The 142,782-nt window shown below is 43.2% G+C and overlaps 9 protein-coding genes across 16 annotated transcripts in view; 3 read left to right on the top strand and 6 right to left on the bottom strand.

Moving 5' to 3' along the window:
• The window catches only part of LOC111961839 (E3 ubiquitin-protein ligase ARK2C), a 16,128-nt gene extending 14,672 nt beyond the window's left edge, over positions 1 to 1,456 (bottom strand). Inside the window, exon 1 of the mRNA XM_023984413.2 lies at positions 1,285 to 1,456. Coding sequence (XP_023840181.1) covers positions 1,285 to 1,345 — 61 coding nt within the window. The 5' untranslated portion in view covers positions 1,346 to 1,456. The remainder of the gene's footprint in view (positions 1 to 1,284) is intronic.
• Positions 1,457 to 3,702: 2,246 nt separating this feature from the next.
• Positions 3,703 to 29,525, bottom strand: ark2n (arkadia (rnf111) N-terminal like PKA signaling regulator 2n). Of its 8 annotated transcripts, none has more exons than XM_023984404.2 (6): positions 20,752 to 21,141; positions 19,579 to 19,634; positions 17,931 to 18,806; positions 7,372 to 7,563; positions 6,687 to 6,798; positions 3,703 to 6,328 (listed from the first exon to the last, which is right to left on the bottom strand). In XM_023984404.2, the coding sequence occupies exons 3-6, from the start codon at positions 18,739 to 18,741 to the stop codon at positions 6,130 to 6,132; spliced, it is 1,314 nt and encodes a 437-aa protein (XP_023840172.1). In that variant the 5' UTR covers positions 18,742 to 18,806; positions 19,579 to 19,634; positions 20,752 to 21,141; the 3' UTR covers positions 3,703 to 6,129. The 8 variants fall into 8 exon arrangements, with proteins under 8 accessions (XP_023840172.1, XP_023840175.1, XP_023840173.1 ...); XM_023984407.2 differs by lacking the exon at positions 19,579 to 19,634 and adding an exon at positions 19,635 to 19,651 and having other exon boundaries at positions 20,752 to 20,776; XM_023984405.2 differs by lacking the exons at positions 19,579 to 19,634; positions 20,752 to 21,141 and adding an exon at positions 29,342 to 29,525.
• Positions 29,526 to 31,336: 1,811 nt separating this feature from the next.
• haus1 (HAUS augmin-like complex, subunit 1) lies at positions 31,337 to 33,439 on the bottom strand. Its single transcript, XM_023984401.2, has 9 exons — positions 33,301 to 33,439; positions 32,988 to 33,162; positions 32,638 to 32,773; positions 32,397 to 32,531; positions 32,169 to 32,292; positions 31,853 to 31,918; positions 31,696 to 31,767; positions 31,547 to 31,594; positions 31,337 to 31,451 (listed from the first exon to the last, which is right to left on the bottom strand). The coding sequence occupies exons 1-9, from the start codon at positions 33,319 to 33,321 to the stop codon at positions 31,374 to 31,376; spliced, it is 855 nt and encodes a 284-aa protein (XP_023840169.1). The 5' UTR covers positions 33,322 to 33,439; the 3' UTR covers positions 31,337 to 31,373.
• A 257-nt stretch (positions 33,440 to 33,696) lies between these two features.
• LOC111961834 (ATP synthase subunit alpha, mitochondrial) lies at positions 33,697 to 39,715 on the top strand. The gene is made up of 11 exons (XM_023984400.2): positions 33,697 to 33,847; positions 35,046 to 35,124; positions 35,373 to 35,542; positions 35,856 to 36,029; positions 36,734 to 36,900; positions 37,470 to 37,770; positions 37,969 to 38,193; positions 38,413 to 38,520; positions 38,848 to 38,992; positions 39,218 to 39,368; positions 39,498 to 39,715. Exons 1-11 carry the CDS (start codon positions 33,788 to 33,790, stop codon positions 39,574 to 39,576), a joined length of 1,659 nt encoding a protein of 552 aa, XP_023840168.1. The 5' UTR covers positions 33,697 to 33,787; the 3' UTR covers positions 39,577 to 39,715.
• A 676-nt stretch (positions 39,716 to 40,391) lies between these two features.
• LOC111961832 (transitional endoplasmic reticulum ATPase) lies at positions 40,392 to 60,841 on the top strand. The gene is made up of 18 exons (XM_023984398.2): positions 40,392 to 40,554; positions 45,459 to 45,570; positions 45,775 to 45,947; positions 46,068 to 46,210; positions 46,746 to 46,876; positions 47,113 to 47,244; positions 47,429 to 47,531; positions 47,796 to 47,929; positions 55,182 to 55,317; positions 55,554 to 55,666; positions 55,820 to 55,984; positions 56,218 to 56,340; positions 57,872 to 58,084; positions 58,312 to 58,490; positions 58,725 to 58,854; positions 59,133 to 59,288; positions 59,654 to 59,808; positions 60,312 to 60,841. The coding sequence occupies exons 1-18, from the start codon at positions 40,538 to 40,540 to the stop codon at positions 60,415 to 60,417; spliced, it is 2,421 nt and encodes an 806-aa protein (XP_023840166.1). The 5' UTR covers positions 40,392 to 40,537; the 3' UTR covers positions 60,418 to 60,841.
• A 341-nt stretch (positions 60,842 to 61,182) lies between these two features.
• On the bottom strand, positions 61,183 to 63,011 carry hwa (huluwa). The gene is made up of 3 exons (XM_023984399.2): positions 62,368 to 63,011; positions 62,078 to 62,276; positions 61,183 to 61,436 (listed from the first exon to the last, which is right to left on the bottom strand). The coding sequence occupies exons 1-3, from the start codon at positions 62,971 to 62,973 to the stop codon at positions 61,270 to 61,272; spliced, it is 972 nt and encodes a 323-aa protein (XP_023840167.1). The 5' UTR covers positions 62,974 to 63,011; the 3' UTR covers positions 61,183 to 61,269.
• Positions 63,012 to 67,373: 4,362 nt separating this feature from the next.
• LOC111961831 (dnaJ homolog subfamily B member 5-like) lies at positions 67,374 to 71,356 on the bottom strand. The gene is made up of 4 exons (XM_023984397.1): positions 71,153 to 71,356; positions 69,940 to 70,195; positions 69,143 to 69,711; positions 67,374 to 68,282 (listed from the first exon to the last, which is right to left on the bottom strand). Exons 1-4 carry the CDS (start codon positions 71,249 to 71,251, stop codon positions 68,049 to 68,051), a joined length of 1,158 nt encoding a protein of 385 aa, XP_023840165.1. The 5' UTR covers positions 71,252 to 71,356; the 3' UTR covers positions 67,374 to 68,048.
• Positions 71,357 to 78,887: 7,531 nt separating this feature from the next.
• LOC111961830 (urea transporter 2) lies at positions 78,888 to 95,110 on the bottom strand. The gene is made up of 10 exons (XM_023984396.2): positions 94,882 to 95,110; positions 93,747 to 93,899; positions 93,248 to 93,437; positions 92,640 to 92,768; positions 83,386 to 83,515; positions 81,771 to 81,836; positions 81,208 to 81,355; positions 80,526 to 80,660; positions 80,371 to 80,420; positions 78,888 to 79,909 (listed from the first exon to the last, which is right to left on the bottom strand). The coding sequence occupies exons 2-10, from the start codon at positions 93,871 to 93,873 to the stop codon at positions 79,661 to 79,663; spliced, it is 1,224 nt and encodes a 407-aa protein (XP_023840164.1). The 5' UTR covers positions 93,874 to 93,899; positions 94,882 to 95,110; the 3' UTR covers positions 78,888 to 79,660.
• An 18,913-nt stretch (positions 95,111 to 114,023) lies between these two features.
• Positions 114,024 to 141,284, top strand: LOC111961829 (KN motif and ankyrin repeat domain-containing protein 1-like). The gene is made up of 13 exons (XM_023984395.2): positions 114,024 to 114,309; positions 130,088 to 130,212; positions 131,507 to 132,348; positions 132,639 to 134,544; positions 134,704 to 134,865; positions 135,301 to 135,409; positions 137,208 to 137,378; positions 137,551 to 137,638; positions 139,233 to 139,452; positions 139,781 to 139,923; positions 140,098 to 140,298; positions 140,392 to 140,490; positions 140,623 to 141,284. The coding sequence occupies exons 2-13, from the start codon at positions 130,176 to 130,178 to the stop codon at positions 140,683 to 140,685; spliced, it is 4,041 nt and encodes a 1,346-aa protein (XP_023840163.1). The 5' UTR covers positions 114,024 to 114,309; positions 130,088 to 130,175; the 3' UTR covers positions 140,686 to 141,284.
• Positions 141,285 to 142,782: the final 1,498 nt, after the last annotated feature.

Genomic DNA, 142,782 nt, shown 5'->3' with positions numbered 1-142,782 from the left:
CTAGATGCAGAGAACAGGCAGAGGCTACGGCAGACAGCAGCAGATGATCGTTAGCTACACAATGAAGGGGGACAAAGGTCTGAGAAATGCGGAATGTAGCGCCAGCCTCGATACTATGGAACAGGAAAAAAGAACACAAATAAAAGCACAATGAAATCATTGGTGCTACTGCATGTATTTTAAAATGCACGTTCATATTAGTATCATTATATAATCAGCACAGATAGCCTTTTGCTGCATATTGAGGATGTTATTTTGGTCAATTTGGGTAGTATGGTGTTTGCAAACGAGCAAAACAAAAGGCGGTTAGTTGTGCTCATGTTTTTCCTTGAACATATTGCTAGATAGTCTCAAAATAGAGATGGGGTTTGGTTTCGGGTTTGAGACAAGAAAAAAACAATTTTCCAAACCTACGGGATAGAAAAGAAAACGCGTCGTAGGCTGCATCACATTTTAACCCACCTGACCAGCTCCTATTGCCACGTTCAATTAGTAATTTTAGGGCGTTAATCGCATAATTAAAAATGTATATAAATTATGGATTTAGAAAGCCGATATAAAAAAGTACAGCCTCAGCCAATAACACATCTAGCTACACAACAGATTCGCTGAAGGCAACAACTAGCTAACCCCACACACCATGTTGTCAAGACTCGAGGCTCGCCTACACCAAAATGGATAAACAATTGATGTCAATGATGTCATGTTCGCTAACCAGCTGTCTGGTCAGATTAAAAACACACAGTTGTTACGGTATTAGTAGAGGGTGCAAAATATAATTAACCGTTAGAGTGGGACAAATTGGGAGAAACGACGCCACTAGCTAGTTAGCTAACGTTACATCCAAAATGACGGTATTCTACTGACTACTCGCGCGTCTATAACCAAAATATTAGCCTGTCCAGATAAACTAGCTAGCTGTCTTGTTTAGCTAGTTACCATTTTGTTTAGTTGGCTTGAGAGGATAACGTTTGACAATAATAAGTGTAAGCTAGAACGGATGGCAAAACATTAACGTTACTAATTCGTTATAGCTGTATTAGGTACATAGCTAACTATTTTGCATATGTCGTTTGGCATGGTTCGATTACAACCTTCACTGCAAACCCGGATTTTATTCGCTCGAGCGCAGCTGACTGGCTGTCTGGTTAGCTCAGCAGCTAGCTTTTTGGCCAGCTAGCATTATTAGCTTGGCCATTGCAGATGACAGCTAGTTAGCTTTAATATTTACATATATAGGAACGAGAAGAGACAAAAATGGATAGAATAAAGAAATAACTTTACCTCTATTTCTTACAGAGCCAAATACGGGAAGAACCAAATATCCAACATGTACTAACACCATCCTGGCTCCCTTTGTTGTATCACTAGCCTGTGAGACAGATGGTCCATGGAAATGGTCCCTTCCAATCCCTGCACATTCAAACGGGACAGCCTTCTCAGCTGCATCTCAGACAAAGACAGAATGAACCAATCAATGAACACCTCTGTTCGGAAGCCTCTTCATGTGGCACCCGGGACAGCCAATCAGATTAGAGACCAGTCTTTCGCAAATAAACGGAACGTCTTATCGACGCCCGCTCTAGTCTATCAAGCTCAGATCCAGTGTTGAATATCATTGCATTTATTTCATACCAATACACCTTACTGTGAAAAATGTACAGTTTTTGCCATGTTCCTATACCCCAGGACTTGTTTGTTGTAGGTATATTGTAAGCAAGGCTATGATAGAAGGATAAATTGTCATGCCATGGCATCCTGGCTAGACTCAAGTCTGCACCACCAGAATTAAGACAGGAGCTGAGCAGAGGTGTATACTACAATGCAGGATCAATGAGTTAGCGAGGTAACTTGGATTAAGCAACCAGAAATAACAATTGATTTTATGGCACATAAAAAAAAGCTACATTTAGATATGTATTTTTGTTTTTTAATCAATCAGACCATGCCCATTTCCATCCTATATCAAAATATTTAGGCAAGTTAGCTGGCTAACTCCATGATCCTGCTTTGTAGTATACCCCTCAGGTCTGACATGGGAACAGATGGAGAGGGGAGGTGGAGGGGTCATTAAACTCAGCCCCATATGTCACTCTCTACTCAGTGGCAACCCTTAGGCCGCCTAGCCTACCACAATCCCCATATAATCACCTCTGGTCTTACACAAAGGACCCTAAGCTCTGCTACTGCACCCCCAGCTGTCCATTTTCTCTCTAGGCCTTTATGGAGGTCATGCTCCAGCCGTTGGATCTCATTTACACATAAAATTCATATCATATTGAGTGAACAACACTTTCACATCACCGCTATCAAACTGACCCTTCATTTAGTGTGACACCAGTAGACACACAGGTCATATGGATCAATTCAGCAAAAAAAGGGCTAACCCTTCCTATGCATTGTTCCCCAATGAGAGGTTTGGTTGATTGTGTATTCTTGGTACAAAATATGAATATTCAGACACACAAATAGCACTACACTGATCTACAAATCCCCATCACATAGCTATCATCTATATATAAAAGGGTAGACCTGCACACAGAATTTTCAGAGTTAAGCCATGACATATTTGTAGAATACTGTGTGTAGGCTACAATGTTATGCAAAGTGACATCTCAGTAGTCCTCCAGCAGGCAGCAGCTACCGGAAGTGAACTCAACACTATTTCCATACCTATGTTATATACTGTATGGCTTTAAATTGATTGCGGTACACACACACACACGTCCCTTTCAAAAGTCTAACAAAGTGAAAACTTACATGTTCCTGAATGGCATTGCAAAGGTGTGATATAACCTTATAGACTTGTGGACAGTAAACAACATTGAATAACCTAGTATTTTACTTACTTATTGGTCCTTACCAATGGTACTTCCATGAACATTCCTTTGTGATTTCTGCTGGCAGAGGGCCCTCTGGTGGTCAGGTGTGTACTCTACAATCACAGATGTGATTTTAACTGCACAAACTAAAGGCTACTCAAATATGCAAACACCCCCTTCAGAGCTGCATAAAATACCAGCACAGAACAATTTAATTTATTTTGTAGGCTAGTAAAATATTAGCAATTCTTCTTCTGCTCACCAATGACAAGAGGACTAGCTGTGGAAATTAGCATACAGCTGTGGTGGTGCCCTCAGGATGAGCAGAAGGGCTCCAGGGTTGAGGTTACGATAGGCATATTGCACAGCTCCGGTCTCTCCACATGTCCCCCTAGCAGCCAGTGCCTCTTTGCCTTACCTTTGACCCTGTCCCTTTGTGGGTGAGGGGTCGTATTGTACATGAAGAGAGGGATTTGTCTAGACAGCCTGGCCGAAGGCCAGAAAGGAACAATGAGTGATCAGCGGAACCTCAACCCCCATAGCTTCTCGTGGTTACAGACACGCACACACATGATCATGCATACCCTTCTACACACGTGTTGTACATTGATAGATTAACACCTTTTCCATATGCACAAAATTGGTATTGACATGCTCACAAGCCCATGCCAATGTCCTCACAGGCACCTGTCATGTACGGCACAAATGAGTGTCAAAGAGAGATGGGTCAGCATACAAGCATTTTAGGATGAATATCGGTAGTCACTAATAAGACATTTATCAATTTTCCCCCAACAAACAAATTATCTAGTCAAACTGGGTTAAGTGAATGTGATAAGGGAGCAAACCAATTGGGTAAAAAAATCAATCAACAAAGTACTTAAATAATACTCCATTTATTTAGTTTTAAAATTGTTTCCTTTTAGTCCTACAGACATATCATTTCAAGGAAGTCAGGGACTTGCAGACGCGACAAAATATTAACACTAATTTCTTGTTAATTTAAAATACTGACAGTAAAATAAACAAAAATAAACAGAATAAAATAGTTAAATTACTGAGAACGGGTTGAAACAATGTTTTACTTGACAAAAAAAGAAATGGTATGTGCAACCCTACTTGAGCATCGCTGCCCTAGTTTCATACAGAAAGCAATCCACTAAGCCTAAAGGCATGAGCAATGTCTTACTTTACTGACATTTAACAGAAATCATAATGAAGAGCTAGCTACACGACAAGAATGGGCTTAGAAGTGCTGCATGCAAGAGGTCTGGAATAAAAGCGTATTTTTCAGTGCTATCTGCATACAGTGGAGAAAACTGGCCAGTTAAGAGTCAAAGTGATACTGAAATGTTGATATAATTATGACGTCATCATCTAATTTATACAGCGTTTTGCTCTGCGAGGAGAGTGATGTCGTTCAAGTTGAACTCAACTCATCAAGAATAAATTCAGAGCTCAAAATAATTTTATAGGTGCAAAGGAAAATAAGTTGTCAAAAGCTTAAATATCACAAGTCTCTAAGGTTAAGTCTTTCGTTGACAAACGTTCCATTAGACTTTGGTTCAGTTCCTGGTGTCGAGTAGGACTTTTCCACTTTCTGTGACCAGCAGGAGTGAATTAAATGCTTCAATATAACCCTCTCATGAGGGAGAGACCAGGGAGGTTCATGCAGTTCAATTGGATCTGATGTGTCATATTGGACCATTGGTAAAAACTAACCAGGCCTGCAGTACTGCATGAGTACAATAAACATAAGAACCACAGGGAGAGTCCTGAGGAATCAGGGTTAAAACCATTCATACATTAAATAGGTCTCTCTATAAAGCCCCCAAATGGACACAAACTCACCTGTACTTTGCTTCTTAATATCTATGTAGCAAATTCACATCTATTATTAAAATATCTTTTTTTGTAGAGACAGCAAAAATCTGCCATGCTTTAAGATAAAAGAATATACATGATTCTGAAAGAAAATAGTGCACATTCCAAGGCATTCAGGCCATCTTTGCTTTGCAATGTTCAATGGAAGATACATTTCCTCAGTTGTAAAAAGGGGGTCCCGAGAGGTTAGGAGGAGAGATATCTCATTCACACTGATATACACACAATCCATATAAATGCAACCAGTCAGCCCTGCATGGTCATACATTCACTGACTACCAGAACGACAACTGGGACACTATCAGACTGTTCTCCATAGCAACAGCTTGGCTCAACAGACAGTTGACCTGTCTTACAGTAATAGTACCGTACATAGCCTGCGCTGCCAGAGGACTGCAGCAACTGCCTGAGTACTGTGTGTCTGACCACTTGCTACCCAGAGAGGAGAAAGAAGAGAACTGAACAGACCAGTTTTGTGGTTTGTTTCCTTGAATAAGACAAAAAAAAGAGTTGATCTAGCTAGCTTAGAACTTGATTCAGTTTCTATCTTAAACACATATGCTCCAATCATTGACAGCAAAATTATCAATAGTACAAATTATATATATAATATATATATATAATTTGTTTTACTAATCACCTTCTTTAAGCACAATAGGGTAAACAACATAATCAATGTAGTTTGACCAGTGAGGGTAGAGCCAGTGTTAAAATCTTAACATATACCTAAGTGACATCTCTACTGGAGTACGGAGCAGGTCAGGTCAAGCCACCAAAGCTCCGTCACATGCCGGCATATCATGCTGCAGACAGTGTACCAGCTGCCGTTAAGTATCGACTGTAAGCCCAATCCAGTCAGCTGGAGAATAGGACACCAGTCTGTAGTGCAGCAGATTTGAGCTACTGATACTGCCCTACCCTCATGCAGCAGCTTCAAGTCCTATGTTACAGCTAGCGGACAGACAGAACACAGTGCCTACCTATGTACGGACAACAGTCCTCAGGATCAATGAGGTCCAGGACAGGGAGAATATTGCTATGTGTTTTACTGTAACACCTCTGTATGGTTCAACCTGCACTAGTGTCTTGCCCTCTTGATTATGTATTTTAAATCCATGATCAGGGAATCATCTTTGTTAAAATGGCTTTGATAGAAGGTTCTACAGTAGGTTAATAACATCAGAGGAAGTCCATGAGGCTGCATCTCTAATTACACCATACTCCCTATATAGCTCACTCCATTTGACCAGAGCCCTATGAGGTATAGAGAATAGTGCGCTATATAGGGAATAGGGTGTCATTTGAGACGCAGCCCATGAGTCACAGGTGGTGGCTGTACCACTCCGGAAGGGCCTTTGCCGTGGTGGGGAGAGGCTGGAGGAGGAGGAGAGGGGAGTAAGGAAGTCTTCAGTGCACGAGTTGCTCAGAGTAGGTATTTATGTCTGGTGTCCTCGTCCAAAGTGAGGTCCACTACCTCCGGAGGGGACACCCAGTTGGGCTGGGGGGACACGGTAGTCCAGAGCTGGGAGGATTGCCTCGTGCTGTTGTTGAGCTGCTCCAGTGAGTTGGGCTTCCAGGCAGAGGACAGGCTCTGAATTACCCCGCCCCGAGGATGGGCACATCTGTTAAGAGAAAGGGCACAATAACACAACAAGGACATTAGAGCAATGTTAGAGAAACATTAGGGTAACAACATTATACTGACGACTTAGTAACGAAAACTGTTTGTTCATTGCAGTGCACCAGTTCCATGACAGTCCCAAGCAGCCATTGCCTTTATGAGCTGTTGACGGTGTTGGTGTTACACAGTAAAACTATATTGACCGTTTTGTTGCGGCAATAAAACATGACTGCATGACCATAACTCTTAAAGTAACATGTTGTAGACCAACACCATATAAGGATTACAGTTTTGTAGTGGTTGTAGTGCAGGCAAATCTGCCCTCGACGTGTGTTGCAAGTTATGCTTTCTGAACTCACCTTGTGTTTTCTTGCACTCCTACTATTTCTACCTCACTGTCTGAGGAGGGGATGTTGATGTGGCCCTTGTGTCGAGGGGGTTCCCTGTGGGCCAGCTCTGCCTCCATGTGACCTGCAACACAACAACACATAAGACATTTTAGAACGTACAGGGACATGTAGAATAGCAGTACACCTCACAGACACAGACATTAACAAAAACAAAAGTCATTGAAAAATGATGCAATCCACCCCTCTGGAAGTTTGATGGACACAAATATCTGGTTTACTCTTCATTGCAGCAGATATCTATGTAAATTTACATCTATGTCAATTGACCAACTGAATTTCTATGAAATACGTGTACAGCAAGACAAAAAATAAAAGGCAAACAGAAAAAACGCATTTGCAGCACCTGAAAGGAAAACACCTGTACTGTAGACAGCCTGTATCATTTCTGCTTCGAACTCCTAAGATCCCCCTTTTCAACCGTGGAGCACAGTACAAAACGTATGTTTTATTCAACTGCTCTTCCACCATGTTTTCATCTCTGAGATGTTGGTTCCTAGTACCTAGGCTACTGGTTGCACCAACATTATCCCTGTTAAACAATCTCCTTGTGCCTGTCACTGTTTGCGGATTATACAGTAAGTCTTCCCAGAGAGAGTAAACATTTTCAGTGTGCTACACCGGGTTTGTAACTGACCTGCTGAGAGAGAGCACAGATGCTGTACTCTTACTGCCCCAGAGTTTGCTGCCATATCCTGGTCCCTGTGTGTTTTTAGCCTTTCATGTGTTATCACGGTGGTCCGGCGCACTCGCTCCGCAGTCACACTTAAGTTCTCCTGGTTAGAATCAGTGTCTGAAATATCATAGTGGCACACTACGGGAGTCCCGTCTGTAGAAACAGAAAACACTTCATTATTCAAACCACTTCGTCTCTCAGGTTAGCGAACTTCAGTGCTCACAGTAGAAAGTAGCTACCTCCATTAGCACAATAATTGCATTGCTAGTATAGCAGCTCATGATAGGATTTCAGCCTTGGTATCTGAGTGGATCAGAGACATACATACCCTCACCCTACAACTTCCAATATCTTATTTGATATTCCCGACTGCTAAATGCCACCTGCCATGCATGATGAATGAAAAAAAAACATTTCAGCTGTAAATATATTTGTTGTCAGACAATTAACAAGTTAGGTTGAATAGTAATAATTTAACTAATTGCCTCGTAATAAAGCATTAGTATATAGCAAATATGCCTACATAACTGCTTTGTTTTGCTCAACTGTAAATGTTTGAATACAATATCTAGGCTTGGATCCAAACTTGGATGCCTTATTCAAAATGTCAAGATGACTGACATCAAACTGAAGATGTTCAGAATTCATAGAATGTGTATCTGTGCCCACAGTTACATGTGTAATTGGCACATCTGATGTGCAACTATAGCCTATTCTGTGTGTTTTATGCATGACCTACTGATATATAGTCTGCAATTAACTCATAAACAGATTACATAATTTATTTTAGGTATCCTTTAATGCTTTTCAAATAACAGCCATTCACAAAAAAAATAACTACCAACGGATGCAATCATTACAAACAACTAAAAATCTGAAATGTTCTTTATACAGTTCAAAACTTAACTCAAAACGTAATTATCATGTGTATGCAATAAAGCAAGTAAACAATTTAGCAGCAGTTTGACCAGTTATCAAAAACAAAAAAGCTGCTCCCAAAAAATAAGATAAAATGTAACAAAGGGTTAACTTAGTTATGTTGTAGAAAAACCCTGGTAGAGTATTGGGGGACATGCGTCGGTCAAGTGTCTGCTCTGTTCTACCCTGTAAGAGAAGTCAGTTACACATAGCCTAAGCCACATGCCTGAGGGTCATCTAGACCAGGTTTTCCCAACCGCGGTCCTGGGAACCTTGCTGTGTAGTGCTAGGGCAAAAACCTGCACCCAGAGGGAGCCCCAGGACCAGGTTTGGGAAACTGATCTAGACAGCATACTTTGAGCGCGCAGACAGTGCAGTATGGGAGTCAAGTCAAGAGCAAAATGGGCACCAGTGTTACAGTGGATGCCAGGCACTCAAGTCTAATACAGCCACAAAGTCATAATGACTAAACACAGATTTCTAAAATTGATCTTCTTAAAAATCTGATTTTAAACCTAACCTTAACCCCAACTTTAACCACACTGCTAACCTTTTCCAGGCTGGTCAGGATTAGGAACAACTCCCGATCCTCATAACTAGTGAAGATAAAAGGAGCTCCAAATGTATTGGGACAGCGACATGTTTTTGCTTCTGTACTCCAGCACTTTGGATTTGAAATTATGCCTATGCAGGTTAAGGTACAGACTGTCAGCTTTAGTTTGAGGGCATTTATCTGTATCGGGTGAACCGTTTACAAAATCACATCACCTTTTTGTACATAGTCCCCCAACTTTAGGGGATCAAATGTATTGGGAAAATTCACTTGTATTAAAGTAGTCAAAGGTTTAGTATTTGGTCACATATTCCTAGCACACAACTACATTAAGCTTGTGACAATCCAAACTTGGATGCATTTGCTGATTGTTTGAGTTTCAAATTATTTTGTGCCCAATAGAAAATGGTAAATAATGTATTGTGTTATTTTGTAGTCACTTTTATTATAAATAAGAATAGTTTCTAAACATGTCTACATTAAATGACAAAAAGTGCTGTAATTTCTAAACAGTTCAGCCAATATGTATAAAAACACACAAATTAAAGCCGACAGTCTGCAGCTTAACCTCAGTCATTGTATCACTGTAAATCCAAAGTGCTGGAGTACAGAGTCCCCCCCCCAAAAGAAAACGTGTCACTGTCCCAATAGTTTGAGCTCACTGTAAACCAAGATTCTCTCTTTGGTAAACAAGCTTGTGTGTTGTATAGCTTTATTTAACTCTGCATCATTGGAAAAGAGCTTGCAAGTAAACATTTCACTATAAAGGGCTACTACACCTGTTGTACTCGGCGCATGTGACAAATACAATTTGATTTTAATACCGGTCCCCAATGGAAAATGACCATGAAGGTATTTGATGCACTTGTATATATAAAAAAAATAAAATAAAAATAAATAAAATCGGGCTCTTTTATGTGAGCTGCTGACATGATACAATACTGTGGTAAACAAATGGAAGACCATTTACAGTACTGGGATCCAAACAGGACAAGGCGGCAAACTAAATATGTCAGATGAACTGTGCGTCATGAATTTGAAGGCAGGAGACGAGAGCTGGACCAAGTCCTGTTAACATAAAACCAAAAGGAAGTTGTCACTCACTACAATTCATGAGCATACGAGCAAAGGTTTACCTTGCACACACAGGCTAATCAAAAATTATTCTTTGACATTTGCACATATACATGAAGGGAAGTTCACATGCAAACAGTAAAACTTTATGCAGATTAAACAGTGTGAAATTGAGAACTGTGTAGCTATATTGTATATGCAGTACATTTTCATGTGCAAATTACAATGCTCCAAAAGACCACGGCCCTATTGAATATGCTTCCAGCTATGTTCCTTTAGCTATGTCCTGGATGTGTAGGTAGTGTTTGAAGAAGTCATTCTTGTTTTTATAACTACCTGGAGAAGGTTATTCAGACTCAAGCAATCACAGGATCTGAACTAGAAAAGTCTGCATTGTCACCTGTATGTTATGTAGGCCTATGTAGAAACCAGTAATCATTAACATGCGCTATACTTTTCTGGAGCCCAAACTATATATTGATAGTGTGAAACCTGGTTTCAGTTTGATAAAAGTCATCAATACAACTACTATTTAAAAAATTATAATAAAAAAGGCCGAATTTGCTTTAAGCACAGGCCAGATTGGCAGAAAAACTATTTTAAGGGTATGGACAGACATGAGGCTCTTGATGTGTTACTCCTATTCAGCACAAAAGAACCCACACCCACGATATCCACACGAAAAAAAAAGTCTCTCCACTTCCATCATAGTAGTTGGCCTAATCTTTCACAGTCTCAGTGCTACCACAACAGAAGTTCAGGTCAAATAAAAAAAATTATACTTCTCTACCTACATATAAAAGTTTAACAATGTTCTGATTTGGACATCCAATTTCAAGGAATTGTATGGGGCTGAATATATTGCGTTAAGAATGTAATTCTCTCTAGAATGTTTACTGTTAGTAAAGCTATGCCACTAAAGTAAAAGGCTGTGAAAACATTGACAAGTATTTAAATCAATTACTAACCCAGTGCCCAGCGGATGTGGCTTTAAGTAAAATGGCACAATGACAACGTTCTTATTCCCAGCATTCCGTATGACAAGGCACATGCCATGAAGCAGCCCCCTGCACAAGTGACTGTCTGGGGTTCTGTAACGCACGTTATTGTATGAACTGACACAGTATGTTAGCTGGTAAACATGTATACTCTTGGAATAGGCATACTGAAAGCGATACAATGAGAGCCCTGACTTGACAGTCGGTCGATAAAATATGCAATGTCCGTGTCAATGATGCAATTTTTTTCTATAAGTTGCAGTTAAAGTAAATTGGCTCCAGGAACCATTTAGATTTTTTAAAAACGCATTCAAAAGACTTAGATCTCACAGTGATTCAGCACCCACAGCTGCCATGAGCCACAAAGCTCATGGAGGACTTGAGTGTCACAGTCAAGGCCATGCTTACCATGTTAATTATGTAACACACATATTAGGGACTTCCAGTAGAATTGGAGGGTTGGTGATTAAAACCCCCCCCCCCCCAAGAAAGTGGAAATTAGATAAGCACATTTGCCGTCATCACCGTATGTGTGATGGTAGTGGAACTTTATCCATTTGGAAAAATGGAACCACTAAAACCACTCCACAAGTCCAACAAGGGAATCTAAACGTTCAAGAGGCCGGGGTCTGGAACGTCCAGATTTCCATTTTGGGTAGCAGGCACTACATCAGGCAGGATGTTGTTGTTGAGGGGGTCAGGGGCCAAGCTGCTCATGGTGACGTTGGCGTTCTCCCGGGCCAACATGTACGCCGCCATTGTCTCCTGCGACTCCGAGGAGGGCAGGAAAGAGCTGGACGGGCGCGGCGCCCTGTGGCGGTGCCGATGGTGCCGCCCGGGGGCGTCGCTCGAGTGGATGGACGAGTCGACGCTGTCATCCGAGTCGAGGCGCGTCAGCTTCTCCATCCAGACGCGGAAGCGCTCTTCTGTCTGCCGCTGCATCACAGCGAAGCGAGTCATGGCCTCCTCCAGCACGCTGCCAATGCTGTTCCTGTCCCACGAGCCACCGCCGTCCAGCAGGCCCTGCATCTGAGCGCTCACTCCGGATCCCTCCGCAGCTTTAAAGACATTGAGGCCAAGCCATAAGAAACACAGTAGCACTTCATGTTCGCTGGTGGACTGTTTGTTTTATTTATAATTATTTTAAAAAAATAGAAAAATGACAAGTTTCGTTGACGTGCAGATCGACTTTCATGCTGATGGACTACGTTCATGCAGTTGTAGCAGTCAGGTCTGTGTACGGAATGCAGTAATGGTTGATAAAATGGAGTCCTATAGATCCACCATAGACAGAAATTGGTGTTAAGAGATTTAGTTGCTGTAACTCATTGTAGCAAGTGTTTACTGAAGATTAACCGTGCATAGTTTGTGATAAGATAGACAACCAGGAAAACTTTAACTATGTACGCACCTACAGCGTAAGAAATAACCCAGACACAGCACCAAGGTTTTGACATCAAATGTACTTAAACAAGCTAGACATAACTTATTTGAACTAGCAACAATTTCAAAATGCGATTCACATAAAATATGTCTACCTACGCACATCTAGAAGAGTTATGCAGTTGTGGTAATCAAGGAAAGCGAAGGGGGAAAATGTCAGTTACAGCTGACTATTGCCATGTTCTCTACAAATTATCTTACATACTACAATAGCCCTGCTTGAGTGCAGGCAGAGCAATGCACCACCATCTCCATGTTATGGCAGTGATTTAACCCAGTCTAAATTAGAACAACGCTACTTCAAACTAATATCAATGTTGTCACCCCAATGCCAAGATGCAACGCCAAAACCCACTTTATCAAACCAGATAGCAACATCATTGACATACCAAGTCTTAGAAAGAGGAAATAACTCAATAAAGTCATGAGTTTAAAGCAATATAGATCTTCATTTGATCTGCAGTACAAGTCTTACTGTATTTGATCCATTGTACTCATTGAAGTTGAGCAACACATCCTTAATGTAAATCAAATCTTTCCCTCCAATTATCAGGAAATCAAGTCACAGGGAAGTCAAACACAAGGGCCACCAATAAAACAATGTACAAATAACACAAAAACACAAGATAACTAATCTTAAGTGTGTCAAATATATCCTATGATAGATTTTTTTGCTAACTTCGACAAGATGCTGTGGTTAATTTATGCATTTTGAAATGACGACATCCTAAAATGGACACCGCATTCCCAAACACAGCAGTGAATCAGATGCCTATTACAACCTATTACACTTGAAGCATCTGTTTAACAGTAATCCAGAGCCTTGACAAACAACTACATCAAGACCTACTGCGCTGAAAACAGGCACAGCTTCAGTCTAAGACACTGGACTGGAGCCTAGGGGAATCTCAAAGGGCCACATTCAAATAATTCAACAGAAGTTCAACCGAACCAGCACGATAAGGTGCTACGTGGCAAAGGTATGGTGAATTAATGGAAGGCTCTGGGGATGGAGACATCTCATTCCATTAATCCTCAATCTCTAGTTTGACCAAGGACAGGAAGAAGTCAATCACATTACAATGGACAGTGGCGCCTTCGATGTGAATGACACATTTACTACTATGTTTATGTCACAGCTTTGAGATACTCCTACTGTATGTTTATCACAAGGTTACTACCACAGTGATTTCATATACTGTTGTAAAAAACAGCTCGCTATGGCAGCACAGACTGGAAAAGTAGAAGTAAAACAATGACCCAATTATAACTCAGTAAATGGTATCTACATTCCACACAACATGCAAACAATGACAGAGTTTAAAAATAACATTTCCTACGGGTGGATTACGTGGTGAAGACATGATAGGTTGTAACCTTCAAAATGCATGGTGAATGGAGACAAATGAACAGTTATTAAAACAATTAACATTCAGTGATGCCTGTGCTAGAAGCCATTGAAGATTAGCAAACATTCATAAACAGAAGCGTCAGTGTGTTTGCATTGGCCGGGGATGCTATGGTTACTCGACATCTCTGGTAAACGTATGTGAAATGATTCATGTGAGATGTCTGTGGCAACTGTTTACGAGAAATTGTCAAAATTACCTGTGATGTCTGTAGTAAATTGTGATTATTACCTTATAGTGCACTAAATGTGGGTTACTTGGAATCCCTGTAGTACATGGGTCTTTCTATAGACTAGGGTACCAGGATTTCCTATGCTGGAAAACTTGTTACAGCTGTTAAGCCATTTTTTTCTTCATGTCATTGCATTAAGGGGGGAAAATACAGTAGCCATTTTACATAAAATTCACGAGTTGATTTAAAAACTGTTTATCCCTTTCTCATGATTAGCAACTTGACGGATTTGTCCAAAAATCATGTGACAAAACATTACTTTTCTGTCCTTGCATTTATGGCAGTGTAAGTTGTCCTTATATCATATATTTTCATTAATTAGTTCAATTAGACATTGAACCCTGTAGTTGTTCTGTATAGAGATTTCAGAACTGCAATGTAACTACTTAAATGTTGTGTCTCCTTGTGTAATGGGGTGAAAACAGTTTATGGGCACACAAATTTCCCAAAAATGTATGTGATTGCAAACTCGAATGCTTTTAAAAGAAAGAGTCACCTTACCTTGATACTGAAAATCTAAAGCGAGAGTCATTAACGTGGTTCTTCAATAATTATGCATAATACATGTTGGATGCGCATTTGGTGTCCAGCTGTTTAACTATGCTGTGATATTTTCACACATCTGATCCAGGAAGGAATTTTCTGAATGACAGTCAAATGATGAACAGCTGTTGTGATAGCGCATGTGAGGAAACAGCCCAAGTGCTGGAAAAAGAGGTGTCCGCAAAAGAAATACCCAAAATATTTAGGGTCTCTCATTCCTTACGCTGATGAAGACCGTTGTGTGCCTGGATCTACATTGGATCTAATATCCCATGGAGAATTGATGTTGATAATCTGTTGTCTGCTAGATTTAGAGAATGGTCTCATTAGATTTAACAGAAAGTGTCAGAGTAATGAGTATGTTTTTGTGCCTTGGATTGGACGAGTCGGTTTGCAATTGCATAGGATAGACAATTGTGCAACACCAAACTCTATTCCTGTTCATTATTCTGGATATAATGACAACAAATGACATAGCCTAATAGGCATCTTCACAACATAACCTGGTAATGAAATAACATGACAAATACATGTTAGTTTCCATGATACACCTGCAATTTTAAGCAATACAATGGGCTTGAAGGAGCCTACCTAAACTTGAAGAACAGATATTCAAGTACTGGAATATGCCTACCTTGAAAAATCAGACATTTACTAGAATTTGGTGCTTGAAAAGTCCTTGTAAATTATTGTAGCCAATTTATAAGTTCTCCTGCTTCCTGATAATTATCTGGGATTTCCTTTTGGATCCATTTCGTGAGAGATGTGGCCACTTCTGTTTCTTTCCAACCATTTCAATTGATGGGTGTTGCGCTACTCTGTTGCGGTAAAACCACATGCAGTGATTATGAAGACGACAAGATCGAATGCTGGCATCAACTTGGCTTTCCATACAAATCCTTCCATTATAAAAGGAACTGGGGTTTTAGCCACTTTCTCATGACAAAAACAGCCTGGCTTAATTGTGTGCCTGCTTCGGGCCACAGGACACAGAAAAATAATCATGCATTCATCCAGTTCATTTGCCTAGTTAAATAAAGGTTAAATTATTTACCCTTCTTTCTTTAAAAAAATAAATTGTCAGACAAGTCCACAGTATTCTCACATTTTAGAATGTAATTTTAATATCAATGCCTAAAAAAATTCATTATTCTTAAAGTGGTAACGGCCTAGTTTGACAGTTCTATATTATGCCCTATATGTTCAATTATATAAATTATACAATTGTATAACACAGATCCTTGAAAAGTACAATAAAGGGCTTGAAAAAGTCTGAAAGACCTTGAATATGACTTGCCAATGTTCTGCTTTAAGGGTGTATAGTCCTGTTGTAGTATATATGTAGAGTTAACCGGCAATTCGCCTATTTCATCCAAGTACACATGTGGAACTGCATAAAACTTATTTTTTATTTCAACCCATCTTGAAATGTTTATCCCAACGTCACACATTGGCCCCATTATTTATAGAAAGACCCAAATGCATTAAACATGGGATATACAGTGTCTCCGGAAAGTAGTCAGCCCCCTTTACCTTTTCTACATTTTGTTATGTTACAGCCTTATTATAAAATTGATTAAAATTGGCACCCCCCTCAATCTACACACAATATCTCATAATGACAAAGCAAAGACAGTTTATTTTTTTATGTTTGAAAATGCATTAAGAATAAAAACTGAAATCTCACATAAGTATTCAGACCCTTTAGTCAGTGCTTTGTTGAAGCATCTTTGGCAGCGATTACAGCATCGAGTCTTCTTGGGTATGATGCTACCAGCTTGGCACACCTGTATTTGAGGAATTTCTCCAATTCTTCTCTGCAGATCCTCTCAAGCTCTGTGAAGTTGGATGGGAAGCGTTGCTGCACAGCTATTAACAGGTCTCTCCAGGACATTCAGAGACTTGTCACGAAGCCCCTCCTGTGTTGTCTTGGCTGTGTGTGTAGGGTTGTTGTCCTGTTGGAAGGTAAACCTTTGCCCCAGTCTGAGGTCCTGAGCGCTCTGGGTCAGGTTTTCTTCAAGGATCTCTCTGTACTTTGCGCCGTTCATCTTTCCCTCGATCCTGACTAGTCTCCAAGTCTCTGCCGTGAAAAAAAAAAAACATTCCCACAGCATGATGCTGCCACCACGCTTCACCATAGGGATGGTGCTAGATTTCCTCCAGACGTGACGCTTGGCATTCAGACCAAAGAGATCAATATTGGTTTCATCAGACCAGATAATCTTGTTGTTCACAGCTTCTGTCTGGCCACTCTACCGTAAAGGCCTAATTGGTGGAGTGCTGCAGAGATGGTTGTCCTTCTGGAAGGTTCTCCCACACTCACAGAGTGACTCGAGCTCTGTCAGTGACCATCGGGTTCTTCGTCACCTCCCTGACCAAAGCCCTTCTCCCCCGATTGTTCAGCTTGGCCAGATCTTTGAAGTCTTGGTGGTTTCAAACTTCTTACATTTAAGAATGACGGAGGCCACTGTTGTTGGGGACCTTCAATGCTGCAGACATTTTTTGGTACACTTCCCCAGATCTATGCCTCGACACAATCCTGTCTTAGAGCTTAAACAATTCCTTTGACTTTTTGGCTTGGTTTTTGCTGACATGCACTGTCAACTGTGGGACCTTATATAGACATGTGTGCCTTTTCAAATCATGTCCAATCAATTGAATTGACCACAGGTGGACTCCAATCAAGTTGCAGAAACCTCTTAAGGATGATCAATGGAAACAGGATGCACCTGAGCGCAATCTTGAGTCTCATAGCAAATGGTCTGAATACTTATGTACATAAGGTACTTGTTTATTTTTGAATACATTTGCAAACACTTCAAAAAACCTTTCGCTTTATCATTATGGGGTACTGTGTGTAGATAGATGAGGATATATATATATATATATTTTTTTTTTTCATCCATTTTAGAATAAGGCTGTAACGTAACAATATGTGGAAAAAGGGAAGGGGTCTGAATATTTTCTGAATGCACCGTATGTGTGGTGAATATTACCCCATGTGAGTTGGGTTCGGTTAAATGTGTCTGGTGGTGATTGTTACCTGGGATGTCTGTGGTGATTGTTACCTGGGATGTCTGTGGTGATTGTTACCTGGGATGTCTGTGGTGATTGTTACCTGGGATGTCTGTGTGATTGTTACCTGGGATGTCTGTGGTGATTGTTACCTGGGAATGTCTGTGGTGGTGATTGTTACCTGGGATGTCTGTTGGGTGATTGTTACCTGGGATGTCTGTGGTGATTGTTACCTGGGATGTCTGTGGTGATTGTTACTGGGAAACTGTCTGTGGTGATTGTTACCTGGGATGTCTGTGGTGATTGTTACCTGGGATGTCTGTGGTGATTGTTACCTGGGATGTCTGTGGTGATTGTCTTGCCGCCTGATGTCTCGTCGTCGTCTTCAGAGGAGCTGGTGCTGGAGTCACAGGTGAGGTCGCTGTCGCTCGTACTACTGTCCTGCAGCAGGTTGTATTTCTTCCTTGCCGCAGCCTCACGCTTCTGCCTAAGCAGCCGAATACGCTCCTTGTGCTTTTGGCTCCGGTGACCTTTGACTTTAGCCAGCCGGCCGTTGGTCTGCTTCTCGACGCCTGCTCCACCCACCACAGCGGGCTGGCAGCGGTTTTTCTTGGCTGCCATTGTGTTGGTGGACATCTCGCTTTCAGAACGTGAACGACGGGACTTTCGCCCACTTGATACAGATGTTTGACCCCCTGCTGCAAGTCTGGTGTCGGCCCCGGGCTCTGTGGAGCCCCCCTCCACTGTCGCACGTGAGGCGGATCCCTCCTCACCAGAGGAGAGTGTGTCCGAGTCGGCCAGGTGGCCGCTGGAGGAGGGCGAGAGCATGCAGGGGTTGGAGGAGTCGCTCTCGTAGGCACGGCCCGAGGTGGGCTTGTCGCTGCCGGTGGAGGCGTGCGGAGACTCAGGGGAGTTCCTTCTCAGCTCCATCATGAGGCAGGGCATGGAGAGAAGGCTGGGTTCACCCTCAGTCTGCAGGGGGCTGTCCCCCTCCTTTTCTCCTGGAGGAGAGCTGGTGGTCTCTGTTTTAAGGGGCTCCTCCTGCTCCCCCCTGACAGCAGCAGCTGACCCCCCCTGCACGGGGCACTCTGAGAAGATCTCAGCATCCACAAACTCCGCTGTCTTCTCAGTGTCTGCCATCTTCATGCTAGTTGAGCGTAGGGCCCCGTGGTCTGACTGTTTTAAACAGGTGGACCAGGACAGGAACTCACCTGGAACAACAACATACGATATCACAGAGATTTAACTTTGGTTCAAAAAGACCTACTCTTGCACCCACTATAATATTGATATATCTTTAAGACTGAACACATTAGAAATTAATCATCCCCTTGCAGGATCTTTAAAATGACGCAATACAACAGACCGATTTATGAAAGGTGTAACTCAGTGTTTCCCAACTCCGGTCCTCAAGTACACCCAACAGGCACTTATTTGTCTTGTATCCCTAAACAAACATACCTGATTCAACTTATTGAGGGCCTGATGATTAGTTGACACGTTGAATCAGGCATGTTTGACAGAGTCAACAATAAAAATGTGTACCTTTGGAGGTACATGAGGAGAGGAGATGGGAACCACTGAAAACTTTTTAATTAAATACCAGCAGCCTACAACAGTACCAAAAGGCAAATTAGCACTAATTAATCTGGCTGCATTTACAGCTGTAGTGGGGTGTGTTTACATTTTAGTCATTTAGCATACATTCTTGTGCAGAGTGACTTACATGAGCTATTAGGGTTAAGTTTGCTCACAGGGACAGACCGATTTTTCACATAGTCGGCTCTGGGATTTGAACCAGCAACCTTTCGGTTACTGGACCAAAGCTCTTAACCGCCAGGTTATCTGCCGCCCAAAAACCAATAATGAATCAAAAGGGTAACATGGGTATTTGGTAGCATTCTCACATAAGGTTATCACCTAGATTCTGGCAACATCTGTTCTACTGGTTTAACTTTGAACCCCCACATGTGGTCAGCTTACAAATATCTGCTGGTTCCAAACGTATGTTACCATTGTGTGGAATGTTGGTCACATACCTGTAGGGAGAAGACACCTACAAATAGTGAGCTTCTTTCAAATTGTATCATGAACTCTTCATTGCTCAAATTCACAGCATTCCACCAAAATACACCTAAACTTTAGATAGATGTGGCCCAGCTAGTAGACCGTCGTTGAATATATTACCCAAAGTTGTGCTATGGTGCTTTCAAGACAACTGGGAACTTGGGGGGGGGACCGTCTAATCATGATGTCAGAGATATTCAGGTCGGAGCTCTAGAAAGATGCCCGAGTTTCCGACTTGGAATTCCGAGTTGCATGACCGTTCAAAAAGTTCCCAGTTGGAGCTCGTTTTTGTCCGAATTCACAGTTATTTTCAATGCACTGAAGTCGGATATTTCAGAGTACCCCAGTTGTTTTGAACACGGCATTATAACAGTAGTTATGTGGCTATTTAGAATGGTGTCATAACACCACTGTGTGGGCAACAACGAAACTCAAGTGCGGGGATCTTTGCGCCACACCTTCCAGTAGCCCAGGAAAAGAGCAAGTTCAGACAGAGCCTCATCTATCAAGTATGAATAACATAACTGACCGTTTTACCACAAAAACACGAAATGTTGACCTACGTAGCTACCTGGATTGCTAGCTCGACAACATAACTAACAAACAATTAAACGCCACTATCAATTGGCTGGCTAGCAAGCAAAACATAGAAGCTAACGTCAACTACGCTAAACATAAAACAAACTAGCATCGCGGAAGCTGGCTTCCTTCATCCTTAGCGTTAGCTATCTAGCTTGATGGTAGCTTACCCGTCTAGCTAGGTAGCTAGCTAACAGGGAAAATATTAAGGCAAACTATGGTGAGGGCTTCGTTGGCTATCGAGCTAGCTATGACTAACGACGTTAGCTAGTTTGCTAAGCAAGTTTCCCTTAAAACGAGTTGGAGTTGCTAGGGGGATTTCTAAACATAGTCCACCATCCATGCATGCATTTGTGATACCACTAGCACGAACTTGATAGGCAGCTAGTTAGCTACCTAAAATGGAAGCGACGTATGCTAACGACGATTCCATTTTAACGTAGCCCAGCAGCTAGCCAGCCAGTTCGCACTGACGGGGTAGCTAATTTGGTAGCTAAACTAGCAACTTACTTGTGTATTAGGTTATACGCTTGTTTCTTCAGTGTGCGACTTCTGTGACATCTTCATTAATTTGAACGTATCACGCATGCGAGATATACAACTAATAAAGTAAATTTGGCTTGCAAAGTGAACCTTGGTCCACTAACGAATACCAGCTAGCTACTTATTTCAAAATGTCCCCATCAGCCGTTGTTCACATACAAATGTGTGCGTCACTTCCATGCGTGAGTGACATAGAAAAATAATTAGCGCCTCCGTGAGTCTAGGGAGAGGTATGCCGCGTTTATGACAACTATGAACTCGGGGGAAAAAAACGAGCTTCGACTGGTAAAAATCGTTTAACGGTCACTCCGAATTCCAAGTCGGAAACGCAGGCATCTTTCTAAAGCTCCGACTTGAAAATCACGTGTGTCATTATTAGAGCTAGTTTTTATTAACATTTCCAACAAGATAGAACTGCCAAAGGGGGCGCAGTTGCAATCTACTGCAGAGATAGTATGACAGAACTCTGCAAGCTATCCAGGTCTGTGCCCCAAAAATTATACTTCTATTTTTTAAAATCCACCTTTCCAGAAACAAGTCTCTCACAGTTGCAGCTTGTTATAGACCCCCTTCAGCCCCCAGCTGTGACCTGGACACAATATGTGAATTGATTGCTCCCATCTATCTTCAGAGTTCGTACTGTTAGGTGACTTAAACTGGGACATACTTAACACCCCGGCCATCCTACAATCTAAGCTAGATGCCCTCAATCTAACACAAATTATCAAGGAACCTACCAGGTACAACCCTAAATCAGTAACCACGGGCACCCTCATAGAAATCATCCTGACTAACTTGCCCTCTAAATACACCTCTGCTGTCTTCAACCAGGATCTCAGCGATCACTGCCTCATTGCCTGTGTGCGTAATTGGTCCGCCGCGGTCAAACGACCACCCCTCATCACTGTCAAACGCTCCCTAAAACACTTCAGCGAGCAGGCCTTTCTAATCGACCTGGCCCAGGTATCCTGGAAGGATATTGATCTCGTCAGTAGAGGATGCCTGGTTGCTCTTTAAAAGTACTTTCCTCACCTTCTTAAATAAGCATGTCCCGTTCAAAAAATGTAGAGCTAAGAACAGATATAGCCCTTGGTTCACCCCAAACTTGACTGCCCTTGACCAGCACAAAAACATCTTGTGGCGTTCTGCATTAGCATCGAATAGCCCCCGCGATATGCGGAAACAAATACACTCAGTCAGTTTGAAAAAGCTAGCCTTAGCTTTCCTAACAGAAATTTGCATCCTGTAGCACTAATTTCAAAAAGTTTTGGGACACTGTAAAGTCCATGGAGAATAAGAGCACCTCCTCCCAGCTGCCCACTGCACTGAGAATAGGAAACACTGTCGCCACCAATAAATCTACGATAATCGATCATTTCAATAAGCATTTTTCTACGGCTGGCCATGCTTTACAACTGGCTACCCCTACCAACATCTCAGCACCCCCTGAAGTAACTTGCCCACCGCTTCTCCTTCACCCAAATCCAGACAGCTGATGTTCTGAATGAGCTGCAAAATCTGGATCCCTACAAATCAGCTGGGCTAGACAATCTGGACCCTCTCTTTCTAAAATTATCCGCAGAAATTGTTGCAACCCCTATTACTAGCCTATTCAACCTCTCGTTTGTATGGTCTGAAATCCCCAAATATTAGAAAGCTGTCACGGTCAACCCCCTCTTCAAAGGGGGAGACACTCTAGACCCAAACTGTTATAGACCTATATCCATCCCTCCCTGCCTTTCTAAAATCTTCGAAAGCCAAGTTAACAAACAGATCACCGACCATTTCAAATCCCACCGTACCGTCTCCACTATGCAATCTGGTTTCCGAGCTGGTCATGGGTGCACCTCAGCCACGCTCAAGGTCCTAAATGATATCATAACCGCCATTGATAAAAGACAGTACTGTGCAGCCGTTTTCATCGACCTGGCCAAGGCTTTCAACTCTGGTCAATCACCGCATTTTTAAAATCGGCAGACTCAATAGCCTTGGTTTCTTAAATGACTGCCTTGCCTGGTTCACCAACTACTTCTCAGATAGAGTTCAGTGTGTCAAATCGGAGGGCCTGTTGTCCGGACCTCTGGCAGTCTCTATGGGGGAGCCACAGGGTTCAATTCTCAGGCTGTCTCTTCTCTGTATACATCAATGATGTCACTCTTGCTGCTGGTGATTCTCTGATCCACCTCTACGCAGACGACACCATTCTGTATACATCTGGCCCTTCTTTGGACACTGTGCTAACAAACCCCCAAAACGAGCTTCAATCCCAGACAACACTCCTTCCGTGGCCTCCAACTGCTAGTAAAACTAAGTGCATGCTCTTCAACCGATTGCTGCCCACACCCGCCCGCCCGACTAGCATCACTAATCTGGGCGGTTCTGACTTAGAATATGTGGACAACTACAAATACCTAGGTGTCTGGTTAGACTATAAACTCTCCTTCCAGACTCACATTAAGCATCTCCAATCCAAAATTAAATCTAGAATCGGCTTCCTATTTCGCAACAAAGCCTCCTTCACTCATGCCACCAAACATACCCTTGTAAAACTGACTATCCTACCGATCCTTGACTTCGGCGATGTCATTTACAAAATGGCCTCCAACACTCTACCCAGCAAACAGGATGTAGTCTATCACAGTTCCACCCGTTTTRTCACCAAAGCCCCATATACTACCCAACACTGCGACCTGTATGCTCTTGTTGGCTGGTCTTCACTACATATTAGTCACCAAACCCACAGGCCCCAGGTCATCTATAAAAGTCTTTGCTGAGTAAAGCCCCACCTTATCTCAACTCACTGGTCACCATAGCAACACCCACCCGTAGAACGCGCTCCAGCAGGTATATTGCACTTGTCATCCCCAAAGCCAACACTTACTTTGGCCGCCTTTCCTTCCAGTTCTCTGCTGCCAATGACTGGAACGAATTGCAAAAATCACTGAAGCTGGAGACTTATTCTCCCTCTCTAACTTTAAGCATCAGCTGTCAGCAGTTTACCAATTACTGTACACAGCCAATCTGTAAATAATGCACCCAACTACCTCATCCCCATATTGTTATTTATCCTCTTGCTCTTTTGAACCCCAGTATCTTTACTTGCACATCATTATCTGCACATCTATTACTCCAGTGTTAATGCTAAATTGTAATTATTTCGCCTCTCTGGCCCATTTATTGCCTTACCTCCCTACATTTGCACACACTGTACATAGATTTTTTTATATTTTGTTATTGACTGTACGTTTGTTTATGTGTAACTCTGTGTTGTTGTTTTTGTCGCACTGCTTTGCTTTATCTTGGCCAGGTCGCAGTTGTAAATGAGAACTTGTTCTCAGCTGGCCTACCTGTTAAATAAAGGTGAAATAAATAAACGAAGGTTAAGTATGTAACCATGGTTATGTGAGCTATATGGATCGCTCCAATATATTGGTATCACTCCGCAGCGGAGGGATACATCCGAGGTGAGGATTAACTCCAGTGTAGACCTGTGTCACGGCTGGGGTCTGCCTCATATATATATTATATATATTATATATATTATAATTATATATATATATATATATATATATATATATAGACCCGATGGCCGCTACACATGTTCTCTACATCATTTTTGAGGCGCCTCTAGCACCGTTAGAAGCATTGGAGTGATCCACATAGCTCACATAACCGTGGTTACAGTACGTAACCTTCGTTATGTTTCACTATATTGGATCACTCCAATATATTGGTATACCTGTACCAGATTTAGTCGGTGCTTGAGGGACCTGGCCAGACAGCGGCGAAGTCCCAGTGCGGAACCGAGATGCAGGGGCCGTCAATGTAGAAGGGAGGGTCCCGGCACAGTCCCCGGAAGGGGAGGCGATCAACCGCAGAGGGAGGTGCCACATTTACCCGATAGTACCTAGCAAAGGCACAAGAGGAAGCCCAGCTGGCCGCAGTACAGATATCAGCGAGGGGCACTCCTCTCAGTAGAGCCCAGGACGCAGCCACACCTCATGTTGAATGTGCCACCACAGACCCCAGCACTGGCCTGCCAGCCAGGCAGTATGCTGTCGTATTCGTGTCCATGATCCAGTGAGAGAGCCTCCGCTTTGATATCCCAGCCACCAGGACTCTCTCACCATAGCAGATAAAGAACTGGTCTGTTGTTCTCACTGACCGTGTCCGCTCCACATAGGCAGCCAGTGCCCGCACAGCATGCCGGAGGAAGGCCCAGACTCCAACACTGCGGGGGGGGGGGGGGGAGTCGTAAGCAGACAGGATAAAAGGGATGTTCACATGCCTGTCTGACAGAACCTTCGGGAGGAATGAAGGGTTTGGGCGGAGAGATATTTTCCTCCCACCAGGGGTCCATCCGGCAGCACTCAGAATTTACCGAAAGAGCCTGGAGCTCACCCCCACTCTTCATGGAAGTAATCGCTACCAAGAAAGCCACCTTCATAGAGAGGCGTTTCAGGGAGGCAGACTCCAGCGGTTCAAAAAACAGCTTTGCCAAAGCAGCCAAGACCACATCCAGATCGCCATTGAGTGGGTCCTAGGTGGAAGCAGGGGACAAACCCCCTTCATAAACCTGGAGACCAAGGGATGTCGCCCCACTGGTCTGACCATCCACCCCACATGGCAGGTGTCGTTCAGCAGCCAAGCCCATAGACTGAGGCGGTGCAGTCTCGGATGCCACGGAGTTTCCCCGGCCTGAGACAGGTCAGGTCTCAGGGGCAGTTGCCAAGGTGTCCCAGACAACAGAGACAGGATAAGGCTGAACCAAGGTCGTCTGGGCCAGTATGGGGCCACCAGCAGCAGACGATGCTCCGCCATCCTCATCCTGTCCAGCACAGTCTGGATCAGGGGAAAAGGGGGGAATGTGTGAAGCTCCATCCCTGAGCCAGAACATCCAAGCCCAGAGGCCCTGGTGGCTCCGACATGGAGTACCACATGGGGCAGTGTGCATTGTCCAAGCAAACAGGTCCAGCTGCGCCCTCCCGAACTTATCCCACAGGTGCTGCACCACCTGGGGTTGTAAGCTCCAGTTCCAAGGTGGCGGGCTGTCCCTCGAGAGCATATCCGCTGCCACATTCAAGATGCCAGGTACGTGTGCTGCCCGTAGAGATGAGCCCAGAGAAGGAGAAGGAGCTCCCGTGCCATAAGATGATGGCGGTGGGACCTCAGTCGGCCCTGATGGTTGATGTAAGCCACCACTGTGGTGTTGTCCATTCTCACCAGGACAGGTCTTCCCTTCAGATGTGGAAGGAAAGACCAGAGTCAGCAGTACAGCTCAGAACTCTAGTGTATTGATTTGACTGCCGCTCCAAGGGGATGGCCAACAGCCGCTGGCCGACCTACCCTTGCTCACCCCCCAGCCGCTCTGGGAGGCGTCTGTGCTGACCAGCTCCCAGCGGAACATCCTCAGCATATCCACCCCATCTGAGAGAAAGGAGCGACAGCGCCACCTCAACAATGCCCCGAGGCACTGTGCGGTCATCCACAGCTGTTGGTGACGGTGGTGCTTCGGGTGCAGCCGGAGGGAGTTGAACCACCGTTGAAGAGGCTGGAGATGGAGCAGGCCCAGGGGAATCAGCAACGAGGCCGCCGTCAGCAAGCCCAACAGGCGTTGTCAGGGCAGATATGACCCGCCCCTGCCGAAAGTGGTCGAGGCAAGATAAGATCGCCTAAACCCTTCTGGTGAGCTCACATGAGGACTGAGTCCAGTTCCATGCCAATAAAGGCCACCCTCTGGGTGGGCGTCAGATGACTTTGTCATTACAGTAAATGCCCAGTCCACCAATGTGGGTCAGGAGCATGTCTCTGTCTGACAGGACCTGGGTCCTGGTTGGGGCAAAAATCAGCCAATTGTTCAGGTAATTGAGGATCAACAATCCTCAGGATGTGAGAGGTGCCAGGACAGCGTCCATGCACTTTGTGAAAGTGTGGGGTGCCAAGGAGAGGCCAAAGGGAAGCGAATCGGAGGTACTGCCAATGAGCTGGGTGAACAGGAACATGGAAGTACGCATCCCTCAGGTCCAGCGTCACAAACCACTGGTTCCTGGACACGGCTTGCAACACGCGGGCTGGGGACAGCATGTGGAACCTCAGTACCTTCTAGTACCCATCGAGGTTGCGGAGGTCCAGAATTGGTCAAAACCCTCCGTCTCTTTTTGGGACCACAAAATAAGTGGAGTAGAACCCATCTAGCCTTTCTGATGTCTCGATCCTGCAGATGGCACCCTTGTCCAGGAGTGAGATCTCCAGTCGCAGGGTTCTCTTCAGGGGGTAGGCCACCGTGGTGACCCAAAAACCCCTGAAGGATGAGGGCCGGCACCGGAATTGGAGTCGGTACCCCTCGAGCATTGTGGACAACACCCAGGGGGACTCCACACCCTCCTCCCACTTTGTTCTTTGAGACCGGGAGAAGCGGCTGAGGCCGGTGAAAAGTGGGTCAGGGGTCCTGCCGGGGCCCGCCTCTCATCTGGCGCCCCAAGCGCCTGGGTCCCCTAGGCACGTCTCTAAGGCGGTGACGGTTGACAGGTTGTTGCTCCACCGCACACGCTGTGCCCCTCCCCGCTGTCGTCCCTCAGCACGAGGCGATGGGGCAGGAGAGGGACCACACTGTTGTTCGGGTGCAGGTGGGTGGCAACGGTTCGTCTGCCTTGGACCCGGAACCTGAGGGGGCATGAACTGTCTCAGGGTCTAACGGTCCCTACGAACCTTATCGGTCTGCTCCAGAAAGTCATCAACTCCTGGGCCAAACATCAGCCCTGGGGTGATGGGGAGAGTGGCAAATGTGCTCTGGACAGCAGCTGGCAGACGGGATTGGGCCAGACAGAGATGGTGCTGGGAGGTAACCACCAGTGCCATGGCCCATCCGTTGGCCCGGGCCACATCCCTCTGGAGCAGGGAAAGCAGGCGAGACACCTCCATCGCTTCCTGGAGGAGCTCCTCTGTGCCCTCCTGTAGCCGGGGCAACAGAGTCTGCAGGTAGGCCTGCAGCAGCATGGTCGCGTTGGTAAGGTGGCCAAGAGAGCAGAGGGACCCATATGTGGTTTTCAAGTCCACATCAAAGACTCTGGGGGGTCCCGGCTTTAGTCGCATGTTCCGCCCTATAATCTCCCGGTCCAGGAGGACCATGGCAGCTATCATGGTGTCCATGGTAGGGAACTCCCAGAAGCCGATTGACTCTGCGCCCGCAACATAACTCCATGGTCCAGTCTCTGCTGTGAGTTGGAAGTGCTACCTGGCAGAGGCCCAGCTCTCCTGCAAGGCCTCGCAGACTCAGCAGAGATGGGGACAGATGGAGAATCATCATCGTCCACCAGTTTTGATGTCCATTGCAGTGGCTACCCGAGTGAGTAGGCTCCTGGGGGGTGGTGAAGCCCTGCTGCTGGCTTCTGATGGCCTGTCAGCCTGGTAGCCCTGCTCACTGTGGTGCCAGTTTCATCTCCCAGGAACAGCCTATCACTGGCCAACAAGGAACAGCTGTCATCGCCATCGAAGCTATCAACCTCCTGACTCAGGGCATGCGCCCTCTGCTCAAGGTGGTCCGAGTGGTCCGACTCCTGCCCCCGTCCAGGACTGGCAGCAGATGGGCTCCGCCTGCGTTGGCTCTGGCCACACTTCCTGGGAGGGGTACTGGGCCCAGTAGAGGGACTAACAGCTTGCTGGCGCACCACTCCTTAGTGAGGGAGCTCGTCCCCAGCCTGAGCCCGAGCCTGGCCGACCCACTCGCACATGGCCTCCAATCCCGCCAGGCACAGGTGTTCTGAGAACACCACACAAACAGGCATCCAGTAGGGCGCTCCACCACCCTCTATGGTGGCTCAAACTCAGGCAGTGCATACACCAGGTATGCGGATCCCCAGGGGGGAAGGCTCCCTCACACCTGTCACAAAGAAAAGCCATAAGCTCAGCCAAGCCAACAATGCCACGGAGCAGGTGTCCGATGCCCTGGAAGAGTTTATGTCGTGACCCGATTGAAGGAATAGGAACCCGGTGAGGGACAATTACCCAGTACCTCTGCAAAAAAATGGGTTAGACCCGCATGGGAAAAGCAGGCAGACTAAAAAACAGCAACCAGGTAATGGATTTGATTTATTTGTTTTACACCAGCTGCAATATTACCTAACCGGTTTAATATCCAAGCAGTAAAAACAGCACCATATGATGGAGTAACTCCATTAATTTAAGGAACTCCAAAGTTAATGTCTCAACGTAGTGTAAAGCCCACCACAATACTCTTACACTCTGCAGGGGAAAGAACAAGAAAAAACCCCACAGGGCAGCATGTTAAAGCAATTCACAACACACACATAGAACAAGCCAGTCGGCAAGTTGTGTAAGGTAAATTACAGTTTGTGGCCGCAAGAGCCACCATACTAATGGATGCACACGGAGTCGTAGTGTAACGCTAACGAAACACAAGTATGACAAACCACGGGCGGAAGATACAGATCAACCACGCGCAACAGGTGGAGCACTCAAGAGGGGCTGACCATGTGGCCAACTGCTCCAGGCTGCAAACAGCCAGTGAGTATACTTCCACGCAAGATATTACACTTACCAGTGACTTACCAAGCGAACTTCAGAAAGTCTGTACCTCATTTTCAAATAATATTTTTGCAGTTATCTCCTTGCGAATGATTTTGCCGAAGATTGTATCTCCGCCAAGAAAATAAAAGAGAACGTGTGTCGCGGCCATTGGGGTCTATATATGGGGGCAGACCCCAGCCGTGACTCAGGTGTACCTGGGAGTAAATCTGTAAATCCTAACCTCGGATGTATCCTTCCGCTGCGGAGTGATACCAATATATTGGAGTGATCCAATATAGTGAAACATAACATAATCAGTACTACTTGTTGTAGGTGCACACAATCTTGGCTTTACATTAAAACGGCGATATATAAATTCTACCATAGTAGACGTTAGACCTTGGCTAGTAGAAAGGGTCAAAAGTAATTTTTCAACTAAGCTGTTCTTGCAAATAAACGTATTTTTCCGAATGGAGGGCAGAAAAAGTATCTTATGTCTGTGTTCAGTTTCATATGGTTCTCCAACAACCAGAGAATATGCCTTTTGCATGTGTGTAGATCTCACAGAAAGCTGCTGAGGGGAGGACAGCACATCATGGATAGAAGTGAGCAAATGGCATTGCATTAAACACATGGACACCATGTGTGTGTATTTGATACCATTCCACCAACTCTGCTCCAGCAATTACAATGAACCCCATCCTCCCCAATTAAGGTGCCAACAACCTCCTGTGGTAGGTCTTTGTTTTGGTCGGACTGTGTGATGTGCTACCAGGCCAGCGCATCACACAGTGCGACCAAAACAAAGATCTACACACATGCAAGAGGCATTTCTCACTATCTTTATGAATATTCTGTTTTTTTGGCTAACAATCTGCAACTGAAGGTATAACGGCTACAATGGAAGAATTCACTATTTCCGTTTTAGTGTATAGCTAACCCCATCTATGATGCACACACTGTATTTTGGTTTAAATATATCACTAATTTAAGAAAACTACACTAAGTGTACAAAACATTAAGAATACCTGCTCTTTCCATAACATAAACTGACTAGGTAAATGCAGGTGAAAGCTAGGATCCCTTATGATGGTAACTCTGTTAAATCCACTTCATTCAGTGTAGATGAAAGGTTAAATAATAATTTTTAAGCCTTGCGCCATGTGTATGCCATTCAGAGGTTGAATGGGCATTGTAAATAAGAATTTGTTCTTAAATGACTTGCAGTTAAATCAAGGTTAAATAAAAAGCGGGGTATGGTAGTAGATGCCAGGCACACCTGTTTGAGTGTGTCAAGAACTGCAAAACTGCTGAGTTTTTCACACTTATTAGTTTCCTGTGTGTATCAAGAATGGTCCACCACCCAAAGGTCATCCAGCCAACTTGAAACAACTGTGGGAAGCAATGGAGTCAACATGGGTCAGCATCCCTGTGGACAGCTTTTGACACTGTAGAGTCCATGCCCTGACTAATTGAAGGCAAAAATGGGTGCTCCTAATGTTTAGCAAACTCAGTGTAAAAGGCACTGTGCACCTAATGTTTTGTACAGTGGAAGAGGCACGGTATAGTCAATACGTCATCTGCATTTGCCGTGCAGCATTTACGGTGATACGGCCTTTGCAGACGTCATGGCATTCATACATCTTGCACTTCACAGAGCAGTGGAGTAGAGCTGTTGTCAAGGAATTGAGTTTGCGTTTATACAGGACCTCCTGCCCCCACCTACCGTCAAACAATCATGTAAATGCAGAGACATATGGAGCTCTACGCATTGTTACAACATTTGGGATGCGCACAGCGATGCAGAGCTCAATCTGGACCCTGCATGCCTCCGGAAGCTCCGTGATTGCATCACATCTTCCAAAACGGAGCCCCCAACCACATTTTAGATCCCGTAAGACAAATAAGTTCCCTGTTTAGTTAACACATATAGCCCAAGCAGCCCATGACAAGTTGGATGAAAAACATATTACGATTTCCATTGACATTTATTAACATTACATATACTTTCTACAATTAGCTCAGATTCCAGAAGCTCAATTACAATCCCCCAAATTCATGTGTCATTTTAAAGGGTGCCCTTTAGGCAAGGAGGAATTCATGAAGTCCACCTTCATCTCCAGTTCAGCATCAACTGCAGCCTTAAACAAGGAGAAAACAGTTCAATTCAAATATAATTGACAATGTACAGTAACATCACAATATTCCTGTTGTATTGTAGAATGGCAAAACTCACCAATTCTCGCTTTGCCTCTTCAATTTTCACTTGAGCAAGAGATGGACTCTAGGGAACAACGATATCATTAAGCAGAGCATATCACCAAAATAAAAAAAGGAAAATTTAAATTAAATGTAGTTTAAAAAATAAAAATAACATTTCTTAACTGGGCTCAAATCTCTGTAGGGTTCGAGTTTCTTTGACAAAGGTAGAATTTCTTGTTTCAACGTGTAAACTTGCTGCAAAGGGAAGATCAGAAACTCATTGCAATACATTTCACAGCAAAGCAGAACAGCCAACACGTCCATCATAACATGAGGATACCTCACATAGCTCCATCAGAGCTTGGTGGGAGATCCGATTCTCCATGTGTCTGGATGTTAGCTGGTCCTGAGGGTGAGAGAATGAAAATGCATGGCTTATGACAAAAGCCAAAAGAATAACATAAATGCATTTCTACCAGTCAAAAAGCCCTAACCACCTGACAATGTTTTCAAGGTTGACTTTTGACTTCCCAGGTCAATAAATCAAAAGCTACCCCAATCCAACATCTCAAAACCAGAAAGGATATCTTGACCTGTGAAGAAAAAGAGAGTAAACATTAATAGCACATAAGATGACAGAAGTCAAAGGTTCTGACCTCTGCCTTCTTGTTTCGGTATGAGAGGTCTTTGGATTTTGCTTTGACAAAGTCCATATTCAGCAGTCTTTCTTCTGCTTTGGCACTCTCCACCTCTTGAGCTTTCATTGTTTTCTTGATGTCCCTGTAATCAGATGATTACGTAAATTAATGAACTCTAAAGCTTTACAGATGTGCGCATTTAAAATAATGTAACATTTCAGGTTCATGACTGTGTGATCCTCTTACTCTTGGAAGGTTTTCCGTAGAACAAGAACGGCCCCAAGTTTATTTCTGAGGGCATTAAGCTCCCTATCAAGTCTCCTGTCCGTCTTTTCAGATTCCAGAAGCTCATTGGTCAAGTTATTCACCGCTGGCACAAAGCTAAACAAACAGCATGGATGTAAGATTATTTTCTTGCAAGTTTATCATGAGAATCCATCTTGTATGGCTTTCTGTGAGTGCCATTGTGTGTACATCAGTGCATTACCTGCTCAGAGATGTGTCTCGGACGCCAAGTACCTTAGCGTTTGCCACCAATGCTGACAGGTAGTCTGATGCAGGTTTTGACAAGCTTCCAGAGGATAAGCCCACTCCTTGTAATACAACATTCTGGAGATGAACACCTAGAAAGATTGATTTAAAATCAAAGGAACGACATTAGTGCAAAAAAGAAAGACCCTGTGCACAGCTGTGTGTCTAGACAACATTACTGTATTGACATGTCAGCCAGAGTGGGGCTTGAAGTTGAACCAGTGACACATAATATTCCCCAAGTGTCTCAATCATTCAGGTTACCGCTTAAGATTAATTTAACAGTACATGCAATGTTCACTTTACCATCAGCCTGATACTCAGAAGTTTTCTGTTTCTGATCCTCAATGAGCAGGGAAGTCTCATTGCATCGAACTTCACTTGCTTCTGCAAGCTGGTACAGTATGTCGACAGTCCGTGTGTTAACTTCATATTCTGGAATAGTTTGATCTCCAAAGACTGTGCTGAGCCACTTGCTCACCTGAAAAGTGTAAACAAACACCAAGTTTACAGCTAACTCACTAGCTTGTTAGCATAGATTTACAGCCCTGAGAGATGGTTTAAAAATAGACATTTATTAAAATAAGAGCACAATCAACATCTCTGGTATTAACACTACCTTCTTGTTTTTTTCACACATATCAACGGGCAGCCCAGACAAACAATACAGTAAAAGACTGACTCTCGGCTGAGAGAAGCTTTCTGAAAGTAATGGGAATCCTGACTATGAACCGAAACGTTTCCCGCCCACCGTTCATTCTACAGCTTCCGGTTTGCGATGTATTTGATTGGATGTTTGAAATAGACCAGCCAATGAGAAAAAAACTCTTTATTTAAAACGGAAGTAGTGTTTGGTCTGCCCAAGAGTGTTGAAATAGATTATTGACATAAACAAGATTGTATCCGACTTTATGATGACAATATTCATATCCAATAATCTTATCTAATAATAAATGCAGTTGATAGCATTAATTAAACAATTATTTCATATGATTTTGCAAATATTTCCGGTTCACAGTATCCTTTTTTACCCTGTCCTCCATCTTCTTTACGTGATTTAACCAGTACGTGTAGTTGGACAAATCCGCGTAGAAACATCAATAGCTATGCTGTCAGTTCGCGTTGCCGCGGCCCTTGTCCGCACCCTTCCCCGAAGGACTGGATTTGTAAGATTTTTTGTGTTGTCTGAGTTGTGTTTTTATACTTTTTGAAAGAGTTATTGCCGCGTTCACGTGCTAGTCGGAAACTGGGAAACTCTGAATTGTCAGACTTAATATCCGGATGTAGTTATACACATGCCGCGTTTAACGAATCAGCAAGGGTTAGTGCTATCTGGGATCCTACCCTAACCTTAATCGTAAACCATACCATTTTAAAATGGTAACTTCAATGGGGTATGGACGTCCCAAGGATCCCAGATTGCATGGACAAATTAACAAATCGGACATTTCCGAGTTTCCTAGTTCCGACTAGCAAGTGAACACGTCATCTATGTGTTTGAATATTGGGAAATTACGAGTCCGTGCATGCAGACGACCATCTTGGACTGTTTACACAAGCTATCTCCACCTAACGTTAAATAAATATAATTTTAAAAGTCTATACCGGTAGTGGTATTTGTAGTTTTGACACATTGATATAGCCGTGTGATCAATCAACCAGTCAAGTGACTGTATGGATGTCTCATAGGGCGGCGCACAATTGTCCCAGCGTCGTCCGGGTTTGGCCGTAATTGTAAATAAGAATTTGTTCTTAACTGACTTGCCTAATTAAATAAATGTTACACACGTCATTCAGTATGATGAGGGAGGGGAGGTGGGGTTAGTAAACTGAGAAAAATATTTTTGAACAGTCACCCAACTCGGAATTTCAAGTCGGAATCTCGGGCAACTTTCTAGAGCTTCGGCCTTAAGATCACTGATGTCATATTTTTACCCTTTTCCGGAGTTCCCAGTTTTCTTGAAAGCACCCAAATTTTTTACCTCCGATGACCAGATCAAAATGACAGTAGTTCACCCAACGGCGTTACACTATAGTCAATGTTGTAATGTTATGTATCTTGTCAGCCAAGTTGCACAACTTTTATTTGTTTGTTATACATGCTCAGTGCATTTTGTTGATCGTTTGCCAATTAATGATGCCTATCAACATGGCAGCTCATCCACTGACAGTTGACAGTGAGAAGAAGCAAGAGAAATAGGAGGCACAGTTTAATGGCAGGGTCATTTTAAACTTGTATGGTAAACTAGTAACACTGTATCATTACTCTATTCAAAATATGAAAACATGATGCAGATTTGAGGGTCACTATTTTGCATTTAAAGGATTTAAATTGTAACATGATCTCAACCACTGTCCTTGCAGGTTTCCAAAAATGTTTATGCTGCTGCATGTGTAGGAGCCAGGCACCTGCACAACACAAAGCCATGGATGGCCAAGAAGGGTCAGAGTTCTTGACTGATACATGTTGCCAAACTTTGTAGTAGCAAAGTCCCTTGAGAAAGTGGATTTTACTAAGACATTTTCTATGGCTTGGGGGTAGGAACAACCGGTATTGTCTTGAGCAGCCCATGTTGCCATTCAAAACGTATTCTCGGTAGAAGTAGCATCTTTATCTTCATGGCATCTTCTCAGTTTCCTCGAAGTCTGATTACTTGTTTACCTCTCAAATGTCATGCATGTGTACTGCAGGAACAGCAGAGGTCTCGTCCATTCTGGAGGAGAAGATCCTGGGGGCTGACACTAGCGCTGACCTGGAGGAGACTGGTCGCGTGCTGTCCATCGGTGACGGTATTGCCAGAGTGTACGGTCTCAGGAACGTGCAGGCTGAGGAGATGGTGGAGTTCTCCTCCGGGCTTAAGGTGAGGCTGTCAGTGGGGTGTGATGACTTGCAAGCTGATGATGACATAACAAATCTTTGCGGGGGGGTTATATATACTGCAGTTGTACCATTGAGCAAGTGCCATGCTCAACGGTGATGTCTGTCAACATGCCTAGTAGATTATTGAATGAAAAGTAAATCACTAAATGAGGTGGATAGCTGAGAGTTTGCCATTCTGTTTCTTTCTTTCTACTATTCTCGCATAACACTATCCAGCGACGTGTTGTTGTCTGCTGGTCTATTCCACCGAAACTCTGAACTCTTGAGTAACAGTGTTCTCTAATCTCATCCAGGGCATGTCTCTGAACTTGGAGCCCGACAATGTCGGTGTTGTGGTGTTCGGTAATGACAAGCTCATCAAGGAGGGCGATATCGTCAAGAGAACCGGAGCCATTGTGGACGTGCCCGTCGGTGAACAGCTGCTGGGTCGTGTGGTGGACGCTCTGGGAAATGCCATCGACGGCAAGGTCAGGACTTGCCCTGAGGTTTACTCGTAGTTTATGATAAGCAATAGGATTTACAGCGTTAAACTGAGCCTCAGTGTTAGGAGGTTGGCACAACCAGCAGGGTGAACCAAAGGCATTGCAGACGAGTGCAATGCATGATGATGCACTCGCATAGGATCAGCACATGTGCATGCGTATGCTTCTCACTCCTGCTATGCTGTGTGATGACTGCAGAGAAGATTAGCCAGTCGCTGCTGGCTCTTTGTTGATGTCAGCACTATACTGCTGTTTATGTTGTGCATTACTGCGTCTACTTTTGAGAATATTCTGGGCCTAGATCAGTGTTTTTCAACCTATTGTCTGCTGACATCTGGTGGTCCGCGGGGGTACTGCATGTGGTTCGAATGTTTTATTGATTGATTGTAGATAAATAAGTTGGGACTATAATGTTAAACCATTTTATATTACTTATCACAATGCAAATTGTTTAGCAAAAATCCATATGTAATAATAGGCCTTTAATCTGTTAGTTGCTGATGAAATGTATTCCAAATCTGACCGCTAAGATATTTTATGGAAAAAAGATATCTGCAACTCCGCAAATGGTGGTCCTCAAATTTTGACAGTGATTTGGTGGTCCCCAGAAAGGAAAAGGTACCGCTGGCCTAGATAACTGATAGTGATGGGTGTAAAGTAATATTTTCTTTGCTACTGCTTCTTTGTAGGGTCCCCTTGGGTCCAGCATCCGTAGGCGTGTGGGTCTTAAGGCCCCTGGCATCATCCCCCGTATTTCTGTGAGAGAGCCCATGCAGACTGGCATCAAGGCCGTGGACAGCCTGGTGCCCATTGGCCGAGGTCAGCGTGAGCTGATCATCGGTGACAGGCAGACTGGGTAAGACTATAGCCCTACCGGTGTGAATATTTTAGTGACGGGCTAGGCTCTGTATTCAATTCCTAGACCATGTGAATTTGAGTTGTAGTAGTTGCTAATGCCTGGGGAAATTGGAGGGGGAAAATTTAAGTAATGTCTGTCTTATCCACTTATGTCTTATTCCTAAACCAGCAGTTCATCTTGTTATTGAGGACAATGGTCAAGTAAAGGCCTGTTAATCAGCTCCTTGTGTTTTTCATGGTAGACATGTCATATGTCGACTTATGGTCATACGTGTGTAGTGGATGCGGAAATCATCTGTAGCAAATTGGCTGGAGTACATCGGTGACCTCACACCTTCCCTAAGATCTAAAGGCAAGTGTCGCTCACAGAGTGACAGACTAGTCACTTGGTGTGTTGGCTAAGATGGTTGGCTTTGAGTTGTGTGTGTGTGTGTTGTGCAGAAGGTTGCTTGTTCGTTCCCCGCTTGGAGCAGAACAGAATGCACTGCTGTTACACATGCATGTTTTGTCATTCACTTGAGTTTTTATAAATGATACAATCTTCATTCCAGTGTCTTTCCTTCGTAGCAAAACCGCCATTGCCATCGACACCATCATCAACCAGAAGCGCTTCAACGACGGAACTGATGAGAAGAAGAAGCTGTATTGCATCTACGTCGCCATTGGTCAGAAGAGATCCACCGTGGCCCAGCTAGTGAAGAGGCTGACTGACGCCGACGCCATGAAGTACACCATCGTGGTGTCCGCCACAGCCTCCGATGCCGCTCCCCTGCAGTACCTGGCCCCTTACTCTGGCTGCTCCATGGGAGAGTTCTTCAGAGACAACGGCAAGCACGCCCTCATCATCTACGACGATTTGTCCAAGCAGGTCAGTTCAAGCGATGGGGCTCGGAGGTCGATATGTGATTAAGGTTGATCTTAAATAACTCTATTCCTCAGTTAATACACTACTTCCACCAGCCCTATGCGGCTCTGACAATGCAGTAAAACACTATGGGGTATAGGGTGGCACTTATTCTATGCTCAACCTTCATGTGACGCAAACCTTGCTTCCCACCTGTCACAGGCTGTGGCTTACCGTCAGATGTCCCTGCTGCTACGTCGTCCCCCCGGTCGTGAGGCCTACCCCGGGGATGTGTTCTACCTCCATTCTCGTTTGCTAGAGAGAGCAGCCAAGATGAACGAAAACTTCGGAGGCGGGTCCCTCACCGCCCTGCCCGTCATTGAGACCCAGGCCGGTGACGTTTCTGCCTACATTCCAACCAATGTCATCTCCATCACAGACGGTCAGGTGTGCTAAAAGATGGATTTCGTAATTAATCAGGAGCTGAAAATATAATTGTAACGATCTGATTTAAATGGAGCTACCTCAAACCTATCCTCGCATTTATTCCTGATTTGCCATTTTTGGTAATGGCACTTGTCATTTTAGGATTGATTGACTGTTTCGGTGTTTACTCTATTGAAACACTGAACCCATGACTCCACTCATGCTTATTTTTTCTCTCAGATATTCTTGGAGACTGAGTTGTTCTACAAAGGTATTCGACCAGCCATCAACGTAGGTCTGTCTGTGTCACGTGTCGGCTCTGCCGCCCAGACCAAAGCCATGAAGCAGGTGGGCGACTAATTTCTTTCCCCAGTATTTGTCATTTGGCTTTAGGAACCTGCCTTAGAAACTCACAAGAAGGGGAAAGCGTCCCACTTTTGACTCCCGAGTGGCGCAGCAGTCTAAGGCACTGCATCTCAGTGCAAGAGGCGTCACTACAGTCCCTGGTTCGAATCCAGGCTGTATCATATCCGGCTGTGATTGGGAGTCCCATAGTGCGGCGCACAATTGGCCCAGCGTCGTCCAGGTTTGGCCCGGGGTAGGCCATCATTGTAAATAAGAATTTGTTCTTTACTGACTTAAAAAAATGACTGATCCTGTTTCCTCCCTGGTAAGGTGGCTGGTACCATGAAGCTGGAGCTGGCCCAGTACCGTGAGGTGGCTGCCTTTGCACAGTTTGGTTCCGACTTGGACGCTGCCACCCAGCAGCTTCTGAACCGTGGTGTTCGCCTTACTGAGCTCCTCAAGCAGGGGCAGTACTGTGAGTATCTCCTAGGATGCGATGTTCTAGTCACGTTTGTATGATTTTAATCAACTGAAATGTTGATTAACATGTGCACGGTACCTGTTGAATAAATTGCTTGTGTAGATGAAACTGAGCTCTGTATTTCCACCTGGTCGTCCTTGGTAAAGTTTGCTCTGTTCACTGCTGTGCTTTATTTATTCCTTTGCCTATGTGACTGACTGCATTCTTTTTGACCTGCAGGCCCCATGGCCATTGAGGAGCAGGTTACAGTCATCTATGCTGGTGTGAGGGGACACTTGGACAAAATGGACCCAACCAAGATCACAAAGTTTGAGAAGGCTTTTCTTCAACATGTTCTCAGCCAGCACCAGGACCTCCTAGCACAAATTAGGTAAATCAAATCAACTACCACCACGTTTTTGCCATCTTTAGCTTTGTTCGGTATTGTTATTGGACTCCTTTTGTACGTTATCGTACCATGGCGTGAACATATTTTAACACCTTTTGTTTCTGCTTGCAGAGCTGATGGCAAAATCTCAGAAACCGCAGATGCCCAGCTTAAGCAGATCGTCTTGACCTTCCTGGCAAGCTTTGAGTAGTCTTATTTTTGGTCAACTATTTTGTCAATGTTGCATAGTGCGGATGTTAAACTTCAAAAACAAATCTGAAAATAAAGTGGCATTTGATATTACTGTACAGATGTCTCCTAACAGAGAATAAAGTCGTTCTACTCCAGGACCCATGGCTCTTTTTTTGACTGGCTCTCATCCTCTCTCTTCCAGAAGTACATTTTGGCCATTTATCAGACTTACCGTGTCCAAAGTGACTTACAATCAGTGCATTCAACCTGGAAAGGTGATGAAGAGTAGCCTGGCTGGTGTGACCCACGTGACTACACAGAGCTGGTGTCTAGATGAGGGTCACATACCAAGATAATCCAGTAAACACTTCAAATGAGCACAAATTAAGTGTTCACTTTTTACTGCAAAATGCTGGATATCTCACTGACTCACTTTTTCCCAAGTGATTTGAAGTAATGATAAAATACAGCAATTTAAGTGTATCAATTATCCTCAGAAGCCATATTTAGTTGGCCTACTCACTGAAAGGCCCTCAAAAGCATTATATATAAATAAAGAAAACCTTTGGCCAGAAAAAGCACATGTTTGTTTCCCAGACATCAATGATGGATAGTCATATAATAGTGTTTTTAATAAGAATCCCTGTCTAGGTTATGCTTCACAATCAAAGCATTATCAATAACTTTGAAGTCTCATCTGAATTTGGAACCACGTCACCTATGGCATAATGTCAACAGCAGCGCCGATCAGAGGGTGCGTTCGTAAATTCACTCTGGCTATCTACTCCGATTTCAGAGAACTCTCGTCTGTGTGCCAGAGCGCAGAATAATTTACGAACACACTTATCGCTCGCTGGCCCTCCAGGGTGAATTTACGAACGCACCCAGAGTTAGCTGTTGGTGTTGCACTCACTGAAGAGAAACACACGAGAAGAGGAAGAAATCAGGTTTTATTTGTTGGACATACCAAGCGGAGCACCATGGCTTCAGGTGGAGAGTAAGTTGGCGTTGCTAACTAATCTTGGTTTTAACTTTACCTAGATAGAATCCGGTAACCAATAACGTTCGCTTTGTTAGCTAGCTTTCGGTTTCTAGTACAAATAACTAGCTAGCTACTAACGCTACCTTTTAGCTAAGATCGGTATGTGTTTTATATGGATGTAGCTAGGCATATAACTAGTAAAAGAGAACAGAGAATACATGCAAATAATACTGTTACACAGAGTTATGGCCGCAAGATTATACCAGTGCCGGTTAGCAAGCTAACTTTAGCTAGCCATGTCAAAAATAAAAGCCAGCCATCTACCAAACTGTTAGCTAGCAGCGTAGGTAGTTAACGTTAGCTAGCTACGTAGCTAGCTAACTGACAGTGACATGAATGTGTTTGTCATGTTGTGCCAACATTTGCTAAGTGATGTGTATGTATCTAGCTAACGTTTTCTAGTTTGACAGTGAATTTGCTATAGCTACCTACATTAACAAACTCGTGCTAATGACTGTCCACTAGCTCTCGCAGTTTTTCTTGCTGTGTCATGTGGGGCCTGCACAGCTGAATTTGATGTAAACGTTTAGCAAAACATTAGCATTTTGTACAGTAAACACCAGTAATGCTCCCTTTTTTCCGTTCAAGAGTAAATATACATCTTATGTAGTTAGTTATATGGTACCTAATAGCTACTACTACTCTCCTCTAGGATATTGTTGAATTTATATGTAATGTCTTGGAGGCAATTGATTTAGGGGTCCTGCCTATTTCTATGACAAGGCCTAATTTCTGTAATCCACAAACCAAACAAAGATCCTATGATAGAAAATTGGAGACCAATCATATTAATGAACAATGATGGAAAACTACTTGCATCCATCTTTGCAGAAAGACTTTAAAAGGGTATTGACCAAATCATTGATGATACCCAGTCTGGTTTTATGAAGGGCAGCCATATGTAATAATATCCGACTAGTGTTGGACTTGATAGATTACAATGAGCACATTATGGAAGATGGCTTTATTTTATTTGTAGAATTTACAAGGCTTTTGATACAGTTGAACACCTATTTTTGAGAGGTTTTTTTTGTTGGTTTTGGTCAATATTTTCAATGTGACACTTTATAATAATAGCAACAGCTCTTAAATTATCCCATGGAACTTCTGAGATTCGATATTAGACGCAGAATTAAATAAGGATGCCCAATTTCTCCTTATTTGTATTGGTCACAAGTTATGGCACTTCATATCAATAAGGATAGTTTTAGAGGTATTCAGATACAAGATAAAGAGAATGTTAACAATTGGTTGAGGACACTTTTTTTTTGTAAGATCATAATGAAGTCACGACAGCGATTGAGTGTATTAATGCCTTCTCACATGTATCTGGTTTATCTCTGAATATTAGGAAATGTGAATTATTTGTGTTGAAAAGATGTGACTTAAACTCGATGTAATATCCATGCAAAAGATGTGATCACATATCTTGGTATTAAAGTTTGCAAAGATCAGAAAGGGCCAACTTAAATTTCTCTCCTATTGTAGAGAAAATTGTAAAAATATTTAACTCCTGGTTATTAAGTGATCTTTATCTGGATGTGTACTTTCGTCAAAATCTGAAGGTCTGTCCAGATTAGTTTATACCTCCCTTAACTTGGATGTTCGTCTGTCAGTAACTAAAATGGTTGATCCTAAATTCTTTAACTTCATATGGAGGAATTAACCTTATTATTTGAGAAAAGCTGTAATATGTAGTACCCAAAGTGAAGGAGGGTTGAATGCTCAGGATTTTAAAACCTCAAATATAATCTTTAAGATCAAATGCATACAAAACAATTTAAGAAATAAGGATTGCATTTGGAATATAATCCCTAATTTAATATTCCAACAGATTGGTGGTCTAGAATTTTTACGCAAATGCAACTTTGATGTGGCTAAGATCCCTATTAAGCTTGCTAACTTTAATAAACAAGTACTTCTAACTTGGAACCTTATGTACAAACAACTTTTCCCCACATAGTAGATATACAAGCTGTGATAATATAGACATACAAAAACAAGTCTTTGTTTTTCCAGAACTAGTTTGAAAACAGCATTATCTGGGTTAAACGGTTATCAAATAATGATGGACAACCATATGATTATCCAGAATTCATGAGAACACACAATGTTACATTCACTACTGAGGAGTTTCAAATAGTTAAAAAGGTGCTATTCTTCTTTCAGGAGAATATAACAATACTCAAAGTGCAACTGCTGAGGATTTTGTAGCATCAATTCAGCTAGAAGGAATTTACATTTTACACACACACACACACACACACACACACACACACACACACACACACACACACACACACACACACACACACACACACACACAGTGCATTCGGAAACTACTTCACTTTTCCCACATTGTTACATTACAGCCTTATTCTAAAATGGATTGAATTGTTTTCTCCCTCAATCTACACACAATACCCCATTATAACAAAGCAAAAACAGGTTTTTAGAAATGTTTGTAAATGTATTGAAAAGAAAAAAACATTTACATAAGTATTCAGACCCTTTACTCAGTACTTTGTTGAAGCACCTTTGGCAGCGATTACTGCCTCGTCTTGTTGGGTATGACGCTACAAGATTGGCACACCTGTATTTGGGGAGTTTCTCCCATTCTCTGCAGATCCTCTCAAGCTCTGTCAGGTTGGATGGGGAGCATCGCTGCACAGCTATTTTCAGGTCTCTCCAGAGATGTTAGATCGGGTTCAAGTCCAGGCTCTGGCTGGACCACTCAAGGACATTCAGAGACTTGTCCCGAAGCCACTCCTGAGTTGTCTAGGCTGTGTGCTTAGGGTCGTTGTCCTGTTGGAAGGCGAACCTTCGCCCCAGTCTGAGGTCCTGAGTGCTCTGGTGCAAGTATTCATCAAGGATCTCTTTGTACTTTGCTCTGTTCATCTTTCCCTCGATCCTGCCTAGTCTCCCAGTCCCTGCCGCTGAAAAACATCTCCACAGGATGATGCTGCCACAACCATTCTTCACTGTAGGGATGGTGCCAGGTTTCCTCCAGACGTGAAGCTTGGCATTCAGGCCAAATAGTTAAATATTGGTTTCATTAGACGAGAGAATCTTGTTTCTCATGGTCAGAGTCCTTTAGGTGCTTTTTGTCAAAATCCAAGCGGGCTCTCATGTGCCTTTTACTGAGGAGTGTCTTCCCATCTGGCCACTCTACCATAAAGGCCTGATCGTTGTGTTCCTGGAAGGTTCTCCCATCCCCACAGAGGAACTCTGGAGCTCTGTCAGAGTGACCATCGAGTTCCTGACCAAGGCCCTTCTCCCCCCGATTACTCAGTTTGGCCTGGCGGCCAGCTCTAGGAAGAGTCTTGGTGGTTCCAAACTTCTTCCATTTAAGAATGATGGAGGCCACTGTGTTCTTGGTGACCTTCAATGCTGCAGAAATTGTTTGGTACCCTTCCCCAGATCTGTGCCTCAACACAATCCTGTCTCGGAGCGCTACGGACAATTCCTTCAACCTTACGGCTTGGTTTTTGCTCTGACCTGCATTGTCAACTGTGGAACCTTTTATACAGACAGGTATGCCTTTCAAAATCATGTCCAGTCAATTGAATTGACCACAGGTGGACTCCAATCAAGTTGTAGAAACATCTCAAGGATGATCAATGGAAACAGGATGTACGCGAGTTCAATTTCGAGTCTCATAGCAAAGGGTTTGAAAACTTAATTAAATAAGGTATGTTTTATTTTTAATACATTTCCAAATATGTCCAAACCTGTTTTTGCTTTGTGATTATGGGGTATTGTGTGTAGATGAGGAAAAACATTTTTTTAACATAACAAAATGTCAAAGGGTCTGAATACTTTCCGAATGCACTGTGTAATGAAATCTCTGTCAAGATGTTACTATTCCCTCTGCTGGAATATACTGGAATGTAGCCCTAGGACAAGTGAACTGGAACAAAGTCTTGTTGTCTGGGAAATATTGTATATCTAATAAGGTGAAAGTATCATACAAACTCATTCATAGAATCTACCCCGTTAAGACCTTTTATTGTACACAGATTAAAAATGGCTATTGATAACAAATGTGCATTTTATAGTTGTCCTAGAGACTCTTGACCATTTATTTTGGGACTGTTCTTATTTCAGAAGATTGTAGTGAGTTAGATTTTCTTTTAAAATAAACTACTATTAATGTAAATTTGAAATACTTTTATTTTGATCCAAATGATATGGACCCCGATTTGAACTTTCATTGTTAATGTTTATTTTTCATGGAAGATTCTTTATCCATAAAATGAAGTGGGCGGAGAACAAACCCGTCTTCACATTGTTTAAGATATAATTGAAACATTAGTTTGAAATGATCAGTAAGTTTAAAATCAAAAAAGCAACACATACCATAATATTTTGACAAATTGAAAATGTATCTCCACATTTAATACCCCTGTGTCTGTTTGTTTACCGTTTGTATATTTCTGTTTTTCTATTTGTTTTATTGTTCATAAAAGGAATAATACTCTACTTTCCTGTTAACTCTGCTAACTAGCTAACAGTGTGGCAGATTACATTTCAAAACCCATCAAAATAGAATGGCTGCCCATTCTAGTAGTTAGTTTCACTACTGTATAATTAGAAACTGAAAGCAACTGGCCAATAGTTATTCTAAGTTTCTATCTCTAGTCAGTAGGCACACTTTACTTTTCACCCAAAGAGACTACAGTTGATTATATATAATAAGCTCATTACATCACACTAAGGATTAAAAGGAAACCCTTTTATCGCTTAGCAAAACTTTCCAACAGTCAACTAGCTTGTCAGTATGTACTCCCAGGTTTAATGATCAAGTATGTTACATCTTGCCAGCTGATATATTTAGCATCTCTTTGATTTTCCCTCAGATCGAAAAATGATGATCTATCCACAGCGATTTTAAAGCAAAAGACCAGGCCTAACCGGTTGGTTGTGGATGAATCTCTCAATGAGGACAACAGTGTGGTCTCGCTGTCTCAGGTGAGTCATTAGTGGGGTGAATGAATGGGGCTGGGACATTTTAGTGAACCCCCAGTCTGCACTGAGTGATACATATTTATTTCACCGGTAACTCACTCGTTCCAGTTGTGCGGGCTGTGTTAGACTGTTACATCTTCACTGTGGGAGGTTCTATGTTAAATCAATAGGATTTAGTGTCTGACTGATTCTTCTGTCCTGCCCTAGGCCAAGATGGACGAGTTGCAGTTGTTCAGGGGAGACACAGTGCTGATGAAAGGAAAGAAGAGACGGGAGACGGTCTGCATCGTGCTCTCTGATGACACCTGCTCCGACGAGAAGGTCCGCATGAACAGAGTGGTCCGCAACAACCTAAGAGTCCGCCTGGGAGATGTTATCAGGTGAGATGGAACTGGATAACTTTGGCATCAATGCAGCATCATGTGTAAAACCAGACCTCTGCTCCTCCTTCAATGTACAGTAAAGCCCTGACATAATTAATTATTTTGGTGGTCCCACAGTATTCAGCCATGCCCAGACGTGAAGTACGGGAAGCGGATCCACGTTCTGCCCATTGATGACACTGTGGAGGGGATCACAGGGAACCTGTTTGAGGTCTACCTCAAGCCCTACTTCCTGGAGGCCTACAGGCCCATCAGGAAAGGTAACAGTGATCCAAACTCGGTCCTGTGGCCCCCCCTGCATGTTTAGTTTTTTGTCCTAGCACCACACAGCTAATTTAAATAATCAAAGATTGATGATCAGTTGGTTATTTTAATCAGCTATGTAGTGCTAGGGCAAAAACCAAAACATACAACCAGGATGGGCCCAGGACCGAGTTTGGGAAACTGTGATCCGAAGGACAACCTGCAGTGTGTTAAGGCAGTGACCATATGGGATAAAACGTTTTGAAACTGAGGAGGTACTTCCTCCACTTGAACATGACCCTGTACTCCAGAATATGTTCAGGGTCATGTTCATTAAGGCATGATTTCTTAATGGAAAACAAGTATTTTTTTAATTTGATAAGTACAGATGGTCCCTCCCTGTTTCACTTCGATTCAGAGTTTTCTTCCGATTTGTGTGTACTGAACAACCCTTGTTTGCTGGCACAGCCAGTGTGTCTCACAATATGATTATGAAAAACGCCAAGGCCAGAGGATTAAGCATGTGGGTCAATGCTTAATCTCTGTTTGTAGGGGACATCTTCCTGGTGAGGGGAGGAATGCGAGCTGTGGAGTTCAAGGTAGTGGAGACGGACCCCAACCCCTACTGCATCGTGGCCCCAGACACAGTCATCCACTGTGAGGGGGAGCCTATCAAACGAGAGGTACGGCTATATTCAGTACCAGTACTGCTGCAGTTTTCTATATCTTCAGTTGGATCTTGTGCATGAGAGCAAGTTAACATCAAAGCTGGAGTTTTCAGAAATTTGATTTTTCTTGATTATTCAGGAATTCGATTTTTTCCTGATCGTAGAAAACTATTTCTTACATTTGTATGCCATCTGTAGCCTTTTGCCCTAGTTTCTTATGCTTTACTAACCACATCTATTTCTGTGTTTAGGATGAAGAGGAGTCTCTGAATGAGGTTGGCTATGATGACATTGGTGGTGTGAGGAAGCAGCTGGCCCAGATTAAGGAGATGGTGGAGCTGCCCCTGAGACACCCAGCACTGTTCAAGGCCATCGGCGTCAAGGTGAGCTAAATACACCTCTCATCCTTCACGTCAAACCTTGTGTACAATTATTAGATAAATGCCTAAAACTAGTTTCTTGTTTTAACCATACATTTTGATTTGGTTTGTTTATGCAGGTGAATGAATTGCTGTTGAATTACATTTTCATGTAAAACATTTTTTATCACTTCTAATTTTCATTCAGCCTCCAAGGGGAATCCTGCTGTACGGGCCCCCTGGAACAGGAAAGACTCTGATCGCCCGTGCTGTGGCAAATGAGACTGGAGCCTTCTTTTTCCTTATAAATGGTGAGAGACTGAAGGACAAAAGCTTTTGCAATTTTTCATCAGCATTTCGTTAAATTCCATTTAAATTCAGTCAATGCATGAAGTGGATTGAAATTCCATAAAAAATACTTAAATGTTTTTAGTTGGAATTTCAATGCAACTGACTGAATTTTTAATTGATTGACCCTAAATCTGTTGTTCATTGATGGTCAGAATTACACATTCAGTGTGTTTGTTGTCAGGATGTTTCCTAATAGTTGAACTTGAGCCTGCTAAATGTTTCAGGGCCTGAGATCATGAGTAAACTGGCCGGAGAGTCTGAGAGTAACCTGAGGAAGGCCTTCGAGGAGGCTGAGAAGAATGCCCCTGCCATCATCTTCATTGATGAACTGGACGCCATTGCACCAAAAAGAGAAAAGGTAGGTCTTCTAATACAGTTTCCTTCTCATCCAATAGACCAATGTTCTTCAATCCTGTCCCAAGTCATGTTCGTTAGGGAGAAAGTTTTGAAACTGAGTGAAACGGGAAGGTACTACCTGAACTCAAGTTTTGCTACAATGTGTCCTACTGAACACAACCCTGGAGGCCCACAGGGTGTGCAGGCTTTTTTTCAAGCCCAGCTCAAACACTTTTTTTGAGTTGAATCAGGTGTGGTAGCACAGGGCTAGAACAAAAGCCTGCACGCCCAGTTGAACATTTGTGATACTTATGCTAAAATGTTTATTCTCCTGAGCCATTTACTGTGTTCGTATTCTTATCTTTTATTATTTCTAAAAGTTGCATTGTCGAGAAGGAACCTGCAAGTAGTAGTGGAGAGGCGCATGTGCGTACCGATAGGATGCATGGGGTGTGAGTAGCTCCGTTTTGTACCGATAAAACTGGTTATATGTAGAAGCCAGACAACAAAGTTTTTAAATCAAGCCTCTAAAAATCAATATATCCCCAAGCAACTGGGACAGAGTGAGAGGTCAGTTATGTACAACAGCAACCCAATCAGTTGGTCAAGCGAACGCGACGACACTAATTAAACAAGCCATGGCTTCCCCCAGAGGAAAAGACAAGGAGCAACTTGGATATGCAAACGATGGTAATGAACAGCTAAAGGATATCCAGGAAAACATAGCTAAAATGCTCTCAATGTCCATCAAAACAAACAAACTGCTACAAGCTGTTAAAAAAGTAGTCTATTGTGTCATACATGCACATACAAGGTGTGTGCATGAATGAACAAGACCACAAAATTAGCCTTCTGGAAACAAAGTTGCAAACTTTAGATTAATTGTATCAGCAAGAAATCAGAATGAGACGAAACAGGAGAATATTGTCCTGCCGGAAGACGAGGAAAAGGGAGACGTTTCCAGCTACGTGGTCAAATTGATAAAAGGAACTTGACGTGAATATATCACCAGAGGATCTGGAACGATAGCATAGGATGGCGTGAAACAGAAATACCCTCGCTAAATACCCTCGCATGGTAATCGTCAAGCTGTGGAACTATCAGACCAAAGTCAACATGCTGACTGCACAGGGGTGAAAGGAGATCAAAATCCATGGCTAGTCCATTCGATTCATCCAGGACCTGTCTGCTAGGCTGAAAAAAACCCCGCAAGGATTACATTCCCATCAATCACTGGAAGAGAACGCAAAGGAAGGAATTCACAAGCACTGATGAAGCCCTAAACAAGCTACAAGAAACCTTTCCTGTTGAAGGAGAGCCACCTGCCCTGAGGAGAGGAAGGATCGGGAAAAAGTGATAAGCACACTAGGCTACATACAATAACCTGATCTTGGGCGTCACATACAATATTCTTTCCCCCTCCCCCAATACCATATTATACTTTCCCCAAGTAACAGTTCTTCTCTAGGAAGTAACGATAGAAGTAGCTGATGCCAATGGGTTACATGGACACTGAAAAGAAAATACAAAAAAGGAAATATAGCATGTATGTCAATAACTATTCTGTGGGTGGGTGGATGGATGTTTGCCTGTGCATATAAATGGGAGTGTGAAGGAGGGTGGATATGTGTAGGGGGGGGGAATGGATATGGATGCATAAGGGTATATGTTGTATGTGAATGAAGGAGAATGGATGAGTAAGTCCATGTATGGGTGTAAATGTGTCAGAAGAAGGGAGGGTGGAGAGTAGAGGTCGACCGATTAATTAGGGCCGATTTCAATCGGTAATTGGTATTTTTGGATACCGATTTGCCGATTTAAAAAAGGAACTGCGGGTTAACTGCCTTGTTTAGGGGCAGAACGACAGATTTTTACCTTGTCAGCTCGGGGATTCGTTTTTGCAACCTTCCGGTTACTAGTCCAACGCTCTAACCACCTGCCTTACATTGCACTCCACGAGGAGCCTGCGTGGCAGGCTGACTACCTGTTACGCGAGGGCAGCAAGAAGCCAAGGTAAGTTGCTAGCTAACATTAAACTTATCTTATAAAAAACAATCATAACATAATCACTAGTTAACTACACAGGGTTGATGATATAACTAGTTTATCTAGCGTGTCCTGCGTTGCATATAATCGATGCGGTGCCTGTTCATTTCTCATCGAATCACAGCCTACCTCGACAAACGGGTGATGATTTAACAAGCGCATTTGCGAAAAAAGCACTGTCGTTGCACCAATGTACCTAACCATAAACATCAATGCCTTTTATTTAAAATCAATACACAAGTATATATTTTTAAACCTGCATATTTAGTTAATATTGCCTGCTAACATGAATTTCTTATAACTAGGGAAATTGTGTCACCTCTCTTGCGCTCTGTGCAAGCAGTCAGGGTATATGCAGCAGTTTGGGCCACCTGGCTCATTGCGAACTGTGTGAAGTCCATTTATTCCTAACAAAGGTCGTAATTAATTTGCCAGAATTGTACATAATTATGACATAACATTGAAGGTTGTGCAATGTAACAGCAATATTTAGACTTAGAGTTGCCACCCGTTAGATGAAATACGGAACATCCAATAGTCAAAGGTATATGAAATACAAATCGTATAGAGAGAAATAGTCCTATAATTCCTATAATAACTACAACCTAAAACTTCTTACCTGGGAATATTGAAGACTCATGTTAAAAGAAACCACCAGCTTTCATATGATCTCATGTTCTGAGCAAGGAACTTAAACGTTAGCTTTTTTACATAGCACATATTGCACTTTTACTTTCTTCTCCAACACTTTGTTTTTGCATTATTTAAACCAAATTGAACATGTTTCATTATTTATTTGAGGCTAAATTGATATTATTGATTTATTATATTAAGTTAAAATAAAAAATTGGCCGATTTAATCGGTATCGACTTTTTTGGTCCTCCAATAATCGGTATTATGAAAAATCATAATCGGTCGATCTCTAGCGGAGAGGGACAAGATTGGCTTGGTAAATAGGGGAGGAAGAATTTATCTATAGTGTAATTGTATTTAATTTTGTGACTTGCAAACTTGCTGTAAAATAATAAGAGTCCTGGCCAAATTAGTAGAGGTCAAGTGATTATTCCTTGTTTGCCAACCAATGGTGGTTATTGGTGAGAGTGGAGATGGGCTCTGAGGGATTGGGACGGGGGAGCTGGGAGGGCATCAGACATACTTCCCTGAAGTATGTGTGGTGCCTCCACTCATCTCACTTCGGTCTCTCCCCAGTTAGAGCCCCACCAGCCACTATACTTTAATTTAATTCACAAGGTTATTACAAACTGACCACAGTATTTAAGTGGCAGTCTTTCTCCAATGTACACTAAACAAAAACATCAACGCAACATGTAAAGTGTTGGTCTCATGTTCCATACGCACAAAAAGCTTCTCAAATTTGGTCCACAAATTTGTTTACATACCTGTTAGTGAGCATTTCTTCTTTGCCAAGATAAACCATGATCATTACACAGGTGCACCTTGTACTGGGGACAATAAAATCCCACTAAAATGTGCAGTTCTCACACAACACAATGCCACAGATATCTCAAGTTTTGAAGGAGCGTGCAATTGGCATGCTGACTGCAGGTATGACCTCCAGAGCGGTTGCCAGAGAATTGAATGTTCATTTCTTTACCATAAGCCATCTCCAAACATCATTTTAGAGAATTTGGCAGTATGTCCAGCTGGCTTCACAACTGCAGTATGGTGTCATGTGGGCAAGCGGTTTGCTGATGTCAACGTTGTGAAGAGTGCACCGCGGTGGTGTTATGGTATGGGCAGGCATAAGCGACAAGCAACGAACATAATTGTATTTTATCGATGGTAATTTGAATGCCCAGAGACACAAGGATGAGAGGCCCACTGTTGTGCCATTCATCCGCTTCAGCATGATAATGCACAGCCCCATGTCACAAGGATCTGTACACAATTCCTGGAAGCTGAAATTGTCCCAGTTCCTCCATGGCCTGCATACTCACCAGACATGTCACCCATTAAGCATGTTTGGGATGCTCTGGATCGATGTGCACGACAGCGTGTTCCAGTTCCCGCCAATATCCAGCAACTTCGCACAACCATTGAAGAGGAGTGGGACAATATTCCACAGGTCACAATCAAAAGCCTGATCAACTCTATGCGAAGGAGATGTGTCACGCTGCATGAAGCAAATGGCGGTCACACCAGATACTGACTGGTTTTCTGATCCATGCCCCTACCTGTTTGAGGTATCTGTGACCAACAGATGCATATCTATATTACCAGTCATGTGAAATCCATAGATTAGGGCCTAATGAATTTCAATTGACTGATTTCCTTTACATGAACTGTAACTTAGTAAAATCTTTGAAATTATTGCATGTTGCGTTTATTTTTTGTTCAGTAATAATCAAACTCCCAGCAACTATTTTAACAGGTAACCTAAATCATGTATTCAGCTAGTTAGACATGGCAATAAAATACAATTTAAAAAAAGGGATTCAAGGAACCTCCAAAGAGGCTGAAAAACAATCTCTACAGGACACCTGGAGATTATTATTCCCAACTACAAAAGACAAAAAAAATAACAAAAGCTCAAGAATAGCTTTTTCCAGAAATGCACTCAACATTATACTGGGAGCTAAAATCGATAATATAGTGATATCGGATCCTTCTCCTGTATCATGCTTTTACACCAACAGAAAATACACCGACAGAAAATACACTTAGTGACAGAATATGGAGAATGAACAGCGCATCTTCACCCTACATTTTATTATATATGTAAATAAAAAATGAAGACCTTTACAAATGTGGACAAAGAAAAGCAGACCCCCAACATAATTTGGGATGTTTTTAAGGCGTACATTATCAATCTCCTAATCTCATACTCTGCAAAAGTCAAATCTTGAGTTAGAAATGTAAATCAAAGAAATACATCTTTGAAAAAGCCCATAAAAAAAAAAAAAAGATTTACATGGTAAAGAAGGAAATACAATTTCTGAATTTTAAGCAGGAATTTACTCCTTGAAGAGAGCCAAAAACTACAGGTTAAACTCAAAGCATACTATTTAATGGCAAACAAACCTGGTAAACACCTCGCAAAATGAATACGCCAAACCAGTTAGTTTCAAAAGGATAAGGATACAAACGCTTTAAATCAGAAACAATGCTATTAATAATTTTAAAAGCTTTATTAAAATAACCGTTGGTCTGATCCTATAGCCGCCTTAGACTCAACAACCTTCACGCAACTATCAGCAGAAAATTACTAAAAATGGAAATCACCCAACAATAAATATATTAGACAATTAAAACATTCATGGAGAAAAGCACCAGGGATGGATGGCTTTCCCATAACATTTTATTTGATATTCTGGGACAAAGTAGCGCCCCTATTTATTCAAATGACAACACGCATCATTAAATTCAGTGCTTCTGAGTTCCATGTATCAAACTGTTATTTCAGTTATATTAAAACCAGGAAAATCTGTAAAATAACAAAATTCTTAAACAACGGTATGGCAGAAGTATTACCAGACTTGACACACAATCAAACAGGGTTAGTTAAAAATAGACCCTTACAAACAAATACAAAAACATGTTTTTGTATAATACATTGTGCTAAGAAACAAAATGGCGATTCATCAATAATGACTATTGATGCCGAAAAGGCTTTCGACCGTCTTGAATGGCCTTTTCTATTAACTTTTTGAAGCATTCAACCTGAATAATATTAAACTCAATGCCTCCTTGTTAAAAATATTCTCAGAATATTTTAAGTTCTCAGGATATAAAATTTACGTGGAGAAAAAAAACAGAAAAGGCAATAGGAAAAATAACTGATGGACACAAAAAATATTAAACGTAGGATGCTTAAGTGACAACACATTCTAATATTGAGACTCTTTGCTACGAGACTCGAAATTGAACTCCGATGCATCCTGTTTCCATTGGTCATCCTTGATGTTTCTACAACTGGATTGGAATCCACCTGTGGTAAATTCAATTGATTGGACATGATTTGGAACGATGCACACCTGTCTAAATAAGGTCCAACAGTTGACAGTGTATGTCAGAGCAAAAACCAAGCCATGAGATCGAAGAGTTGTCCGTATCGCTCCAAGACAGGATTGTGTCGAGGCACAGATCTGGGGAAGGGTAGCAAAAAATGTCTACAGCATTGAAGGTCCCCAAGAACACAGTGGCCTCCATAATTCTTACATGGAAGAAGTTTGGAACCACCAAGACTTCCAAGAGCTGGCCGCTTGGTGAAACTTAGCAATCGGGGGAGAAGGGCCTTGGTCAGGAACTCGATGGCCACTCTGACAGAGCTCCAGAGTTCCTCTGTGGGGATGGGAGAACCTTCCAGAAAGACAACCATCGGGTCTTTATGGAGGATGACCAGATGGGAAGACACTCCTCAGTAAAAGGTACATGAGAGCCCGCTTGGAGTTTGCCAAAAAGCACCTAAAGGACTCTGACCATGAGAAACAAGATTCTCTCGTCTGATGAAAGACAAGACAACGCAGAAGTCTGAATGTCCTTGAGTGGCCCAGCCAGAGCCCGGACTTGAACATCTCTGAAGAGACCTGAAAATAGCTGTGCAACGAAGCTCCCCAGCCAACCTGACAGAGCTTGAGAGGATCTGCAGAGAAGAATGGGAGAAACTCCCCCAAATACAGGTGTGCCAAGCTTGTAGCGTCATACCCAAGAAGACTTTAGGTTGTAATCACTGCCAAAGGTACTTCAACAAAGGACTGAGTAAATGGTCTGAATACTTAGGTAAATGTGATCAGTTTACTTCATTTTTTAGTAAAAAATTTAAATGAACCTGTTTTTGCTTTGTCATTATGGGGTATTGTGTGTCGATTGAGGGGGAAAACTGTTTAATCTATTTTGGAATAAGGCTGTTACGTAACAAAGGGGTCTGAATACTTTCTGAATGCACTGGTTGTTTGTAACATCGAATTGTAATACATATAGAATCGCAGTACATATTGTATCGGCACCTAAGTATCGTGATATTGTATCATAAGGTCCCTATCAATTCCCAGCCCTACCTGCAAGTAAGTATTTTGTTGGACGGTGTACATCATGTGTGTCCTGTACATATGACTAATACAACTTAAAACTTGGGTCTCTAGGACCAGGGTTGAATGACACTACAGTATATTCTCTATAAGATGAAACTCTTATACTCTCTACCATAAACTTGACCTCCTTGGGGTCAACAGAAAAAGTAATTAACCCTCTATTTTGTCCTGTGTAGACACACGGTGAGGTGGAGAGGCGCATCGTGTCCCAACTCCTCACACTCATGGACGGCCTTAAGCAGCGTGCTCATGTCATCGTCATGGCAGCCACCAACAGACCCAACAGCATTGACGCCGCCCTCAGGCGATTTGGTAAGATCCCTCAGTGCACTTGTAGACCTAGAATGTAACAGTTTCACTTCTTAAATCAAGTTCTTAGTTTTACCAGAGGTCTCTTGTATTTGACTAATATCTTCATCCTTTAAAAAAAATTCTTTGTCATTACTGCTTGTGAATCAGCAGGGTTGGTGGTAACAGAAATACAATGGAATTGAATCTATTTATATGCTGGTTAGTGAGGCTGACCTTAACTGTGTGATGTTTCTCAGGGCGTTTTGACAGGGAGGTGGACATTGGCATTCCTGACGCAACAGGCAGACTGGAGATCCTCCAGATCCATACCAAGAACATGAAACTGTCCGACGACGTCGACCTCGAGCAGGTGTGTGTATAACACTGCTGTAATTTACAGAGTGAGGTTGTCAATTAAACATTTTGTGTATGTAAGGTAGAATGAAAAGTTGTGAGTGGGTTTAAGTGAAGTCCCTGCCATGTTGATACTGTATGTGTGACCATGTCTGTCTGTGTCCTCCAGGTTGCCAATCAGACTCACGGCCACGTGGGTGCTGACCTGGCTGCTCTGTGCTCTGAAGCCGCTCTGCAGGCCATCAGGAAGAAGATGGATCTCATTGACCTTGAGGACGAGACCATCGACGCAGAGGTCATGAACTCCCTTGCCGTCACCATGGACGACTTCAGAGTAATGAACTGGATTATTTTCTCCAACACACACAGCACTCAAAGTAGCTTCTACTGCACTGAGAACTTTATTCACCCTTCTGTTTTTCATCACTATGCAAATCTGCAGCATCCAGTATTTGTCTTTTTGCTAATGGTCTGAGGACAGCCGTATCTATTGAGCATTAGAACCAGTCGTAGCAGAGAATCGTTAAGCCAGCTGGACTAACCAGTTGTATGTGGGTTGTGTTTCAGTGGGCTCTGAGCCAGAGCAACCCATCTGCCCTGAGAGAGACTGTGGTGGAGGTGCCCAACATCAGCTGGGAGGACATCGGTGGTCTGGAAGATGTCAAGAGGGAACTCCAGGAGCTCGTACAGGTAGGCCATGTTCTAGTCGTGGGGTATGTTACTGATGAGATGCAGATTTATATACCATGAAAGCTAATGTAATTTGTTGATTTTGTATCATTCATTGAAAGAGTGAGGAGTCTGAATGATGAATCCCTTCACAGGTGTTATCATTCTACATTTTCTACAATGGTCCCCTGCAGCGTACGATTAGACCGCTTATTTAGAACGTCTAGTTTTGATGACGCAACAGTCAGCATTTGAGCTAGCCACACTTTTTTCCCCTCACAGAAACATTTGGCACAAACAGTCCTTAAAAAGTTATGTCCTGAACGTGACCAGTTTATTGTAATTTTCAGACATTCACAGAAGTAGCGATAGCATACACAATCATCCAAACCGGAAAATGTAGCCTACATTAGTCCTAGCGCTAACTGAGGAAAGATTGGCGTATTTAGATAACTCTCGGCTGTCAAACCACAATATGAATTAGCTAATAGCAATTACTATAAATAATTCATCATGTGAGCTCACAATTGATCTAAATAATTGAGTAAATCACTTTCTAGAAATCGTAAGTAATCAGACCATGGGTAGTTTGTGCGCACCGCCATGTTTGTTTTTTCGCGTCAACCAAAGATACGAGGAGTTTGGTCTGTTTGCAAGTATGCATGTTGACGAGGGTGTGTCGTCTACGATAATTCACTTCCCTTCATTCACTTCCGGGAAGTTTAACCTTCACCTCATAACATCTTTTGTCTGACAGACGTTTACGTGACACCCAGAATGCATTGTATGATGTCAACAAACATGGCGCCACACATAGCTGGCAAATAGCTTAGCATTAGCTCATTATAATCAGTAGAACATTCAAAAAAGTATTTTACACACATCATAGGTGTCCATTACAATCTATGCAATAATCAGAATGCCTTATTTGTCAACAGTACTTGAAAACATGTGAATAAAACTGTAAATACATTATGCTCCATACATACCTACTGTATGCTACAGTAGAAACGACAACACGATATACAAGAAATAAGGCACTAACTTTGATAGGAACGCACACATGTCCAAAGTTATTATTTGTAAGGAAAACATCAAGCAAGGCAATGCAAGCACCAAACAGAATTTTCCAATTTGTGCAAGTCTGCACAAATGTCTGCATACTTGATCTGCGGAAACATTGGTGAAGTGCTTGGGCTCTCCTCGAAGAGAGAAGTTTGTCTTGGTCAGTAAAGCCTCAGACATAAATTGTCCCCAACACTGAAATTAGTTACTTCTATGTGAATTAATGAGGCGGAACAGACCTCAATTAAAATTGTTTAAAAAAATACTACTTGTTAGAAAATAATTTTTAATTGTCAAGTGGAAAAATAGCCTATAGATAATTAGCAGGCAGCTAATTATCACATTGTGGAACAGTGTGTGCATTCTGACATCACGTGCATAAAACAACTTCTGCTGAGGCGACCGTTAGAGATATTTGGAACTCATGTGAAAAGCTTAATTAATGGTTTGTCTAACCTTCACGATCTTCTTTTCTTCTTCTCTTCAGTACCCAGTGGAGCACCCAGACAAGTTCTTGAAGTTCGGCATGACCCCATCCAAGGGCGTGCTCTTCTACGGACCCCCAGGTTGTGGTAAGACCCTGCTGGCCAAGGCCATCGCCAACGAGTGCCAGGCCAACTTCATCTCCATCAAAGGGCCCGAGTTGCTCACCATGTGGTTCGGCGAGTCTGAGGCCAATGTCCGAGAGATCTTCGACAAGGTAAGGCTAAACCGATTTATCAAGATCCCTCTAACCTCATATTTACCTGTATTTTATGTTGTATTTTTTTTTTAATCAACTGTATGACATCTAATTTGTGTGTTACACATGCACAAAAGATGGTTAATAAATGTGAAATGCTTATTCTCCTTTTCCATTGCAAAACGTTTTCTGTTGTGTGCCCCAATGAACCTATATCGTACCCTCCTAAACCCTCGATCTTCCAGGCTCGCCAGGCCGCCCCCTGCGTGCTCTTCTTTGACGAGCTGGACTCCATCGCCAAGGCGCGTGGCGGCAACGCGGGTGATGGTGGCGGAGCAGCCGACCGCGTCATCAACCAGATCCTGACGGAGATGGACGGCATGTCCAGCAAGAAGAACGTCTTCATCATTGGCGCCACCAACAGGTTGGCCATCTTCACCCCTTACTCTGCTTCACTGTTAATCTGAGTTTAAAAAACATTTCTAGCACTAGGCTTGCTGCTCTACGCAATATTTTATGGTTTTACTTGCAATGATGATATGTGGTAGTCTTCCCGACCTCAGTTGATTGCACTTTGTTCTTAGGTGGACAATAAGGTACTGTAAAATGAGATAGAAATGTAGGTTAAGCTAAATGACTAAACTGTGTGCCGTACTAGGCCTGATATCATCGACCCGGCCATCCTGAGGCCCGGCAGACTGGACCAGCTCATCTACATCCCCCTGCCAGATGAGAAGTCCCGCATCAACATCCTCGGAGCCAACCTCAGGAAGTCACCAATCGCCAAGGCAAGCCTCTCTATTTATATGTGTATCTGGCCATGCGCTGACTGAACTGTTTTTCCCACCTCGGTCAGCATGTTCTGATTTGAGGGGTTGGGGCTCATTAAATGTCTTCATTCCAGGCTGGGCTACATGTAATGGGTAGAAAATGGGTTTGTGGGAAAAGTTGTTGATATGGAAATTGCTGTGTGTGTGAAACATAAATGTATTTTATAATCCCATTTACTGTTTGATCTTTGTCTGGAAGTTGTTTTAATACTCCCTCTACCCCTGTATGATTAAAGGATGTGGACCTGGATTTCTTGGCCAAGATGACCAATGGTTTCTCTGGAGCTGACCTGACAGAGATCTGCCAGAGGGCCTGTAAGATGGCCATCAGGGAGTCCATCGAGAACGAGATCAGGAGGGAGAGGGAGAGGCAGACCAACCCCTCAGCCATGGTGAGTTTAGTCACTAATGAATCTGTATTTGTTCAATGACGCAGTCTAGACTATAGCTAACTTTGTGCATGTGAAGCCTGGGTAATGTAGGATCTGGGCTTATCACCAGCAGATTTAATTTCAGGAAGACACAAAACAACATTGCTGTATTCAATATTAAATGACTGAGTAAATCAACTGGGACACTTTGATTTCTATTCATTATGGATACACAGGAAGTATTTATTTTGCAAGGGAGAAGGGATGATGCATTTAACCTTAAACTGATTTACACACATACCGAAGGAAGAGAAGGCGTGATTTTATTTTATAGATACATTCTTTAACCCCCCCTTCACCTCTTTCTATCCCTCTTGCCCCCACAGGAGGTGGAGGAGGACGACCCTGTCCCAGAGATCCGTAAGGACCACTTTGAGGAGGCCATGCGTTTCGCCCGCCGCTCCGTCAGCGACAACGACATCCGCAAATACGAGATGTTCGCCCAGACGTTACAGCAGAGCAGAGGCTTCGGAAGTTTCCGGTAAGCAAAATGCACATAATACACAGTATTATTCAACACCATCATCCACTATCTCCGCTCCCATATATCCTAGATAATTTATAGTCTATAAATGTAACAGTATAACTTTAGACCGTCCCCTCGCCCCGACACGGGCGCGAACCAGGGACCCTCTGCACACATCAACAACAGTCACCCACGAAGCATCGTTACCCATCGCTCCACAAAAGCCGCAGCCCTTGCAGAGCAAGGGGAACCACTACTTCTAGGTTTCAGAGCAAGTGACGTAACCGACTGAAAGGCTGCTAGCGCGCACCACTGCTAACTAGCTAGCCATTTCACATCCGTTACATATACACCACCATTGGGAATGTTCATTCAACTTTTCTTACAAAATACGTCTATTCTATGTACAGCTAACAAGCCATGTGTTTTACATAAGGAATGTACTGGCAATACCAAGCTGGCGCCCCCTGATATGTACTGTAATGAGCTAAACAATTCCTCTCCTGTCCTCGTCTCAGGTTCCCCACTAACTCTGCGCCAGGGGCCGGGCCCAGCCAGGGCTCTGCTGGTGGCAGCGGTGGCACAGTCTTCAACGAGGACAACGACGACGACCTCTATGGTTAAACCACACCATGACCCACAGTGGACCAAAACACAACCACTCCGTGGACCAAAGTTTCCTCATATACATTCTGGCAAATCTGTACAATGCCGCACAATATACACAAATATTTCCATGACCTAAAACAAAAAAAATCCCATTATTTACAAACCTTTCTCATCCCCCTTTAATAGTTAGACAGCATGTTGCAGCTTGTCTGTGTTCTGGCATTTGCAGGACTTTTTCAAACCTTGTATGGATTTAAGGAGGGGGGGGCAGAAGCCAGTGTGAGTACATCTGGCTTCATATGTGCAACTAATGAAGGATATAAAACTAGCCTGTTAGAGGGAGGGGAATTGCTTATGACTTGTAATGTATGAATATATAGGGTTTAAGACATTTAAATTGAATTGTACGAAATTAAAACAATAAATTAACTCGTGAATAGTGGATGTCAGTTTGCAATTTGTACATTTTTGGATAGATCTTTGAAAAGGGAATGAACTTCAACCATGAAACCAATCAATTATTTTTGGGAAATATGTATTGCTTGCAATACAATCTTTATTGACAACTTTATTAGTGGTTGAAATCAAATGTTCAAGCAATTTTAGTGCATATAATAAATGTGCTTATTCAAGTGTAACAAACCATGTGAATAGTAGAAGTGTCTGACAATGAATATACATTGACAGTGATTTACAAAAGTGAGTGCAGTTCTTTACAAAACTGGTGGGTGGGGGGGGGGGCAGTTACATTTGGCTAAATGGAAAAAGTGATAATCTGTGTTAGTGCGCTTTTTAGAATTAAATATTTGGAGAAAAATATGTAGCCTAATAATAAATAAATATAAAAATATTATATGTTCTCTGGCATCATACCCAATAATGCTTGGTATGCAATGCAGGCATGTGATGTTTCTGTTTGGGTATGTTTTTCTCCCTCACATAGCACGGGTCGTAATAGTCCCATTCCATTCCGGAGTCCCAAAAACCGTTGTTGAGACCGTCGCTGTCCGCGGATAAAATCCGGAGCGAGACACCTGGAGAAACGCTTGCGTAATTAGCTTGGCAGTGATGGAAAAAGTATCCAGTTGTCATACTTGAGTAAAAGTAATGATACATTGATAGAAAATGACTCTAGTAAAAGACACCCAGTCAGTAAAATACTTGAGTAAAAGTCTAAAAGTATTTGGTTTTAAATATTCTTAAGCGTCAAAAGTAAAAGTATAAATCATTTAAAATGCTTTAAAATTATGCAAACCGGATTGCCCTTTTTTTCCCTTATTACGGGGATAGCAAGGGGCACACCAACACTCAGACAATTCCAACACTCAGACATAATTTACAAACGAAACGTGTTTAGCGAGTCCGTCAGAGGCAGTAGGGATGACAGGGACGTTCTCTTGATACATTAAGTACGTGAATTGGACCATCTTCCTGTCGTGTTAAGCGTTCAAAATGTAAGGAGTAGCCTACTTTTGGGTGTCAGGGAAAATGTAGAGTAAAAAGTACACTTTTATTTCGGAATGTAGTAGTACTTAAGTAGTACTTTAAAGTATTTTTACACCACTGTAGGCAGGCTGTGAGAGGCCATCGCTTTCTAATGGTGGAGAAAATGTGATGTTCATACTTCATGTAAATGTAAAACCGCTATGTTCTAGTAGGCCTAATGATAACTCACCTGCGCTTGCGCCAAAGTCGCTGTCCAATCCAGGGCCCATGGTGGAAGAGTTGTCAGATACAACAAAGCATGACATCTCTGGAGGTATGTTACTGGAATATTCACATTCGAAGTCAACCATATCAAACTGGTGTTCTCCTATGTTGTTCAATAGCTCCATGGTGCTGCACCGACGCATGGGCCTCTGGTCAGATGTTACCTGCGTGCGTAAAAACAGTCATTCATCACATGTATCCAAGACAGACTTCAAGGGTTACAAACTAATTTTAGGCTAGAAACCACGAACTAACCGTTGAGTGTGGATTATTTAGCGCAGGCGAGTTGGGTGGTACAAGGTTAGGCCGTTCTACCTCTGAATCACTTGACTGCGGTAGGACAGGGGCGCTTCTGCGCCAGTTCATTTTGTTCCTGCTGTACATTCGTGACCTACGCGTCGGGTCGACCCTGGAGGTGGCCAATATGGTGCTCTGCGTCCTCAGGGACTCCAAGAAACCGCCTGTGGACCCGTCCGGCCGGATGAATCGGATTCTCTGGTCCACTGCTGCCCTCTCCTTTGACGAAGTTCTTGAAGAGTTCGAGGGCTGTGCCAGAATAGTCTCTGAAACCGAGATGTAAGCCCTTTTCCCATCTTGATTTGGCAACAATGGCGTCTCGGATATTCTGGTCATTCTCTGGCGCGTCGACAGAGTAGACTGTAACATACTCTCGTAGTCCTCTCGTTGTCTTTTTCTGTTCTTCTTTGAACAAATTTGTAACTTGTAACCCAGAAACAAACAGTTCAACAGCAATAGAAGAACCACACACGGTAAGAGTAGGATAATAAGTAGAGTTAAACTGGTAATTGGCAAACCATCACTCCGATTTGAGGGTGGTGTTGATGGGCCTATTTGCGACATTTCATCACAAATAGTTTATAGGATCCAATTCCAGAACACATAAGATTTGTGATTTTTGTTCAAAATTGCTTATCCTAATTGGTTATTTTCTGTGAGCCCGCAGGTGTTTTGTGGCACCAATCAATTTCACTATCCTGCGTTTGTGATTGAACTCTGCACAATGAGTGCTTGGATTTTGTGCTTGGTATCTTAGATTTTCTGCTTCAAGATCTATCCAATTTGTTTGTGTCAACACAATATATCTCTGCATTTAAATTAGCATATTTTACTCCCAAAATTAACCATTTGCCCACAGTCGAAATTCACTTGTACATATAGACAACCGAACAGAGGCCTACTCGAAAATGTTTGAGACAATCAGTTGTGTTGTGACAAGGTAGAGGTGGTATACAGAAGATAGCACATTTGGTAAAAGACCAAGTCCGTATTATGGAAATAACAGCTCAAATAAGCAAAGAGAAACGACAGTCCATCATTACTTTAAGACATGAAGGTCAGTCAATTTGGAAAATTTAAAGAACTTTTAAAGTTTCTTCAAGTGCAGTTTTAGAAACCAAGCACTATGATGAAACTGGCTCTCATGAGGACCGCCACAGGAAAAGAAGACCCAGAGAGGATAAATTCATTAGTTACCAGCCTGAGAAATTGCAGCCCAAATAAATGCTTCACAGAGTTCAAGTAACAGACACATCTCACCATCAACTGTTCAGAGGAGACTGCATGAATCAGGCCTTCATGGTTGAATTGCTGCAAAGAAACCACTACTAAAGGACACCAATAAGAAGGGACTTGCTTGGGCCAAGAAATATGAACAATGGACATTAGACGAGTGGAAATCTGTCCTTTGGCCTGATGAGTCCAAATTTGAGATTTTTGGTTCCAACCGCCGTGTCTTTTTGAGACGCAGCGTAGGTTAACGGATGATATTTGCATGTGTGGTTTGCACCGTGAAGCATGGGGGAGGAGGTGTGGTAACACTGTCAGTGATTTATTTAAAATTCAAGGCACACTTAACCAGCATGACTACCACCACATTCTGCAGCAATACGCCATCCCATCTGGTTTGCGCTTAGTGGGACTATCATTTGTTTTTGAACAGGACAATGACCCATCACACCTCCAGGCTGTCTAAGAGCTATTTGACCAAGGAGAGTGATGGTGCTGCATCAGATGACCTGGCCTCCACAATCACCCGACCTCAACCCAATTGAGATGATTTGGGATGAGTTGGACCGCAGAGTGAAGGAAAAGCAGCCAACAAGTGCTCAGCATACGTGGGAACTCCTTCAAGACTGTTGGAAATGCCGCTAACCCTATTACGGGGGTTGAGTCACTGGCTTACTGGTGCTCTTCCATGCCGTCCCTAGGAGGGGTGCGTCACTTGAGTGGGTTGAGTCACTGACGTGATCTTCCTGTCTGGGTTGGCGCCCACCTCGGGTTCATGCCATGGGGGAGATCTTCGTAGGCTATACTCGGCCTTGTCTCAGGGTAGTAAGTTGGTGGTTGAAGATATCCCTCTAGTGGCGTGGGGGGGATGTGCTTTGGCAAAGTGGGTGGGGTTATATCCTGCCTGTTTGGCCCTGTACGGGGGTATCGTCGGATGGGACCACAATGTCTCCCAACCCCTCCTGTCTCAGCCTCCAGTATTTATGCTGCAATAGTTTATGTTGGGGGGCTAGAGTCAGTCTGTTATATATGGAGTATTTATCCTGTCTTATCCGGTGTCCTGTGTGAATTTTAAGTATGCTCCCTCTAATTCTCTCTCTTTTTTTCTCTTTCTCTCTCTCTTTCTCTCAGAGGACCTAAGCCCTAGGACCATGCCTCAAGACTACCTGGCCTGATGACTCCTTGCTGTTCTCAGTCCACCTGGTCGTGCTGCTGCTCCAGTTTCAACTGTTCTGCCTGCGGCTATGGAACCCTGACCTGTTCACCGGACGTGCTACCTTTTCCTGGACCTGCTGTTTTGGACTCTCTCTCTACCGCACCTGCTGTCTCTAACTCTGAATGATCGGCTATGAAAAGCCAACTGACATTTACTCCTGAGGTGCTGACCTGTTGCACCCTCTACAACCACTGTGGTTATTATTATCTGACCCTGCTGGTCGTCTATGAACGTTTGAACATCTTGGCCATGTACTGTTATAATTTCCACCTGGCACAGCCAGAAGAGGACTGGCCGCCCCTCAGAACCTGGTTTCTCTCTAGGTTTCTTCCTAGGTTCCAGACTTTCTAGGGAGTTTGCGACAGAGACTGGACTCGAACCAGGATCTCTAGTGGCACAGCTAGTACTGCGATGCAGTGTCTTAGACCACTGCACCACTCGGGAGGCCCCTGTGTCTAAACTTTTAACTGGTACTGTATTTGTAGCCTGCGTCATTCTTCGAATGTGGACCCAAAATGAGAATTTCTGCTCTAGGACAGGAATTGCGGGGGGCTTTTTTAAAACTAAATTCCTAACGATTCTTCACATTTTTCCATGACCTATTCTTAATATGATATCTGATTGCGAATGACTAACAAAATTATTGGGGGACCCCTGGAGGTCAGGGCCCCTGGGCATGTGACCTGCGTGCCTGGTCGGTATTCAGCCATGATAGCTGACTAAACTAACTACCATTAAAAAATATATATGGTTAATTGTTAGCTAATTGAGTGACCTCCATAACAAGAGAGGAACTGCTGATGCACATCCACATTTCTAAAATTGCACCGGTTGTATTTTACTGTTCTTACTCTCAATAAGTTGAGACCCCGACTGAGTTCCTAAATTTTTTTATTTGATTCAATTTTATCGATAAACATTGTGATATTTTGCCCCTCCTCCGTCTCAAACCTGTGGTATGTGTGTGTTGGTCTGTGTGTTCTAGGGTGAGACTGACTCTCGACAATGGCTGCGTGCGATAAACCCTCTGGTCTCTGTTGTGTAAGACCCTGCATCGACCAAGGAGGAGTGGAGCTCTTGAGTCTTGCCTTTCAATACTTATTTTTCCCATTTTCTGCCTTGTTTGAAAGTAATGCTGTCCATAGTGCCATCTGTTTTTCAATCTTCTACTCCAAATTTAAAACAACTGAGTTTTAAAAAAAAATCCTCCCCAAAGAAGGAAAGAGGGAAGGAAGGATTACATTCTTGCAAAAGGGGTTGCATCTTAATAGTGTAAGTCACTTTCTCTCTGAAAAAGTTGAATAGGAAAATAAATATGCCCATACATTGTATTAACCTATCCTGTGTTTAGAGCAGATGAAAAGAGAGGAGTTCAGGAAAGGAAGCTATTTTAGCATATTGGGATGCACCTAGGGGCCTTAGAATGTGGTATCTGATGATTCCTTTTAGCACCTCTCTTACTAGCATTTAACACTGGGTGGCAGTAGTTAGCTTAGCTAGGGTGGACTGTAATGTGCAGCACAGTACTGCTCAACACCTACTGCAACCACTGAGGATCTGAAACAGTTTACCACAGTAATCTTTACTCAAGTACTTACATTGTATACTCTATTGCCCTTTCTAGCACAATATACACTTATTCCAGAAAGCACACCAGATATACCCTGGCATTATGTGGCTGAGCGATGAGGAGAAACAAATGTTTTTTGCGGAATATTTAGATAAAGCCTGGAATAAAAGAAAAAGGGCTACCTATAATTAAATTGTAAAAATATTCAGCTTCTATGTGGTAAATGGTACGTGTGTATATAGATTGTGTATAGGCTTGTCTCTCATATGAATCTTCTCTTTGTGCCAGACTAGGTTCAAATGCCTTCTGTTTCTTTTTTTCTGTATTTATCTGTATGTATGTATATCCTTTTACTGCTCTAGGGATATAATTATTGTTTGGATAACCTTTATTTACTATTATGTATTGATTTTTACCTTACATTTTTTCACTCTTTATGCAATGCGCAGTGCAGAGAACACCGGAAGAAGAAGTGTCATTTAATTACCACAGTGAATTATTGTAATGTTTGTTTGTGTCAATTAATCCCATAAGGGATGGGTTGCCAACTGGTGATTTGACACGAAAATGAAATTTCATTCATTCACTTTTTATTTTTGGGTCAACCGCTTGATCTGCACTTGGATGTAGTCAGATAGCTCTCAGGCCTCATTGGTCTTCCATGTTTTTGTGGGAGGAGACTTTGTCTTGCCCAAGAGGTCTCTCCAACTCCTGCATCCATATTCAGATTGTTTGTGTTCAGCATTCCTATGAGGTTTATCTTATTTACTGTATTATACCTTTTGCTGTCTTCATAGTTCCACATCTTGTAGGCCGATTATCCATGTCCACCTATTATTTTGGAAATCTTTCAAATTGCCTGTGGCAATATGGACATGCTCTGCATGAATTGTCATTCATGACCGCTGCTACACATTTTATACGATAATCAAACACCAACACCATGAGTTAAAATTCTGGTATTTTCATTTATTTAACATGCTTTTCTTTGTGTCCATTTGTCAATTTAGAATAATACATTAACATCTGGTATAAGTTAAAGCACATATATACACAAACATTTCAAATGATTCAGTTGAACATTTGACAGAGGAATCTCTTTTAGAGACAAAGTTATACATATTTTTGTACACAAGTACATTTTTGTTATTGTAATAAATCAATGTAAAGGTGCAGTCATATGAAAACCATACAACCATAGCCTACAAGTGGTAGAATCATTTTGTCACGTGACTATCAACTACCTCAGGTTTCTGTAATAAGTCAAATGACTCGATTGGAATACCAAGTTCCTGATATAGGCAAGCAGTATACACAGTAACAGTACCTATTCCCCTTTCATTCAAGAGAAAGTCAGTAGATGTGCCCAGACACTCAGGAGTCAATTTGCCAGTTAAACTGTAAACCTTCTACTTGTGGCATTGTATCTGTTAAATATGCTTATGAAAAGTGCCTATAATCAAAAAAGGTTCCATCTGACCCTCTCCGGTGCCCTCTGCCATTGTCTCTAAACTGAGCACAGGGAGAAGCTGTGCTGGATTGTCATAGCACCTGGCAAGGCTGTGATTTTATTGGCTCAAACAGTAGGTCGTTAGCACGATAGCATGCTAGGACGTTAGCCCATTAGCACCCAGCGAGGCTATGTTTGATGATCTCTTTGGACTGGGGAGGGATCCTGTCAGGGAAGGCCACCTGGAATTCCACCACCAGGTCGCCACGTGTGGAGGGGGTCTTGGCGTGGGGCAGGCCCTCGCCCCTCAGCCGCCGGATGCCCCCGGGCTTGATGACGTCACTGCACGGCAGCGGCATCGTCCTGTTGTCCAGGGTGGGGACGTTGACTGTGCATCCACATAGAGCCTGGAAGGAAACAGAGAGGAAGATCGGATTTGTTAGTTTAACGGTTCCTTGTTTTATGTTGAGAGCCTTTGGTTACATAATACAGTACATGCAGCAGACGCCATACCAAAATTAGCTGCAGTTGGAACTTCTGAATGAATGTATGAAACTCTTACCTAACCATGGCAATTTTCCAAGTGAATGTGTTATATCACAGACTTGAATGTGGAGCATTTGCCCCCTAAAGACAATGCTTTGCTCTGTTATGCAACAATAAGTGTTACAAATATCATACCGGTTATCTTCTCTCTATTCTGGCTGTGCGTGTGGGTGTCGGTACTCAACAGAGTGACTGAGTGGGGCCATGGGAAGATGGAGAGGAGCTCTTTGAAGAGGCTGCCATGTCTGTGAACGGTCTCATGCTAATCTGAGGAGCGTAGGACGTGGGAGTGAGTGATTGCGAGCCAGAGAGAGAGGGCGAGAGGAAGCTAAAGGCTGGCAGAGGAGTCAGTGAGGGAGCGAAGTGAAAGAAGTGTGAGGGGGTGGCCGACACAGAGGCTATATTTAGCTACAGCTGCTGCTGCTCTCTGCAGGGTGCACTGCACTGTGTGTTCGTGGGGGTCTGTGAGCTGAGCTAAGGACAAGGTTGGAGCAGTGGTGGGTTAGCTGAGAGGGGCTCTGAATAGAACAGGGTTTTATCTATTCTATAGCCACCAATTTGAGTCATTGTCCAAAGTATGGAAGTGGCATACTTCAGCCGTGCCTTGAAACTTCATGTAATCCTACCTAAACTAAAAGTATGGCAGTGCTGTAATTCTGCTAAGACTTACTGTGTTATACACCCAAATAAATGTAGGGTTGACACACAAACACAAACTTACTTCTTTGAGGGTGATCTTGGCTGTATACACAATGTGGGACCCATCTCTCTTGTAGTGGGGGTGTTTCTTGTCCTTGAGAACGAAGGCCACGTCGGCGGGTATGTTGTTGGGCGTCTCATCGCCCTCTCTGGGGAAGGTGATCTTGGTACCTTCCTTCCACCCCTTCTTTACCACCACGTTCAGGACCTTGTCCTCGGTGCGCAGGCTGCGGCCGTCCGGGTTGAGACGGCGCCGTGTGATCTTCATGTGCTTGGTGCAGCCATGGAACACCTCTTCCAGAGTCACCAGGAGGTCGTGCACCACCGCCATGCCCTGCAGACGCCGACGCCCGCGCCGAAGCTTCTCGCCAGTGGGGCCATAGTTACTGTGGTAACCGCCGACGTGGCTGAAGGTGAAGCGGCTGAAGGGGTTGAAGAGCTCCTCCTCGCCGTCGGGCCCGAAGAAGATGTCGAAGTGGTCGGAGCCTTGGAAGAAGGAGGAGAATGTGGCATGGGCGTCACCGTGGTAACTGTACTGATGGGTGTTGTTCTCCTTGCCTGCCATGGACACTCCGCCTCCGTTCTTAAGACCTGAGACAAAAAAGGAAAAAAGACAGTTAGTACAGTTTACCCAGGCAGAAGATGTGTGATCTTGTCCAATGTTCCATCTTGTCCAATCTTCTATTCTACTTCCACTCTGAGACAAAGTTCTTACTCATGTATATTTGGCTTAACTACTTCTACTCAACTGACAAAGGCAAAGGGCCCTACTAGGCTACTGCTGGTTAAATGACAAGGGAAGGAAGGAAAGGCTCTCACCTTCTTCTCCAAACTGATCATAGATGACTCTCTTCTTGGGGTCGGTCAGAATCTCGTAAGCTTCTGCGATCTCCTTGAACTTGTCTGCTGCGTCAGCGGCGCTGTTCTTGTCGGGGTGAAACTTTAGGGCCATCTTCCTGTATCCCTTCTTGATCTCATCTTCGTTGGAGTCTGTCTCGACGCCCAGGACCTTGTAGAAATCCTTCCCCATAGGCTTGATGGACATAACAGGCACCTCTTGGTCCTTTTGGTTCTCCTGGAGAAACAGGATGAGAGAAGTAATACGTCAGATCTCTATATCCTACAGATGTCAACCCCCTTATAAAAGGACAAATGCCTGACTGAATTACGCCCACCAATAGATTCACCTTTCTTTAAAAGTCAGGTTCGAACTGTGCCTTAATGAAAACATATGAAACCAGAGTTGGATAAGATGTGGTAGAAAGATAACTAATTCCCTGGCCTGTGGGTTCTAAACCGTCCTTATAGTGCTCTCATTGCCATGCCCATGATAATGCATTGCTAAGCATCCGGCATCTTTATGACACCCAGCAGGTGTGACATTCAACAGTTGATTGAGAATGACCAAGACAAATAGCACTGAGTCACCAATGATTATCAGGAAAGCCTACTGTGCTAGTTTGTACCAATATCAGAAGATGCATACTTGGAAATGTCAGTGTATTGAATACAAATGACCACAATATCAATGTATTCTTTAATATTGCATTCAGCCCATGAAAACAGTGTTATGTTAAAACTAGCCCATGGCAAATGCATTTATGACCATTTCAGTCTTACCGACTAAAATGCAGATATTTATCTGCTCACCTATAATACAGACAATGTGAATATAGGGGGAGCTCGTGTGTATGAGCATGGTGAAGCAGACTGCAGCTCCTACCACAGATCCTGGATGCACCCTGATTGTCTCAACTAGGCTACACTGTCTGCAGGATACTGGAGAACCCATTGCTCCCATACAAGTTGAACAGGCTATAGTTCGAAAGGAACATTCAATATTTGACATAAATCACTATGCTTAATCTCGAAGACTATTCTCAGCAATTAGCAAAATCTTTGAACTCACTGTCTTTTTAACGACACAACCATAAGGCACAATTAATGACTATATGCGTAAAATGAGCATTGATATAATTCATTACAATCAGTAAATTACTGAAATTAATACAATTGTAAAAATATAACTTACCCCTGATGAAGAGCCCGAGCTGTCATTCCTGTTCATAACGCGGACCTTGCACTTGACATTTTTCGTTTTCACTCCAAACTGTGTCCAAATCAGAACCATAGTGTTCGCTTATTGAGGAGCTGTCCGCTGTTCTGTGGTGCTGAACGTTTCTTAGCTGTTTTAGCTGTGCTTGAGCTGTTGGTTGACTGAACCGCTGACTGCAGACTGTGCTATATACTGCCGCGGCAGACCTTTACTATACACTCACCACCCACGCAGCGTGACTGAGCTTTCCCAAAACCCGCCCATTTTCCTACGCACAAGAGGGAATACCGTGCCTACCGATTTCTCTTCGAGACCATTGGTGTTCGCAGCATTATCACGCGGATGTAACAGCCTCCTTCTCCTTCTTGAGGCTCGTTTCCGGAATTCTGAGCAGAAGCTCATGGAACAGTCACGACCAGTGAGGTGAATCCTCAGAGCTGTCGAGGGTTGCCGACTGAAGACTGACTGACAGATAGACATCCCTAGAGGCTATTTAATCCCCCTGACATGGACCATTGGATTGAACAATCCCTTGAAGCTATGTGATCAGAGAAATTAATCGTGATTGTTTTCTAGTCAAGTACTAATTTATATGACTATATATACTCTGAAGCTCAGTTGGTAGAGGATTGCGCTTGCAACGCCAGGATAGTGGGTTTGACTCCCGGGACCACCCTTATTTAAAATGTGTGCATGCATGACTGTAAATCCCTTAAGATAAAAGTGTCTGCTTACTAGTTTATATTATTATATTTAATAGGGGAACAGATAAGGACAAACGATCCCAGTATGGTGACATCATGCATTCTCAATCTACTTCATAATAACAAAGTGTTTATTTTAGGTTCTTTAGGATGCTCATCTGGTTGTTAGATACCTGGTTAGATTAGATGTGTTCATATGAACAAAGTATAGAATAGAAATGGACTGATGATAGATTCAAAGAAACCATTTGAGTATCCTGCAAGACTTATTTTGTGTTGTTTTGTCTAGCAGTATGAATTGTATAAGTGGACATCCAGTACAGTTGAAGTAAGGACCTGTGTTGTTGTGTACAGCAGTTTATGGTTATGGAACAAAAAGCGGACATACATGGCCATGTTTCCTCTTCTATGATGCTCACCACAGCCAATGGGAGAGATGGATTCTCCATCTTCCAGTGGAGTCTCCCATTCACTCCAACAGGAAATGGAGACAAATTTGGTCTGAACATGGGGAGTCAGGAGCGTCACTGGCTCTGGCTGGAGTGGAGCGCTTCTACAGCAGAAAGAGGGATGGTTCTAGAATGTAATGAATTAGGACATTCTGTTCTATTCACAGTATTCTCACTCTCCCATCCACCCACGGGAACATTGGGACTGGTGGAAATCAGAGCTCGCTGTCTCTCTCACCTTTTTTTCTCTCCTCGAATAGAAAATCACAGTTATTAATGTGTCGTGTCACACTGAGACTATGGCTGGAGGGGGCGGCAGGGGGGACGGTTCACGTGCCAAAGTGTACCAATAATACACACAGACAAGCATGCAGAATGGGCACACTCGCATGCGGTCACACTTCAGTACTTTATTTGAATCTAATTAAGCATTGTCATTGTCACATGCTAGGGGCTGTATTGTCACTGGTCTATTTATGGACTATGGAGCCGACTACAAAAGCTATCACACACAAACATACACTGTTGTACAATACAGAATTGTTGTACACCTTTATTCTTGTCTATGTGATTTGCCTGAGGGCTGATACACTACATGTCCAAAAGTATGTGGACAACCATTCAAATTAGTGGATTCTGCTATTTCAGCCACACCCGTTGCTGACAGGAGTAGAAAATTGAGCATACAGCCATGCAATCTCCATAAACAAACATTGGCTGTAGAATAGCCTTACTGAAGAGCTCAGTGACTTTCAATGTGGCACAGACATAGGAATGCTACCTTTCCAACAAGTCAGTTGGTCCAATTTCTGCCCTGCTAGAGTTGCCTCGGTCAACTGTAAGTGCTGTTATTGTCAAGTGTAAACGTCTAGGAGCAACAACGGCTCAGTCGTGAAGTGGTAGGCCACACAAGCTCAGAGAATGGGACCGCTGAGTGCTGAAGATCCTAAAAATTGTCTGTCCTTGGTTGCAACACTCTATCGAGTTCCAAACTGCCTCTGGAAGCAACATCAGCACAATAACTGTTTGTTGGAAGCTTCATGAAATGGGTTTCCATGGCCGAACAGTCGCACACAAGCCTAAGATCACCATGCACAATGCCAAGCGTTGGCTGGAGTGGTGTGAAGCTCACTGCCATTGGACTCTGGAGCAGTGGAAACGCGTTCTCTGGAGTGATGAATCATGCTTCACCATCTGGCAGTCAGACAGACGAATCTGAGTTTGGAGGATGCCAGGAGAACACTACCTGCCCGAATGCATAGTGCCAACTGTAAAGTTTGGTGGAGGAGGAATAATAGTCTGGAGCTGTTTTTCATGGTTCCGGCTAGGACCCTTAGTTCCAGAGATGGGAAATCTTAACGCTACAGAATACAATGACATTCTAGACAATTCTGTGCTTCCAACTTTGTGGCAACAGTTTGGGGAAGGCCCTTTCCTGTTTCAGCATGACAATGCCCCTGTGCACAAAGCGAGGTCCATAGAGAAATGGTTTGTCGAGATCGGTGTGGAAGAACTTGACTGGCCTGCACAGAGCCCTCACCTCAACCCCATCGAAACATTTGGGATGAATTGGAACACCGACTGTGAGCCAGGCCTAATCTCCCAACATCAGTGCCCGACCTCACTAATGTTCTTGTGTCTGAATGGAAGTAAGTCCCCGCAGCAATGTTCCAACATCTAGTGAAAAGCCTTCCCAGAAGAGTGGAGGCTTTAATAGCAGAAAAGTGGGGACCAACTCCCTATTAATGCCCATGAGTTTGGAATGAAATGCTCGACAAGCAGCTGTCCACATACTTTTGGCCATGTGGTGTATATTGTGTTCAAATACGACTGAGGCATGGCACCTATGAGCAGTTTCAAAGAATCACTATCTTCAGATTTAGTCTCTTATATTTACAATTCAAAATGTTTAACAATTGTAATCAATATGACTAAATAGTCAAGCATTGCGTTGGTGCTCTTCAGGGTTTTTGCTTCCTGTGTAGGCCTCCTCTTGCATAAATTTTTTCCCAGTGATTTCAGCTTCACTTGACACGACCACTGTGGTGCTGAAATCTCAGATTGCTGCTATTTGCCTGTTGTTTACATCAGAGTTGTTGTGGACTGAGTCACTACAGCACTCTTTGCTGTGGCACCCAAAATGATATGTATCACTCCTATTACATTTTTCTAAAATGTCTAACTTATACAGTGCCTTCAGAAAGTACTCAGACCCCTTCACCTTTTCCACATTTTGTTAAGTTACAGCCTTATTATAAAATTGATTAAATAGTTTTTTTCCTCATCAATCTACACACAATACCCCATAATGATAAAGCAAAAACAGTTTAATTTTAAACATTTTGCAAATTTAAATAAAAAATGTATATATAAAAACAACTGAAATATTACATTTACATAAGTGTTCAAACTTGGCTGTGTGCTTAGGGATGTTGTCCTGTCGGAAGGTGAACCTTCGCCCCAGTCTGAGGCCATGAGCGCTCTGGAGCAGGCTTTCATCAAGAATCTCTCTGTACTTTGCTCTGTTCATCTTTGCCCTGTTCCTGACTAGTCTCCCAGTCCCTCCCGCTGAAAAACATCCCCACAGTATGATGCTGCCACCATCATGCTTCACCGTAGGGATGGTGCCAGGTTTACTCCAGACGTGAGGCTTGGCATTCAGGCCAAAGTGTTCAATCTTGGTTTCATCAGACCAGAGAATCTTGTTTCTCACCGTCTGAGAGTCTTTAGGTGCCTTTTGGCAAACTCCAAGCAGGCTGTCATGTGTCTTTTACTGAGGAGTGGCTTCTGTCTGACCACTCTACCATAAAGGCCTAATTGGTGGAGTGCTGCAGAGATGGTTTTCCTTCTGGAAGCTTCTCCCATCTCCACAGAGGAACTCTAAAGCTCTGTCAGAGTGACCATCAGGTTCTTGGTCACCTCCCTGACCAAGGCCCTTCTCCCCCGATTGCTCAGTTTGGCCGGGCAGCCAGTTCTAGGAAGAGTCTTGGTGGTTCCAAACTTCTTCCATTTAAGAATGATGGAGGCCACTGTGTTCTTGGGGATCTTCAATGCTGCACACATTTTTTGGTACCCTTCCCCAGATCTGTGCCTCGACACAATCCTGTCTCGGAGCGCTACGGACAATTCCTTCGACCTGATGGCAGGGTTTTTGATCAGACATGCACTGTCAACTGTGGGACCTTATATAGACAGTTGTGTACCTTTCCAAATCATGTCCAATCATTTGAATTCACCACGGGTGATTTTTTTTAAGCACAGTTTTTTATTTTAAATACATTAAATATATATATATATATATATATAAAAAAACTGTTTTCGCTTTGTCATTATGGGGTATAGATTGCTGAGGATAATAAAAATAAAAAAATACATTTTAGAATAAGGCTGTAATGTAACAATGTGAAAAAAGTCAAGGGGTCTGAATACTTTCTGAAGGCACTGCATATCATGACCCATGGCTAATGAGAAACTGAAAGCATGAATATGAATGACAATATCCCATGAGTTAATCTTTCTTCCTCTGATCAAAGTGTTTGACCTATGCCAGATGAACAGATTAGGGTGTGTGGCAGTGTGTGTGTGGTAAGTGCGATCCTTCACAGTCCAGTCCACCACCTTCCCCCATGTGGGAGTAGTAGGTGCTGCTGAGTCCTTGAGGTGGTGAGTCACATTGTGCTCTCAGCATTCACAAAGGACAGTGCATTCCCAAAGTAAGTGACACTAACCCACCTCATCCCTCTTCGTCCCACTCACACACTGTCTGTCACAGTCTATTCAGTCACTGAAAGGTTACAGAGCCCAGTGTAATTTAGTGTAGATCAGTAGTGTGTTGATCTGAATAGAGCAGGGTTAGACAACTCTAATCCTGAAGTACCTGTTCATCAGTTAATGTCACTGGGTTTGTTTATCCTAGCCTGTAATCTGTAAAGCACTTTGTGACAACTGCTCATGTAAAAAATAAAAATTAAAGGGCTTTATAAAATACATTTGATTTGTAGATTAAGAGTTTGTCTGGTTTTCCGAGTCTAAATCAGTCGCTGAGGTTGGCACACGTGTGAGAAGTTAAAGCAGGAATCCCTGAGGAATTCGATCAGAATCACCCATCGCTACAGTGATTACAGCTCAGCATTTAACACCATAGTACCCTCCAAACTCGTCATCAAGCTCGAGACCCTGGGTCTCGACCCCGCCCTGTGCAACTGGGTCCTGGACTTCCTGACGGGCCGCCCCCAGGTGGTGAGGGTAGGTAACAACATCTCCACCCCGCTGATCCTCAACACTGGGGCCCCACAAGGGTGCGTTCTGAGCCCTCTCCTGTACTCCCTGTTCACCCACGACTGCGTGGCCATGCACGCCTCCAACTCAATCATCAAGTTTGCGGATGACACTACAGTGGTAGGCTTGATTACCAACAACGACGAGACGGCCTACAGGGAGGAGGTGAGGGCCCTCGGAGTGTGGTGTCAGGAAAATAACCTCACACTCAACGTCAACAAAACAAAGGAGATGATTGTGGACTTCAGGAAACAGCAGAGGGAGCACCCCCCTATCCACATCGACGGGTCAGTAGTGGAGAAGGTGGAAAGTTTTAAGTTCCTCGGTGTACACATCACGGACAAACTGAATTGGTCCACCCACACAGACAGCGTCGTGAAGAAGGCGCAGCAGCGCCTCTTCAACCTCAGGAGGCTGAAGAAATTCGGCTTGTCACCAAAAGCACTCACAAACTTCTACAGATGCACAATCGAGAGCATCCTGTCGGGCTGTATCACCGCCTGGTACGGCAACTGCTCCGCCCACAACCGTAAGGCTCTCCAGAGGGTAGTGAGGTCTGCAGAACGCATCACCGGGGGCAAACTACCTGCCCTCCAGGACACCTACACCACCCGATGTCACAGGAAGGCCATAAAGATCATCAAGGACAACAACCACCCAAGCCACTGCCTGTTCACCCCGCTATCATCCAGAAGGCGAGGTCAGTACAGGTGCATCAAAGCCTGTCTCTTATACACATCTAGATGTGTATAAGAGACAGGTTAAACAGCCACCACTAACATTTAGCGGCCGCTGCCAACATACTGACTCAACTCCAGCCACTTTAAAAATGGGAATTGATGGAAATTATGTAAAAATGTACCACTAGCCACTTTAAACAATGCCACTTAATATAATGTTTACATACCCTACATTACCCATCTCATATGTATATAATGTACTCTATATCATCTACTGCATCTTGCCATCTTTATGTAATACATGTACCACTAGCCACTTTAAACTATGCCACTTTATGTTTACATACCCTACAGTACTCATCTCATATGTATATACCGTACTCTATACCATCTACTGCATCTTGCCTATGCCGTTCTGTACCACCACTCATTCATATATCTTTATGTACATATTCTTTATCCCTTTACACTTGTGTGTGTATAAGGTAGTAGTTGTGGAATTGTTAGGTTAGATTACTTGTTGGTTATTACTGCATTGTCGGAACTAGAAGCACAAGCATTTCGCTACACTCGCATTAACATCTGCTAACCATGTGTATGTGACTAATAAAATTTGATTTGATTTGATGGTGTGTTTGGAATAGTCCCCAGGGTTGTCACTAGTTACCACAGCCTCAAATTCAAAATCGGAGGACTCCAAGTTGTAGAAACATCACAAGGATGATCAATGGAAACAGGATGCACCTGAACTCAATATCAAGTCTCATCACAAAGGGTCTGAATACTTATGTAAATAAGGTATTTCTGTTTTTTCTAAAAACCTGTTTGGCTTTGTCATTATGGGGTATTGTGTGTAGATTGCTGAGGAAAAAATAGATATTTTATCCATTTTAGAATGTCTAACTTAACAAAATGTGGAAACTGTCATGGGGTCTGAATACTTTCCAAAGGCACTGTAGTATAAATTCATGAGAAAAAAATATTGCCTAGTTTTTTGGTCTTAATTTAAGGTTAGGCATAAGGTTAGCAGTGTGGTTAAGGTTAGATTTAAAATCAGATTTTAAGAAGAGAAATTGTAGAAATAGGCGAGTTTAGCCATGATTATGACTATGTGGCTGTGGTAACTAGTGACAACCAGTTCCCAGAGCTGTTTTAATGAGTGTGGAGGATGTGAGGAAGAGGACTATCAAGAACGTGATTCAGTTCATTTTTAGTCGAGTAATAATTTTTTTCAATCTCCTCGCCCAACCCCTCATCTTCTTTTTTCTGCTCTATTCCCCTCCCTCTCTCCTGTCTGCTTTTACTCTCACATGTCTGGGAGTGTGACTGTCATTGCAGCTGGACCGTGTGAACGTGTGTCACGGTTTAACACAGACACACCGAGAAAATATATACAGATATACATACGTACCCATGCAAACACACACACACACACACAGTATAGTTTATGCAGTCACTTCCCACCTGATATTGGGAGGGGACTGGTGAAACAAAGAGAGGATCGTGGACACGTTTCAGAGAATATCTCACAAATGTGTCTTCTTTACATCCATCACTGTGCTCTCCAATAATATGACTCTACCTCCGAGTGCAGACGAGGCGAGGTCGTGATGTACAGTACCTGTCTGAAAATAGCCTGGTTTTGCTGGAAGAGAACTTAATGAGCGCGCCCTATAACAACTCAGTGGCTGAACTGCTGTTATGATCTACTGCAATGTAAATTCCTCTCTACATCCAAAGAGAAGAAATGTATTTCTGTTTGGGTGTATCCCCCCCTCACCTCTCTACTAATCTAATAAATAGAATAAGAAAACTTGTAACAAAAATTGTTTCATATAAACAGCGCTTATTTTGAGATTCCAAAAATGACTCATTCAGACACAGCAGTAAGCATCGGCTTGCTTTGGTGAGTGCTGCCCTCTACTGAGCAATAAAGTTATGACAAATTAGTGGTACAGCCTGAATCAAAGCCCATACGTAAAAAGGTGTACTAGCAAAACACAACTATAAATTCTACAATAAAATATTGAGTCCAATGTAAGGATGCTAAAGTTGTTGTAGTCCAGAGACTATTAGGCTCATTGCAAAAGTATTTGTAGAATATAGTGAAACTCCAGCCCGGAATCATATTCAGTGTGGATTCCAGGATAGAAAAACTGTGCTTTTCAAAACAGTAGAGGAAGATGAAATTAAGTCAGAGGTTTCTTTGACTGTAAGACAATAGCTATTGATATCCTAGCCAATATGTTTTCAATGTCTCTAACTCCAGCGTTGACTTTACTATAATTTGCTAACATTTTCCTAGAATTTTTCCATGGGCTACTAGCATTCACGGAGAGATAGGCTATTCACTTCGTGTCCTCAGAATACACACTACTCTACTGACAGGCTGATATGAGGCTTTATCTCTTCTCTTCTCTCCAGCAGTTTCTCCTCTTTACTGATGTTCTGCTGATCCTCCTGGTGATTTTCTGGTGACCTCTCTTTGTTGTAGCGCCTGTTTTCCTCAGGGTACGTCACGGCCGACAGAGGCAGTCTGTGTATGGCTCTGGATTCAGTGGTGATGAGGAGGAAGGTGAGGGCGGACAGGCAGAAAGGCCAGGTGCATGCTGGTAGCCCAAACTGAAAACAACAGGTGATATGGTAGAAGTGGAGTTAAGAGATTGTATCAAGCATCTCAGAATAATAATTCTTATTTACCTATAATTTCTGACTTTTACCTGGCACTCCTACTCTGAGATGCTTGATATGTACAACCCTAGGTATTGTTGATTGTCTACTGGGTGATGTAACAGACTCACTGACACTTCAGATAATTGCCCTGGTTAGGTAAGAATGTTTCATACATTAATTCAGAAGTACTGCAGCTAATTATGGTATAGGGTCGGCTGCTTGTACTGCATTATGTAACCAAAAGCTCTCAACATAAAAGGAACCGGAAGACTAACCAATCAAAAATATGCACTCTTTATAGGCTGAATTTTTTTTTTGTTTGACTTATTAGACAAGTACAGAGCATTCAAATTAGTGGCAGCAGTACATTAGATGTTGACCAAGAATGAAATAAAAATGTAAGAACTTACTATGGACATCAGATTTGAAATGGCCAAACTCATGTACGCACAGAAAAAGGCTGAAAGTAGAAAAAGAACAACTGGCTTCATTGAATGGGTGGTCATGAAGTAGACTGCTTGTCTGACAGCATTGAGTAAGGTGAAGGTGTTGTTTCTGAACCTACCACAGGTAATAGCCAGTAGATGACTCTGCCATGTCAATGCATAGAACACCCCTCCAATAGCGATGCAGGACAGACAACTGTTGTAGCCCCACAGTCCTGAGTAGATGTCCTCACGAGGAGCAGCCAGAACAAGACCTACATCGAACAGGACATACAATACAGCTAGGTCCAGATTTCCCTGCCCATGTGATTTGACCATGAAAAGCTCTGGGCCCTAGTACCTAGTTAAACTCCTGGCCCCAATTATAGCCTGTGATTAAAGAATTGCCAATATATGGCTTACATCTGCATTATTTTGCTTCACGATGATGCACAACAAATCATCTTGGGATATGTTGAATTTAACTTCAAAATTGACTAATGAACACGAAAACAATAGCATACTTCCGATGTTTCTAATTCGGTGTACATAAAAAAAGTCATGTTCACAACTGTTATGCTCCCCAGTTATTTATTGAGACGCTAACATAAGACAGTTTTTTAAAGAAGTACAGCTCCTATTGTGTTCTGTGATGCAACTTATACCACTCTCAGTTATATCTCTAAAGAGCATGTCCATTGGTATTGTTAATGAGTATAGCCATTAAAACCAAACTTGTTTTGTATCCCAATCAGTATTTCCACAGTATGTGCTGGGATTAGAGGTCAGGTGTACAAAATTATTTGAGAGCAAGTCTCTTACCGGACACTACACCAACAATAGAGCCCAGTACAGCGTGCATGCAGATGGTTGGGGAGGAAAGCAGCAGTGCTATGATGAAGATTCCTCCAGTCCAGGGGCAGTCACAGCCGTACACCTGACCCACGCCAACTGGCACCGCCATCAAGAGCTGCACCAGGAAGTAACCAACAAGCAGGCTATCACCAATTACTGATCCTGGGTAAGATCTATTTCCCTTCCTCACTTTGGGTTAGGATTGGGAGTAAGGTAATCTGATCCTAGATCTGTGGTTACTAGTCACTTCTACCTCATGGTAGCTAACACCACAAGCTACCATAATCCTACATCCACTCAATACACTTTTGTTAGAAATCAAAATTTCCTGCTCTTGGAAAGTTCAGTGAAATTGTTTCTTTGGACTATATCTGTGAGGATTATGTGTTTGACCTATTTTTGTTTCTTAATTGTTGAAGTGACAGAATCATCTAGAATATGTTGGAGAATTCGTTTAGAAACACACAAGGTTACAGTGTTGTGAGTCGGAGGCTGTCCTGATATGGACACCGTACAGGGTACTGTCCTACCTGAGGTATGCTTCGTTCTGCCAAGGTGGTGTTCAGATGGAGAGAGGACTTTGGCTGCATTAGCACCTGGGGAAAGCAGAAACTGGGGGTATTAGGATATTGGGAGGTGTGTGTGTGTGTGTGTGTGTGTGTGTGTGTGGTATGTAAGTGTGTGTGAGTGCATATGTACACTACCGTTCAAAAGTTAGGGGTCACTTACAAATGTCCTTGTTTTTGAAAGAAAATCAAAAAAATGTTGTCCATTAAAATAACATAAAATTGATCAGAAATACAGTGTAGACATTGTTAATGTTGTAAATGACTATTGTAGCTGGAAACGGCAGATAAAAAAAAATGAATGGAATATGTACGTAGGCGTACAGAGGCCCATTATCAGCAACCATCACTCCTGTGTTCCAATGGCACGTTGTGTTAGCTAATCCAAGTTTATAATTTTAAAAGGCTAATTGATCATTAGAAAACCCTTTTGCAATTATGTTATCACAGCTGAAAACTGTTGTCCTGATTAAAGAAACAATAAAACTGGCCTTCTTTAGACTAGTTGAGTATCTGGAGCATCAGCATTTGTGGGTTCGATTACAGACTCAAAATGGCTAGAAACAAAGACCTTTCTTCTGAAACTCGTCAGTCTATTCTTGTTCTGAGAAATGAAGGCTATTCCACGCGAGAAATTGTCAAGAAACTGAAGATCTTGTACAACCCTGTGTACTACTCCCTTCACAGAACAGCGCAAACTGTCTCTAACCAGAATAGAGAGAGTGGGAGGCCCCGGTGCACAACTGAGCAGGAGGACAAGTACATTAGAGTGTCTAGTTTGAGAAACAGATGCCAGCATCCTGGAGTCGCCTCTTCACTGTTGGCGTTGAGACTGGTGTTTTTTTCAGGTACTATTTAATAAAGGTGCCAGTTGAGGACTTGTGAGGCATCTGTTTCTCAAACTAGACACTCTAATGTACTTGTCCTCTTGCTCAGTCGTGCACCGGGGCCTACCACTCTCTCTATTCTGGTTAGAGACAGTTTGCGCTGTTTTGTGAAGGGAGTCGTACACAGCGTTGTACGAGATCTTCAGTTTCTTGGCAATTTCTTGCATGGAATAGCCTTCATTTCTCAGAACAAGAATAGACTGACGAGTTTCAGAAGAAAGGTCTTTGTTTCTAGCCATTTTGAGTCTGTAATCGAACCCACAAATGCTGATGCTCCAGATACTCACCTAGTCTAAAGAAGGCCAGTTTTATTGCTTCTTTAATCAGGACAACAGTTTTCAGCTGTGCTAACATAATTGCAAAAGGGTTTTCTAATGATCAATTAGCCTTTTAAAATGATAAACTTGGATTAGCTAACACAACGTGCCATTGGAACACAGGAGTGATGGTTGCTGATAATGGGCCTCTGTACGCCTATGTAGATATTAAAAAAATATGTATCTGCCGTTTCCAGCTACAATAGTCATTTACAACATTAACAATGTCTACACTGTATTTCTGATCAATTTTATGTTATTGTAATAGACAATTCTTTTTTGATTTTCTTTTAAAAACAAGGACATTTGTAAGTGACCGCAAACTTTTGAACGGTACTGTGCCTCTGTGTGTACGTGAGTATATTTTGGGCCTACCTCTGGAAAGTAGGGGTGGTTAGACCCCATGGCAGCCATGTGCAAACACACAAGGATGTTGAATGGTAGAGTGAACACAGGGAGGTCCCATTTGCTGAACACTGAGCCCAGGGCACTGGAGACTATGGGACTGCACAGGAACAGGAACAGGAAGTGAAGAACACACAACAAGAAGCTTGAAATATGATCATAATCAGGTAGAGGAAAAAAGGAAATGGAGGGTTGGATCATTATTTAGAAGTTAGGGTGTTTCAGTTGAATTCAATTTTAGCTTTGTTTCAGTTGGCTGTGAACACATTGGACAATAGTGCAATATTGCATACAGTGTTTTTAAGGAGATATACAAAATAGGTCTGCTGAAACTTTTGAGGCCTACATGGATATACCTGGCTACCATACTCTGCACTGGAGCCTGCACTGGGGCATTATCTGAGCAGACACCTGCCTACTGCTGCTTTCATACTTCCACTTGACATTGTGTCTTGGATGTTTTTAGACTACTGCCAAACTTGAACTACACTTGGTTTAGCCTACTTGGATTTACTCTCTTTGACTCTCCCGTGGCCCGGTGTAGCGCTTGCCTCCCTCCCATCTTCCACCGGCCTGTACTGGAAACTACAGTGGTGGCCAAAAGTTGAGAATGACACAAATATTAATTTTCACAAAGTCTGCTGCCTCAGTTTGTATGATGGCAATTTGCATATATCCCAGAATGTTATGAAGAGTGATCAGATGAATTGCAATTAATTGCAAAGTTCCTCTTTGCCATGCAAATGAACTGAATCCCCCCCAAAACATTTCCACTGCATTTCAGCCCTGCCACAAAAGGACCAGCTGACATCATGTCAGTGATTCTCTCGTTAACACAGGTGTGAGTGTTGACGAGGACAAGGCTGTCATGCTGACAGAGTGAGTTTGATTAACAGACTGGAAGCTTCAAAAGGAGGGTGGGGCTTGGAATCATTGTTCTTCGTGCCGTCATCATTGCTTTGTACAAAAAGGGCTTCACAGGCATGGATATTGCTGCCAGTAAGATTGCACCTAAATCAACCATTTATCGGATCATCAAGAACTTCAAGGAGAGCAGTTCAATTGTTGTGAAGAAGGCTTCAGGCCGCCCAAGAAAGTCCAGCAAGCGCCAGGACCGTCTCCTAAAGTTGATTCAGCTGCGGGATCGGGACACCACCAGTACAGAGCTTGCTCAGGAATGGCAGCAGGCAGGTGTGAGTGCATCTGCACGCACAGTGAGGCGAAGACTTTTGGAGGATGACCTGGTGTCAAGAAGGGCAGCAAAGAAGCCACTTCTCTCCAGGAAAAACATCAGGGACAGACTGATATTCTGCAAAAGGTACAGGGATTAGATTGCTGAGGACTGGAGTAAAGTCATTTCCCCTGATGAATCCCCTTTCCGATTGTTTGGGGCATCCGGAAAAAAGCTTGTCCAGAGAAGACAAGGTGAGCACTACCATCAGTCCTGTGTCATGCCAACAGTAAAGCATCCTGAGACCATTCATGTGTGGGGTTGCTTCTCAGCCAAGGGAGTGGGCTCACTCACAATTTGCCTAAGAACACAGCCATGAATAAAGAATGGTACCAACACATCCTCCGAGAGCAACTTCTCCCAAACATCCAGAAACAGTTTGCTGACGAACAATGCCTTTTCCAGCATGATGGAGCACCTTGCCATAAGGCAAAAGTGATAACTAAGTGGCTCGGGGAACATAACATTGATATTTTGGGTCTATGGTCAGGAAACTCCCCAGACCTTAATCTCATTGAGAACTTGTGGTCAATCCTCAAGAGGCGGGTGGACAAACAAAAACCCACAAATTCTGACAAACTCCAAGCATTGATTATGCAAGAATGGGCTGCCATCAGTCAGGATGTGGCCCAGAAGTTAATTGACAGCATGCCAGGGCAGATTGCAGAGGTCTTGAAAAAGAAGGGTCAACACTGCAAATATTGACTCTTTGCATCAACTTCATGTAAATGTCAATAAAAGCCTTTGACACTTATGAAATGCTTGTAATTATACTTCAGTATTCCATAGTAACATCTGACAAAAACATCTAAAGACACTGAGACAGCAAACTTTGTGGAAATTAATATTTGTGTCATTCTCAAAACTTTTGGCCATGACTGTATACCCCCTCCAATGTGCTTCTCTCCTGGCTATCATACTGGTAACATGTCCTCCGTTGCGTTACTGTTTTGATGGGCCCCAGCATTTAATTGCATTGAGTACAGTGGCTTGCAAAAGTTTTCACCCCCTTGGCATTTTTCCTATTTTGTTGCCTTACAACCTGGAATTAAAATAGATTTTTTTGGGGGTGTGTATCATTTGATTTACACAACATGACTACCACTTTGAAGATGCAAAGTATTTTTCATTGTGAAACAAACAAGAAATAAGACAAAAAAACAGAAAATTTGAGCTTGCATAACTATTCACCCCCCAAAGTCAATACTTTGTAGAGCCACCTTTGCAGAAATTACAGCTGCAAGTCTCTTGAGGTAGGTCTCTATAAGCTTGGTGCATCTAGCCACTGGGATTTTTGCCCATTCTTCAAGGCAAAACTGTTCCAGCTCGTTCAAGTTGGATGGGTTCCGCTGGTGTACAGCATTCTTTAAGTCATACCCCAGATTCTCAAATGGATTGAGGTCTGGGCTTTGACTAGGCCATTCCAAGACATTTAAAAATATGTTTCCTTTTAAACCACTCGAGTGTTGCTTTAGCAGTATGCTTAGGGTCCTTGTCCTGCTGGAAGGTGAACCTCCGTCCCAGTCTAAAACCTCTGGAAGACTGAAACAGGTTTCCCTCAGGAATTTCCCTGTATTTAGCGCCATCCATCATTCCTTCAATTCTGAACAGTTTCCCAGTCCCTGCCGATGAAAAACATCCCCACAGCATGATGCTGCCACCACCATGCTTCACTGTGGATATGGTGTTCCCGGGGTGATGAGAGGTGTTGGGTTTGCGCCAGACATAGCATTTTACTTGATGGCCAAAAAGCAACATATTTTTTTGTCTGACCAGAGTACATTCTTCCATATGTTTGGGGAGTTTCCCACATGCCTTTTGGCAAACACCAAACGTGTTTGCTTATTTTTTTCTTTAAGCAATGGCTTTTTTCTGGCCACTCTTTCGTAAAGCCCAGCTCTGTGGAGTGTACAGCTTAAAGTGGTCCTGTGGACAGATACTCCAATCTCCACTGTGGAGCTTTGCAGCTCCTTCAGGGTTATCTTTGGTCTCTTTGTTGCCTCTCTGATTAACGCCCTCCTTGCCTGGTCTATGAGTTTGTGGACGGCCCTCTCTTGGCAGGTTTGTTGTGGTGCCATATTCTTTCCATTTTTTATTGATGTATTTAATGGTGCTCCGTGCGATGTTCAAAGTTTCAGATATGTTTTTTTATAACCCAACCTTGATCTGTTCTTCTCCACAACTTTGTCCCTGACCTGTTTGGAGAGTTCCTTGGTCTTGGTGGGGCCCCTTGCCTAGTGGTGTTGCAGACTATGGGGCCTTTCAGAATAGGTGTGTATATATACTGAGATCATGTGACAGATCATGTGGCATTTAGATTGCACACAGGTGGACTTTATTTAACTAATTATGTGACTTCTGAAGGTAATTGGTTGCACCAGATCTTATTTAGGGGCTTCATAGCAAAGGGGGTGAATACATATGCACGCACCACTTTTCCATTTTTTTAAACAAGTAATTTTTTTCATTTCACTTCACCAATTGGGACTATTTTGTGTATGTCAATTACATGAAATCCAAATAAAAATCAATTTAAATTACAGGTTGTAATGCAACAAAATAGGAAAAACGCCAAGGGGGATGAATACTTTTGCAAGGCACTAAGTTACCGCTCTCTCCTTGCTGTTGTAATGCTGGCCAGTTTTGTGCCTTGGTTGTATTTATTGTGGGTGCTAGTGCTGGATGGTTTCTAGTCTGTGGTTGGGTTCTGGCTTGCTGCCTATAACTGTGGTGATCCTACACACTGTGTGATTCAATCTAACTATTACACTGTGTGGATTGACTTTTAGCTGATTATTCGCCAACCTATTTTATTTGTGTGGATTTTAACTGACTTTTTCAAAATGGCATCTACCACTTTCCGCCATTTGGGGAAACTGACTTTTCCCAGATTGCCGTTTACCACCTTCAGAGACTACATTGATCGTTTCATCTCATGTAGGAGCTGCACCTATTTTACACTGTTCTGGGAAAATATTGACCGGACAAATTCCCAATGTGATAACTGTCAGCTTATTGAGGAATATGTATGAGCTGGGCATCCAGAGTAAGCAAATTGAGTCATTGCAGTATATCCTGGATAGGTTCCACTAAGACCTTTTCTACTCCTCAGCCTAGTCGTTGTGCCACTGCCTCGCCAATGTGTCGCCACTCTCCGATTGACTGGCCAGGACTGCCCTGCTGTCATGACATTGGCCTGTTGGGGGAGGTTTATGACCCCCATAAATACCTTTCCCCTTTTTCCTCTCTCTACTCTACCGATGTGACTATTGAAAATCCCTTTGTTAAAATAGAGAGTCTGGGAACATCAAAAGGTGGGAAACGGAACCCTATTTCGGTAATCCAACCAGTTGAAAATATGTGTTGGTACTTAATGAATATGATGTCAGATCAGTTGGCGTCTGAGACATTATTACTGATGATAGGACGACAAATTGTATCTTGGAAAGTCTACACATTCTAGATATCATCATATTCACATGGAATTGTTGCGCAATTTATATGTTTAAATATGAAACTATTTATGAAAAGATGAAATGTAATTTTAGCTTCTAAATGAGAGAATTGGTTTTCATGAGTGAACTATGCTCAACTTAGTGGCCCCGCCCGTGTGAATAGACATTGGTTGTAAACTATGAAACACGGCCCTCTCTTCCGTGAGAGGAGAATAGCATGTCATTCTTAATCCGGCATAGCCAAAGACACGGCACTGCAGAGACCCTTACTAGACTAGTAAATATACAATTTTGTGTTCAAATTATATAAAATGAGAGCTAATGAAACAGGATTTTATTGAGCTAATCAGCACCCTGAAAGGCTCTGAAAGCAGCCGATTATCTGTGGTCCCGTGCCATCGCTGGTTCAGCAGGCTCTTAGCACTTCATATCTGGCTTAAAAACTACTGCCACTGTTTGCATACATTTTATTGACAATTTCGACACTTTTTGGAAACAAAAAAAATTCTCTACCGAGAGATGATGGACTCCATCCAAACCATCTAAGAGCCCGGACTCTCTCTTCACATTTGAAGGCTGCGTTAAGATATTAACTCAGGGACAGACCAAGCCCCACTCAGGTAACACCTCCCATCCTTTCTAAGTGTTATCATCGTACTTTTGTCTATACTGCCAGGGGTGTATTCATTTGAACTCCACTCTTAGATCTGCTATTATTAGCTCAAAAGAGAAAGCCCACTGGTCTGCTCACCCAGTGCCTTTAGTTCAAATATGAATTCCATAAACTTGAATACCCCCTAGGTTTTCAAATCACAGAGGGCTTGGGCTGTTGCACTATAGCAACCAAATCCCATGTAAAGTCAGCTTATAACATTCCATCATTGGTTACTCTGGTATTGGATGCAGCCTTAGGCCCTATGGTGCTAACCTTAGAAAAGTAATTACAATTTCTACTCCTTCCTCTATTACTACTAGGGATAGACCAAATGATGGAGTTCTATGCAATCTTATAGTCGTATCAATTATAATCAATATCAACCATAAGACAGGGCCTGCAACCGCCTATTGAACGTAGCTTCTTTGAGTTGGAGACTCAATGCGACTTTAAAAATCGTAAATTACTTGGGTTGACGCATTTGAACATTAGCAGCTTACTTCATAAACTGGACAACATCATGATCTGGGCTATGCAGACGAATCCAGACATGCTGGTATTGGCTGAAACTTGGATCTATATTAATATTGAGAGTTGTAATATGTTCAGAGCTGACAGACAGGGTAGAGTCAGTGGCCATTCTTATTAAAAATTATTTCTCTGTCTCCTAACTGAAATCCATTTTCCTTGCCCAAAAATGTTAGCTACCATCTTTAAGGCTTTGTGTGGGGAAAAATGTATCTGTAACTGTTATAGGGGTTTACCATCTTTTGTCTTATTTTATTAAATCAGAAGTTATTATCCTGGGTGTCTTTGCCCAAGACATTAGCGACCATTGCCCAGTTGTTTGTGTTAAAGATGTGAGAATACAAAAATCTAAGCCTCATTTCATCACAAAGAGGAACTTGAAAAATGTCAGTGAACAGCTGAATCAGCTATCATTGAACCTGAATTAGCTATGAGACATTTAGCAGATGTCTTCAAATATCATGCTCCCTTCAAAACATGAAGGGTTAAAGGTAGATTGAATGCCTGGTACACTCCGGAATGATCAGAAGTCATTCATAAAAGAGGTGATGCTTGGGTCAAGGCCAGGAACACAGGCTTTCAGTGTCTTGTACCAGCGTCTTGCACTGATGCAGTGTCTTGTACCAGCGTCTTGCACTGATGCAGTGTCTTGTACCAGCGTCTTGCACTGATGCAGTGTCTTGTTACCAGCGTCTTGCACTTGATGCAGTGTCTTGTACCAGCGTCTTGCACTGATGCAGTGTCTTTGTACCAGCATTCTTGCACTGATGCAGTGTCTTGTACCAGCGTCTTGCACTGATGCTGTCTTTGTACCAGCGTCTTGCACTGATGCAGTCTCTTGTACCAGCGTATTGCACTGATGCAGTGTCTTGTACCAGCGTCTTGCACTGATGCAGTGTCTTGTACCAGCGTCTTCCTGTGCAGTTTCTCTTTGTACCAGCGTCTTGCACTGATGCAGTGTCTTGTACCAGCATCTTGCACTGATGCAGTGTCTTGTACCAGCGTCTTGCACTGACGGAGTGTCTTAGACCGCTGCGCCACTACTTCCTCCTCTCTGCCACAACAAATTACTTCCGACACTGGCCTCATTACAGGAAAAATTACATCATTGATGCATTTAATCACCATTTTATTTCAGTTATTGAAATAACTTCTAAGCCTATTCACAATGATATTGGTCTGGATGCTGATTGGGGAAACTTGCTGAATGATCAGAGAAATGATAGTCAAAGCTTTTCTTTTAGGCTATTTACAGAAAAATAAGTAATGGATGCTTTGCTAGCAATAGACAAGAAATCAACAGGGGCTGACCAATTGGATCCTGCCTACTTAACTGTGCAGCGCCCATCATTGTTGGCTCAATAACCCACATTTATTAAACATGATCTTAATCATTATCACACCATTTCAAGGCTTCCTTTTCTAGCTAAGATTCCTGAATCCTTGGTAAATGTATAACTTTGCTCTTTATTTATCTGAGAAATATATTTAGAATGTAAACCAATCCGGGTTTAGGCCTGGGCATAGTGCTATTACAGCAACAACTTTAGTTGTTAATGATCTTGTCAATGCTTTAGACACTCAAATTAAATGTGCAGCTTTGTTTGTGGACCTGTCTAAAGCGTTTGATACTGTTGCTCATGTTCTTTTATTGAATAAGTTGTCTACGCAAGGCCTGAACTCTGACTGTTCATGGTTATATTAGTGCCAGAACTCAGGCCATGGTGATTGATGGGGTTGTCTGAATTTTTGAAGTACATGAAGGTGTACCACAGGGATCAATTTAGCGACCTGTTCTCTTCACTATTTATATAAACACCATTGGTCAATCTGTTAAAAATGTGACTTTTAAAAAACATAGATGAGCTGGTTAAGAAGCTAAGATTAAAGTTGGTTTTTTTCCCAACAGAATCAGATGGGGCCTTTTTTTTAAGCAGTAGGAAGTAAATGATTCAGTCAACCTTTGTTCTTGATTATTTTGATATTATTTATTCTACAACACTTAAACCTTTGTTCTTGATTATTTTGATATTATTTATTCTACAACACTTAAACCTTTGTTCTTGATTATTTTGATATTATTTATGATACTACTCTTAAACCTTTGGATGCCATCTACCATATCTTCGTTTTGTTACAGGTGACAGTTCTGATACTAATCACTGCATCCTGTATCAAAAGGTTGGCTGGACTTCGCTAAAGACCTGTAGATCTCTACATTACTTCCTTGTTGGCCCTACTTCATTAACTTCCGTCTTATCTAACTTTGCTGTTGAAGTGTAGACACCCGAGTTGCCTAACCCGTTCACAGGATTGGTTAACTCTTGAGGTTCCTAGGGTCTCCACCGAGCTAAGTAAATCTGCATTTCGTTTTTTTGTTATTTGTTTTTACCCCTTTTTCTCCTCAATTGGTAGTTAGTCTTGTCCCATCGCTGCAACTCCCATACGGACTCGGGAGAGGTGAAGGTCGGGAGCCGTGCGTCCTCCAAAACACAACCCAGCGAAACTGTACTGCTTCTTGACACAATGCCCACTTAACCCGGAAGCCAGCTGCACCAATGTGTCGGAGGAAACACCGTACACCTGGCAACCGTGTCAGCATGCATGTGCCCGGCCAGCCACAGGAGTCGCTAGAGCGCGATGGGACAAGGACATCCCGGCCGTGCCAAACCCTCCCCTAATCTGGATGACACTGGGCCAATAGAGCCCTGCCCCATGGGTCTCCCAGTCACGGCCGGCTGTGACAGAGTCTGGACTTGAACCAGGATCTCTAGTGGCACACCTAGCACTGTGATGCAGTGTCTTAGACCCCTGCGCCACTCGGGAGGCCCTGCATTTAGTTTTAAAATGCACCATATTGCTGGAACAAAATTCTACATACATTTCATCTTGATATTCTGGTGTCATTCAGGCAATTTAAAGTATTGATTCAAGATTTATTTATGGTGGTGATTCGTGATGTTTTATCTATCTATATATCTCTATATAGCGTTGAATTGTGTTTGGTAAATAAAGATAGAAATGGTTTAAAAAAAGTAGTGGTACTATTTAATTCAGTACAGATATGTGTAGGCGGCTTAACTTGTCCCATCCCCTGTCCCATACCCGGGGTAAGTTGTCCAAAAAAAGTGGGCTCCCGGTACAAGCTGCATTTTCAAAACTGGAATGTTTACATTAATTCTGATTATTTCCAGGGATAAACAACATCCAGAAATATATGTAGATATCTTTGTTAGAATACTATATTTCCCTTGATGGAGTGATGCTGAATATTTTTCTTTTATTAAATGTCTCAACTTGCCCCACTCTCCCCTACATTGATCAAAATACTGAGTACATTCTTACTGTAACATACCATAACATGGACATGAACATATTAGGGAGCAGAAGCCACCAGTACCAGTCCCCTTTGGCTGAGAAGACACACATCAGCATTCCAACCAGGGTCCCATTGTAGCCATATAAACCAGCAGATATGGCCCCCCTGAAGCACAGAAAACAAACAAATCAGAAAAGATACAGCTACAGAGAAATACAATGATATTGAGAAATGTTGGGTGCAAAAAAGACCAAGTGAGTGGGAGGGAAAGCAAGGTATTGCGAGAAATGATACATCTGGTGTGAGTTTCAGACTGAGACAAGCAGACTTCCCCACGCCAACCTCAGTTTGCAGAGCATATTCAAGATTACAACTCCCGAGGGGTATACTACAAACCAGGATCTATGAGTTAGCCAGGTAACTTTGATAAACATCTGGTTCATTAAGAAATCTACACTTAGATATTTGTTGGTTGTTGTGTTAATTAGACCATGCCCATTTCAAGCTTATCCTTCTAAAAAAGCAAAAGACTAACTAATTGATCCTGCTTTGCAGCATACCCCTCTGGCTGTGTGAGACTTTTGCCAGGGATATTCATAGTCGGCCTAACTGGAAGTAGATTACTGGTCTCGCCATAGACTTACATGTTTTGTCTAATCAGGAGTGCAGACAGTGTGGAAGCGAGGGATCCTAGCAGTCCGTTCAGGCCCCACCAGGGGTTCTGCAGCACCAGGCCAAATGTGATGAGCAGCCCACTGAGGGGGTTGTTGACAAACATGACCTGGGCCACCCCACGTAGGACCCAGTCCACCACCTGGACCACCACAATCTGCCCTGCAGGAGAGCAACAGAGAAAGACAGACAGGCAGTCATTGATTGACCATTTTATCCACTCTCTGAATCAGTCTCTGATTAGAGGGTAAGGATGAAAACCTGGCTCACGTTCAGTGAGGAGTAAATGTTTGAAACAGCGTAAAACAGGGAGGGACTACCTAAACGTGTCTAATAAGAACACAGATTTACATTTCCCTCTGCAAAAGTTTTTGCTACAGTGTGCCTTACTTAACATGACCCAGCAGTGCAGGGGACTTTAAGGCCCGGATTTTTATATATTTCCTTTATCATATATTGAACATGTCTTACTTTTTATCCATTCTCCATACACACGCATGTCCCCAGTAAGCAGATTAAGTGCTCTGGAGAGATGGGATGTAAGAGTAGCCCCTTTCTCTACAGGCCTCGCCTCCTTCTCCATCGCTGGGGTCGTCATTAGTGGCTTCAATTCCTGCAGGGCAGCTATAATAATACACAGTAGATAACATTCAATAATTAAATGTATTATATAATTACAGTATCTGGCCTAGGCCCAGACTGAGGTTCAGAATGTTACAAAAAAATGTTCTAAGTTATCTGGATATGCTGTCATGACCATATTGTTGATTTACTAACTCCACAGTGGAGCAATAAAAGATAAATTCCAAACAATTGCAATGTGATACCTTTGGACAGGAATGTTTTTAAGATACTGTGCTGCTATACCATCTGGTTTGCAGTAAATTATTTGGTTTTGGCTGGATATCTGGAGCATGCTAACAGGGGTCCTACCTACCACTCCCACTGCTTGACCTCAACAATGCTAGCTAATGCTATTCAATAGATACTGCAAATCCACAGTTTGGGTCATTGGCTCTCTGGGTCCATAAACTACATTCAGGGTCAGGAATGTGAAACCCTGAACTAACACACCCAAGTCAAATAAGCAGCTAATCATGGTACAATCTAGTCAAGAGTTGGCCACCCGTGTTCTATGTTTCCATAAGATGAGGAGTCTTTGATATAGATGGGCTAACCTTTTAACATAGCATTTACCAGATGCATTGATCACTACACAAGTTACACAAAATATCTCTCTCACCTCTATTACCGTCAAAAGACTATTATTAGAATCAGCATTCCATACACGTAAAAGCAAATGACGTTTTGAAAAGTCCCATGAACTCCATAAACTAGATTAGCTAGTTAGACAGAAAATAGTAAACACATAAAAAACTACACATACAGCAGCGTTTCCCAAACTCTCTAATGTTTTTGTCCTAGCACTACACAGGTGATTCAAATAATCAAAGCTTAATGATGAGTTGACCATTTGCATCAGCTGTGTAGTGCTAGGGCAAAAACTAAAATGTGCTCCCTTTGGGGTTCCCAGGACTAAGTTTGGAAAACGCTGACATACATAATAGTTATGGGTATGTTGTTTTTAATGATAAATCAGTGTTACCTGTGATATATGAGCCAGGAATAGAAGTGTCCAGATCTCCATGAACAGCGACACTGTAATACCCGTAGTTTACTTTAGAGACAGCCGTGTGTCAACAACTCGTGGTGGTGTGTTAAAAATAACACACTAACACACGCACGCACACACACACACACACACACACACACACACACACACACACACACACACACACACACACACACACACACAACCCACACACACACACACACACACACAACACACACACACACACACACACACACACACACAGCTATGTCCTGTTATTCCACGTTGAGGTCAGTTTTATTCCTGCTGGATCTTAAATTAGCATAATTCTTTTTTAGGTCCTCAGTCAAAGGTTAAATCAGAGGTTTGACCCCGTTCCCACTCCGTCTGGTGCCATTGCAGGTCATGCCCATAACTAATACTGCTCAATTTACTATAAGTTGCATTATCAAATGCTTTGCACATAAAAACATATGTACAGTGAAAAACACTTTCCACAAGCAATATATCCTAGTGTGGCAAAGCTTTAAAAGGGGGGCATATATCCTAGTGTGGCAAAACTTTAAAAGGGGGGCATGACTTAGCAAGTATTACTTAGCAAGTATTACTGAACTCAAACCCAAATTAAGCGAATCATTATGTTAACCCCTCCTCAAGGAAACCAACCCCTCCAGTTACAGTATGTAAGGTACAGTAAGGTTATTCAGCACATAAACAGACATAGTTTAAACAAAGTTATTCATTCATTACACAACAATAGGAAATGGAAATAGTTCTCCCCAACTCACACCTATGATAATCTAGAGGTAAAACACATAAAACAGCCCAATTATGATATCATTATTATATTATCGGTTCATACAGTAACATGCATTCTCACCTAGTCAAGGATCTGACAAAAACGAGTCAAGATCATATTTAAAGCCAATCCATCAGTGAAAACAGAAAACCTAGAAATCCAGCAATTTGGTTGGATTTTGTTTTTATTTGCGATACCCTGCATATAGGAAAATAACATGTAATCTAATTATTCTCATAATCCACTCAGAGACTTGAACATAAATCCAGTTACCGTAAGTATTCAACGCCTCAAGAAAGATCCATTAACTCAGCGTCCCACTACTCTTCTGAGTGTCCTGTTTAAATCAGGGACTAGTAGCCTACTCTCCCGTTCAGATCCTCTAGGAATCTTATTCAATTATATGCCCTGCTCTCCCTCTCTCTCCACTCTCATGCCATTCTCTTTCCCCCTCTCGCTGTCCTCTCCCCTCTCCCCACTCGCTGTCCTCTCCCCTCTCACTGTCCTCTCCCCTCTCCCTGTCCCTTGTTTCTCTACATTCTCTCCCCTGTCTCTCACCACCTTCTCTCCTTACCTTTACCCTGCATTTGGGAGACTTTCCTTCCAAGCAGCTAATCAGGGATCAGAATCCAGAATTGTTCTAAATCACCTCCGGTTTATTACTACCCCAGTGTGGTGGGCTTTCCTTCTTAACACTTTCAATAGACGAATCCCAAAGAGTTTAACATAATTACAGTATAGAGATGAGGTATTTACCACCATCTTTGGTTAAGGCCGGTCAGGTTTTTTCCTGTACATGTGACCTGACCAAGGACATCTCTGGACTCCGGTATAAATAGAACGGTGAATTGAATTTTTCAGGTAGTGATTATAATTTATTATTGACTTATTAAACAAAACAAATTTGTCTGACTCATTGATATGACTTACTATGAAATTCCTAATACTATGATGTTTTTGCTCACTAAAGGCCAAGTGCAGTCATACATTTTATTTGTATTTATTATTTTTGTTATATATTTCCACACTATGAGGTTGGAAAAATACTGTGAAATTGTGAAAATTATGATCATGCCGTTTTAGTGTAGGAACTGTTTGAAAACACTGCCTGGAATTTCAGCCTGTTTTGGTAGGATGGAGTTTTGGCCTGCCCTGTGACGTCTAGACCTGTTAGGTGGTGTGTGAATAGACCAATAAGAAATAGTCTGCCAATTACATCCTAGTTTTCAGTTTCCCCTCCCCACTCAGACCACTCCCACAGTCCTAGCAAAATTATTGCTGGAGAAGTTGTTCTTTGCTAAGAAGTGATTTTTGTTTATTTTGACCACTTTAATTGAAAACAATCACAGTAAGGTACTTAATTATTACCCATAAATGATTTGATATTGCGATAAAAACAGCTGCATTGGGCCTTTAAACATTTGTTGTATATTTTATGTATTAGCAGACTTTATGAATCAAATCAAAGTTTATTTGTCACGTGCGCCGAATACAACAGGTGTAGACTTTACAGTGAAATGCTTACTTACAGGCTCTAACCAATAGTGCAAAAAAGGTATTAGGTGAACAATAGGTAAGTAAAGAAATAAAACAACAGTAAAAAGACAGGTTATATTCAGTAGCGAGGCTATATACAGTAGCGAGGCTACATACAGACACCGGTTAGTCAGGCTGACTGAGGTAGTATGTACATGTAGATATGGTTAAAGTGACTATGCATATATGATGAACAGAGAGTAGCAGTAGCGTAAAAGAGGCGTTGGCGGGTGGTGGGACACAATGCAGATAGCCCGGTTAGCCAATGTGCGGGAGCACTGGTTGGTCAGCCTCAATTGAGGTAATATGTACATGAATGTACAGTTAAAGTGACTATGCATATATGATAAACAGAGAGTAGCAGCAGCATAAAAAGAGGGGTTGGGGGGGCACACAATGCAAATAGTCCGGGTAGCCATTTGATTACCTGTTCAGGAGTCTTATGGCTTGGGGGTAAAAACTGTTGAGAAGCCTTTTTGCCCTAGACTTGGCACTCCGCTACCGCATGCCTGTGCCACATGGTCAATAATACTAGGTTAACAGGTCAAAATCCTTGTTTCCTTACTTCTCTAAATATACAACAACGTGGTCAAATAAAAACAAATTTGGCCACATGAACTGAGAGACTGGTCGATGAAATTCTTGAGAAACAAGAATGTTGTTGTTCTTACAGTAAGGCTGATAAGCAACAAAAAACTTGTTACATTTTTAATTTCAAATTCTCTAGTCGATAACATTAAAGAATCAACATGAATTTCAAATATATACAGTGTACTCGGAAAGTATTCAGACCCCTTGACTTTTTACAATTTTTTTTTTTACATGAATCTAAAATGGATTAAATAAAACAAAATCTTCACTAATCTACACACAATAACCCATAATAACAAAGTGAAAACAGGTTTTTAGATTTTTTGGCAAATTTACAAAACAACTAAAACAGAAATACCTTATCTACATAAGTATTCAGACCCTTTGCTATGAGACTCGAAATTGAGATCAGATGTATCCTGTTTTCATTGATCATCCTTGCTTCTACAAATTGTTTGGAGTCCACCTGTGGTAAATTCAATTGATTGGACATGATTTGGAAAGGCACACACCTGTCTATATAAGGTCCCACAGTTGACAGTGCATGTCAGAAGCAAAAACTAAAGCACGAGGTTGAAGGAATTGTCCGTAGTGCGCCGAAACAGGATAGTGTCGATACACAGATCTGGGGAAGGGTACCAAAACATTTCTTCAGCATTGAAGGTCCCCAAGATGACGGTGGCCTCAATCATTCTTAAATGGAAAAAGTTTGGAACCACCAAGACTCTTCCTAGAGCTGGCTACCCGGCCACACTGAGCAATCAGGGGAGAAGGGCCTTGGTCAGGGAGGTGACCAACAACCCAATGGTCATTCTGACATAGCTCTAGAGTTCCTCTGTGGAGATGTGAGGATCATCCACAAGGACAACCATCTCTGCAGCACACAACCAATCAGGCCTTTATGGTAGAGTGGCTAGACGGAAGCCACTTCTCAGTAAAATGCACATAACAGCCCGCTTGGAGTTTGCCAAAAGGCACCTAAAGACTCTCAAATCAAATCAAATGTATTTATATAGCCCTTCTTACATCAGCTGATATCTTAAAGTGCTGTACAAAAACCCAGCCTAAAACTCCAAACAGCAAGCAATGCAGGTGTAGAAGCACGGTGGCTAGGAAAAACTCCCTAGAAAGGCCAGAACCTAGGAAGTAACCTAGAGAGGAACCAGGCTATGAGGGGTGGCCAGTCCTCTTCTGGCTGTGCCGGGTGGAGATTGTAACAGAACATGGCCAAGATGTTCAAATGTTCATAAATGACCAGCATGGTCAAATAATAATAATCACAGTGGTTGTCGAGGGTGCAACAGGTCAGCGCCTCAGGAGTAAATAGCCGATCAAATAGCCGATCATTCAGAGTAGCTCTACCGCTCCTGCTGTCTCTAGAGAGTTGAAAACAGCAGAACTGGGACAGGTAGCACGTCCGGTGAACAGGTCAGGGTTCCATAGCCGCAGGAAGAACAGTTGAAACTGGAGCAGCAGCACAGCCAGGTGGACTGGGGACAGCAAGGAGTCATCATGCCAGGTAGTCCTGGGGCATGGTCCTAGGGCTCGGGTCCTCAGAGAGAGAGAGAGAAAGAAAGAAAGAGAGAAAGAGAGAATTAGAGAGAGCATACTTAAATTCACACAGGACACCAGATAAGACAGGAGAAATACTCCAGATATAACAGACTGACCCTAGCCCCCTGACACATAAACTACTGCAGCATAAATACTGGAGGCTGAGACAGGAGGGGTCAGGAGACACTGTGGCACCATCCGGTGATACCCCCGGACAGGGCCAAACATGCAGGATATAATACTTTGCCAAAGCACAGCCCCCACACCACTAGAGGGATATCTTCAACCACCAACTTACCATCCTGAGACAAGGCCGAGTATAGCCCACAAAGATCTCCGCCATGGCACAACCCAAGGGGGGGCGCCAACCCAGACAGGAAGACCACGTCAGTGACTCAACCCATTCAAGTGACGCACCCCTCCTAGGGACGGCATGAAAGAGCACCAGTAAGCCAGTGACTCAGCCCCTGTAATAGGGTTAGAGGCAGAGAATCCCAGTGGAGAGAGGGGAACCGGCCAGGCAGAGACAGCAAGGGTGGTTCGTTGCTCCAGTGCCTTTCCGTTCACCTTCACACTCCTGGGCCAGACTACACTCAATCATAGGACCTACCGAAGAGATGAGTCTTCAATAAAGACTTAAAGGTTGAGACCGAGGCTGCGTCTCTCACATGGGTAGGTAGACCATTCCATAAAAATGGAGCTCTATAGGAGAAAGCCCTGCCTCCAGCTGTTTGCTTAGAAATTCTAGGGACAATTAGGAGGCCTGCGTCTTGTGACCGTAGCGTACGTGTAGGTATGTACGGCAGGACCAAATCGGAAAGATAGGTAGGAGCAAGCCCATGTAATGCTTTGTAGGTTAGCAGTAAAACCTTGAAATCAGCCCTTGCCTTAACAGGAAGCCAGTGTAGGGAGGCTAGCACTGGAGTAATATGATCAAATTTTTGGGTTCTAGTCAGGATTCTAGCAGCTGTATTTTGCACTACCTAGAGTTTATTTAGTGCTTTATCCGGGTAGCCGGAAAGTAGAGCATTGCAGTAGTCTAACCTAGAAGTGACAAAAGCATGGATTCATTTTTCTGCATCATTTTTGGACAGAAAATTTCAGATTTTTGCAATGTTACATAGATGGAAAAAAGCTGTCCTTGAAACAGTATTGATATGTTCATCAAAAGAGAGATCAGGGTCCAGAGTAACGCCGAGGTCCTTCACAGTTTTATTCGAGACGACTGTACAACCATCAAGATTAATTGTCAGATTCAACAGAATATCTCTTTGTTTCTTGGGACCTAGAACAAGCATCTCTGTTTTGTCCGAGTTTAAAAGTAGAACATTTGCAGCCATCTACTTCCTTATGTCTGAAACACAGGTATCCAGCGAGGGCAATTTGGGGCTTCACCATGTTTCATCGAAATGTACAGCTGTGTGTCATCCGCATAGCAGTGAAAGTTAACATTATGTTTTCGAATGACATCCCCAAGAGGTAAAATATATAGTGAAAACAATAGTGGTCCTAAAACGGAACCTTGAGGAACACCGAAATTTACAGTTGATTTGGAGGACAAACCATCCACAGAGACAAACTGATATCTTTCCGACAGATAAGATCTAAACCAGGCCAGAACTTTTCCGTGTAGACCAATTTGAGTTTACAATCTCTCCAAAAGAATGTGGTGATCGATGGTATCAAAAGCAGCACTAAGGTCTAGGAGCACGAGGACAGATGCAGATCCTCGGTCTGACGCCATTAAAAGGTCATTTACCACCTTCACAAGTGCAGTCTCAGTGCTATGATGGGGTCTAAAACCAGACTGAAGCATTTCGTATACATTGTTTGTCTTCAGGAAGGCAGTGAGATGCTGTGCAACAGCTTTTTCCATTTTTATTTTAGAGGAATGGGAGATTCGATATAGGCCGATAGTTTTTTATATTTTCTGGGTCAAGGTTTGGCTTTTTCAAGAGAGGCTTTATTCCTGCCACTCTCAGTGAGTTTTGTACACATCCGGTGGATAGAGAGTCCTTTATTATGTTCAACATAGGAGGGCCAAGCACAGGAAGCAGCTCTTTCAGTAGTTTTGTTGGAATAAGGTCCAGTATGCAGCTTGAAGGTTTAGAGGCCATGATTATTTTCATCATTGTGTCAAGAGATATAGTACTAAAACACTTGAGTGTCTCCCTTGATCCTAGGTCCTGGCAGAGTTGTGCAGACTCAGGACAACTGAGCTTTGGAGGAATATGCAGATTTAAAGAGGAGTCCGTAATTTGCTTTCTAATGATCATGATCTTTTCCTCAAAGAAGTTCATGAATTTATCACTGCTGAAGTGAAAGCCATCCTCTCTTGGGGAATGCGGCTTTTTAGTTAACTTTGCGACAGTATCAAAAAGAAATTTTGGATTGTTCTTATTTTCCTCAATTAAGTTGGAAAAGTAGGATGATCCAGCAGCAGTGAGGGCTCTTCGATACTGCACGGTACTGTCTTTCCAAGCTAGTCGAAAGACGTCCAGTTTGGTGTGGCGCCATTTCCATTCCAATTTTCTGGAAGCTTGCTTCAGAGCTCGGGTATTTTCTGTATACCAGGGAGCTAGTTTCTTATGACAAATGTTTTTAGTTTTTAGGGGTGCGACTGCATCTAGGGTATTGCGCAAGGTTAAATTGAGTTTAAACTGATTTTGTCCTCTGACATCCTTGGGTAGGCAGAGGGAGTCTGGAAGGGCAGACTTTTGATGATCCTTGGTTGGGGTCTGAGCAGATTATTTGTTGCGATTGCAAACGTAATAAAATGGTGGTCCGATAGTCCAGGATTATGAGGGAAAACATTAAGATCCACAACATTTATTCCATGGGACAAAACTAGGTCCAGAGTATGACTGTGGCAGTGAGTAGGTCCGGAGACATGTTGTACAAAACCCATTGAGTCGATGATGGCTCCGAAAGCCTTTTGGAGTGGGTCTGTGGACTTTTCCATGTGAATATTAAAGTCACCAAAAATGTGAATATTATCTGCTAGGTCTGATAGAAATTCAGGGAACTCAGTGAGGAACGCTGTATATGGCCCAGGAGGCCTGTAAACAGTAGCTATAAAAAGTGATTGAGTAGGCTGTGTAGATTTCATGACTAGAAGCTCAAAAGACGAAAACATCGTTTTTTTTTGGTAAATTGAAATTTGCTATCGTAAATATTAGCAACACCTCCACCTTTGCGTGGTCACTAGTGTAACCAGGAGGTGAGGCCTCATTTAACACAGTAAATTCATCAGGCTTAAGCCATGAGAAACAAGATTCTCTGGTCTGATGAAACCAAGATTGAACTCTTTGGCCTGAATGCCAAGTATCATGTCTGGAGGAAACCTGGCACCATCCCTACGGTGAAGCATGGTGGTGGCAGCATCGTACTGTGGGGATGTTTTTCTGCGGCAGGGAGACTAGTCAGGATTGAGGGAAAGATGATCGGAGCAAAGTACAGAGAGATCCTTGATGAAAACCTGCTCCAGAGTGCTCAGGACCTCAGACTGGGGAGAAGGTTCTCATTCCAACAGGAAAACGAGCCTAAGCACAGAGCCAAGACAACACAGTGGCTTATGAATGTCCTTGAGTGGCCCAGCCAGAACGCGGACTTGAACCTGATCTAACATCTCTGGAGAGACCTGAAAATAGCTGTGCAGCAACGCTCCCCATCCAACCTGACAGAGCTGGAAAAGATCTGCAGAGAAGAATGGGAGAAACTCCCCAAATACAGGTGTGCCAAGCTTGTAGCTTCATACCCAAGAAGACTCAAGGCTGTAATCGCTGCCAAAGGTGCTTCAACAAAGTACTGAGTAAAGGGTCTGAATACTTAATAAGTGACACTGTAAAGTCCATGGAGGATAAGAGCACCCCCTCCCAGCTGCCCACTGCACTGAGGATAGGAAACACTGTCACCACCGATAAATCTACGATAATCAATCATTTCAATAAGCATTTTTCCACGGCTGGCCATGCTTGCCACCTGGCTACCCCTACCCCGGTCAACATCTCAGCACCCCCTGCAGCAACTTGTCCACACCCCCCCCCCCCCCCCGTTTCTCCTCCAGACAGCTGATGTTCTGAAAGACCTGCAAAATCCGGATCCCTACAAATCAGCTGGGCTAGACAATCTTTCTAAAATTATCCGCAGAAATTGTTGCAACCCCTATTACTAGCCTATTCAACCTCTTTTTCGTATTGTCTAAGATCCCCAAAGATTGGAAAGCTGGCGCGGTCATCCCCCTCTTCAAAGGGGGAGACACTCTAGACCCAAACTCTTATAGACCTATATCCATCCTGCCCTGCCTTTCTAAAATATTCGAAAGCTAAGTTAATAAACAAATCACCGACCATTTCGAATCCCACCGTACCTTCTCCACTATGCAATCTGGTTTCAGAGCTGGTCATGGGTGCACCTCAGCCACGCTCAAGGTCCTAAACGATATCATAACTGCCATCGATAAAATACAATACTGTGCAGCCGTCTTCATCGACCTGGCCAAGGCTTTCGACTCTGGTCAATCACTGCATTCTTATCGGCAGACTCAATAGCCTTGGTTTCTCAAATGACTGCCTCGCCTGGTTCACCAACTACTTCTCAGATAGAGTTCAGTGTGTCATATCGGAGGGCCTGTTGTCCGGACCTCTGGCAGTCTCTATGGGGGTGCCACAGGGTTCAATTCTCGGGCCGACTCTTTTCTCTATATATATCAATGATGTCGCTCTTGCTGCTGGTGATTCTCTGATCCACCTCTACGCAGACGACACCATTCTGTATACGTCTGGCCCTTCTTTGGACACTGTGTTAACTTCTCTAGGGTAGGGGGCAGCATTTGGAATTTTGGATGAAATGCATGCCCAAATTAAACTGCCTGCTTCTCGGGCCCAGAAGATATGATATGCATATAACTGGTAGATGTGGATAGAAAACACTCTACAGTTTCCAAAACTGTTAAAATAGTGTCTGTGAGTATAACAGAACTGATTTGGTAGGCGAAAACCTGAGAAAATCCATTCAGGAAGTAGTTATTTTTTTGGTTTTGTAGATTTCTATTCAATGCCATTACAGTATCCATTGACTTAGGACTCAATTTGCAGTTTCTATGCCTTCCACTAGATGTCAACAGTCTTTAGAAATTGTTTCAGGCTTGTATTCTGAAAAATGAAGAAGTAAGAGCAGTCTGAATGAGTGGACCCTAAAGTGTCACAGAGACTTTTCATGCGCGAGACCGAGAGAGTGCGTTTCTTGTTTACCTTTTAAATTGACAACGTTATTATCCGGTTGAAATATTATCGATTATTTAGGCTAAAAACAACCTGAGGATTGAATATAAACATCGTTTGACATGTTTCTATGAACTTTACGGATACAATTTGGATTTTTTTGTCTTCCTGTTTTGACTGCGTTTGAGCCTGTGGATTACTGAAGAAAACGCGCGAACAAAACAGAGGTTTTTGGATATAAAGAGACTTTATCGAACAAAAGGAACATTTATTGAGTAGATGAATGTCTGCTGAGTGCAACCATATGAAGATCATCAAAGGTAAGGGATTAATTTTATCTCTATTTCTGACTTGTGTAACTGTTCTACTTGGCTGGTTACTGTTTGTAATGATTTGTCTAGTGGGGTATGTTCTCAAATAATCGTAAGGTATGCTTTCGCCGTAAAGCATTTTTAAAATCTGACACCGTGGTTGGATTCACAAGAAGTTCATCTTTAAACCTATGTAAAATAGGTATGGTTTCTGAATTTTTATAATAAGTATTTCTGTATTTGAATTTGGCGCCCAGCAGTTTCACTGGCTGTTGAAGAGGTGGGACGCTAACGTCTCACGTACACAAGAGAGGTTAACAAACCTCCAAACGAGCATCAACAACATATAAAACACTCCTTTCGTGGCCTCCAACTGCTTTTAAATGCTAGTAAAACTAAGTGCATGCTCTTCAACCGATTGCTGCCCGCACCCTCCTGTCCGACTAGCATCACTACTCTGGACGGTTTTGACCTAGAATATGTGAACAACTATAAATACATAGGTGTCTGGTTAGACTGTAAACTCTCCTTCCAGACTCACATTAAGCATCTCCAATCCAAAATTAAATCTAGAATCGGCTTCCTATTTCACAACAAAGCCTCCTTCACTCATGCCACCAAACATACCCATGTAAAACTGACTATCCTACCGATCCTCGACTTTGGCGATGTCATTTACAAAATAGCCTCCAACACTCTACTCAGCAAACTGGATATAGTCTATCACAGTGCCATCCGTTTTGTCACCAAAGCCCCATATACTACCCACCACTGCGACCTGTATGCTCTTGTTGGCTGGCCCTCACTACATATCCGTCGCCAAACCCACTGGCTCCAGGTCATCTATAAGTCTTTGCTAGGTAAAGCCCCACCTTATCTCAGCTCACTGGTCACCATAGCAACACCCACCCGTAGCACGTGCTCCAGCAGGTATATTGCACTGGTCATCCCCAAAGCCAACACTTCCTTTGGCCGCCTTTCCTTACAGTTCTCGGCTGCCAATGACTGGAACGAATTGCAAAAATCACTGAAGCTGAAGTCTTATATCTCCCTCTTTAACTTTAAGCATCAGCTATCTGAGCAGCTTACCGATCGCTGTTCCTGTACACAGCCCATCTGTAAATAGCACACCCGACTACCTCATCCCCATATTATTACTTACCCTCTTGCTCTTTTGCACCCCAGTATCTCTACTTGCACATCATCATCATCTGCACATCTATCACTCCAGTATTAATGCTAAATTGTAATTATTTTCCCTTCTAGGGTCTATTTATTGCCTACCTCCCTACTCTTTTAGATTTGCACATGCTGTACATAGATTTTTCTTTTCTTTTGTGTTAACGACTGTACTTTTATTTATGTGTAACTCTGTGTTGTTGTTTGTGTCGCACTGCTTTGCTATATCTTGGCAAGGTCGCAGTTGTAAATTAGAACTTGTTCTCAACTGGCCTACCTGGTTAAATAAAGGTGAAATTATTTTTTTAATAAAATGTGATATTTCAGTTTATTTTATTTTTAATACATTTGCATGTGCGTACATTGATGAAAAAAAAATACAATTTTATACATTTTAGAATAAGACTAATGTAACAAAATGTGGAAAAAGTAAAGGGGTCTGAATACTTTCTGAATGCACTGTAAACACCTACTGTATGTCTAAGACTGAAACTAGGCAGGGGAGTAGAGTTTATTTGGGAATAATTTATGAAGTCAAGCATCTCCATTGGCCTCAGGTGAGGTTTGAGGTCCCTGGGCCAAGACCGGTAGCCGGGCTGATGCGACTCACGTGGTACACCTTGAGGGAGAGTTGTGACACACTAATCTGGACATGAGTCAGTTTGTTGGTGCTATATTCCAGCAACAATTGGCTTGAGCTTTGATTGGTTCTCTCAGAAATCATTGCATGATTACAGTGCACATGTACTTTCACTTCAGGTTTCATTTACCCCCCAAAAATATAAAGTCCAATGTGTTTCCATCGCATTTTAAAGCATATGGATAGTTTTGTTACAAAAACTATTGTATTAAATGTGCCTACTCTGGTCTTGTCACATGCACTCTAGCCAACAGTTCACAGAGTTATTATATATTTTTTTAACCTTTATTTAAGTAACCAAGTCAGTTAAGAACAAATTCTTAATTACAATGAAAGCCTACCCCGGCCAAACCCTAACCCGAACGACACTGGGCCAGTTGTGTGCCGCCCTATGGGACCCCCAATCACGGCCGGTTGTGACACAGCCTGGAATCGAACCAGGGTCTGTAGTGATGCCTCTAGCACTGAGATGCAGTGCCTTAGACCGCTGCGTCACTCGGGAGCCCAAATACAGTGCAGGTAGGCTAATCTACATTATGAGATTATTTTGGATAAGAGCAAGAATATTTGTATATGTCAAATGGCAGTCAAGTGTCAATCATCATGTCACCATGACCCACAGTACTTATTGGAAAGGAGCATCAAGCTCATCACTGTGCACTTTCACCACCATGTGATATTCATAATTTATTTCATCTGTAGCCTAATAAACTGCATGGTTTCCCAAGTCGTAGTGGGAGGACCACACACCAACACCATATCTTCGCATGACTCCAAGTTTACTTTAATATGATGGTTATTATATCAATATATTTGCACATAAATGCGTTACCAGCGCCTTTTCTTGCATAATACATTTTACAGACACAAAAAGATCCCACCATTGTTGCATCAAGGGTTAAAGGAAGCGGGTTCTTTTTAGTTATTGCAAAGAGAAACTCGACAGAACAAAGCATTAACATCATGAAGATGGTTTATTTCCAACATGACAGTGGATACAACCTAGCTGGTTCCAAGCTAAGTCCATCTGCACACGCTCAAAGGTAGCACACTTGAATACCCTTGCCATCAACCAATGAGGGCCTACCAATAAAGCTATGCGTATCCAATCAGATACATACTTCCAATATCACGCACTGAACATGTGCATACCATTTTAACCATCGCTGTGTTTGAATACCCATACTAACATACTGTATACTACATACTATTAGTTAATTTTAGTATACTGTAAACGAACGATATCGTTTCAGTTGAGCGTACTAGAGCTTCGCCTGTCTACCGGAAGTTGATGCTGTTGCTATGCAACCTTTTGCTATTTTGTTAGCATAACAAATTACTAGCTAAACATTTTACGATTTCAGGTTGTGTTTGTAAATTCAATCTGGAGTGCCAGAGTGCGCTGTGGGCGCTCGTAAATCCAGAGCATTGTCAGATTGTCCATTCATAAATTCGGAGCATTCAGAGCGCACACTGGACACTCTTGGCTGAGGAGTAGGGTTGACCCGAGCCTTCAACGGAAGAACTAACTGGCTAACATTGGCTAGCTACTTCCAGACACAAATGACAGATACCTCACCATTTTACTCGCCCTAGCAGAGCTGGTTAGGCTGTTTTCATGTTATCCAGAGCATTGGTGACTGTAAATGTGCTGCTCGCAACAATTTAATTACGTTTTTTTTACGACATTTACTGACACCGGCCATATTCAACAGTTATTCTGCGCGAGAGCGCTCTGAAATTGAAGTAGATAGCCAGAATGAAAAATGTCCATTGAAACTCACAACAACTATACCACTTAGCTAAGAATGATGTGAATAATCAAGTCAATAAACTTTGGGTAGTTAGTTAGATAGCAGATAGTTAATAATACTGCCTGGCAAATTCGATGTATTAGTAGCCAACTAACGTTAGGTAGCTAGCTAACATACCGGTACCTACTGCTGTAATGCTATGCAATTCGTAAGGATAGCGTAGCTAACAAATTGTATTAAGGCACCTGCAAGTTCCTGGCACCTGCAAGTTCCCGGACATTTCTGAGGGGAATGGCCCTAGCCCTCACCCTCCGATCCAACAGGTCCCAGACGTGCTCAATGCGATTGAGATCTGGGCTCTTTGCTGGCCATGGCAGAACACTGACATTCCTGTCTTGCAGGAAATCACGCACAGAACGAGCAGTATGGCTGGTGGCATTGTCGTGCTGGAGTGTCATGTCAGGATGAGCCTGCAGGAAGGGTACCACATGAGGGAGGAGGATGTCTTCCCTGTAACGCACAGCGTTGAGATTSCCTGCAATGACAACAAGCTCAGTCCGATGACGCTGTAACACACCGCCCCAGACCATGACGGACCCTCCACCTCCAAATCGATCCCGCTCCAGAGTACAGGCCTCGGTGTAATGCTCATTCCTTCATCAATAAACACAAATCCGACCATCACCCCTGGTGAGACAAAACCGCAACTCGTCAGTGAAGAGCAATTTTTGCTAGTCCTGTCTGATCCAACAACGGTGGGTTTGTGGCCATAGGCGACGTTGTTGCCGGTGATGGTGAGGACTTGCCTTACAACAGGCCTACTAGCCCTCAGTCCAGCTTCTTTCAGCCTATTGTGGACAGTCTGAGCACTGATGGAGGGATTGTGCGTTCCTGGTGTAACTCGGGCAGTTGTTGTTGCCATCCTGTACCTGTCCCGCAGGTGTGATGTTCGGATGTACAGATCCTGTGCGTCTCACAGTACGGACATTGAAATGTATTGCCCTGGCCACATCTGTAGTCCTCATGCCTCCTTGCAGCATGCCTAAGGCACGTTCATGCAGATGAGCAGGGACCCTGGGCATATTTTTGTTTTTCAGAGTCAGTAGAAAGGCCTCTTTAGTGTCCTACGTTTTCATAACTGTGACCTTCATTGCCTACCGTTGAAAGCTGTTAGTGTCTTAACGACCGTTCCACAGGTGCATGTTCATTAATTGTTTATGGTTCATTGAAAAAGCATGGAAAACAGTGTTTAAAACCTTTACAATGAAGATCTGAAGTGATTTGGATTTTTACAAATTATCTTTGAAAGACAGGGTCCTGAAAAAGGGATTTTTCTTTTTTTGCTGAGTTTATATCCATACTATGACCAATAAGCATACTATGTACTCAATTCACGTCACAAATAGTATGGTTAGTACGAGTATTCGAACACAGCTCTGGTCTGCATAATAACATTCTGCTTATCTTGGGAGGACTACTCATAGTAATGGCCGGAATGGTATCAGACACATGGACACCAGGAGTCAAAATATGCAGTGTTTACCATGAATGCAGTCTCCACGAATGTGGGAAAATTGGCTTTAAATTTCAATAGCGCTATACCGTGGATGTTCTGGACTATTTCTGGTATTGTATGGCACTTTGGCAAAGTGAGCAGGAAAAAAAGAAGATTGAAGGCAACCATATGCAAAGAATGAATTTAATTAAATTGTGGTCCTAACGTTAAATTGAATACTGAATGGGCGGAGCAGGTGAGTGTGATGAGTACGGCATTTAAGCTACTCATTCTCTTCCTGCCGGGCGCATCAGCAAACTGCCCTCCAAAGTCTGCTTAAAAATCGTTGGACTGCCCCTTTCTTCGCTCGGTTTGGAGGATCTTCCGGAAAGACCAAGGAGAGAGAGTCTCACAGAATGTAAAACAATTCTAAACCTAGGTTCTAAACATGAGCCAGTTGAAAGACACCAATATATCCTGACAAAAGACATGGCAGTATTACTCAGCAGCCTCTGTGTCAACAGAGACGAAGGGCACCACAACTACAGCACCAGCCTCTGCATCCGGAAGGATGTTGGGGAGGTAAAGTCTGTGGTGACCTGCTGGGTAACCACTGAGGTGACATCCTGATACTTTAAGTGGGCGGCGACAGCAACCAGAAGCAACAGTCTCTGGAAAGACTAAGGAGAGGGACACAGTCTCACAGAAGGTAAACAAATGCAAAGCTTAGGTTCTAAACACTGGCCAGTTGAATGCCTCGACTACAAGGCACCAAGATATGACAGATGAAGGCATCTGTCAGAGTGCTCTCTGTCAGAGTTACTCATCAGCCTCAGTGTCCAGGTTGACGTTATGGAGCTTGACGTTGGTGTTTGGCGGAGCAGGTTAGCCCGAGGTTAAACTGACCCAGCAACATCCCGAGAATCATGTCTGCCACCCGGAGATACCTCTCCCGGTTCTCAGTGAAGAATTTGAGGGGCAAGCTACAGTCCAAAGAGAACATCCGCTGATACTCCCCACAGAAAATGTATCCCAACCGGTCATTGGCCTCATGCTCACTACAGAGCATGTATCCCAACCGTTAGTGGCCTCCTACGTGGGCGCAGACAAGATCTCCAGCTCTTTCACCCAGCTCTTGACCAAGATCTTGAGCTGGTCGGCCAGGGCGAGGGAGGAACTGGATGTCTGCTGTGGTGACGGGATACATTCTCTCCACAAACCTGCACAGAATTCCTCTGAGACAATCAGGTACAATGAGGTTGGTGGCTGGGTAAGCACTGGCTATTATCAAAGCCAGATTTATTCACAAATAAAACTTGATGAAGCCCAAGTTCAACATACAACAGATAACTCCAACAACCAGTGACATAGGTTATTAACCGAAATTGACTAACAATTTTCACCAAATGTAAATACTAATGTAGCCAAGATACACAAGCGATAGCCTCTGATGGCGGCATACTTCATAGCTATCATCCGACAAAATGACACACTTCTCAACTGAGCTCAGCCATAGGCTGATGTAGCATTCACAGTTACAACTGATACTAGGTGGCACTAAAAGACCATTATATGGACACATTTCATCTGAATAATTCAGATACGTGGCTTTCAGATCACAGACATCAGAAATATAACACAATATAACAACGTCAAGGATACATATAGTTTGCTTAAATTTTTTTAGAAACATTTTATTTATATTCAAATGAAACAAACCAATGCATGGCGCAGTCAGCCAGCTACACTATCAGTAGCTAGCTAGATGCTAACGTGGCTTAAAAACAATGAATCAAAACAAGTAATACATACAGTAGTAGCTATAACACTTGCATACATATTTACAACTAAATAGCAAACACAACATATCACTTCATATCTAGCAAGATATATTAGCTATTTCACCTTATCAGCAGGTCGATTTTGAATCTAGCTACATTGCTAGCTAGCAAGCTTTCTCCCCTTTGTGAACGCAAATACGAGGTTCACTCTTGACACTGACACAAAAAGCAATTCCCATTCCTTATGTTCACAAAGCAAAAGTAAATGTCCAAGATGTGTATAAGTCTGTGTAAAAAGTATTAATTGGTAATGACAGTGAGGGAGAGGGCAGAGAAGAAGAGGGTCCACTCCCGTCAAAATCTGTCCACACGGGAATACAGAGATAAGCAGACCGATAAGCGGATCGCCTGCCTTCACGCCTTTGGGACAACGTCTCCCATTGTTAGGGCGGAGACAAGACCATCTCGTAATTACATACAGTATCTATGGAGAGGATGTCATGGTGGTTGCCTCCTCCCGATTGCCTTCCATTTTTGAAGACATTTATTTTCATTGTTAGTGGCCACTAGAGTATCTGGTCAGTATAATGGATAATCTGTGGATATAGCCAATAAAAACCCTTCTGTATTTTTGCTTCCTAAGCGTCTTCCCCAGTCCCAGCTTCACCTGTGACTGCCGCGGCACTGTCCACTGCCATGTGGTACGGAATGTCAGATCTCGGTATCCAGGTTTTGTAGCTGTACATGGTGCTGAAATCTACAATTGCCGCCATTTACTTACATTTGCCTTTAACTTTTGTGTGGTAGTGCTATTTATTGCCTTTGTGTTTCGCTATTGGCCTACATTTGTCCGCTTTATGAATGAGGGTAGCTTGATATTATTTCATTAAAGTGCTCCACACTATCCCATAAGAGTGTAAATATAGAAATTGTGAAGGTAATGAAGCAACTTTGGCTGTTGGACTTGGAGATTGGGATACACTTAAAAACATGGTTCTTGAGAGGTTATTTGAAGTGATTAATGGTTCTATAGCAATGGAGGCTGCTGAGGGGAGGATGGCTCATAATAATGGTTGGAACGTAGCGAATGGAATGGCATCAAACACATGGAAACCATGTGTTTGATGTATTTGATACCATTCTACCGCTTCCTCTACAGTCATTACCATGAGCCCGTCCTCCCCAATTAAGGTACCACCAACCACCTGTGTTCTATAGTAGGTTTGGGGTCAATTCCGTTTAAATTCAGGAAGTAACCAAATCCTATTCCAAATCTTCCTAAATGAAAAGCTTTGAAGAAAATTAGGATATTTCAGTGTAGACCTACTTCCTGAATTGACTGGAATTTAAATGGAATTGACCCCATTCCTGGTATATAGCATTAGTTCTACTCAAACAAATAACCCTTTTCTTGGAGAAGGTTCTTTGCTATCCGAATGGATGCAACAACAAAAAAGTCTAGAGTGTTGTGGAAAAACAAAAAAAGTTAGAAGTTTTGAGCTATATGGTTCTATGTTATGTAGCACTATTTCTATTCAAACAGCACTTTTTAATGTTTTTTTTCTTCTCTCGCATATAACACAAGCTGACCTAAACTATTTTTCATTTGGGGTTGTCTGATTTTGCTGTTCCTTAATCGTCTTGTTGGCTGAGGGAAGATACTTCTCGCAGCTCCACTGCTACATGAATCCAGCGGAAACAAACACTGATACTTGAGCATACTTACAGTACAGGCACAAAGAAAAATGCTATAAGGAAATTAATTCACATGAAACAGTGTCACATGGTATGAAAATGACAGAGCAGAACAGCCAACATTATTTGGAATGTTTAAATCTTGTCCCTCTCCAAGTGATTTGTCTCAGCCTCTTGACTAATTTGCAAGCCAGATTAATGAATCAATGTGAATCAATACATTCTTTACCTGTGAGGTTTTGATACTCAGCATAGCATCAGCCACCTACTCAAACAAAAAAAGTTTAAAGTTGTCAAGTAGAATAGTTGTAACATCTAGAAAACAAGATAAGCCCTGTGTTTAAATGATGTGTGTGTGTGTCTAGGTGCCGCTGCCCTACAATGATAGACTATGTTGTCCTAACTCACTCACAGTTCCACATTGTGCCACGCATCTGTAAACAGACACCAAAAGGATGTAGGCTACTTTGCATTTCAGAACCATTCCCCAGCGGTTTGAGTCAGCGTTTGAAAAAGCTCCATCAATATTTCATCCATTTGGAATCAACCCATTCTCACCATCAACAGAAGCACCTGACGTTCACGAGCGTCGCTCAGCTCTCGGGTGTGCTTTGTTGACAACTTTCTGCGCATGGGCATTGAAAGGCCCGGTGGATAGTGAAACATTGGGTCGGACAGAATAAATGAGTGGCGCACCAAACTGAAGGCCAAAGGAAGTGAAATTGGATGAAAAGTAAATTATGTAGCGTGAATGTTAACGAGAAGTTGTAAAACGATTTGGATGCACGATTTTTTATATATTTTTTTACTTTAAACACTTATTCAACAATGGCATGCTAAACGTTTGCACAACTCTCTGATCCAGGTGAGTCGAATTAATTAGCTAATTATTTAAACTTTCATGCATTATTGTAACTTTTGTTCTTAAGTGTTCGTAGTAACTTTTACCTCTTGTCTGTATATATAAACATTTGTCTGCCATATAAACGTATTGTAGGCTAAGGATTTCGATATAGATCTATGCCAACATGCTGTGAACGTTTTATTGCACCCAACCGACCACTACACTCATGGTAACGTACATTTTGTTTTTACTTTCTGAGTTCGGTCGTCAATAGCTCTCCGGCGGCAGGTCCTAGGATGATGAGTGATATATCTAGTATAAGATTACTCTAGAGGGCAAGGTACACCCTTTGTATTTGCCTATAGTAGGACTAGTACCTTAACTAATAACAGAGCCGAAGGAGGCAATATACTGTCTTCTAGCGCTCATGTGTTTTAGGGACCGTCGTAAAGGTGCAATACCGGTGTTTGCACGAAAGCAAAAATAAAAAATGTTTTTTTTTGCATTCTCATCGGGGGTAGCCCGATATGAATATTACACACACTGCTTCCAGTTGCTGAATGGACTAACATGTTTATTAGTAACCTCTAACTACTATGCTATATTTGACCCATTTACAAGGATACTTTTCAAAAGTTTCCTATCCATGTGAAATGGAGATGTATAACCACATAATATGAAGTCACTGACATCGCTCAACCATTCTACAGTACATTCATTAGAATTCCAGTTCACCACTTACCTGATTTTATAGGCATATTTCTTGTGATGGGTAGGTCTGGTGCAGTGTGTTCCTTGACATCTCAAATTGAAGGTACACTTTTTTTTTCTTCATAATTCCCCACCTTTGATTTTCTACAAATATTTATCCTATTCCAGCTGTGGTTATTAAAATGACATACAGATCAAATGTTCAATAACTTCCAGTCCAAATGACATGTACAACTAAAACAACTTGATGCTAGGTCACCTCCACTGACTCCCATCATATTTAGACTAAACAGGGAAGAATACTTGTTTTCAGTTTGGATATGACTGGGCTTATTACCACTTTAGGGCACCACAATGGTGCTGCCGATAGAGGGCGGCTTGAGCATGTTCATAACAATGGCATGACGCGACCAAGTGATGGAGGTGCAACCTATGAATAGGGGAAATATTTGTAGAAAATCTAAGAAAAAAATGCTTTCATAATAAAGGTCAGGGAACACACATTTGTCTGTGGATCGAAAGCCATTATAATTACTTATAGCCATATAACTTTAAAATGTGAATTCTAATGGGAGTATCATGGATTAGGGACATCAGTCACTTTGCTACAAGTGATTTGGGCTATCTAGGTCATGCAAGTAGGCTACAGTAGGTTGTGTATGAGTTAGAAACGTGACCCAATTCAGGAAACTAGGCGTGTGTCGCAAGTCACGACTTCACAGGAGAGCCGTTTTGAATGTAAAAAATATTTAATTATCAACTGCGGTTTTTGTCAGAAATGCCTTCTCGAACATGTGAACGTTCATGTGCCTTAATAACAAACTTGTATGCCATCTGTAAATATGAATAAAATTGTTAAATTGCAAGCCTTGTTGGTTAAGTCACAGAAAACGTTAGCAACCTTCCCACTAGCCATGATTGGCTGAGATGAGTATGTATGATAGCTAAAGAGATGGAGAATACACCTGTCTCCGGATTACATATTCAAACTAAGGGCAACTGTGGCATGGCATTCCTGACAGGGAGACGTGTCCATGCACGATGATGTATATAGGTGAGATTACGCGTTTTCTAATTTTGACAGAAAGTTGTTTCATTTCAAGCTGAAGTGTACTGTTAGCTAGCTAACGTTAGCTGGCTGGCTCCCTAGCTGACATTATTATTTGTTTCCCAGAGCCGTTTGCTGTTCTAGTTAGAGCCTAATGTTAGCTAACTAACATTAAACATGTTTGGTTAGCTCCCAGCACTGTGGCATTGTTGGCACTGTTCATTGTTGTTTAACTAGCTAAATTTAGCTGGCTGGCTTGTTTGCTAAAGTGACGTGTGTACAACACCCGTTGAATATGGCCGGTGTCAGTAAACGTCTGCAAAAAAGCAAAATGTAATTGTTGCCAGCAAAGCTGGTTAGGCTGTTTTCATGTTATCCAGAGGTAACCAAATCATCAGCCAGAGCGTCAAGTGTGTGCTTTGAGAGCAGAACAAGATGTGTAGGGCTAAAGCTTAAGAGGGTGTGAACGATGCTGAATGGGTGTAGACAAAGAAGAGCTCTTCACTAGATAGCAAAACTTTCAAAGATGATTTTCTCAAAAGTGAATTTACCAGTTGATCAACATTCAAAGCAGAATTACTTTCCCATTGTTCCTCACACATACACAGTGTATGATATACCATTTTGTAGCTCTGAGTCTCTACTTTTATCTAATGTAAAAAATTAAAAATTAAAATTAAAATTTTGCTACATAAGACCGAATCCAAGTGGTGAGTCATAAATATCATAGGCCTGTGTTTTTTTAGCTCTATTTTTACATAAAATACTTTAAAATTAAACGATCACATTTTAAAATGTAATTGTTGTGGGAGAAAACAACATAATTAGTTTAAGATCTCTAGGTAATTTGAATTGTTAGAAATAAAAATGTTTAGCTGATTGCACTTTTAAGACGGTCCCTTAGCCTGGAGCGCATAATATTCACCTATGGAAACCAACTAAAATCGCTTTTTGAAAACATGGGGAAGGGAGGGAAACGTTTGTACTTTGCTCTTTATCGTTATCTGATTCTAGGTAAACTCAGCAAAAAAATTAACGTCCTCTCAATGTCAACTGTGTTTATTTTCAGCATACTTAACATGTGTAAATATTTTTATGAACATAACTAGATTCAACAACTGAGACATCAATTGAACAAGTTCCACAGACATGTGATTGAAATTGAAGATGTGTCCCTGAACAAAGGGCGGGGGGTCAAAAGTAACAGTCAGTATCTGATGTGGCCACCAGCAGCATTAAGTACTGCAGTGCATCTCCTCCTCATGGACTGCACCAGCTTTGCCAGTTCTTGCTGTGAGATGTTACCCCACTCTTCCACCAAGGCACCTGCAAGTTCCCGGACATTTCTTAGGGGAATGGCCCTAGCCCTCACCCTCCGATCCAACAGGTCCCAGACGTGCTCAATGTGATTGAGATCTGGGCTCTTCACTGGCCATGGCATAACACTGACATTCCTGTCTTGCAGGAAATCACGCACAGAACGAGCAGTATGGCTGGTGGCATTGTCATGCTGGAGTGTCATGTCAGGATGAGCCTGCAGGAAGGGTACCACATGAGGGAGGAGGATATCTTCCCTGTAACGCACAGCATTGCGATTGCCTGCAATGACAACAAGCTCAGTCCGATGATGCTGTGACACACCGCCTCAGACCATGACGGACCCTCCACCTCCAAATCAATCCCGCTCCAGAGTACAGGCCTCGGTGTAACGCTCATTCCTTCGACAATAAACGCGAATCCGACCATCACCCCTGGTGAGACAAAACCGCGACTCGTCAGTGAAGAGCACTTTTTGCCTGTCTTGTCCAGCGACGGTGGGTTTGTGCCAATAGGCGACGTTGTTGCCGGTGATGTCTGGTGAGGACCTGCCTTACAACAGGCCTACAAGCCCTCAGTCCAACTCCTCTCAGCCTATTGTGGACAGTCTGAGCACTGATGGAGGGATTGTGCGTTCCTGGTGTAACTCGGGCAGTTGTTGTTACCATCCTGTACCCGTCCCGCAGGTGTGATGTTCGGATGTACTGATCCTGTGCAGGTGCTGTTACACGTGGTCTGCCACTGCGAGGACGATCGGTTGTCCGTCCTGTCTCCCTATAGCGCTGTCTTAGGCGTCTCACAGTACGGACATTGCAATTTATTGCCCTGGCCACATCTGCAGTCCTTGTGCCTCCTTGCAGCATGCCTAAGGCACGTTCATGCAGATGAGCAGGGACCCTGGGCATCTTTCTTTTGGTATTTTTCAGAGTCAGTAGAAAGGCCTCTTTAGTATCCTAAGTTTTCATTACTATGACCTTAATTGCCTACCGTTGAAAGCTGTTGGTGTCTTAATGACCGTTCCACAGGTGCATGTTCATTAATTGTTTATGGTTCATCGAACAAGCATGGGAAACCGTGTTTAAACCCTTTACAATGAAGATCTGAAGTGATTTGGATTTTTACGAATTATCTTTGAAAGACAGGGTCCTGAAAAAGGGACGGTTCTTTTTTTGCTGCGTTTATATCATCCTAGGATCTTCTGTCGAAGAGAACTCAGAATATCAAACCAATATATATATATATATATTTTTTTTAAACTTTGGCCTGATTATGCGCTTCGCCTATTTCTGTTTTTTATTGGACCAATGAATCGTGCCTCAATCTACAACACTGCAAACCATGCATATTCATTTAGTGTTTGGACTGAGCGGCTGAACATGATGGATGTGATGGGCTATTATGGTCTAAAATGGTTTGATCGATGGATGGATGGAGAAGTTAAGAAATAGGACTATTCTGTACCAGTCCCCCAATTCCAGGTAATCCATAGATCTGGCAAAATTGTTCCTGGTTGTAACTTGTACCAAGTAGAGATAATCTCACACATCAAAGCATTCATGCACTGTTCTGGTTAGAGATTTTTGACAAACCATAGGGTAGAAGTATTTTGTAGGACTTTGATTGGATATTTAGTCTTGAGAAATGTATTTTTTTTTTTAAACAATATGAAAACATTCCTCTTTGCATTCAGCAAGGTTTAGGTGGGATTACTTCCAGGCCTGGGCCTGACATCCAGTCACCATATGCATGGTTTATAGTTACACACTTTCTGACAACCAGGTCTCCCTTACAGTGTCTCCCATCTGTGTCAGGAACTCGTTCATTTTGGATCACAGTGAAAGATTATACTGTAGTGAGGAAGTTTCAACATTGTTTCAGTCACAAGGAAATGAAAAGGACTTGGAGATGGGTCACAGCTCAGAAACATTCAGGATCCACTGTCCTAGAGTGCTGTGTAGAGTTCTAAAGACTTGGTGTGTGTGTGGTGTTGGTTGTTCAGCCTCCTCAGCTCAGTGTCTCTCATAAAGGCCCACTCAGAGACAGACCCTCTCAGGTTTCTGCCCTCACAGCAGAGACTGGGCCAGCGAGGGATCACCTTGGCAACAGGGCTTCCGTGTCGACCAGTGTGCTGAATGGGAACATCCTCGCTCGCTGAGGGAGAGCAAGATAAAATAGGTGCTGGAGGTCTTTTCTCAGGACAATATCAGCATGAAGCCTTGTCCTTGTTCTCTTCCATTTCCTCCCCCTCTTTCCTCTGTCATTTGTCCCTCTCTCCTTCAGATTGTTCGTCCTTCTTTTCATCCCATTCCATATAACTTCTTTTCAACTTTGTTTCGCCTCGTACCTAAGAACAGCCCTTAGCCATGCTATATTGGAAAATGTACCACACCACCTCAGACCTTATTGCTTAAATGTACCACGGCTAAGGCCTGTTCTTTTTTTAGCACGACAAGAAGTGGAGTGCCTGGATACAGCCCTTAGCGTAATTGGCCGACTCCCACCACGGTAAAGGAGGTGCAGCGGTTTCTAGGGTTTGCCAATTACTACTGGAGGTTTATCCGGGGTTTTGGTCAGGTAGCGGCTCCCATTACCTTAGCTGTGGTATATTGGCTATTAAAAACTGGTTGCCAACATTAATAGAACAATAAACAAGTATCTATGCATCATACCCGTGATATATTGTCAAGACTCAAACTTGAAATCATGTTCCAGCTGTGTGGTGCCCACCAAAGCCTCCCTCCCAGCACATTCTATGCTTGCTTTGAGGCAGACAATAACGAGCCATCCAGGAAGACTCTTGCTGCTCCACACGACCAGATTCTTTCGCTCTCCAAGGCTGACGTGAGGTAAACTCTCAAAGTGAATACTCACAAAGCCGCCGGCCCAGATGGTATCCCTGGCCGTGTCCTCAGTGTTCTGACCAGCTTGCAGACATCTTCTCTGAGATCTTCAACCTGTCCCAGGCTGTAGTCCTCACCTGCTTCAAGGAGACCATCGTCACAGTGCCCAAGAAAAACAAGGTGACATGCCCAAATGACCCGGACATCATGAAGTGCTTCGAGAGGCTGGTCATGGCCCACATCAAGGCTTGCATGGCAGGCACACTGGACAACTCCAATTTGACTACCGCTCCAACAGATCCATGGAAAATTCCCATTGCTATTCACACAGCCGTAACGCATATAGACAAGAGAAACACCTACAGTGGGGAGAACAAGTATTTGACACACTGCCGATTTTGCAGGTTTTCCGGAACGACGGAATCTAAAACAAAAATCCAGAAAATCACATTGTATGATTTTTAAGTAATTAATTTGCATTTTATTGCGTGACGTAAGTATTTGATACATCAGAAAAGCAGAACTTAATATTTGGTACAGAAAACTTTGTTTGCAATTACAGAAATCATATGTTTCCTGTAGTTCTTGACCAGGTTTGCACACACTGCAGCAGGGATTTTGGAAAAACTAACAGGTCTGTGAGAGCTGGAATTCTTATTGGTTGGTAGGTGATCAAATACTTATGTCTTGCAATAAAATGCAAATTAATGACTTAAAAATCATACAATGTGATTTTCTGGATTTTTGTTTTAGATTCCGTCTCTCACAGTTGAAGTGTACCTATGATAAAAATTACAGACCTCTACATACTTTGTAAGTAGGAAAACCTGCAAAATCGGCAGTGTATCAAATACTTGTTCTCCCCACTGTATGTGAGAATGCTGTTCATCGACCCACAGTTCATCATTCAACAGTATTGTTCCCACCAAGCTCAGAGCCCTGGGTCTGGACACCACCCTCTGCAACAACTGGATCCTGGACTTTCTGACGGGCAGACCACAGGTTGTGAGGATTGGCAACAACACCTCATCCACACTGACTCTTAACACAGGGGCCCCCCAGGGGTGTGTCCTCTGCCCTCTGCTGTGCTTACTGTTCACACATGACTGCGTGGCTTTGCACAAAACCAACTCAATCATCAAGTTTGCTGATGACACCAAGGTTGTCGGCCTGATAACCAACAACAACGAATCAGCCTATAGGGAGGAGGTAAGTGAACTGGCATTGTGATGCCAGGACAACAACTTTGCCCTCAATGTCAGAAAAACAAAAGAGTTGATTGTTGCAGAGGAGCGAACATGCCGTGATCGAACATCAACAGGACTGCAGAAGAGAGTCAGCAGTTTTGAGTTAATCCACATCACTGAGGATTTGACATGGACCAACAACACCAACACTATTGTCAAGAGGGCGCAACAGCGTCTTCTTCCTAAGGCAACTGAATAAATTCTCTCCAAATAATACTGCTGCACGATCATGAGCATCCTGGCTGGTTGCATCATGGCCTGGTGCGAGAATTGCTCCATCCAGGACCGCAAGCCCCCCCCAGCGGGTGGTGAAGATGGCCCAGTACATCACTGGGACAGTGCTCCCACCCCTCCAGGACATATACTGGAAACGGTGCCCGAGGAAGGCCCACAGCAACATCAAGGAACCCACACACACCAGCCACGAGCTGTTCACTCCCTTAACGTCAGGCAGACGCTATCGGAACATGAGGTCTGATACCAACAGGTTCAGAGACCGTTTCTATCTACAAGCCATTAGACTGCTGAAGACGAACTGGACTGACCACCTGCTCTGACTCTCCGGACCTTACCGCACGCAGACACACATACAGTACCAGTCAGAAGTTTGGACACCTACACATTCAAGGGTTTTTCTTAATTTTTTACTATTTTCTACATTCTAGAATAATAGTGAAGACATAAACTATGAAAAAATCTAACTTTATTTGTCACATGCGCCGAATACAACATGTGTAGACATTACTGTGAAATGCTTACTTACAAGCCCTCAACAGTGCAGTTCAAGAGAAAGTTAAAATATTTACCAAATAAACTAACTCAATAAAATAACAATTACGAGGCTATATACAGGGGATACCAGTACGGAAGTACAGGTTAGTCGAGGTAATTTGTACATGCAGGTATGGGTGCATAGATAATAAACGGCGTGTAGCAGCAGTGTAAATGTATTTTTTTTTTAAAATGGGGGTGATGTAAATAGTCCGGTGGCCATTTGTTTAATTGTTCAGCAGTCTTATGGGTTGGGGGTAGAAGCAGTTAAGGAGCCTTTTGGTCCTAGACTTAGCGCTCTGATACCACTTGTCGTGCGGTAGCAGAGAGAACAGTCTATGACTTGGGTGACTGGAGTCTTTGACAATTTTTTGGGCCTTCCTCTGACACCGCCTAGTATATTAGGTACCGGATGAAAGGAAGCTTGGCCCCCTGTGATGTACTGGGCCGTACGCACTACCCTCTGTAGCGCCTTACGGTCAGATGCCGAGCAGTTGCCATACCAGGCGGTGATGCAACCGGTCAGGATGCTCTCGATGGTGCAGCTGTAGAACCTTTTGAGGATCTGGGGACCCATGCCAAATCTTTTGTCTTCTAAGGGTGAAAAGTTGTTGTGTTGCCCTCTGCATGACTGTCTTGGTGTGTTTGGACGATAGTTCATTGGTGATGTGGACACCAAGGAACTGGAACTCTCGACCCGCTCCACTACAGCACCGTTGATGTTCGGCCCGCATTTTGCTGTAGTCCAAGATCAGCTCTTTTGTCTTGCTCACATTGAGGGAGAGGTTGTTTTCCTGGCACCACACTGCCAGGTCTCTGACCTCCTCTCTATAGGCTGTCTCATCGTTGTTGGTGATCAGGCCTACCACTGTTGTCATCAGCAAATTTAATGATGGTGTTGGAGTTGTTTGGCCACGCAGTCGTGGGTGAACAGGGAGTAAACCAGGGGACTAAGCACACACCCCTGAGGGGCCCAGTGTTGAGGATCAGCGTGGCCTACCATTACCACCTGCGGGTGGGCCGTCAGGAAGTCCAGGATCCAGTTGCAGAGGGATGTGTTTAGTCCCAGGGTCCTTAGCTTAGTGATGAGCTTTGTGGGCATTATAATGTTGAATGCTGAGCTGTAGTCAATGGACAGCATACTCACATAGGGGTTCCTTTTGCCCCGGTGGGAAAGGTCAGTATGGTGTGCAATTTGATATTGCGTCATCTGTGGATCTTTTGGGGTGGTATGCGAATTGGAGTGGGTCTAGGCGTATATGGGAGGATGCTGTTGATGTGAGTCATGACCAGCCTTTCAAAGCACTTCATGGGAAAGGGAGATACCTAGTCAGTTGTCCAACTTAAATGTGTCTTCCACATTTAACCAAACCCCTCTGAATCATAGAGGTGCGGGGGGCTGCCTTAATCGACATCCACGTCTTCGGCGCCCGGGGAACAGGGACAGAATGACAGATTTTTACCTTGTCAGCTCGGGGATTCAATCCAGCAACCTTACAGTTAATGGCCCTGGCTACCGACGTGAGTGCTATGGGGAGGTAATCATATAGGCAGGTTACCTTCGCTTTCTTGGGCAGAGGGACTTTGGTGGTCTGCTTGAAATATGTAGGTATTATAGACTCGGTCAGGGAGAGGTTGAAAATGTCAGTGAAGACACTTGCAAGTTGGTTCGCGCATGCTTTGAGTACACATCCTGGTCCCGCAGCATTGTGAATGTTGACCTGTTTAAAGAACTTGCTCACATCGGCTAGGGAAAGTGTGATCACACAGGCGTCCAGAACAGCTGGTGCTCTCATGCATGCTTCAGTGTTGCCTCGAAATGAGCAAAAAAGGCATTTAGCTCGTCTGGAAGGCTCGTGTCACTAGGCAGCTCGCGGCTGAGTTTCCCTTTGTAGCCCGTAATAGTTTTCAAGTCCTGCTTGTTTGATGGTTTGTCTGAGGGCATAGCAGGATTTCTTATAACGTCCGGATTAGTGTCTCACTCCTTGAATGCGGAAGCTCTAGCCTTTAGTTCGATGTGGATGTTGCCTGTAATCCCTGGCTTCTGGTTGAGATATGTATGTACGGTCACTGTGGGGATGATGTCGTCGATGCACTTGCTGATGATTGAGGTGGTATATTCCTCAATGCGATTTGATGAATCCCGGAATATATTCCAGTCTGTGCTAGCAAAACAGTCCTGTAGAGTAGCATCCACGTCTTCTGACCACTTCCGTATTGAGTGAGTCACTGGTACTTCCTGCTTTAGTTTTTTCTTGTAAGCAGGAATCAGGAGGATAGAATTATGGTCAAATTTGCCAAATGGACAGCGGCAGAGCGTATCTCTGTGTGTGGCGTAAAGGTGGTCTAGAGTGTTTCCCCCCCTCTGGTTGCACATGTGACATGCAGGTAGAAATGAGGGAAAAATGGATTTAATATCCCTGGCCACTAGGAGCTGCTTCTGGATGAGCATTTTTTTTGTTTGCTTAGGCCTTATACAGCTGGTTGAGTGTGGTCTTAGTGCCAGCATCGGTTTGTGGCGGTAAATAGACGGCTATGAATAATATAGCTGAGAACTCTCTTGATAGTGTGGTCTACAGCTTATCATAAGGTACTCTACCACAGGGAAGCAATACTTCAAGACTTCATTAATATTAGACATTGCGCACCAGCTGTTATTGACAAATAGATACACACCCCCGCCCCTCGTCTTACCAGACGTAGCTTCTCTGTCCTGCCGGTGCATGGAAAATCTCGCCAGCGCTATATTATCCATGTCGTCTTTCTGCTACGACTCGGTGTCCCGTTGGTAGTATAATCTTGATCGTAGGTCATCCATTCTTCCCCCCAATGATTGCACGTTGGCCAATAGAACGGATGGCAGTGGGGGTTTACTCACTCGTCTACGAATTCTCAGAAGGCAGCCAGATCTCCGCCCCATTTTTCTCCGTCTTTTCTTCACGCTGTTAGGTTCTAATTCTCAGAGTAAAAAAACTCAACGGGCACTATGAAAGCTTAACCAAGTTTATTCTTCCGAGAGGATCAATACAGCTGCATTAGACAAAGACATTTTTACACAAGCACAGATATTTAACTGTTCCTCCTAGGCTGAGTCTCCTCCTACACATCTGAACAGCCAATGCATTTCTGTTGCTAGACAGAACCTTAGTGATATCTGTTCTTCCTCACATCATCTGACCTGACCTCTACCCCAAAGTGCTCACTCCTCCCCAACTCATGGCTGTCATGGTGTCTGGTACCAGACTGTGTCTCTTCTCCTCCCAGAGGATCCCTCCCATAGGATCCCTGATGGCTAACAATAACATATCCTGACATAATGTAAATGTTATACATTACCCTCTCTCCTTCAGTGACATGAATAAGTATATTTCATATTCTCAGAACCCAGCAATGCAAATGACAGGGATTTGGGCCCGTTCCAGAGAAAGCAGTATATCCTTCGCGTTGAACTCGTTAAAGTACAAATCTTCTTCCAGTTCGAGGTGAGTAATCGCTGTTCTGATGTCCAGAAGTTATTTTCGGTCAGAAGAGACGGTAACAGCAACATTATGTTCAAAGTAAGTTACACACAACGCGGGAAAAAAACGAACGAAATAGCACAGTTGGAGCACGTAAAACGTAAACCATCCCCTCCGGCGCCATTCTACCTGAAATAACACATGGAATCATGTAGTAACTGAAAAAGGGTTAAACAAATCAAAGTATATGTTTAACACTAAGTAGCCACCTTTTGCGTTGATGACAGCTTTGCACACTCTTGGTATTCTCTCAACCAGCTTCATGAGGTAGTCACCTGGAATGCATTTCAATTACCAGGTGGGGCTTGTTTAAAAGTTAATTTGTGGTATTTCTTTCCTTCTTAATGAATTTGAGCCAATCAGTTGTGTTGTGACAAGATAGGGGTGGTATACAGAAGATAGCCCTATTTGGTAAATTACTTTAAGACATGAAGGTCAGTCAATACGGAACATTTCAAGAACTTTGAAAGTTTCTTCAAGTGCAGTCGCAAAAACCATCGAGCGCTATAATGAAACTGGCTCCTGAGGACCACCACAGGAAAGGAAGACCCAGAGTTACCTCTGCTGCAGAGGATAGGTTCATTAGAGTGCAGGCCAAATAAATGCTTCACAGAGTTCAAGTAACAGACACACCTCAACATCAACTGTTCAGAGGAGACTGCGTGAATCAGGCCTTCATGGTCGAATTGCTGCAAAGAAACCAATAATAAGATGAGACTTGCTTGGGCCAAGAAACACGAGCAATGGATACTAGACCGGTGGAAATCTGTCCTTTGGTCTGATGAGTCCAAATGTGAGATTATTTTTGGGTCGGTGATTTGCTGGTGACACTGTCAGTGATTTTATTTAGAATTCAAGGCACACTTAAACGGCATGCCTACCACAGCATTCTGCCATCCCATCTGGTTTGCGCTTAGTGAGACTCATTTGTTTTTCAACAGGACAATGACCCATAACACACCTCCAGGCTGTGTAAGGGCTATTTGACCAAGAAGGAGAGTGATGAAGTGCTGCATCAGATCAACTGGCCTCCACAATGACCCGACCTCACCCCAATTGAGATGGTTTGGGATGAGTTGGACCGCAGAGTAAATTTAAAGCTAAGTGCTCAGCGTATGTGGGAACTCCTTCAAGACTGTTGGAAAAGCATTCCAGGTGAAGCTGGTTGAGATAATGCCAAGTTTGTGCAAAGCTGTCATCAAGGCAAAGGGTGGCTACTTTGAAGAATCTAAAATCTAAAATCTATTTTGATTTAACACTTTTTTTCGTTACTACATGATTCCATTTGTTATTTCATAGTTTTGATGTATTCACTATTATTCTACAATGTAGAAAATAGTAAAAATAAAGAAAAACCCTTGAATCAGTAGGTATGTCAAACGTTTGACTGTTACTGTGTGTGTGAGATATATCAAATATTCTATTCTACTGAGCCGTTTACTTAAATTCGTATTCTTTTATTATTTCTTATTGTTCCATTGTCGAAGGAACCTGCAAGTAAGCATTTCGTTGGACAGTGTATACCATGTGTATCTCGTACATACTACTAATAAAATGCTCAGCTTTCAACACCATATTTCCCACAAAGCTTATTACTAAGCTGAGGACCCTGGGACTAAACACATCCCTCTGCAACTGATTTCTGGACTTACTGATGTGCCGCCCACAGGTGGTAATGGTAGGCAACAACAACTGCCATGCTGATCCTCAACACTGGGGCCCCTCAGGGGTGCGTGCTTAGTCCCCTCCTGTACTCCCTGTTCACCCACGACTGCGTGGCCAAGAACAACTCCAACACCATCATTAAGTTTGCGGACATCACAACAGTGGTAGGCCTGATCACCGACAATGAGACAGCCTATAGGGAGGTCAGAGACCTGGCACTGTGGTGCCAGGACAACAACCTCTCCCTCAACATGAGCAAGACAAAGGAGATAATCGTGGACGACAAGAAAAGGAGGGCCGAACAGGCAACCTATTAACATCGACGGGGCTGTAGTAGATTTCCAGTTCCTTGATGTCCACATCACCAACAAACTATCATTGTCCAAACACACCAAGACAATCTTGAATAAGGCAGGACAACACATTTTCCCTCTCAGGAGACTGAAAAGATTTGGCATTGTTCCCCAGATCCTCAAAGTTATATAGCTTCACCATCGAGAGCATCCTGACCGGTTGCAACACCACCTGGTATGGCAACTGCTCAGCACCCGAACTTAAGGCGCTACAGAGGGTAGTGCGTACGGCCCAGTACACCACTGGGGCCAAGCTTCCTTTCATCCGGTACCTAATATACTAGGCAATGTCAGAGGAAGGCCCAAAACATTGTCAAAGACTCCAGTCACCCAAGTCATAGACTGTTCTCTCTGCTACCAAACGGCAAGCAGTATCGGAGCCTTTGTTTTTAAACTGTTTATTATCTATGCATAGTCATTTTACCCCTACCTACATGTACAAATGACCTCGACTAACCTTTACCCCAGCACATTGACTCAGTACCGGTACCCCCTGTATTTAGCCTTGTTGTTATTATTATTTTTTACTTTAGTTTGTTTTGTAAATATTTTCTTAACTCTATATTTTGAACTGCATTGTTGGATAAGGGCTTGTAAGTAACAATTTCATGGTGAGGTCTACACCTGTTGTATTCGGCACATGTGACAAATCAAATTTGATGCTGTTTCAGCCAATCAGCATCCAGGACCCAAACTACTCAGTTTATAATGAAGTATAGAACACCAAGTTTGTTCTTTCTTCTCTCTGAAGTTACATAGCCAGCTTCCTTCTCACACAAGCAGACAAATCCATAATTGACCTCTGGCATGCTTGTGAGTTTTTCTGTGGCTACTTAGTGTTAAATGTCCCAAACTCCCAGTTGTCTGCCGAGGAAAATCTGAACTAAATTGCATTCACTGACTTCATCCAAGAGGATGTCTTTAAGTAATGGACCCAGTACAAACAGCCATGTATCCAAATTCTGCCTCCTCACCCAACAATGGTGTGAACCTCTAAATATAATATAAGCTGTTGATGAGTGTGTTCTTCAGGCCACCTGGCCCTGATGCAGGTGGCTTGGACTGGGTCAATAAGGGTTGGCTTGGCTCAGCATAGCAAGTCTCTGACTGCCCCTGTCCTGGATGTTCTCAGTTTGGCCCTGCCTCATGGACTCATTTCCATATCTGTCTACTCTGTGTGACAAAATAGTCTGATTTTGGGCTTGAATGTTTTTTTCAAATTTTCATGATTGGCCAAATCAAATGTTGCCAATTCTGCTCAGCTCTTACCAAACATCTTCTTCTCCAAGCCCTACAGATGGCAGTGCAGTGCAGGGTTAGGTTGGGTCGAGGCAGGCTGCTGCTGCATTTGTTTTCTGCCTTGGCTCTGAGCTGGAGCCAATGGTGGCTTCTCACCACCTAACAGTCCTAACCAGGGTCCTCAAATAGAGGGCTTTTTATGGGGCAGAGTGGAGCGTTTCCAACCAAAATCAACCCTCCCTGCCAGCTTCACCCCATACATAAACTATGCAATGATTTGAATGGGATCATAATGACTTCGAGCTGCCTGACATAATTTTTGTCATACTTTTCATTTTAGAGTTGTGAAGTGTAGTTCACAAGTCCCAATGCCAAACATGTCCCTCCTTACCTGCTTCAGATTGGCATGTGCTGATTAAGTGCTAGGCTGCATGCATTCCTCACGGTCCTTAGCCAGTGTGTGTTCAGAGTCCACCCATAGAAATAGAATTTGAACACCATTATGTATTGAGTTGACACTACTGTTGTCTGCAGCACTACATATGTACCTGAACAGTGTCAGACATTAACGGTAGGAATTGGCTGGATTAGAAAGGTGTGAGAAAGAGCAGGTTCATAGGATAGAACTCTTGGGATGTGTCCCAAATAGCACCCTATTCCCTATAGTACACTACATACTCTGGTCAAAAGGAGTGCACTGCATAGAGACTTGCTATGAGGATCAGCCTTTTTATAAGAGAATCCCTTCCTAGTAGAAATGTTCCTTCAATGAAATGACATTACTCTCTTAAGAAGACAATGGTCTGTCTTAATCAGACTGTTGGGTGCTTCTTCCTTACAGGAAAAGGGATACAGTATTATAATGCTGGTGACGAAAGCATACTAGTGCTGTAAGAACGGTTTGATTCTAAGGATTGGTGTTGAGCTTTGTTATCTCTGCAGAATTATCCCTCATACAGTATGTCTCATTTGATATTTAGTTACATATGTGTAAGCACTGTTTATCTGTTATTGACTGTGTGTGAGAAAAGGAGAAGATATGTTTTATATTCTTCCAAGATGTTATAAGATATTTCTGTCTATTCGACAGTCTTCAAGATGCACATTAGGCCTTGAGCTGGACTTCACACATGGATGGACCCAGAACCATTTCTTTGCCATAAGGATCAACTGTACCAATGTCTCAAGACACACACATTTACAGAAATGGCCAAGGTATTGTACAATTGTTGTTTCTGTCCTTACCTAAGTGGTGTCGTAGTCATTCACTGAGGTTGTGAAGGAGTTGTAACCCTGTGAAGGACAGTAAACTACTGATAACCAGAATTCTGATATGCATAGTTAGTCAATATCCTTATGTAAGTGAGCAGCTGAAATATTTGTAAAAGGAGCGAGTTTATAGAATGAATGCCAAGAAAATGGTTGGGCAATATAATTACTTGCACAGTAATTATAGAGTTCAGTTGGTCCAGTCTAAGTAGAGAGGCTTACTGATTGGAGGGTTCTGTCAGCCAATGACGTTCCATTCTGTGTTGGTATAGTCTACTCTTGGCCGATCTCATTTTGCCTCATTGGAGAGACTGGAGAGGATAGGGTATTGTCAGAAAAGTTAGGAGAGGCAGCAATCTTAATACAGGGAGGAGAGAACATGGACAACAATACCATGTAGGCCTACTGGATTGAGGATGACGTGTAACATTTAGGTAAGGCTGATGCCACTCGGTACTGTTAAATTTGAAAAAATACTTTGTCATTACTTGAACTTGTATCTTCCTTTACATTTACATTTAAGTCATTTAGCAGACGCTCTTATCCAGAGCGACTTACAAATTGGAAAGTTCATACATATGTAACAGGGTTGGTTATACTGTTGCACATATTCATCCTGGTCCCCCCGTGGGGAATGAACCCACAACCCTGGCGTTGCAAGCGCCATGCTCTACCAACTGAGCCACACGGGACCACACGGGACCTTTATTTGCCTTACAAATTCGAGAAACATACGTACAAATATTCTTGGTTAGAGTTAGCCAAATATGTCTAAATCTATATGTCTAATCTATATTCTAAAGAAATATCTCTAAAGAATCTTGATGCAGACAATTAGTTAATTAATAAATAAATTGATTCAAATTGAATGCTTTTAGTTCTAGGTCATCGGACGACAAATCAAATACTGGTATGTCTAGGCCTATTGCATTCAAAATCTTTATTGCAAACTAACAGTAGTTCTGCATGATACAGTTTGACAACTTTGTCTTCTACGTTTAACTGAATCATGATTTCTACCCTATGTTTGATACCAGGGAGAGCTCTCAGGAATCTGATCATTTCCACATTCCTGCCTGCTGTCTTTCATTTCCTCATACCAACCAACCCAATGTTTTGTTTAATATTTCTTCATAAATTCATGAGCATAACATAACTTCCTGCTTTCTTCTGCTCTGGTCCTGATGGTAGGACATGTACAATTGAACAATAGTCATTTTCTTTAACTCTCTTCTACCAGGTAACAGAGGAAGGTCAGTCAGTGCTACTGAGGAGACCACCCCCTACTGTCTGGAGACGCCTTACGGCTACCAGCTGGACCTGGACTTCCTCAAGTACGTGGACGACATCCAGAACGGCTCCACCATTAATAGGCTGAGGAGGAAGCCCCTCAGGGCCACCAACAGCACGGCAGAAGCGCATTGTGGCACCACACCCAGCCAATCATGGACCTCATCGGAATCCCTGTCCTCGGCGAGTAGTGGTGACACACGGGTGAGTCAGTCTGCCATGTCGACCGGTAACCGAGGGAGACCCCCTCTTCCTCCACCCCACAGTGCCTCTACCACCACCACCAGCAACACCACCCCGTCTAGTCAGGAGGGGTCCTCCGTCCCTCTGAAACCCCAAGAGGGGAAGCCTGCGCCGGCCGTCCGCTCCCTGAACACCCCCAGGTTCAACCCTCTAGTGGAGAAGACCCTGGTGGAGACCCGTAGGCGCTTAGAGCAGGAGAAAACCTCCAGCACCACCCCAGCCCAGCCCCACCCTGAGCCCCATCCCCGCCGACGCCTAGCCAGCTTCGGGGGAGTGGGCTCCAGTGGTTCCCTGTCCGCCTTCACCGGCTGGGGTTCCTACAACCAGAACAACAGCGGAAACGTCAACAAGTCCCATGCTGAAGGTGAGCTTTCCCTGCCCCTATCCCTCCACCACGGCTCTTCCCTGGGCAGCGGAGGGTCCCTGAGACCCAGCCCCCAGAGCTCTGGCAGGGACACCCCAGTCACGGGTCTCAGCCCCCTGCACCTGCAGCATGTCAGGGACCAGATGGTGATGGCCATCCAGAGGCTGAAGGAGCTGGAGGAACAGGTCAGCATTGAATTAAATAGAACACTAGAATGGACATTGGCATCAGGTGTAAACTGTAAGCCATCTTGGTCAGAGAATCTTTCATTCTAGAAACTGACTTAATGTGGTAAAATAAAGTATAAAAAGCTGTTGTGTGTTTCAATCCCAGTATTCATTTATGTTAAATAAGAAATTGTTCACAAACATGTTAAAAAATATCAGTATAATGATTTTGTAGATATACTTGCACACTATGTTAGTAAGCTAGCTAGTCAGTTTTAGTTAGCTGATTTTAATATATCTCTATGCAGGTGAGGAGCATCCCTGTTCTACAGGTGAAGATCTCTGTCCTCCAGGAGGAGAAGAGACAGCTGGTCTCTCGGATGAAGAACCAGGACCAAGAAGAGCTGAGTGACGTGTTCCGGAAGAGAGCCCACAGCATGGGCAGTGCCGGTCGGTTCCGGCTTGGGAAGGGCTCTGAACTTCTAGGGAAACCTGAAGATGGGCTGGAGAACAAGGCAGAGCACAACAGTGCCTCCTCTGGCCTGAAGGAGTTCCAGCAGCTGACTGCTGAGATGGAGGCTTTGGAGAGGACCATCAAGGGCGGTCGCCTGCAAGCACGGCATGGCCTCAACCAGAACACATTACGCAGCAACTGCAGAGCTCACAAATCAGTAGCCATCGGCACTGATGAAGACTTGGATGCCATCTTCGATGTCAGGTCCTCAAAACAACACAGGGACATGGCCGTGAAGACCAAGACCACAGACACAAGATGCATAGCAACGGGTGTAACTGAGGCGCACCTCGTTGTCACCGCAGATAAGGGATCGGAGCTAGATGCCCAGCAGAGAATCATAGAAGCCCTGAAGGAGAGGGTGTGTCAGTTGGAGGCAGAGGTAAAGGAGTCCACCCTGCAGACGGAGATGGGCAGGCTGAAGCTGGAGCTACAGGCTGCCGGGGCCAGGAACAAGGCTGATAAAGGCTCCAACGCCAGGCCATCCACCCACAGCACCTCCACAGCCACGGAGGCCCCGGAGGCCAGGCCCAAGGCCCAGACCAGGAGCCTGGGGGAGGGCAACCACACAGAGGTCCAGGACGCCTCCGCTGGAGGTAGGCTGGAGGTGGAGGGGTGGGGCTGTAGTGTTGGAGTGTCCTGTAGGCCGGAGCTGAAGAGTGTGAGCTCAGGACCAGAGGTACCGATGACTTGGTGGGTGGTCAGAGAGAGAGTGGAGACCCGGGACCAATGTGTTGGGAGACAGGTGGTGATGGTCACCCAAGGTGTGGGGACAGGGGTGAGGGTGTGTGAGGCAGGAGTCAACACAGATCTGACCATGGAGAGTTTGGCTGCAGCGAGAAGATGGGGGATGGGGGAGTGTCAGTTGGTTTCGGTGGGGAGCGGGGACTGTACGGTCGACGACGTGATGAGTGCTGTAAAGGAGGTCGGCATGGCAACCGACCCTCCAGTCAGAGGGGTGGATTCAGGTGTCATGGTGTCACCTCAGACGGTCTCCCAGCGCACCAACACATCACCAACACTCAGCTCGGTCTCCCGTTTCACAAACACCTGCCGCTCGTTCAACACCACCTCCAGCACCAACACCGTGCTCAACACCCAGGAGAAACACACCAACACCGCGCACACCGTCACCCGGAACATCGCTGTTGGCAACAGCAGGGTCCTAGAGCTAATCCAGACTGTTGCTAAGACCCGCTCCATCGGCATTGGAACGACTGTGCCATGGGGAGGAAACGCAGAACAACCAACCCAAACCAATGCGGCTGTCGCCAAGGCAACGACCAGAGACGCTGGGGTCGGGATGACTAACGTGAATGACAACTTCCTGGTTGGACTGAAGACCCGGAACATCGCCTGTGGTCCTTCCTGTCTCCCTGACCCCACCAAGACCAGGAGTATTGGGATCGGGGTGGGTGAGGGGCGCATACGGGACCTTGCAGGACCACCATCACTGACACAGACATCCCACTCTCACCAGGCCCAGGGGCAATCCCAGTTAGAGCCTGGTCTGGACCACTACATAGAGAAGATGCAGTGTCTGCTAAGGGAGCAGCAGGGCCTGCTGACTGAGAGCTACAGTGAGCTGGGAGAGGTGTTCATCCAGCCGGCGTCAGACACCACCACTCTCATGTCACCCGTCAACTCTGCCATGTCACAGGGAGGCACGGAGGACAGACCAATACCCTCACAATCCACAGGTATGGATATAGTCTGTCTAGCCTTTATACTCACAGTTTGCGTCTGCGGTGGGTATTTACTAAGGATAATTGTTTTGTATCATGGACATTTTTCTTTATACACAATAATCCAGTGAGTGATTTCTTCCTCTCTCCCTTCTCTCTGTCGCCCTTGTACAGATTGTGTACAGTACCAGTCCATCGCAGGGGCCGGCCAGTTCACTAACACCTCACCTCAGAGAAACACAGAAAGGTCAGGGGTCAGCCAGCGTGTCACTAAGGAGTCAGAGGTCCAGCAAAAGATACTACGCATAGAACACCAAACTTCCTCTGCATTGCACGGTGTGTGTTGTTTTTTTTGGTATGTGTCAGTTTGTTTGTGTGTGCATGCAAGGGGCTGAATGCAGTTGTATCCCAGTGGTGCCTTTAAATAGTTCCATAATGTTGATGGGGTGAGAGCGGGAGAAAAATAGAAACTAAAGGAGCATTCTGCTGGCAGACCGCTCCCTAGAAGAAGCCTGGCCTCTTTGAACCAGTAGAACCATGGAGGAGGAAATAGCTCTTTCTCTGGTTTGGCATTGGCTCTGGAAGACCTACTATTGAAATATTTGGGCTGATGCTGGGTTTGGGAAAGCACACATCTCTCACTACACAGCGGTCTGTGGCTGACAGGCTGGAGCTGAAATTGTATGTCTATGTAACAAAATTCTCAGAACTTTACAACAAGTGGTTCACAACAATCAAATTAGAATTCATTGGGAAACATTAACCCTCCAGGTCAGCCCACGAACGCCAACATGCTGAGGTCCATCATGAAGAAACAAGATGGTGACCGAGGCTACACTGGAACCAGGAAGAGCCTGAAGTTTGTGGGCGTGACCACAGGGTGAGGGTCTGGTAAACAGTACCAGTCAAATGTTTGGACACACCTACTCATTCAAGGTTTTTTTCTTTATTTTGACTATTTTCTACATTGTAGAATAACAGTGAAGACATCAAAACTATGAAATAACACATATGGAATCATGTAGTAACCAAAAAATTGTTAAATAAAATGAATATATTTTTGATTATTCAAAGTAGCCACCCTTTGCATTGACAGCTTTGCACACATTTGGGATTATCTCAACCAGCTTCACCTGGAATGCTTTTCCAACAGTCTTGAATGAGTTCCCACATATGCCACACTTGGCTTTTCCTTCACTCTGCGGTCCGACTCATCCCAAACCATCTCAATTGGGTTCAGGTCGGGTCATTGTGGAGGCCAGGTCATCTGATGCAGCACTTCATCACTCTCCTTCTTGGTCAAATAGCCCTTACACAGCCTGGAGGTGTGTTATGGGTCATTGTCCTGTTGAAAAATAAATGATAGTCCCATTAAGCGCAAACCAGATGGAATGGCATATCACTGCAGAATGCTGTGGTAGCCATGCTGGTTAAGTGTACCTTGAATTCGAAGTAAATCAACAAGTGTCACCAGCAAAGCACCATAACACCACCACCTCCATGCTTCACGGTGGGAACCACACATGCAGAGGTCATCCGTTCACCTACTCTGTGTCTCACAAAGACACGGCGGTTGGAACCAAAAATCTCAAATTTGGACTCATCAGACCAAAGGACAGATTTCCACCAGTCTAATGTCCATTGCTCATGTTTCTTGGCCCAAGCAAGTCTCTTCTTATTGATGTGCTTTAGTAGTGGCTTCTTTGCAGCAATTTGACCATGAAGGCCTGATTCAGGCAGTCTCCTCTGAACAGTTGATGTTGCGATGTGTCTGTTACTCGAACTCTGTGAAGCATTTATTTGTGCTGCAATCTGAGGTGTAGTTAACTCTAATGAACTTATCCTCTGCAGCAGAGGTAACTCTGGGTCTTCCTTTCCTGTGGCGGTCCTCATGAGAGCCAGTTTCATTATAGCACTTGATGGTTTTTGCGACTGCACTTTAAGAAACTTGAAATATTCCGTATTGACTGACTTTCATGTCTTGAAATAATGATGGACTGTCATTTCTCTTTGCTTATTTGAGCTGTTCTTGCCATAATATGGACTTGGTCTTTTGCCAAATAGGGCTATCTTTTGTATACCAACCCTACCTTGTCAAAACACAACTGATTGGCTCAAACACATTTAAGAAGGAAAAGAATTCCACAAATGAACTTTTAACAAGGCACACCTGTTAATTCAAATGCATTCCAGGTGACTACCTTATGAAGCTGGTTGAGAGAATGCAAAGAGTGTGCAAAGCTGTCAAGGCAAAGGGTGGCTTATTTGAAGAATCAAACATCTAAAATATATTTTGATTTGTTTAACACTTTTTGGTTATTACATGATTCAATATGTGTTATTTCATAGTGTTGATGTCTTCACTATTATTCTACTATGTAGAAAATAGTAAAAATAAAGAAATACCCTTGAATAAGCAGGTGTGTCCAAACTTTTGACATGTATGTATGTATGTATGTATGTATGTATGTATGTATGTATGTATGTATGTATGTATGTATGTATATTTTATTTTGACTCTGATCAGACTTTGATATCATGTTTCACTGGTTAAAATCATCTCAGTTCTGTGTGTTGGCTGCAGGTTCAAGTCTACATATTATGGGTTAAACATATTTAGTTTGTAAGCTATGGCCTAGTAGAGGAAAGTTTGAAATAACTGAGTGTGTTGGCTGCAGGTGTGAGTCCATGTCCACTAGTGAACCATCCAGCTCTGAAGAAGAGGAGAAGAATGGGAACGGGAGGTGGAGGGAGGTCTGTGGCCTCCAGGATCGGAGCCAAACGGGCGGGAACAAAGGGGTGGCCAACAGAGAATGTAGTGGCCATGGGAGGACGGAGATACAGGAGAGGTGAATACGGTAGTGGTTTTAGGGAATGTACTTCACTTAGGCCCATCTCTCCTCAGGGAGCATCATCCATCAATAACTTTGCATCGCACTCTGGGAATTATTCTCCAGCTTGTTCAGGGTATATAGTTATTGTGCAATTAGTGTATCAAATAACTAGGTACTCTCCCTACAGTTTTCAGTTGAGTGAGAAGATGCTGTCTGCTTGCCATGCACTGAAGACCCATCTGAGTGACGACCAGAGTTTATCCAGCAGAGAACTGGTGAGTACTGCTAAACAGAGGCCAGTGGCACAAGTAGACTGAATGGAAGTGTCTATGTATGAATGTGTGTTTGTTTGTCTGTGAACAAGAATGTATGGGAATGGTCATGAACATTACTGGTTAATGACTACAATTGTGACTTTAGGAGCTATCTAATTGCCTGTGTCCCTTTGATTCATCATATAATAATTTATGAAACCATATAAATGTCAACGCGATGTCTTGGAATCTAAACTAGACTAAAAAATATTTCATTTGTGACATGTATAACTGAGGAATGTGCCGACTCCTGTAATTTTCTGCCCTCTGGTAGTGTTTCTGGGCAGGGACTTCAAGGCCTGGTTGTGTATGAGTTACAGAGACACCCTCTCTCTCTGTGTTCCACCCAGACAACAACATCTAGCTCTGTCTTGGTTTACATCCTTTACGCCTCCTGAAACCTAACTAACTCTGACGCCACCATATGTGTTCAACATCATCTGCTTTTTATCTTGTCATAGTGACTGGTTGAGTGATAGAAAACAGAAGGAGAAAGAAGAGCAGGGATGTAATCATTAGTCCAAACAGTTTCAAAATGGAACGTTTTGCAACTAAAATTTCTACTTGACAAATTCATGTACTGTAGGTCCCTCCCCCATTTTGTTCTGTTTGCTTCCGTTTAAGAAACGTTTTGCAACAGAGTTGGTATAATGAATACATCCCAGAGGAGAAAGAAGAGCAGGGATGGAGAGACTGAGAGAGAGAGAATCTTATTCACACAGTGTTCTGATATGGTAGCATAGGGCTGTTCAATTCTGGTCCTGAAGAGCCGAAACACTTCTGGTTTTGGTTTCTTCCTAGTAGTTAATTGTACTCACCAGGTGTCCCAGGTCTGAATTATTCCCATATTACAAGAACAGGATGAGAACCAGAAGTTTTTCGGCCCTCCAGGACCGACATTGAACTACCCTGTGCTAGACCAACCATGTGATACCCTTCACCACTTCTCCTAGTCCTAACCATACCTAATGTTCTGAACACCACTCAAAATGCCCTGGGCACTAGTCCCCTGTAGTAGTTATTTTTGTGGTGAGAGGGAAGTTGTGGATGATTTGTAACTGCCATCGGCAGTCAGTCAGTCTTCCCCTTAAGGAAGAGGGTTTGGTGAGGTCAAAGGAACTGAAGTATTGGCTGATTATGTTTATTTTCATTCAGTAATGTCCCTATAATTACAACATGTCTCTGGTAATTCGCTTTTCAAATTGCTCTGCACACACTGCATGTTGGAGGGTTGCTAAATTACAGTACTGTGTGTTCGTCCTGACTGACAACAACGCCTGTTTTTGCTTTTTCCAAATTAAAAACAGGAAGGCTTGACAGTGTGGCTTTGTGTTTGGCTGCATTTGTTTTAGCTCACCCTGGTGTGCAGGGTTTGGACATTTAGACCATGCCATTGGTTCTTAAGTGAAATCTCTGCCTGCCCAGGCGAGCTAGAACAAATTCACCCACTGTAGGTCTCTACTAGGAGTGTGTGTATGTCATAAATGTTTGTGTGCCCATACATGTGTTGGTTGACGTCCTGCTTAGAATGTATTATCCTGTGTCCCACCCTCAGCGGTCCTGTCTGAACATGCTGCAGCACGAGTGGTTCCGTGTGTCCAGTCAGAAGTCAGCTGCTCCGGCTGTGGTGGAGGACTATTTAACGGCATTCCGGTCAGTTTCTCCAGCCGTGCTGAGACACGTAGCCAACATGGCGGACGGTAACGGTAACACAGCACTCCACTACAGCGTGTCCCACTCCAACTTCACCGTCGTAAAGAGGATGCTGCTGGCAGGTACTGATTCTGACTCCCATTTGAACCTCTCACTCATATGATGTTCTGTTGAGTACATTCATCTAAAATATGTTCTTTCAGAGTATAGAAAAGTTTGTGGTGGTCATGTGAGGTGAAATGTGTATATTTTGGGATGTGAGCACTCTGTTTGGTTGACCTGACAAAGCAGTGAATTGGGAGCTTTAACAGTGTGCGGGCCTTCTTGTTCTATACTTCTTTCAGAGTATCCCCGCAATCTGGTCACAGGGTTTTAACTGAGCTACCCGTAGTGTTATATTTAATTCTGTGCCATTGTTTTGTCACCTTTCCTCTTTGGCCTCCATTCAAGATGTGTGTAACGTGAACCAGCAGAACAAGGCAGGATATACCCCCATCATGCTGGCTGCCCTGGCTGCTGTGGAGGCCCCAGAGGACATGGAGGTGGTGGAGGAGCTCTTCATTAAAGGAGATGTTAATGCCAAGGCCAGCCAGGTATGTGGATGGCCAGAGGTCGGGGGGGGGGGGTTTAAGCTTTGACAAGTTAAGTCAGAGCTTGTCTGGTCACTGGCTGAGTGTGTCGTCTTCATGCTCCCGAGTGGCCATCCCTTTGAGTCCATCTTTTTGTCTATGACCTCTTACTGCTGACCTCTAACCCTTGACCCCCAGGCTGGTCAGACAGCCCTGATGCTGGCAGTGAGCCACGGCAGGATGGACATGGTGCGTGCCCTGCTGGCCAAGGGGGCAGAGGTCAACCTTCAGGATGATGAGGGCTCTACAGCTCTAATGTGTGCCAGCGAACACGGCCACGCTGAGATAGTCAGGCTGCTGCTGGCCAAGCCAGGCTGTAACGCCACCCTGAGTGACAGCGTGAGTTACTGTGTGTGTGTTTGTTACTCACTGTGTTAGTGTCTCTGTTTGTTTGATTCACTCTTTGTGCCCTGTTTGTCTGTGTGTATGCAGGATGAGAGCACGGCCCTGTCCATAGCTCTTGAGGCTGGACATAAAGACATAGCAGTGCTGCTCTATGCCCATGTCAACTTCTCCAAATGCCAGGCCGGGGTTGGTAACACGCAATATCTATAGATCGGGTCCCTCTGTTTTTATATACCTATTCTATAAAATGATGTACATCTGTTCCATACCAACTAATCGTGTGCATGTGGTGTGTGTGCATCCACCCTCTTTCCATAGGGAACCCCTCGTCTCGGTAGAAATACACCCCCCAGTTCCGCTGGAAGAGCCGTCTTTGAATGAAACTACCTGCAAGCCCCTCAAACCTCCACCCTTGCTGCTACACATAGACGTATGCTTAGTGTATGGATTGATTTGTGAAGGTTCTATGTGGCCCTTATAAAGGGTTTATGAAGGCTTCAAAGTTGATGTTCGTTTTAAAGCGGGACCAAGATGATGCCCTCGTATCCAAGCACTCAACAAGCGATCTGAGACCACAATTGTAAATCTTAGCCTAGTGAAATGAACGAATGATGTAGCCTATATGGACTGCCTCTTCTCTTGTCCAGGTTGACAGCCTGAAACTTATTAGAGGTTGCTAGGCAAATCACTCTCCTACAGTAATTATATCCCCACGACCTGTGGCCTTTCTGTGTAGGAGTTTAATTTCTGACATTTTAGTCTCTAGATTGAATACATTGCATATACATGCAGATAATTTCATTCTATGCCCTCAAACATCAATATATGGAAGATATTTTTTATGTGATTGTCATTGTATATATCATATATTTAAGCCCATTGGAAGTACAGTTATTTACAATTAGTATATTAGTGTTAAATATTTCATTGTTAGTATAATGCTCTGTGCCTTATGCTTTTAAATAATACAATAAACTGAAGTACCTCAATATCTTACATGTGATTTTTACCCTTTCTAAATAAACAACAGGAAAGACAGTTGATATTTGTACCTGGTGCCACCTGCTGGGACTTTCTGGTTGAACAGCTTCAGAACATCACTGTGTGAGAAACAGAACTCTAATGTTTCCTGCTGGTGGTGCTGTGGTGAATGGTTATCATGAGATAACGCAACAGGAAAATATTTCTACATTGTTAAAAACCAACACATACTGCTGATGCCGGGGAGTATCAGGTGAATTCTACATGCCGGAAAGGTTTAGTTTTAGCAATACAAAAGCCTTCTCAAATTCTGCTTCCTTTGTCCTAGAGAGGCTGCATATTTTATTATCTTCTGTTTGCTCTTCTGTTCACCTTGGTCCGAGGGCGAGGAAGTAGTGCTAGCAACAGGATTCATTTGTGAATGTCATCACAGTATTTCTCTGACTCACAGAAGTTTTCCAAAAGTTACAGCACTATTGTCTGCAACAAACCATTCATCTGGGGCCCTCACCTCTAAACGGTTGTTGTCTGGTTCGTTTTCTTTCCTTCAGAAGCTAACAGAGAGCGAGGGCAACTCCAATTGTAGACATTTTACTTGAGGTAAGAGGATGCAAGTCTAACTTTAGCGCAAACCCCATCTCCCTCCCTCCCACCTCCAGAATTGACAGCCTGCCCCCATTAACTTTTGTTCTGTTCTTACCGTTCTCCAAATGCTGAGAAATGTCACCTTCTAACAGTGAAATGTGTCTGAATATTTGGAAGTGAGTGAAGGTGATTAGCAGTTCCCCCTCGTTAAAACTGAGGGATTAAATTAGATGAAGCAGATACTTCCCCTCATTCATCTCCATCCTAGGCTGTGTCCCAAATGGCATCCTATTCCCTTTATAGTAGGAAACTATATAGCCCATAGCTTTCTGGTCAAAAGAAGTGCACTACATTTGTGTGTGTTTGAGAGAGCGTGCTTGAGCATGTCCCTCAATTCCATCTTCACATTCTTCATATGCACAAATGCATACTGACACAAACACACACACTTGTACACTAATCATATGATGATGCTACTCTGGTCTTTATTGTACCACTATTATTATATCCTGATGCCTAGTCACTTTACCCTGTCTTCATGGACGTACAGTGCCTTCAGTGAGTATTCACACCCCTTGACTTTTGCTACATTTTGTTGTGTTATAAAGTGGGATTAAAATGGATTTAATTTTAATTATCATCCATCTACACAAAATACTCAGTCAAAGAAAAATGTGAGCATTAAAAATGAATGAAAAATAAAAGACTAATGTCTTGATTAGCGAGTCGATACATGTTAGAAACACCATTGGCATCGATTACAGCTTGGAGTCTTTTTGGGTAAGTCTCTAAGAGCTTTGCACACCTTGATCAAATCAAATTGTATTTGTCAGACCTTACCTTGAAATGCTTACTTACAAGCCCTTAACTTTATTTTTTGTAAACCTGCATTGTTGGTTAAGAAAATATTTA

The sequence above is a fragment of the Salvelinus sp. IW2-2015 genome, linkage group LG4q.1:29 (assembly GCF_002910315.2).
Source record: "Salvelinus sp. IW2-2015 linkage group LG4q.1:29, ASM291031v2, whole genome shotgun sequence".
Lineage (NCBI taxonomy): Eukaryota > Metazoa > Chordata > Actinopteri > Salmoniformes > Salmonidae > Salvelinus > Salvelinus sp. IW2-2015.
This window is presented reverse-complemented; position numbering and strand designations above follow the sequence as displayed.

Coding starts and splice junctions, on each gene's coding strand:
- LOC111961830 (XM_023984396.2), bottom strand. CDS start 93,873: ATGACGACCCCAGCGATGGAGAAGGAGGCGAGGCCTGTAGAGAAAGGG. Junction 83,516..92,639: donor ATGTTCATGTCCATGTTATG/GTATGTTACAGT, acceptor GTTCCTGTGCAG/TCCCATAGTCTCCAGTGCCC. Junction 81,837..83,385: donor ACCACCCCTACTTTCCAGAG/GTAGGCCCAAAA, acceptor TGCTTTCCCCAG/GTGCTAATGCAGCCAAAGTC.
- ark2n (XM_023984405.2), bottom strand. CDS start 18,741: ATGAAGATGGCAGACACTGAGAAGACAGCGGAGTTTGTGGATGCTGAG. Junction 7,564..17,930: donor AATCACCACAGACATCCCAG/GTAACAATCACC, acceptor CTGTTTCTACAG/ACGGGACTCCCGTAGTGTGC. Junction 6,799..7,371: donor TCTGTGCTCTCTCTCAGCAG/GTCAGTTACAAA, acceptor GTTGTGTTGCAG/GTCACATGGAGGCAGAGCTG.
- LOC111961832 (XM_023984398.2), top strand. Junction 47,245..47,428: donor TCAAGGCCATCGGCGTCAAG/GTGAGCTAAATA, acceptor ATTTTCATTCAG/CCTCCAAGGGGAATCCTGCT. Junction 55,667..55,819: donor ACGACGTCGACCTCGAGCAG/GTGTGTGTATAA, acceptor TGTGTCCTCCAG/GTTGCCAATCAGACTCACGG.
- haus1 (XM_023984401.2), bottom strand. CDS start 33,321: ATGTGTGAAAAAAACAAGAAG. Junction 33,163..33,300: donor TGTGTGAAAAAAACAAGAAG/GTAGTGTTAATA, acceptor TACACTTTTCAG/GTGAGCAAGTGGCTCAGCAC. Junction 31,595..31,695: donor CCTACAGAGATTTGAGCCCA/GTTAAGAAATGT, acceptor GTTGTTCCCTAG/AGTCCATCTCTTGCTCAAGT.
- LOC111961831 (XM_023984397.1), bottom strand. CDS start 71,251: ATGGTTCTGATTTGGACACAGTTTGGAGTGAAAACGAAAAATGTCAAG. Junction 70,196..71,152: donor GCTCGGGCTCTTCATCAGGG/GTAAGTTATATT, acceptor CTGTTTCTCCAG/GAGAACCAAAAGGACCAAGA. Junction 68,283..69,142: donor CCAAGATCACCCTCAAAGAA/GTAAGTTTGTGT, acceptor GTTTCCTTCCAG/GCTCTATGTGGATGCACAGT.
- hwa (XM_023984399.2), bottom strand. CDS start 62,973: ATGTCGCAAATAGGCCCATCAACACCACCCTCAAATCGGAGTGATGGT. Junction 62,277..62,367: donor TAAATAATCCACACTCAACG/GTTAGTTCGTGG, acceptor TTACGCACGCAG/GTAACATCTGACCAGAGGCC. Junction 61,437..62,077: donor CGACTTTGGCGCAAGCGCAG/GTGAGTTATCAT, acceptor GCGTTTCTCCAG/GTGTCTCGCTCCGGATTTTA.
- LOC111961829 (XM_023984395.2), top strand. CDS start 130,176: ATGTCTCAAGACACACACATTTACAGAAATGGCCAAG. Junction 130,213..131,506: donor CATTTACAGAAATGGCCAAG/GTATTGTACAAT, acceptor CTCTTCTACCAG/GTAACAGAGGAAGGTCAGTC. Junction 137,379..137,550: donor AGGACGGAGATACAGGAGAG/GTGAATACGGTA, acceptor CTCTCCCTACAG/TTTTCAGTTGAGTGAGAAGA.
- LOC111961834 (XM_023984400.2), top strand. CDS start 33,788: ATGCTGTCAGTTCGCGTTGCCGCGGCCCTTGTCCGCACCCTTCCCCGA. Junction 36,901..37,469: donor ATCGGTGACAGGCAGACTGG/GTAAGACTATAG, acceptor TTTCCTTCGTAG/CAAAACCGCCATTGCCATCG. Junction 38,993..39,217: donor CCTCAAGCAGGGGCAGTACT/GTGAGTATCTCC, acceptor TTTGACCTGCAG/GCCCCATGGCCATTGAGGAG.